This window comes from Crocodylus siamensis, chromosome 3 (genome assembly GCF_052110815.1).
Source record: "Crocodylus siamensis isolate JL-2025a chromosome 3, ASM5211081v1, whole genome shotgun sequence".
NCBI classification, from domain to species: Eukaryota; Metazoa; Chordata; order Crocodylia; family Crocodylidae; genus Crocodylus; species Crocodylus siamensis.
Genome location: NC_143397.1, coordinates 51,180,636 through 51,324,814, shown reverse-complemented (window position 1 = coordinate 51,324,814; position 144,179 = coordinate 51,180,636). Strand labels below are relative to the sequence as shown.

General features: G+C 42.1%; 1 protein-coding gene, 1 long non-coding RNA gene and 1 pseudogene across 2 annotated transcripts; 1 reads left to right on the top strand and 2 right to left on the bottom strand.

Moving 5' to 3' along the window:
- Positions 1-22,980: 22,980 nt before the first annotated feature.
- LOC149868278 (uncharacterized) lies at positions 22,981-45,213 on the bottom strand. Its single transcript, XR_016441212.1, has 4 exons — positions 45,159-45,213; positions 43,718-43,829; positions 25,313-25,419; positions 22,981-24,555 (listed from the first exon to the last, which is right to left on the bottom strand). It is a non-coding gene; the product is annotated as an uncharacterized LOC149868278 (long non-coding RNA).
- Positions 45,214-49,769: 4,556 nt separating this feature from the next.
- CHD1 (chromodomain helicase DNA binding protein 1) lies at positions 49,770-143,251 on the top strand. Its single transcript, XM_090038329.1, has 37 exons — positions 49,770-50,544; positions 51,418-51,638; positions 81,335-81,539; positions 82,547-82,654; positions 84,228-84,295; positions 87,303-87,452; positions 87,769-88,046; positions 92,662-92,887; positions 94,378-94,478; positions 95,091-95,269; positions 95,775-95,902; positions 96,402-96,618; positions 97,901-97,990; positions 99,556-99,746; positions 101,745-101,933; positions 102,312-102,474; positions 104,206-104,358; positions 104,720-104,791; positions 105,973-106,122; positions 106,671-106,819; positions 107,141-107,237; positions 107,325-107,420; positions 108,329-108,505; positions 108,619-108,779; positions 110,143-110,184; positions 110,993-111,123; positions 112,026-112,164; positions 113,605-113,755; positions 114,483-114,605; positions 114,991-115,125; positions 118,174-118,437; positions 121,074-121,214; positions 134,942-135,120; positions 137,556-137,652; positions 137,886-137,943; positions 139,083-139,293; positions 140,462-143,251. Exons 2-37 carry the CDS (start codon positions 51,586-51,588, stop codon positions 140,823-140,825), a joined length of 5,436 nt encoding a protein of 1,811 aa, XP_089894455.1. The 5' UTR covers positions 49,770-50,544; positions 51,418-51,585; the 3' UTR covers positions 140,826-143,251.
- On the bottom strand, positions 58,053-58,315 carry LOC149868277 (U2 spliceosomal RNA; annotated as a pseudogene).
- Positions 143,252-144,179: the final 928 nt, after the last annotated feature.

The window sequence follows — 144,179 nt, the reverse complement described above, 5'->3', positions numbered from 1 at the left end:
TATTATTTAGTTGTTATTACTCATAGAGGGAACAGGAGACTTGTACAGAACGCTACCATTTATAGAATCTGTTTTAACATTATGAATCAAAGAATAGCAGTCTTACTTATATTCTCCTCCCTTGTTTTAATCATTTTCAAAATTCTTTATGATTTTAACCCTTCTAATACCATCTTTTCATAAGACCCGAACCTCAAATACCTTTAAAAACACTCTTAACCGACAGGCAGTAAATCCTGATGCTGTATCTTCTGTCTATTATAGTTCCAAAGAAAGAACTGTTCCTTATCCTGAGCAAACATTAAGGAATATACATCCATTTTTGTGTACTAAGAGATGAGTACAGGTCCATAAACCAGTAAGATTTTGCAATTAGAGTTTCTTTATTTACTTTTGTTTTGGTTAATTATAAGGATGGAATTGCCCTAGTAAGTCAATAGCTGCTTAGAGATTCACCCAATTACTGCTTAATTATAGCTATTATAAAAATCAATAACTTTTTGCAATTTGATCCTGCAGCCCCTACACCAGCTACTGTTAATACACAGAGATTCATTTGTGGAATGAATAGAGACTCTATGCCTATGGTTCATTAATGATGATTTTGTAACTGCCAGGCCAATTTAATAGCATGAGGGAAGCATGTCTGGGAGAGAGAAGAGAGAAAAGCGGGGTTTAAAAGAACTGAGGAAAGCAGCTCTGCAGGGCAAAGCAGTAGCCCAGAAGTGCCCCTGAAGACTTCCATCAGTGGGGAACGGCAGATGGCTCCAGCAGCTAAGCTCTCAGTGTGCAGCACAGCACACAGCATCCAGACCCTGGGAGCTGCGTGAGGCAGCTTGGGTCTGCAACCTCTGTCGTGTGGCCAGAGACACGGTACATGGGCTGGCGCATGGAGTAGGACCTTTGGAGCTCTTGGGCAGCTCAGGTCCTCAACCCCTGAAACGAGGCTGGGAGCTTGGTGCAGGAGGCGCTGCATGGAGGGTCCAAGAGCAGACCGATCCTGGTACTGCACGAGGCAACCTAGGCCTCCAACCCTAGCAAAAGGTTGAGACCGGAGAGCCAGACAGTGATCAGGCTACTGAGCCAGCTGACAGGGCCAAGCCAGAGGCCCCAGAAACCCTGCATAGCAGAGCCCTGTTCCAGGGCACAGCAACCCCGCAGTGAAGCCCGCTGCAGGTGAGAGGGCAGCCTGGCACAGGGGACGAGGACCACCCTCCAGGCCTGGGAGCCATGAGCTGCAGGGAAAAGAGGATTCCCACAGGGGAGGGGAGTCCCCTCCCTGGTTAGTTAAGGGCTCCTAAAAGGGGAGCTTCCACTGAGAGGGCCCCCCTAAAGTTACCAGCTTCTTTGTAGGGCTTGGGAAAAGTCCAAGGGCATTGGGGTATCCCCTCAGAGTTGTTTATCTTTGAGGTTTATCTGTTTCAGATCAGATAATTACCAGGGACTTACCTGTATCTGGAGCACTGGTATAAGGTTTTATGTCATTTACCCAGAGGGTATTGTTTGTGTTACTGGTTTAGATATCTTATAAATTATACATACATACACATATACATACATACACACACACATGCTGTACATATGTTTATAGCCATGTTCCTTTCCCTTGTGATAAGTTAATGCAAATAAATGTGTATATAGTTAAGTCCCCTGACTGTCCTGGCCTGGTTCTATAGGGACAGAGGGAAACTAAGAGGTCTGCAGTTCCCACCCCACAGCACACCCGCCAGCTAACAATCCCCTTCAATTGGAGAAGGGCAATTTATACCCAAGTTACCTGGGCTACACATGTCAGGCTCCACCCTGGCCCAAATCTGCCAGCCACACAGCTAGCGGTTCAGCCACACAGCTAGGCTGAAATGCAATAGCTGTGAAACAATGAAAAGGGCCCAGGCTTCTAGCTGCAGCCTGGACATCCAGCCTCAGCTATACCACTCTGCTGAGACACTACTATTACAAAACAGAGAAGGCCAGGTCCATGTGGCCAGTAACTGCCAGGATCCCACTCCTTGTTAGTCTGCTCCAGGGATTAATACCTCCACGGTGTTATCCCACACTCAAGGCCTCTGTGGCCAAAACTGCCAGCAAAACTGTTCAGGACTCCATTACTGATCAGTTTGCTCCAGGGATTAATAGCCCGCTGGTATTAACCCACTCAAAAGGAGGGAAGGAGGGAAAGAGAGAGGAACAGGAGTCTCAGACTCAGAGACACTTTCTCCCTGTACATAAGGCTCTCTCTTCACATCACCAAAGAGGCAAGCAAAAGTTAAGGGGGGAAGAAGACCCCCACCAATGGGGACCAGTTTTTCTGGCTCCCAAGTCAGCTGTGCAGCTTTTAGCAGCCCCAGGAGAAATAGAGAAAGCCTTAGTTGAGTTGTTCTTATGTACCTGGTGTGACATCACCCAAGCCTTGTCCAATTAGGGAGTGCCATGCTCCAGCCTCTCTCTTACTCAATCTGCCTGAAGAATCTTCTGCTTCCTCTAGCCAGTAAGGCTAAGGGATTTTATATATTTTGCCCAGATACTGGCCCCACTTTTCCATGTGCAGAGCACATGGCCAGAACAATAGGGGCTGCCATCTCGCCCACATAAAAAAAAAAAAACCACACAAAAACAAAGTACAGGACAACCAAAAGCACACACCGTACCATACACAATCCAAGCGTGTGTGGGTGTTACACTTGAATAAATTAGATACTTGCTTTAATTCCCATTTCCAGGTTTTTTCTCTTGCTCACTGCTATTTTTTTTCAAATCCCACTTGTTCACCAACACATATAAACTGATTCTCTCTCCAAATACAGCTTCCACATCAACCACCAACCCTGGAGCAAATCCGGGCTGCAGATCTGCATCCTCTGGTCTGTGGGGCTCCCCTTACAGGTCCAGAAATATGGTGGCAGGGAGCCGTAGCAGCATTAATTGCTCCCAGAGCTGCAGCAATTAATACTGCCCCCACACCATTCAACCAGGACCAGAAGCCCTTCCTGCCCCACCCCTCACACCCCGTAGGCTCCACACAACTCATCCAGCCCAACAGTGCCCAACTGCATGTTTTCAGACACACTAGTTCAAGCCCTAAATCAGACTCATGCTGAAGGCTATCCCCAGTTGACCCTAGCTAGGGGTAGCAGACTGAGTTATTTAGGCTACAGGGCTCAGGTTGGTTGGACATGCTGCTAGACACTTTACTTTCTTAGGTGCAAGTAGTTATAGAAAGTGGCATGACTCAACCAGGTAGCTCCAGATGTATAAAAGCAGCATTGAATGACAGCTGTTACTTTACACATTGATATGTAATTATGTCATCCTAATTTCTCTCTCCACCTTGTTCCTTTCTCTCTCCTTCCCTCTTAGCCTTGTGCTTTACAACTACTTTGTGCTATATTAAATGATTCAATCTATAAAAGGTGCAAATCTACCCTGCTTTCTACTTGAAGTCAGAATAACATGGCTAACTACATCTCAGTTATCAGATTACAGGTACTTATGCTCATTACTTTTTCTTCCCTAATCCACCGGCTTTGATTTTTTCCAAAAAATATTTTTTCTAGCAACACAGTAAGCAACATTTCAAGAGAAGCAGATCCTGGACTGGCTGTACATGGATTAGGAATGATGTAAAGGTCTGGACACCTTGCCATTCCCATCTGCTCCATTCCCTGAGTTTTGCTGCTCCAAAAGGTACCTGTTGAGCAGCAAACAAAGGAAGGAGAGAAACAGCTTTCAGAAAGAAGACTGTGTAGCAGGTATGAAGCTGCTAGCTTCATAGCACCCCAGCTATTTCATAGCTAGCTATTTCAGCACCCCAAGAAGAGGCCAGCAGGGTCAGGGAGAAGGCTGTGGGGAAGAGACCATGCCAGAAACCATGAGTGGGGAAGCGGAGGCCAAGTCTTACCTGCCATGGTATACACTCACTACATTTGGTGACAATAGAAGTGGTGTCAAATACTTTAACTACTGACATCACCACTGTTATTGCTGCACAGGCTTGGACTACTACCACTAAAAGATAGACTCCCCTCCCACCAGCTTTCCCAGGCTGCCATTCTGGCTTCCCCTTTAAATCCAAGCCTCAGCAGCTGCTCCTTTCACCCAGTTATGCTACTGCTGGGTAGGAAGAAATTCTGCTGTTGGATAAGAGATTTCAGGAGAACTAGCCTATTAGTGAATTGTCAGGTTTATATATCAGGGTCAGTACTGGCTGTATGTGGACTAGAAATTAATGACTTAAGGGTCCCCCTCCCAGCTAATCAGAAAGTTTAATCAGGCAGAACAATTTTAAATAACCAAAAAAATGTTGCTTTTAAATAAAAAATATATATTTTTTCCCCACAGAAATACTAGGTTTGAAATAAATTTCTGAGATCCAGATTGGAAGTTCTGGAGCTATCCCCCACTTCCCCCCTTAATAAACCTGAGCTCCCAAAATGTATCCTGATAAGGAAAAAAGGAGAATATTTTTCCATTCCAAAATGCTTTGCATGAAAGGAAAAAAGATATCTTCAGGCCAAATTATAGACCCATACACTCATTAAACCTTATAGTGTTCCTGTGCTATGAAGGCAGCTCTCTGTCCTGTGCTATAAAGACAGTATATATACAACCATTTTTTTTGTTTGTTTTAAAATTATAGTACCAAGAACATTAACCTCCCTTTAAAAGCATAAGCAGAAGAGGTATATTGATGTATATAAATTTGATGCAGCAATTAAACTTTGATGGCTGAGGACATAAGGATGGCATAAGACGACATTCTCTTAGGAACAGATTGGTCACTGAGGTCTTCACTTATATTGTAACCTACTCTGCTATTGCTAGCATTAAAAGTAAAAATCTGACCTTTTTTCCTTGTGGTTTGAGTCTTTCAAAGAGGGAGAGTGGTAGGTAAAAGCGACTGTCCCCAGCATTTCAAAGAGAACTAATAATTATCAGTCATAATTTATAGAATAATTATAAAATTAATTTTACAGATGCTGTAAATCTGTTATATAAATTAGTAATCCTCCCAAAATATACATTTCTAGGAATGCAATTTTTCAGATTTCAGTACACTGTGACTTATTTGTGCCATGGTCTCACCAGCTTGAGCTGGCAAGAGCTCCTCTCTTGGCAGAGTTCAGGGCCACACAGTCTCTGTGAAATTACCTCATCCAATTCTTCTAGTACCCTAGAGTGCATCCCATCCAACCCTGCCAACTTGAAAGCATCAAGCTTCTCTAAGTAATCCCTACCCTGTTCCTCTACTATTCTAGGCTCTTTGTCTCCTTCCCTATATTTGCTGCCAACTACACTGACAGCTGCTGCTACTTGTGATGGCTGAAGTAAAAAAAGTAATTCAGTGTCTCTCCTGTGCATCATATGTAACTAGACAGCCTGCCACATTCCATGATGGACCTAAGTTTTCTCTGATTTTCCTCTAAGTTTGACATACTTTATAGAATCCTTTTATATTGCCTTTTGTGTCCTTTACAAGCTACATCTCAAGTTGTACTGTGGCCTTCCTAATTGTATCCTTGCATGCCTGTGTAACGCTCTTATACTCTTCCCTAGTACTATGACCAAGTTTCAACTTTTTAGGGATTCCTTTCTGCATTTCAGCTTATTGAAAAGATAGCTGTCTAGCCAGGCTGCCCTACTATTACACTTCCCATTCTGCCACTGCATCAAGATAGCTTGATCCTGTACTGTTAAAAGGGGCTCAACAAGTTAAAGCCACCTCTCCTGGACTCCTTTTCTGCTTGGCTTTGCCTCCCATGGAATCCTGCCTATCAGCTCCCTGAGTCTGTTAAAATCTGCTTTTCTGAAGTCTAGTGTCCTTATTGTGCTGCTCTATTTCCTTCCTCCCCTTAGGATCTTGAAATCAACCATTCCTGATCACTGTCACCAAAATTACCATCCACTTTCATAGTTTCAACCAAGTCACCCCTGCTTGTGAGCAGTAAGTCAAGAAAAGCTTTCCCCCTAGTTGGCCTTTCTATCATCTGTATCAAAAAGTTATCCCCAATTCACTACAGTAATTTGCTGGACTGCTTGTATACTGCTGTGTTTTTTTCCAAGCAGATGTTCCAATAAATAAAGTCCCCTACAAAAAAACAAGTCCTGGAATCTGGAAGCTTCCATCAGTTGTTTAAAGGCCTCCTCCTCCTCATGGTTGGTGGCCTATAGCAGACACCCACCATGACACCCCCGCCCCCCACTGCACTCCCCTCTGACTTTTACTCAGAGGTTTTCAACAGGCCTACCTTCCCACTTCATACTGCGTCTCAGAACACATTACCTTTATATATACACAGAAGTATTTCCCTCTTTTTCCCCCTGCCCATCCGTCCTGAACCAGCTATACACTTCCATGACCATACTCAGATCATGAGAACTATCCCAAAACATCTCTAATTCTAATGACATCATAATTCTGTGCTTGTACTAGGACCCTAGTTCTTTGTTTGCTCCTCATACTTCTCATGTTAATGTATAAATTTTATAGGTATCTGACCATCCTATGCTCTCTTTAAGAGCATCACTAAGGTTGCCATTATAGCTTCCCATTACTAAGGTTATCCAAGCTCTATACATGCCTCCAGGATTTTGTCTCCATACCCTGATGAATCAAGTTAAAGTCCTCCTCACTAAGTTAGCAAGCCTATATACAAAGACACATTTCCCTCTTAGTCAGGTGGCCCCCCATCTTTTTCCTGTAGCCCAGCGTTTTGGGACATCACCTCATAGTCAAAGAAGCCAAAGCCCTGCTGGTGACCCTATCTATGAGGCCATGTGTTTATCTCCAAGATGCATTTGGTCCTAGCCAGGTTTTACCCTCAACAGGAAGGATCAAAGAGAACACCACCTGGACCCCCTCCCCCTTCACTTGTGCACAGAGCCACATAGTCACTTTTGATCTGTTCAGGGTCACTGCTGGCAGTATCATTAATGCCCACATGAATGAGCAGCATAGGATGATGATTAGCCAGATGATTTTCAGCAATTTTTCCATGATATCTCAGATACAGGCTCCTTGCAGGCAGCAGATTTCAAGCCAACAGGTCTGGCAAGCAGATTGATTCCTTCATGCTTTGCAAGTGACAGTTCCAATCACCACTACCTGTAATTTCCTCTTGGCAGCAATAGTTTCAATCCTCCCCACTCCAGGGCTGCATGGCTTGCTCTATCCTGCCACTAGAGTGGGGTCCTTATCTGATGCCACAGCTTCATACCTGTTCTCCAGCTGGAGAGCTGCAGGTTCAGAAGACTAGTGCTGTATGTCGCCAGAGGAGGCAAGATGGCAGCTTCCACCTTGCAGAGAGTACCTATGTCTTCCAGTGCTTTCTCTAGCTGTTCCTTTTCCACGATGCTAGAGGTCTCTTTGTACATTGAGCTGATGAAGGTCTCGTGCTTGTGGATGCTTCTAAGCCTATCCACTTCCTCTTGCAGTTAGTTCCTTTACCTGATTTTTCAGAGAATCCATCAGGAAGCACTTCTCACATCACAAATACTTCCCCCACTTGACTGTCCTTGGCAGGGACATGCAGGCCACAGAACCTGCACAGCCAAACCAGAACTTGGGTAAGAGCCTCAGCTGTTAGTGGCCAGGCCTGGACAAAGCCCCCCACAGGCAACTACATCTTCTTGATCCCCTCCCAAGCAGGACTCCCACTCAAACTCCCCCAGTTGCTGGTTTGCTTGGTCATTGGTCCTGTGACTGATTCCCATGTTAAATTAATATCTTGAATAAGAAATGGTATTCTATAAGTGCTTAGTAACTTACCTTGGATTTTGTTTAACATTTGCAAAAAATAAGAATCTTAATGAACAAGAAAGAATTATATGGCAATGAGGATCTGCCTGGCTCCCCTACATTTAAATCAGTTCACAGAACAAAAGCAAAGTTTGTAGACAAAAAGGTTAACAACAGTGAGCTAGTTTCAACCTAATTATGATGCAACCAGTGCTACTCCGTACCACTGTTTGGTAGAGTCACAAGAAATTTTGCTAAGGTAAGGAAACAGCTTAAAAGCAACACCAAAATATTCAAAATACTCTGCACCTTATCTGGCAAATATTCATTTCCTGAATTAGCAGTGAATGTTTGTTTGGGGTTGGCTTTTTTTTATTTATTTATTTGGGGGGGGGGGGAGGTGGCATGAGTATGCATTTTGGATGGAGATATCCTGATATGTTTAAATATTCATCAGGGCCTGAACTGCTTCTCTTTGAGAAATTCTCTTTCAGTGCAGTCTCTAAATAAGAAGAAAACTGATAAATATTGATCTATTCAGGTCATGCCTTAGATTAATGCAATCTAGTTGCTCCCCAGACAGTGGGTTCTGTGCATTATTTAGAATGCTGATTTCCTAGCTTTGTGGGATCAGCTACTAGAAATGAAGAATACTTCTATAAACACATTCCAAGCTCAACAGCAAACTAAGCTATAATTGGTTTTCCAGAATAGTCTGGCAAATGACTCCACATTTTTAACTGGAAACTTGAATTGATTACTGTAATTCTCTCTCCTTTTACAATTACAAGGATGCAAAAAAATCCTTGCCCTGCCAATAATTTTTGTTTAGTTAAAGCATGCCAGTGCATCTTCTCACAAGGCAGACTCGAATTCAGTGTAAGGGCATGTCATGCATAGTGTTGTACATTAATCTAACAAAGGTTGATCAGATTAGTGGTTTATACATATCTCATATACACAAAGCCAATTCTCCAAAGCCTTGCAACATGTAATTGCCTATAGTTGTTCAGAACTAGCAGAATTATTCACCTATTTTATAGTATATTATTATAGCCATGTAAAATAGCTTTTAACTGGAAGCAAGATCTCTTCACAAAACAAGGAAGACTATAACCACCCCTACCTTGTATGGCACTTGGAAAATTAGAATTGTTTTGAGATTTGGCGAAAATGCCTTATGTAACAATCTGTTGCTAATGGCCATGCTACAATCTTTATAAAATATCAATATCATAGTTACTGTTTTTTGTCGTGTAATATTAGTGACTGTTTTCAAATCAAACTACAGATAAATATAATATACTAACCCCACCCCCACCCATCCTAGGAAACACTAGGTATGAATCTCCTCAGTCATATGACACTAAAGTAAGAAGAACAACACTAGTTTAAAATTTAAGAGGAGACTCATCCAGCCCTCTGACTGTTACCCCATGCTGCTCATCCACATGGATACCAATCACACTTCCAGGGGTGACCCTGAGCAAATCAAAAGTGACTACCAGGCTCTGGCAACAAAAGTGAAGGGAACAGAGGCTCATGTGTTGTTCTCCTTGATCCCTCCAATCAAGGGAAAGGGTCTGGGCAGGAGTGGATGCATCCTGCAGATCAATGCAAGTAGGGCAATCAGCTAGCTACCTCAGGTGTCTGTACCTGAATGGATGGAGCCTGGGAAACAAGTAGGAAGAATGCACAGTCACAGAACTATGATGTGATTGGAATTACAGAGACTTGGTGGGACATCTTGCATGACTGGAGCACTTCATAGATGGGTATAAATTTTTCAGGAAGTACAGGCAGGGGAGAAGAGAAGGAAGAGTTGTGCTTGATGTAAAAGAGCTGTATGATTGCTCAGAGTTCCCATATAAAACTGGAGATAGGCCTGTTGAAATTCTCTGGCTTAGGGTCAGAGGGGAGGGCAACAAGGTGATGTTATTATGGGTATCTGCTATAGACACCAGACCAGGAGGTTGAGATGCATGCACTTTCTTCATACAGCTAGTGAAAGTTTCCCAATCAGAGGCCCTTGTTCTCATGAGGGACTTCAATCACTCTAACTTCTGATGGGAGGGCAATACAGCAGTACACAGGCAATCCAGAAAGTTTTTGGAAAGTGTTGGGGGTATCTTCCTGGTACAAGTGTTGGAGAGGCCAACTAGGGGCCATGCTCTTGACCTGCTGCTCACAAATAGGGAACAAATGTAGTAGTGGACAAGTTGGGCAGCAGCCACTATGAGAATTCAGGAATCTGAGGAAAGGAAAGCAGACTGGACTTACTTAGGGAACTGATGGGCAGGATCCTCTGGGAAACCAGTCTGAGGGGGAGTTCAAGGAAAGCTAGTTGCATTTTAAACAAACAGCTGCTTCAAGAGCCACTCTAATTAAAAGCACCCAGAGCATCATGTGCATCACCATCCCTGTGCTAAAAAATGGTGGCAGAGGTGCTCAAATGAGCTTTAAAGTGCCTCTGCTGCCATCTTTCAGCACAGGTACACATGATGCTAGTCTGCTAGATTTACCATGGTAATTACCATGCTCCAGCAGACTCAATTAATTGAGTCTGCTCCAGTGCACTATAATTACAGTGGGTCACAGCAGCTTCAACATATGTGCATGTGTGCCCATAATGCCCACTTTTTAATAAAAGAAAGAAGGAGGATCCAGGAAACTGCAGGCCAGTCAGCCTCACCCAAGTTGCTGGAAAGGGGAAAACAAACAAACAAACCATGGAGCCATCAAGGAATCCACTTCTAAGTACTCAGAGAACAAGGTGATTAGGGACAGTCAGCATGGATTCACCAAGGACAAGTCATGCTTGACCAACCTGATTGCCTTCTACGATGAGATGACTGGCCATGTGGATGTAGGAGTAGTGGTTGTGATATACTTTGACTTTAGCAAGACATTTGATTTGGTGTCTGCAGTGGATTTGGAGTATTGCTAGCCCAAACAGTCTTCAGCTTCAGATCAGTCCCTTGTTTCGTAGGCAGACTAGCCCCACAGGCAACCCTTAAACATAGCTCAGTCTGCCCTCAGCATCAACCATCCACCCAGTCCCTCAAGGGTTAACTCACAGTGCTGAGTCTTTCCTAGCCCCTGAGAAGAAGCCTTCAACTCACTACTGCTCAGCCCACACACAGTCCTACTTCTCAGGTGGTCTCTGACACCATTCTCAGCTCTCATCTTCCAGCTCTTAAAGGAGTCCCATCCTGCCCTCTCAGGTCTCTCCTCTGGGAGTCCCTCTAGCTATGTCTGTTCCCATTTCAATCTGACCCCATCTGTCTCTTTTTCCAGGCGCTCCACACAGAAGTCCTTTGGTTCCTTCTAGAAGTATCCCTCTGACTTCCCCTCCCTGGGAGTCTTTTGAATTCCTGCCACTACTACTCAGTCCTTTTGAGCAGCCTGTAATTAGGATTACTGTTCACCAGCTGTGCTGGAGTCTCTACAGCCTGCAGACCACTCCCAGGCCTCTTGCATTCACAGGCTTCTTGAGGTGGCAGCAAATTACAGTCTCCCACGCAATTCTTGCAAGCAAGCTAAGGACATATGGGTTGGGTGAATGGACTGTGGGGTGGATAGAAAATGGGCTGGATCATTGGGCTTAGAGGGTAGTAAATCGGTGGCTCGGTCACGTTTGCAGATGACACCAAGCTGCAGATCTGGGGGGGAGGGAGGCAGTAGATACACTGGAGGATAGGACTAGGATTCAGAGACCTTGACAAATTGGAGGATTGGACTAAAACAAATCTCATGAGGTTCAACAAGGACAAGTAAAAAATCCTGCACTTAGAACAATCCCGTACACTGCTACAGTCTAGGGGCTGATGGGCTGGGCAGCACTCTGTAGAAGAGGACCTGGGGGTTACAGTGGACAATAATCTGAATATGAGCCAACAGCATACCCTTGTTGCCTAGAAGAATAAACAGCATACTGGGCTGCATTAGGAAAACCATTGGCAGCAAACTGAGGTAAGTTATTATTCCCCACTTCGGCACTGGTGAAGCCACATCTGGAGTACTGTGTCCAGTGTTGCCCCCACCCCTGAAAGGATGTGGACAAGTTAGAAAGTCCAGGAGAGAGCAATGAAAATGGTTAGAGGGCTGAGGCACGTGATTTCTGAGAGGTTGAGTGGAGGGAGCTTATTTAGTGTGGAGAAAAAACTGGAGGCGGGGCAGGATTTAACAGCAGCCTTCAACTATCTGAAGGGGGATTCCAAAGAGGACAGAGTTAGACTGTTCTCAGTGATAATGGATGACATTAGAAAAAGGAACAATGGTTTCAAGTTGCAGCAAGGGAAATTGAGGTTAGATATTAGGAAGAGTTTTCTCACTAGAAGGGTAGTAAAACACTGGAACAAGTTGCCCAGAGAGTTTGTGGAATCTCCATCCTTGGAGGCTTTTAAGACCTGGCTAGATAAAGCCTTGGCTGGGTTTGCCTAGTTGGAGCTAGTCCCATATCGAGCAGGGGGTTGGACTGGATGACCTCCTGAGGTCCCTTCCAACCCAAATTTTCTATGATTCTATGCTAAGAAATTCAAGCAGCTCAAGTAGTCACTGTTCCCAAGGAAAAAGGAAGGAGGGGTCGGAGAGTGGAAATCAACAGTTTTTGCCATTCATTCTTCTCCCTGTTTACACTTCCCCCACCCCATGCAAAGGTAGAGTCTAAACAAGTAGTACACATTGTGTTTCGGTATTTAGTTCACCCTACCTTTCCCTATTCTCATTTAAAATGTAATGGTTTCTAGCTTCTTTACCAAGAATTATCTTTATTACAAAGAAATCTAAAATTATGCAGGTGATGCATAATTTTATTTAAAGAGAGAGTCACTGTAAGTCAGCAATTAAAAAAACCCTGAATACTAACTGAAGAAACTTACCTTGTAAGAAGCTAACCCATGTTGAGGGGAGGAGGGGAAGGCAAAGGTGTGCATTTTAAGTATTTAAGTACACAAGCACACACACACACACACACACGTACCACTTAGTGTTGATTCTCAAGAACCTAAGAAAGCTGTTTCCTGTTTTTCTTATGAAAAAGCGGCTGGTAGATGCACAGAGCCATGTAGTAGAAGACAATAAAGGAAATGGAAAAATTTATTCTTTCATGATTTCCAAGTGAAAATGACTTTTCCAGTCTTCATATTTTTGTCTGGTCACAGTTAGCATTAAAGAGCAGCAAGAGGCTCTGAGAACCACCACTCCTCCACATGGATATATGCCAATTAAGAGAAGAAGTTAGGATATTAAGTTCAGAAGAAGATGGACACATTGCACAATTACTGCAAAGTAATGTACTCCAGATTTTTCTCTGTAATGAGGATGAGACATACACCTTGCTGTCCCAAAATAGCCGTGTGCAGTAGGTGCTCTTATAGCATCTTACTGTCACTGGAGCTAGGAGAGCTGGTTTAATTAAACAAAGGGGTCTCTCAGGATTTTTTTTAAAAGACCAAGAAATAAACATGTGACAACTACTCAATAATAAAAAATTATTCCCGAGTAAAAGTTACTTTCCCTGAGGTGTAGCTAGACTGGAAAAGAAACTTACTTCATGGAAAGGAACTGGTATTAACTCTATTAGCAAAAGCACTCATGTATGTGTTTGAAAGAGAGAGTATAAGCTATATCTACATGGTTCAGGTTTGAACTTTCCAAAAGTGATTAATATAAGGGTCAAACAAGTCTATGAAGGAGCTTGAAAATTAATTTATGGCTCTAGACGTTCAAATTAGGACCCTGACTACCAGATCATTCTGCTTTTTATCATGATTGTGTTATGCTGCTCCTAATTTCTTTTCATTTTAGGCTTTTTTAGAATAGAATACTGTTAAACTATATTTCCAAGTTTATTCCTACATGTTCAGCAATGAAACTAGTGGTGTAAAGTCTAAAGAACAAAGAAAAGAAAAACTTATCTGTGATAGAGAATAAATAAACGCCTGCTTCTAAAATTCCCTTAAGAGACCACATAGTGGCAACAGGTATGGAGGCAAAAAACATTTTGCATAAGGATTTTGTACAAGAGTTAAAGGATGCAAAAATATAATGCATTACCTAGCTTGAATGAGTTTCCTTATGCATCTATGAATGTTCAAGTTGCGAATTGAAACCTAGTACATTTTTCCACTAGAGGGAGCCAAAAATCTATTACTACTTACTCTCTGTGCCCTTAACAGATTCAAGTGTTTGTTCATCTCAGTCACATTTCTCTAGCTCTTTGCATCTTGATCATTATAGTGGACATATATACATATTATAGCAATAAATAAAGTAAAATTCCCTAAATTGAATACAAGTTTAATTTGCTAAGAAGTGGCAAATTAAAATATAAGATTTGGTTTAAAAGCTACAGGTTATGCTTTTGCATCCCAGCAGAAGTCATCTTGTGTCTTACTAACTTCAATAACAATCCATACTCAAAGCAGTGTTGTTTCCCTGCTGTTGAAGCCAGTAGATACACTGCATTGCGTCTTAAACTTAGCTGTGTATTGTTAATATAAATATCTGAAGTTGCACCGAAGTTACAGAAATGGACATTTTCAATAAAGAAGCACTGATGAATGGGGACACTATATGGGGAGAGATGATTATGTGTTTTTGAAAGGTGGAGAATTTTTGGTTCTAGGTAGCATTAAAATGCAAGTATTAAGATACTCTCTAAAAACACTAGGGAAATCATTATTATGGCTACAGGAAAACAGCCATACATTGGACATGCCTGTAGCAAAGGAGACATAGGAGTAAGGAACTATGAGAAATCCTGTAAGTAGGTCCTTTTATTCTGCTGCCTTTTGCAGATAAGTTAGTTCTGCTATTAGTTTGTTAGGCAGTTCATTTTCCACCAAATTTCAGCCACTGCCAAGATCATTAAAACAAACGAAAATCCTTTGTCTTCTCTAGACATGAGGTGAAGTGAGTTCTTCCATTTGTGCTTCATTCCCAGCACAGTATCCTGACTACTACTTTTAGCACACCCACACTCACTCCCTACTTCTTGTGGGAGCTTTTTAGTGAAATGCTCCCTCATTAGCCAAATACCCCAGGGCTGAAGTTTCTCCTTCTTAAGGAGACAGACTACCTTGTTACAAGACCAGGATGGTAATATAAGGAACCAGGTGAGAAGCTATAGACAGACAGGGACATATAGGGAAGGACCTCAGTAGATTATTTTGTAGAGGATTTCACAGCAGATTCAAATTTTCAGAACTGATATTATAGAATTGCTATTAAATGTGTATAGGTGCATCATGCCTCAGCAGTGTTAAGGCAACTGATGCCTATAACTTTGGCAATCTAAGAAAAAAAAAATGGTCATCCCAGCTCAGCCCTTTCTGGCCTACTAATGTAAGTGAAGTCATAGCTACTGTTGTGATATTTTTGCATTTAAAAAAATGACACTTATCCTGAGCTAAAATTTACAAATGGATCATAATGCACATTGTCCTTAACATCCGTTGCATAATTTTAGTATACTTGTACACAGGTAACAAACACAGAGACCAACACCAATATATATGATCCCAGTCCATATTCTTCATGCTAGTCCAAGCAAGTGAAAATATTGAATTTCTAATCTGTTGATAATAGATATCACAAAGAGAACAGGAAAAGCTGCAAAATTTCTTGCAAAAAAGATCTCCAAAAAAACACACAACCTGAAAAGTAACTGAAAACAAAACGAAACAAAACACTGCTGTTGTATAAATGTCATTTCCCCCCACACACCCCTTTACCTTCCCATGAAAGTCCCACTTGGAAGCAAAAGTCTTTTTGCCTGAAGGCTATATAGTTGCAACTTGCCTTAGAAATAAGAATGTCCCAAATAAGGTTTTTTTGATATACATTGATGGCTTTCTTGAGATCTCTTACTACATCTAATAGTCTTGAGAAATTAAATTGTAGAAAATGACATCTGTCCACTGAGACCTGAGTGCTTGACTAATCTTTAAATGGAAGTTAAATCTTCTCACTAACTTCTAGCCAGGGACCCAAATATTAAGCTGTTTATCAAGATGGATGTTAATTGTTCAACAGTTACAGTATTACTGTGAAATAGGAGCTGCATATCTTTAGATATTTCATACCATATCATTCACATTCTTTATCAATAAGAAATACTTTTTAATTAAATTTTCAAATGTCATTTTGCTGGTTTATGCCTTTTTTCTTAAATAGATGTTAAAGGATCAAGATACAGGCATGGTCAGGGCCATGTTTCCCCATCAGTTATTTTTTATTTCCTAGTATAACTTAAGTCTAAGGGACACTCCAAATAAAGGGCTTTAAACTAGGTTTGTTGGGGAATGGGGATGCAGAGAACAGTATGAACCTAGGATCAACAAACCACGCATCATGCACGGGAACAACCCACATAAGTACTAAGGGGCCCAATGGGTTTCAGGACAGGGGGGCACCAAGAGCATCTACTGGAGGGCTCAAATGTCTCTACACTCATGCTAGGAGCATAGGGAACAAGCAGGAGGAACCTCACACTGCTGCTTGCAAACAGCAATTTTGATTTAGTTGAGCTAACTGAAACTTAGTGAGACCCTACCCACAATTGAGCAATAAGCATTGAGGGCTATAGGCTGTACAGATGAAACAGAGTAGGGAGAAAAGGGGGAGGTGTTGCTCTCTTCATGAAGAAGCAACATACAACTTCCATAATCAAGATGGAATCAGAGGAAGGACAAATTGAGCTACTGTGGGGCAGACTGCCAAGATGTCGGGGGGGGAAAGGGACTTGATAGTGGGGGTCTACTACAGGCCACCACATCAGGAGGAGAAATTGGATCTGGAATTCTCCAGACAGCTCTCAGAGGCTGTACTGTCAAGGGATATGGTTGACCTAAACTACCCAGACATCTCCTGGGAGGAGCAGTCAGCTAGATCCGGCCATTCACGTAGGTTCTTAACCTGCAGAAAGGACCTTCACTTAACACAGGAAGTATACGGTCCCACTAGGGAAAACGCCTTATTGGACTTGGTCCTGGCTACAGGGGATGATTTGGTGGGGGGATCTACTGACACAAAGTAACCTAGGGGACAGTCACCATCACCTGATTGAATTCAGTACCCAGCGTAGGGTGGGAAAGATAAATTAGTAGGACAGAAGTGCTTGACTTCAGAAAGGCTAACTTTAGAGTGCTCAGGAGACTATTTAGCAAGGCACTGAAGAATAGGAGAATTGGTGAGACAGGAGTCCAAGAAGGGTGGAAATTCCTAAAGTGAGCAATCCTACAGGCACAGAAGGAGACAATTCCTTTGCACAGGAAAGGGGACAAAGGGGCCAAGATGCATAGATGCAGGAATTGAGGTGGATGTCATCTACTTGGATTTTAAGAATGCCTTTGATATAATATCTCATTATATTCTCATAGATAAACTGAGCGACTGCGACATAGATGACTATATGGTTAGGTGGGTGGCAAATTGGCTTATGGGGTCACACCCAGAGAGCGGTTGTGGATGGGTTGGTATCAACCTGGATGGATGTGGGCAGTGGAGTCCCACAAGGCTTGGTCCTTGGAGCGGTGCTGTTCAATATCTTTATCAGTGACTTGAATGAGGGTGTAGAAAGCCCTCTGTCCAAATTCGCTTATGATACCAAATTATGGGGTTAACACACCAGAGGGTAGGGAGCAAATCCAGGCAGATCTGGACAGGTTGGAAAAGTGGGAGGAACAGAATAGGATGCAGTTTATTAAGGACAAATGCAAGGTGCTACACCTAGGGAGAAGGAATCACCAGCATGCTTACAGGCTGGAAGAGGACCTTCTCAGCAGAACAGCAGCAGAAAGGGATCCTGGAGTCACTGTTGACTCCAAGATGAACATGAGTTGTCAATATGACAAAGTGATCAGTAAAGCCAACCACACTTTGTCATGTATTAGCAGGTGCATGACAAACAGGTCCAAGGAAGCAATACTTCCCCTTTAGAGGGCACTGATCAGGCCACAGTTGGAGTACTGCATCCAGTTTTGGGAGCCATACTTTAAGAGGGATGTGGACAACCTCAAGAGGGTTCAGAAGAGGGCCACTCATATGTTTGGGAGCCTGAGGGCAAAGCCCTATGAGGAGAGATTGAGGACCTTGCATCTCTTCAACCTCCACAAGAGAAGGTTGAGAGGGGATCTTGTGGCCACTTACAAATTCATCGGGGAGGGGGGGAAGCAAGGAATAAAGGGTGCTCTGTTTACCAGGGCACCCCTTGAAGTCACTAGGAACAACGAACTGACTGAGAGCAGATTTAGGATAAACATCAGAAAAAACTTCTTTACGGTAAGAGTTGCCAAAATCTGGAATGGGCTTCCAAGGGAGGTGGTGCTCTTCCCTATCTTGGGGATCTTTAAGAGGAGGTTGGACAGGCACCTGGCTGGAGTCGTCTGACCCCAGCACTCTTTCATGCCCAGGGCAGAGGTTCAGACTTGATCTACTGAGGTCCCTTCCAACCCTAACATCTATGAAAGATCAGAACCTGGCCTCTAGACTTGCACTATATTGTACATTGTTCTCATTCAGTATAATTCCAAGTTCTGATGATATCAGAAACTGGGTTAGATTTAGTAGTGCAAAAATATGAATTTTATGCAGATAATAGCAGCTGGGGGGTTACCCCTCTGAGCTAGGGACAGACATTACACGTAAACCAGTTCAAGTGAACAAAAACTGGTTTAAACCGGTAACAGAACAGATATTCAGTGCATATAAACCAGTTTAAAAATGGCTGAAACTGGTTTGAGATAAGTCTGATACATTCAGCCAGGTTTAACTGATTTGGTTCAAACCGTTTTATGTAATGTCTGTCCCAGACCCCTTGCTAGTTTAAGATAAACCAGACTCCCCCAGCATCCAGGCATGGCAGCTGGGTGGGGCTCTCTGATCCACAGCAGGGCTGGCTCCTCCCCTCTGCTCCCTGGCTGGAGCTCTGGTAGAGACTGCAGACATAGCAGGGTCTGCTGGCTTCCCTCTGCCCGACCTCCCCACCCCTGCTGCTTAAGCAGGAGTCCCCCCCTCCTTCCCATCTCCCATAACATGGACTCCAGCCCCATAGCCCCTAGGCACATGGTATGTTGAGAGGTATCTGCGTGTGTGTCTCTGTCTCCAATTTCACTGTGACAGGCATATAGAACAGTGACCACTTAGGACTATTTGAAGCTAATCAACAGGTCAGCCAGTAAGCTGTTTAAGAGGCGTCTGAAGTAATAGAGAGAGCTTATTGTTTTGCTGATGAGGTGATAATCTCTGTAATCAGCCCCCTGCTGGCTTGCTCACTGGTCGGTTTGCTGTAGACAGTACAAATAAGCAGGGAGGTAGATTGAAAAGCTCTGCATCATCAACAGATGCATGCACTGCACACCCCTCCTCCCTTGCCTCAGAGAGTGCTAGCAGGGGGCTGTCAACACTCCTGCCCCTTGAGCATCCAGCAGGGATGCAGGCAGACCTCCATAATCAGAGAGTCCTGCCAGGGCCTGGCCACATCCCCTATCAGTTCAGCACTGTGCAAGGAAAGGGAGGGCTGCTCTAGTGCCCCCTGACTTCTAACCTGAGCTACTGCATGTGTCTGAATTTCCTCAGTCCAGAGAGAATGTCTGCCCAGTTACAAACCGGTTCAGCCTAGTCAGGTTTGACTAACCTGCAAAGGTTGAATCAATTCAGGCTCAGGCTTTCTGAATGTCTGTCCCTAGCCCTGCTGTTTACTTTGAGGATTTGTAGAAAATTTCTTACCGTCACTAGTAGTGGAATCCTTCCACTAGTACTAATAAAAAAGTTAGGAGAACTGAGGTAGCCTACCTACTGCTATTTCTAGAGCGATCTTATCATGATTATTAATTAACAACCCATGTAATCAAATGACAATATTTGACTGGTCAATTGACTGGCTTGCCAACTATACATGGGCCAGAGGTTGTGCACCCATGGCTTAATACATTCTCTAATTAAGAAAAGTTAGCTCAGATAGGAAAGTGTGCAATAAAAGCAGTCTGCCCATCTCTGTCTACTAGCAACCTGGTATTGTCTCAAAACCATTAAGAAACTAAAACACTGCTATGTTAGCATTATCATCAGCAACAGTTATTAGCTGTGAACATATTTTAAATATTGGAGCAAATGTTCAGCAAATGAACCCTAGGCAGCTGTAGAAAAAAAAAACCTGTTCTTTAAAACATGATATGCTTACATTGTACTTTTTGATGTAAGAGTGGCATCATTATGAAGTCACTTCATAGATAATGACATAGTATTTCTCATAATAGAATTTGCAGTTCCTATGGATGTCATGTATACACATGACAGTTTCTTTTTAATTGAACATTAACTAATGACTGCTGCAAGTGAGGAGCAATGAAGACAAATAGCTTTCTTGCTTTGAATCATGAACCCTACAAATCTTGAAAGTAATCATGCAGGAGCTTATACTAATCCAGACACTTTCATTATTTCATTTTTACAGCCTTTTAAGTTCATGTGTTTTACATACATGTCAGGCATGTCTACATGTGCACTTTCCTGTGCATTAGACTAATCTAACATGCAGTAAGTTGTCACCATCTATATGTGTGCAGCAATTACTGTGCAGTAGGTTAATTTAAAGCACTGTTTCAACAGATATAGGTACAAGAAAACAGCACTTTAAACTAATGCACCTAAGTGCATGTGTAAATGTTGACCTGAGAACAAATTGCTCCTGGTCAGCCCAGGCAGCATGGGGCCCCAATGGCTGCTTGGCTTAGACAGGAGATCTGGGGGAGCTGTCTCCAACTCCAAAGGCAGCTCCAAGCCATGCAGATGAAGCTGCCCCCAAAGCCAAGGACACCTCTGACCCCACCCCCATGCTCCCTGCCAGCCTGGGTCTCGCTCTGGAGCAACCTGCCAGCCCAAGGCTAGCACCTGGAAGAGCCTAGAGCTCCCCCTAGCTGCTGCAGGGGGGGGAAGAGCAGGGTTGAAGTAGCCCTGGGCTACTCTGCTCCTGTCAGGCTCAATTTGCTCCCAATTCAGGTGCACATGTAGATGTACACATTGGCATAGTTTAACGTATTTGAATTTACTGTTCAGTAAATTCAGGCACATTAATTGCATGTGTACATAAGCCCATCAAGTAACAAAATAAGGTCATGTATTTTCTTGTAATTTAAAAACATAATATAAAAATAGTCAAATTTCTGAATAGTTAAAACTGCACCCTGCACTATGAATTAACTCCAGACCTGAAATCAATAATTGACTTTATCCACAAAAATAAACAAGATAATCAATCCTGTTGATTATCACAAACAATAATGATGCATTATATGTTATTCACCCCACAGTATAATCATTATTGAATAATTATCAACTTTAACAACTTGAAGATAAAAGCTCTTGATCCCAATCATAAATAAAACCTATTGGCAAATTGTGGGTAAACATTAGTGCTTCTATTACCAATAAAATTAACTCCTATGAAAAATAATATAAATAAATATTTGAAATTGCTTTTGACATCATTTTCCAGAGAAATGCAAGCAATAGCCATCATTTACTTTCCCAATACATAGATGAAACATATTTTAGTTTCTTTATTATGTTCTTATTTGCTAGCTGAATCACTCAGTCTCGTATCTTACACTCATTTGTCTGAAATATTAGTAGGAAGAATAATAATCAAATAATATATAGTATTTTTCCATTGGAAAAGTAGTCTAGGCTATTTGGTTCTTACTGAGCATGTCTACACATGCAATTAATGCGAATGAATATACACCAGCTGAATTTAAGCCAGAGTAAATTGATTCCAATATCACTATCTACACATGTGGCTAAGTGCAGTAATTTACTCCACTTCGATACCACTTGTATCTGACAGGGTTATCCTGCAGTGTAGTAAAATTAGTTTACTGCACCCTAATTGCTGTCTTTGGAATGGAGGACAGCAATAATTGTAACACTGGAAAGCATAAATTTTGGCTAAAGGCATAAGGGTAAATATCCTCTCATGTGTCATGGGCCAAATGGAAAGCTAAATTTATATAGCAAAGATAGGACATCATTCCAAGGTCTTATACATGATATTTAACAATAACAAACTCATTAATAATTACTGTAGAATTTACCTTAGAAATGCAGAAGGCTGAATTGTAAAGTGAGAAGGAACTAATTTAATCTAGCTTTCTGCATAAAAAGGTTATGAAAAAAAATCCCACAACAAGCCTTGACTCAGTAATTTTGACAGCAACTCTATGTTTTTTAGCTATAGCATATCTTCTACAACGACACTCAATCTTGATTTAAAGACTTCAGTTGATGGAGAGTCCACCATATCCTGTTAATTCCAATGGCTAATTATACTTCCTGATAAAAAAAAATTGTGCCCTATTTCTAGTCCAAATTTGTGTTGCTTCAACTGGTGATTAGATCTAGTTGTGCTTCCTTCTCTAGATTAAAGAGCCCAGGCAGAAACTATTCCCCTGTAGACTCTTATAGTGTAAGTCATCTCTTAACTTTTTTTGGATAAGCTATTTTTCTTGTAATTCTTCATAAAATGTTTCTTTAAAGGTAGATTTTTCAAACTTCAAATACTTTTAAATTATTTTATGAACCCAATCTTGAGTCCCATCTGCCAGAATTTGATTGTATTTCAAGAAATCTAGGTCAGGAGTTATCAACTAGGGGTATGAATACCCCTGGGGATACTTGAAAAAGCCCTAGGGAATGTGTGCGAGTGGGCAGGGTGGAACACCACCGGCTGGCCAGATGCAGGGGGCAGGGGCAGATTGCACATGGCAGCTGCCGCCACTCTGCATTCAGCCACACGCTAGCCCACCCCACCCTCCGGCTCAGCATTCAGCTGCATACCACCCCCTCTCCCACTCCACGTCTAGCTATGCACCTGCAATCCCCTCCCCATCTTGGTCCACACTCAGCTGCTGGGGGTACAGTGACCCAAAAAGGTTGAAAACCCCTGATCTAGGTGATAGTCCACATATTGGCAATACTTTCAATGACGAATAGAACTTTCCAGACAGTTGAAGAAAGACTAGTCTATTTCCATCTTCTATTGCTCCTATTAAAGAATAACTATGTCCACTTACACTAGCAGAAAACTGATCTAAATTTATTAACCTCAGTAGAGCTATTCCTCATTCAATGTTGGCAAGAGATGAACAAGAGTCATTTCCTAATTTCCCTTTGATAGAGAGATTTAAAAAGAAAGAGAGAAAGAGACTTTGACTTTTAAGAGATGTTTATTCTGGGGAGGGTGACAAATGCAGGGCAGTAGAAATCATGTACAGGTTGGCCCAAGGATCTGGGCCTCAAGGACAAGGCCTGGGCTCATGGCCTCCAAGGCCTGCCCACAAAAAAACAACTCCTCCCCCAACAAAAAACATAAGTATTTACATATATACAGTTTTTTCCAGTGGGGATGCCCAGCGGGGCCTCAGGACAGCAGGGGTCAGCCCACCTGGACAAAGCCCAAGGTCTTGGCTCACTGGGTGTACCTCTGCATCTTGAGCAACTGTTGGGTGTCACAGGGCAAGGAGCAGGCGTCCTGCCTCAACTTGGCACAGTACCCCCTGATTGCCCAGCATTCCTCAAAAGGTGGACACCATCTACTGGAGGACTTCATGCTCGAATTCAAGTGAGAGGCAGGCCCTCACTAGCAGATGGAAGAGCTGCACGGTGTCATCCATCCCAGTCCCGGTAAGCCGGTTTCGCTGACTTTTCAGGGTGGTCATTTTGGCCTGCCCCACCAGGAAGTTGGCCAGGCTGACTATGGCCTGCTTGGCCACCCAGTACAGGAAGGAGTAGATGTAGGTTTCCTTTGAGAAGTTCGGGCCCAGTGCCCAAAGCAGCACCCTGAGGGCAGCAAACCGCAGCCGCAGTCGAGGAAGGCATGGAAAACATCGTCTTCCAGCACCCCTGGACAGAAGGGGCAGGCCACCGAGGCCACCGGGTCCAGGTGGCACACAAAAGTGCCAGTGGCCAAGATGCCATGCACCAATCTCCACTGGAAATCACTGGTCTTCTTGGCAGTGAGCGCCTTGTACAGCGTGTGCCATGTTGGGCTCCCTGGCCATGCCAGGCACTGCTGCCACATGGTGTTGGGGCGGGCAGCCAGCACCTGGGTGTGCTAAGTGCACACCACCCATGTGTAGAGTCCATTCCGGGGCAGTGTGCCAAAGGGGCAGCCTGTATTGCTGCTGGGGGACACAGGGAGCCTAAGCAGTGTGTTGGGCCAGTCAGCCAACTCACTGGACACTTCTGGGATGACCGGCAGTGGTGGGAAGGCATCACCTGCGGTGTCCGCGGTGGGGAGGGCATGGTGAGCATGGAGATAGCCTTCTAGGGTGGTCGCTGCTTCTGTCAGTAGGGTGGCCCCAACGGCCCGCAGAAGCTGGCCCATGGTGTGGACAGACTGCAGTGCCATCTGGGCAGCCAAGGCTTCAGGTGACAGCCAGCACGACTGAGCAGGGTCCAGGAGGTGCCCCAGGCAGGTGGTGTGCACCTTGATGAGAGCAGCCACGAGGCTGGCAGAAGCCAGGCTTGGCACCACATGCTGCAGGGCCGGGTTGTGGACCAGAAGATCCTGAAGCACCTGTGGGAAACGCAGGTGCCTGGCTTGGGGACAGAGATGGAAGGCAGCCCACCAGGTCCGCACCATGCTGTGGTAGAATGGGGGAAGAACCCAAAAGCCAAGTCCCCCCACTTGGTGCAGAAACCGGCATGCCAGCTGCTGCCATAGGAGGTGGTCCTCAGCATACAGGAGCCGCTGAAGGGCTTGCAGGTGGTAGGCAGCAACGCTGCTGGCCAGGTCTGTTAGGCCCTGGCACCCCTCGCTGAGAAAAAAAGTTACACAATTTTCACATTTACAGAACATTTTTGCATATCAATTCATAATGATAAGAATCTTTGTGACTGGCATTCAGCTCAGTCAGCTCTTCCTCTTAGGCAGTTACATCTAGATAAAGATTCACTGAATCATCTGCTATTTGTCTTGAATCTTTTCTCCCTGTGGCTTGTAACAGTTTCCCCATATGCTAAAAGATCAACATTTGGGTATATCAATGAAATGATCACTACATAATAGGATCTCTGGGCATACCTCTGGAAGCAGGGGAAGTCAGGGTTCCCGACTTCCAGAGACACCTTGGAGATTGCCAGTGGTGCATTTCTGGATGTGGGGAACAGTTTGCCTGTTGTCCCACAAGATCAACTGCCAAGCAATGGGTGACGTGCATTTCACCCAGTGAAGTGGATCAGCTGTGCCAGGACACATTTCAACTCTGCTAATCAGCTTCATTTGACAACATCTACTTCTAGCCTATGATAGGAAACCCATTTTGCTCTGGCCTCAGCACAGAAGTCTAGCCCCTCCTTGCAGCTCCTTTTATAAGTAGCTTTTAAAGCTTCCAGTAGCACACTCCCTGCTTACCCAAATGCCCCATGCCTGAGCTTTCTTAACAGGGCTGAATATTCTTCCTTAAAAGGACAGACCACCCTGTTACCATGATGAACAAAATGCTGGGTCAGGGTTATCCAATTTTTTTTCCATGACCTAGGATATGTCTTAATGGAGAGAATTCCATGAATTACCTTCCTTTTTGTCACAATTGTAACTCCAGGTACACATGTTTTTTATCATCACAATGAGGAATTACTTCAAGTGAGAAAGTGATGTAGTTGTCATAGATGGGCTTTATCTGAAATACAGAAAGCACACATCCTCAGAACTTAAAATCTGGCAGTAAAATCTTTTGCTTTTATGTTCTGTGACAATGGAATGATTGTGATCATCAAGTTAGCAGTCAATGTTTCAATACATTTGATCTTTTTGGAAAGGTTTTTCAGTCAATGCATAACTGTCTCACCAAATTATTCTTTCATAATATATTTAAGTGAAGCTTCTGTGTGAGGTGCTGCTCCCAGGGTTGGCCATGACACCCCTGGTGGCCATGATGCCCCTGCTGTACCCACTCTAACTCCATCTCTGCCCTCCTGGGCCTGTTCAGACCACCATCACCCCTTATAACCATAGAATTATAGAAAATTAGAATTAGAAGAGACCAGGATGTCACTTAGTCCAACTGGCTGCTTAAAGCAGGACCATCCCCAACTAGATCATCCCAGCCAAAGCTTTGTCTAGCCAGGTTTTAAAAACTTCCAAGGATGGAGATTCCACCACTTCTCTGGGTCCCAGTGAAGTAACTTGTTCGAGTGTTTTACTACCCTTCCAGTGAGAAAATTCTTCCTAATATCTAACATAAACTTCCCTTGCTGCAACTTGGGACCATCGCTCCTTGTTCTGTCATCTGCCACCACTGAGAACAGTCTAGTTCATCCTCTTTGGAACTGTGCTTCAGGTAGTTGAAGGCTCCTATTAAATCTGTACAGGCTCTGGAGAGCTACACCATAAAGCTCCAACAGTGGCAAGTGGCAGGAGCCACTTTTACCTCTCTCTGAGCAGCAGTTTCTCTCCCAGGCCACTGCTGCTAAGCCTGGGCCCCAGCACTCATCCATTAGGGCTGAGTAGAAGTAGCAGCAGCAGCAGCAGCCACCAGGCAGAAACTATTGGTGCTCAGTGCAGGGGGCAGTGAGGTAGGAGAAGCAACCCCTCCCCTTCGCCACTGCCAGTCAGTTCTTGGTGAAGCTGACTGGAACCTGCGTCATGCCAAGCTGCCTTGTGTCTCCATCACTGCTGCCTCTGGGCTGCCCAATATGGCACAGGTGACAGTGCAGAGCAGCCACAGGGCAGCTGTGATGGAGATGCAGGGCAGTCTGGTGTGGTGCGGGCTCTGGACAGCTGTACCAAAAACTGCCTGGTGGTGGGAAAGGGGAGGGGCCACTTTCCCCCATGCCGAGCAACATTTTCTGCCTGGCAGCTGCTGCTGGTCAACCCCAATGGGTGAACCTGGAGCAAGCTCTGGGTGCACTGGTCCTCACTGCTACTGCAGGACTAGAGCCAATGGTGGCAGCAGCCAGAAGGAGCCACCCTAGTTCCACTGCCTGCCCAGAGGTGGCAGAATGCACCACAGCTGGGAGGTGCAGAGAGGACACAGGGCACAGTGAGGCTGCACAAGGTTGACAGTGGCAGGGAGGTGCCACATGGTGTGGGGGCTCTGGGCTGTTGCAGGGCTGATTCCAATTGGCTGAGGGGGGCATGCATACAGGACTCCCATGCACACCTCACCATACTCACAAAACCCCCCACCCCCAAACTACACTCTCCCATGCACACAATCACACACCCTACAAACACCACACCAACCCACAGCCTCCCCCATACCGTTCCACAGCCACTCCCACATGCCTCTGGGGGGAGCCCCCCCACACACACACACAGCCATCCTCCCCACATACCCCACAGCCTCCGCAAATGCCATACCCACCCACACATCCCCACAAACCCACTATGCCCACCCACCCACATCCACACATACTGCCACACCCCTGTACATATAGATACACACCAATATCCCCCCACAAACCCCATAAACCTCCAACACTATACAAGAGTAAGACTTCATTTTGAGCTATTATGGAATCACTTCTATATATACAGTGCAAACACACACATCAGGACAAAAATATATTTTAAAAGTAAAATTAAAATATGTTATTATATACTAAAAATCAAACATACATAACTTGATTTTTTTTTCCCGTTCCAAGATGGCAAACCCCCCTCCCCAAAAAGGAGCTTTTTCAGGGGCAAGGAGAAGGACTTCTGGTGACAAAGGTCAGAGGTTAGGGGTGGGACTTCCAGTCTCAAGATGGCAACCAGGGGCAGGATGCTTGTCAAAGGGGCAGGGCCACCCCTGTGGTCCTTGACAGCTCACCAAAACTTGTTAAGTGGCCCTCCAGCCTAAATAACTGCCTGCCCCTATCTTAACCCTTGGCAGTATGGCGTTTCCCCTCTATCTGCCACTTGCTCAGGAGCTCCTTTCACATTAGCAGCCAGGATGAGACTGCCTGCCCTAGCCCTCATCCTGGGCTTCTCTTTTAGTTTAGCCCCACCCCTTTCTGCTCAGGTGCTCCCCTGCCTGCTGACTCAGCTCCTGCCAGAGCCTTCCTGCTTCTTAAAAGTAGCAGGCATGCCTAACACCCATCACAGCTTCATCATTGTCTGTTTGCTTTTTTTTTTATAGCCTCTCATTAGTAGATTAAACAAAGCTCAGGTAAAAATCTTAAACACTTAAACAAATAATAATATACAGAATGCCTTTATCCAACTCTCCTTTATTCATTCAGTAGTTAGATTTGCCCCTTAAGTAAACTAGATGAAGTTAAAAAGGCTGATTCATTTCATGCTTATCCTCTGTTCCCGATCCTGAAGTGAGAGCTTCACATGATAAACCCTCCTGCCCTCAGAGCTCCATAGGCCTTTGCATAAGAAGAATAATGAGGAATAAAAGTAAATATTATAGTATTTGCAGAGACCTACCTAATGCTGTACATTTCTCCTATTTAATTGCATCTTAATGTGCTTGAAACAACTGTGGATATTTTCTTTTTTGTTTAGTTTTGCTGCTCTACAGGGTTTTTTCCTGAAATTTAGTGATATATGATGTATAACTTATTTGGAGTCCATTAGCTTTCATCCAGAATATTTACAACACTATTACTGCTCAGACTCACCTTCTTCCCTCCTAAAAACATATCTCAATATGAATTTAAGGGGATAATAAACATAGGATTCAGGCAACACAGAATAGTACTACTATTATCAAAAATATGTGGTGGGAAAACTATTAATACAGTGTTTAGACGTTATGTAGATAATATATCCTCACATTTTCCTAGAGGGAAATATGGAAAGTTAACAATCGAGTCTTGTTCTAACTATCAACATTCAGCAAGAGAATGGCCTCATTTCACTGGAGGGAAAAAAAAATGCATCTGCCTTATGATTATAGAGGCCTTGAGGTTCTAGTGTTTTCTAGTTGCACAAATATTAGTTGGATAATGTTAACATTTGGTTCCCTGCTTACAGAAGTAGATCCAGCATTGTACAAAGTAGGGTGCAGGAGTAACTGTACCCCATGCTCCCAGCCTCCTTCATCCCCACACCTGGTTGAGCAAACCAAGCTACAGGAGTAGCAGTTTGGGGACTTAAGTCCCTGAAGAAGGTAAGAACTCCACCCTTTCGCTTCCTAACATGATACCTTCCCTACCCTTCCCACCCCTCCCCTACCTGCAGCTGCCATTGTCTCTGCTATCCTGGGGGTGAAGGGAGTTCCCAAGCCATTCCAGAAGGGCTGCACAGGCACTGAGCTCAGCCCAGAACAGCAGCAGAAGCAGCTGCTGTGGGATGTTCCCCATACCTGCACCTGCTCCCTGGTGGGGAAGACCCAGGTGGATCAGGCAGAGAGGATGAACCTGGCTACCCACTGCCACCACTGCTGCTGCTCTCCCAGGCTAAGCCCAGCTCCTGGAGCAGCCTGGCTGGGGTAGAATGGGACCTCCAGTTGCCCTTGGGACAGTGGCAGTAGCAAGCAGGGGGAAGGAAGAATGGGACAGGAGGTGGGGGCAGACGGAGGGAAAAGAATATGGCTCTGAGCATGGAAGGAAAGGGAAGAAGAGAAATTTTATCTTTTTCCGGATTTCAAAAAGTCCCTGGTTGCTGTTGCTGCTGTGCGGTAAGAAAGGTGGGTGCAGCTGCACCACTGTACTCCCTCTGGATCTGCCCCTGCTTGCTAGGGTCTACTCTGGTTAACGCATTAATACTACACCTGCCTTGTCTACACTAGGATATCATTATGTTTTTTAAAAAGTTAGTTTTTCTTCCCTAGTATAGACATAGCTACTTAGGATATCCTAGGTTCTGATTCATCAAGTTATTAGGCAGATGTATAACTTTAAGCAGTTGGTAGTTTTCTTGACTTCACTGATGTTATGTTATATATGCATAGATCCTCATTGCTCCAAAAATATAATTACTTAAAGCAACCAATTTGCAAAGAACAACACTGGGACAAAGTTCTGGATACCAAACAGACCTCCAGAATAAGAAATAATTACCCCACCTTCAGTTTCAGTTACTGTAGGAGCCATAGTACGTGGACAAGATAATTACTGTAGTTTTACATTCAGCAGAGCTAATTAGTATAACCACATCCACATCAGGAAAGACCTAACTGGCTGGCCTGGGTGCATTTGTGCAGGAATGCATCTATACTACCTCTAATTCAGGAGGTAGATTATGGCTACCTCCTGACCTAGACCAGTAACCCGAGTTACGGCAGTGCTCACAAGCATTGTGTTGCTTCGTATCAGCAGACACAACAGGGCATTGCTTCTTTAGATCATTTTTTCAAATCAATAATGAAAGTCCAATTTCCAGGAGCTCTTGGGGATACTAAGACATAGCTCCAAAATTTGGGACTGTCCCAGAAAATCCTAAATTGTTTTAGGATTACTATGCCTGCTTCTATATGATTACAGAGTTTGTTTTGTTTTTATAAAAAATTGTAAGAAGTTTGCATTTCAATCAGGGGAGCAACATGAGGATTGCTCTGTCAAGCTTTTTTAGAATTTCAGATTTGTTTTAATTAAATATGGTCTGAAGTTTACCGCTCATGGAAGTTACCAATATTCACTCTTACATGCCCTATTAAATCAAGGCCCTTTTGTTATCACTCTTTTAAAATGATGTTGGCACAAAGCAGCAATATATTTTACATTTCTACTGAAGGATTGATGGGTGTTTCAAATAAAATGCTATATCTCTTTCCCTTGGAACAGTTTTATGTGACAAATTATGCTTCAAAACATTATAATGAAACTCTTCCCTCTCCTGCCAAGCTCATAGAGAACATAAAACACAGTGAGCTCCTTTATGGATAATTAATTGTAACTTAATTTACATTCTTAATGCCACATGCATTTTAACATGCCATGTTCTTTCCTATGATCAGGGAGGTATCCTGTTTAAAAACTAACTAGTCAGATTGCTGGTGATCGCATTTTATGAAGGAAATGGTGGAGAGTGATATGTCTACCCCTAATGTGATGCCCAACTACTATGATCATCCAACATTGCTTAGGCAAGAAACAAGCCAATATGTCTGCGCTTTATTTTCCAGCTAAACTCAGTACATTGTCTTACTTCCTCCTCCCATTCACTCCACCCCATTTGTCTGTTTGTCTGTCTGTCACATTTTAACACCTGGACCATGTGCTCTCTGGAGCAGGAATTGTCTTTGCTCTTTTTGTCTCACAACATCTAGTGCGACAGGTCTTGTTTAAGGTTTCTGAATACAGTATTACCATAATATAAATTATTAACAGTGCAACAAAAATAAAATTGCCAGTTGAAGCATGTGTTACTTGATACTACCTTATTAGACATGCAGATATGCTTCTTACATTAGTCAATAGAATATTAACTGTGGGTAATTGACTCATATGTGGATAACACAGACCTGAAGACTCACTTGGATTTACAGTTAAGTAAATCACTTAGTTTAAAATAATAATATTGAAGCATCAAGTAAACAACTCCCATTATTTATGACAGATCCTATTGTACATTTAAGAAATCAGGTTAAATCAATTTTTAATGATGAGTAACTACAAATACACAATTTGTTGTGAATAATTACTGGTTATTGTAATACTGTTTAAGCTATAATCCACAATATTTTGTGTTCATGTTGTTAAATGATTTTATAAAGTATTTCAAATTTGAGGATTTCAAAGTATTTTCTCATTCTAATAAATATAGTAATTTGGTGGTGATATTTGATTTAAAAGAAAGAAAATGTTGAGTATCACATCTGTGGCACTGCAGCAGTCTTTGAGATACTCTTCCTAACAACAAAATTGTAACACCGATCCCCATAAATTATGCCAGATGCTGCACATACCCATGTTTTAAAAAGGAAATGGCTTTAAAACACAGCATTTTCAAAGTAGAATTTAAGCAGACTGCAGAAAAAAGAAGCAGTAGGAAAGAAACAATCAAGTTTGTGTGCTTTAAAGTATACTAGCCTCACACTACTATGAATTGCATTGTTGAATATGATATTATCATGTAGAATGCTGTGAAATAGTTTAGGGCTACAATAATCCTATAAGTCATAAAAGTCCATGTGAGCAGCAGTGCCCAAACTGATTTTGTCACAAGGTCTGTGCCTCTAAGGTGCCAGCTGTAAGGACTAGACAGTTTGGCCCTTAGTACGTCCCAGTTGTAGGGCACACCCCTCAATTTGCCCACCACATCTTGGCCTTGTAAGATTGAGGGAGGGTCCTTAGTCATCCGTGAGCACTCCCACAAGTGACTTGTATCAGTGATTCTCTGGGCTCTTCCTCCCCTTTGCACCCTGTCCACACACAAGCCAAATCTCACTAGGGTCCAGGCTACGATCCTTCACACAGGAAGATCCTGGAACAATAATGCAATCAGTTAATAGCCCACTTGGCTGTGGTCAGCCAAGACTAGCAAGGCCCATGAGCTAAAAACACTTCACCTGAGTCCTCCTAAAATCAACAAAAAGGTCCACATGGTCTTACAGCTATCCAGTTCAGAGGTGCTTCCTGTTGACCATGGCTCATTAGCTGCCCCTCTACCAGCTCCAGCTCAGGGATCCAATAAATACACAGTTCATATCAGGACTAAATAATGGATCCCCTTGCATCATCTTTTGGCATCAAATCAATTGCTGCTCCCAGGAAAAATCAGGTATGTTAAGTCCATTCAATACAAACAATTCATATGCACCCTAGCCAATACCATGGCCCAGGCTTCTTACCTCAACCCCAACACACTCCTTAGTCTTTAAAGCCTCTGACCGGTGTGCCAATCCTGTTTACTTCTAACCACAGCAAATGCAAAACTCAAAAAAAACAAACTCTCCCACTGGCAAACCACAGGGGTGCCTGCGATCCCAAGCACTCCTGGGAAATTCATGTCCATCACCTTGGTGCTCCTCCTCGTGAAGCAATGATTACTGGGTCTTCTCCGTGCTGAGCTTCTGCCACTTTTCCATGGAGTTTGCACCCCTGGGGCTGAAGGCTCCTCCAAGCCTCCAGCCTGGTGAGCACATTCCTCCACCTACTCACATCACCCCTGCTGGGGCTTTGCTGTAACCGGGCTCTGCACCCTGCCTTTCACTCTCCCAGAGCCCTCTCTCTATTGGTGCACTGTGCTCACCTATGACATCTGCCCCAATGTTACCGCCAATCTGCAGCCAACACGAGCTGGTAAACTAGGGCTGCCATTGCATTCATGGCTCTACCACCTGCATCGTCACCAGCCCTGAGGGTAAGTACATGCTTTCTCATGCCCTTATTGAGCTCACACTCAGCCCCTGACTGTTGCCGGGGCACCTCCCAGGGTATTATTACTCTGGCCATACTCCACAAAGTGCTCCCCACTGTGATAGTCTACAAGTCATAAAAATCAGGCAGGATCTTGCTCATTAATCTTCAATATATAATCATGATGAAATTTACTGCTGCAAATTTTTAGTTGGTGAAACTATAGTAATCTGGATCAATTGCTTCTACCCATTCCAATAATGTTTTCTAGGGCTTTGGTTAGTTCAGTTTCAGAATCCTAAGTGGTTTTCCTGCTATTTACCGTTAAACATCCTCAAGTGGGATCAAACCAGCTACTTCTAATTTGTATTATTGCATTTATTAATGCCAAAGTTTTCTCTTTCTCTGTTGGTTTCTTATTTTTATATTTTACATGCATATATAAGAAGTGTAATGCAGATTCAACTCCAAGTAGAATTTTTCAGGAAAACTTGGTTGTATTTTCCTCTGTTGGGCCCCCTACATGCGTCCCCATAGCTGGTTCCCACTCATGCTGCTTCTTTTACTGGGTCACACTCATTCTCGCCCCACCCTGGGCCACACGCACTCTGCCCTACTTTGTATGGCCCATCAGGCCCCCTTGGCCCTACTCTATGCAGTCCTTCAGGCTTCCTCTCTCTTACTCTTGGCCCTGACCCCTCACAGACCTTCAGGCCTCCCAATTTGGGCCCTACACTGCAACAGGGTATTAGGCCTACCATCCTACACACTAGGCTGGTTCCAGCCCCTGGTCTTCTCTGGCTTTGGGCATCACAAACTCAGCCAACAACTCACTCAGGCTTCAGGTGTCTGTCTACATGCCTGGACCTCGCTTTTGACCTCTTGCTAGGCCTCACTCTCATTCAGGCCAATTCTCATAACCTCCTCTTGAGGTTGTGGTTGAATTTCACACCCCCCCCCATCTTTTAGTTTTTGGTCACCCCATCTGCAGCCCCACCAAGTCCCAGGACCTCCTTGTCAACTTCCTCCTGGCCCTGGCCAAGTGGGCCCTGTTCTTGACCAGGAAGGAGGCTCTGATTGGGAAGGTGTCCACAGACTACAGGGCCGCTTTCCTCTGACTTGTCCATGCACGTTTCTGGCCAGAGCACCAGTGGGCAGCACCCACCGGCTCCTTGGATGCCTTTGAGGACCAGTGGGTATGACCCAGGTAACTCTGCTCGGTGTCCCCCTCCAGTGAACTTCTTTTCACATTTTTAATTTATGACCTCCATGTCACTCCTACCCTTTTTCTTCCTTAGTTGTCCACAAAAAGTTAGTTGTATCTTTCAAACTTTGGCCCTACACAGTAGTGAGGACTATTAGTTAACTAGGTGGGCCTTAGGGCCCATGATCTCTGGAAGATACAAATAGATAGGCCAATTCCCACTGGCCTTGGGCCTCAGGCCCTCCTGGCCCCCATGGTCTAGCCCATAAGCCCCAATCTCCCAGCATTGTCACTCATAGGCCCCACACTCTCAGGCATTGGGCCTTGGGCCCTTCTGGCCCCTGTGGTCTTGCCCATAAGCCCCACTCTTAGGCTTTGGGCCTCAGGCCCTCCTGGCCTGGTCCTGGTCACCCAAGCCTGTTGCTTTTCTTTCAGGGTGTACTCCCTTAGCCTTTTCTCTCCATTGGGGTACCAACAGGGAAGCTGGGACTGAGGCTTTCTGATGCCTCATACTCATCTTTCCCTAGGGAGGCACAGGTGTGCCATTTTCTGGGAACTTCCTTGCCATAGGAAGCCCCACAACACCACCCAACCCCAACAGGGTGCAGTTTCAGGTCTTATCCAGGAGGCCTGTAGGCCTACCTGCCCTGGTCTCTCTCTTCCCTCTCTGGCCTCCTTGATATTTTTCCTGAGCTGCTTACTCCTGGGCACTCTGGTCCAGCCTTCGCCTTACAATTAACCTTCTGTCACTGGCCCCAACTCTCTCTCTCAGACCCCTTACAGGATACCTCCCATCAGGTGCCTGAGCTTCAGCCTCTATCATTCCAGACTGATTGCTGCTGACCCCTTTACTCTCTTGCCAGTGGTCTCTTCCTTGATACCTCCCCTCACTTGAGCCTGGCCCTGCTGTCTAGCCAGTCGGGACCCTAGGCGTCTGGTTCTGGAGCTCCTCACAGTGGGCATACTTGCCCTTTGGCCACTTAGGCCCTCACCCTAGCTTGGGCCAGACAAGAGCCCTGGGGCAATCTACAAACAGTGGACTCTCTCACACGATAGTTGCCTACTCCTGGGCCCTTCCATAACTCAGTCGTATCACACTGGACTTCCCTGGAGCCCCAGAGATCTTGTACAGAGCAGCCCTTTATTTTACCTGGCTCGTCTGAGCCCCTCCACAGACTCCTTCAGCATCCCCCCACTCCCTGGTTTTCTCCAGGTCTTTCCCTGGTCACCCATACTCTCAAACAATTCTATTCAGGTGCTTACTCAGCCCCTCTGTAGACCTACAAACTCTAAGATCCTTCTGTTTAGGCTAGCCTATGTATTCTCTAGGTCCTTGTACAACCAGCCTCTCTCACTAGGCCATCCTGGCTTCTCCCTTGGGTCTCTGTGTACATAGCCCCTCTCCACAGCCCTAGACCTTAGCCCCCTTCTAAGGGCTCTGGACCCCACCTGGGTCCCTAGGAACCTCTTACTTCCCTGTAGTTCCTGCCCTAACCTCCATGGTGTTCCAGGAGCAGACTCCTCTGGCCAAGCAACATTACTACATAAGTTTCTCATTTGCAAGTATTGGTCCTGCTCCCTAGGCCTGGTTTTATAGGCCGCATGAAGACAAAATGAGAGGCCTGTGTGCACGACACTTTAAAGCATGTTCATTGCTTTTGTACTGCTTTAATGGTGTCGGTATTTTCACGCCTTGGCAGCGTATTGCGTATTAATTCCAGCCGCTGTAGGAAATTCAGCAGCATAATGCGCCTTAAATGACTTGGGGTGCAGCAAATTAAAACTCCTTTAAGGAGTTTTAGTTTGCTGCCCCTACAGCCACGGTGTGAAGCATGGTGTGGGCTCCATGCAGCTTCATGACTGCAGGAAGCTCTGCAGGCTGCTTGACAGCAGCCGGTGAGCCTGATCACCCACCCCCCACCGCCTTCCACCTGGAGCCTACCTGCTTGAGCTGCACAGGGGCCTGGTGCTTCCCTCTGTAGCTGCAGTGCCCCCAAGACTGCCCAACCTGGGTACCTGCAGGCAGGTGCCGCCAGGGGTGGGGGGCGCAATTGCTGTGGAGGGAAGCACCAGTCCCACCATGCAGCCCAGGAACCACTCCACCTGCCAGCAACTTGCCCTCCCCTCCCCACCAGAGAGGCAAATAAGTCAGCGGGGTGTGTGCACGACACAGGGGTTTAAATGAGCCCTAAATTGAAGCGGTGTTTTTTTTAAAACCCACTGCTTCAATTTAGGGCCCCCATTTTGTATACACATGCCCTAACCCAGACTGCCAAACCCTCCTCTAATCAAGTGTCTTCCTGGCTGTCATGTGACCACCTGTCTCATCTCTTACCTGCAGGCTGTTCTGCAGCCTGCTCAAGCCCCTTAAAGGTGCCCCATCATAGTGCTCTCAACAACAAAGTAGTGATAAAAAAAAATTTAGTCTCTCCATCTGCCAAAACACCCAAGTTGTAAAAGCCATAGATTATAGTTTGAGGCTTTATGGATCTTTATCAAATGTCCTAATTTGCAGTTAGAAGCAAGTATGAAGTCAATACAGATTTTGGCTAATTGGTATAATATTCTGTTTTCTCAGATATGACAATGCCAAGATACACACCTTGTTTATTGGAAGGCAGAAGGAAAAATAAAGATTCTTCTAGAGTTATGGCCACGTAGAACAGGGTCAGAATCTAATCCTCAGATCATTTGCCCCTTTCCTACTCAGGTAAAAACTACAGGTGTTCAGCCAAAAGCAGAAACTGTAACTATTGTTGAAGACTGGACTCAATGGGCAGGCATAGGATTTTGAAAAGACCTTCTCCACTTACAACAAGCACTCCAATTTTGGAAGAAAAGATGTGTGTGATATGTGAATAAACTTGCTATGTTTTGAATGGCTCAAATCAAAAAGTAACTCTAAATTGCTAAAATGTAGATCCCTTCAATAGCTACAGTGGCTTTGTTTCATAATGGAGAGGGATTTGGGGGTTGGAGGCAGGGAGGGGGTAACTCCCACAATAAAAAAAAGAGACTGTGCATCTACATAAAGAAATATTGTTCCTGAAAAAGTAGCATAACAGTACTTTGCAAGCTAGAGTAACTTCTAATACTCACAACATTTATATAAAAAACCCTAATAGGCAACTTGTTCCAAGAAGCTTAAAACATAACTGAAACTAAAAATAAAATCCTGATCACTCCCTCAGCAACAAGCAGGAAATAGTCAAGTCTTAAATTGCTATCATTGTAAATTTTAACTTGATGCACCGCAGGAATCCTCACACATGCTTTAGGATTGTGACCTCACAGTCTCCCAAGTGACATTAGAAAGTAGATAACACAATTATTAAGTCCCTTGACATCAACCTTCACTGCTCTGGGTCAGATCATCTCCTACTCAAAAAACATGCAGTTAAAAATCTTGCATGTTTCATCTTGTTCAGGTTTTTTCATATTATTTTTCTATTAAATCTTCAGCCATTTCTGGAAATATAGGGCATGGAAATGTAGAGCATTCATTAAGGTGTTCATCATAGTCTATCCATGTTACTTCCAATTCAGACTAGCTGAAAAACAAGAAATTCATTTCGTGGAAGAGAAAGACTCCAGTTTTAGTTTCCATTTGAAAGTTCAATGAAGGTGGAACTTCCTGGCATGCTATTGAAAAAATCATGAGAAAGAGAGACCCACCACAGAATAGCACTACTGTGGTACTCAGAGCTCTCCCCTGGTACAAAGGACTTCCAGACCTAGCTCTTCTCTGAATCAGGCAGGTCAAGGACTTTAGTCTCCCACCTATCAAGTGACTTCCAGTATTCTGGCTTCTCCTTTTCTTTTATATGTGCATTTTTCGATGAGGAAAAGATCTGGGGACAGGTTAACCATCTCTAGTGCTGAGATATCTGAAGAGAGGCAAAACTATTTCACCCTTCAACTTCTTCTTGGTGAAGGTGAAATTATTATAGCACAAATTTTGAAAGACAAAGGAGGATGATTATTATAATTTGCAAGGAAACTCATCCAGAAATGCTTCCCTGCTCTGGTTTATAAAGTGGTTCTGAGAGTTGGGCTAAAATACTATTCTTTAAGAAAGATAGAAAGTGTTTTCTCTCTGCAGTCACAATAGATATCTGTATTATATGCAGGATTTTCTTATCGGAGAACAGGACCATGTGCTAGTCTGCTTATTCATGTGGTGTAGCTAGGCCTTAGAGTTATATAAACTGCCAAGCATATTCTTGGTGTTGAAGAAAAAAGTTCATGTGAACTGGTGGTTAATTGTTTTTCTTCGTAGGAAAGAGATTACAAAGTGATTTATTTTTATAAAACCCACTGTGGTAAGCCGTTTCACTTCCTTGATCTGGTGGTTGCAAAACAACGTATCCTCTCGCTTCAGAGAATAAACGTCTATGCAGAATAGGCATTCATGGAAGGAAATTTAGTATTTATCAAAGAGTACTGATAAATTTACTCTGTGTCAAGAAAGTTAATTTTAAAAGATCTGATCCAAAGATGGAAATATCATCTCTCTCTCATTTTGAGGATGACACTATCCCACACAAAAGATTGTGCCTCTTCTTTCCTGGATCTAAGGGTTAGCTTTGTTCAGCTCTCAGGTCTGTCACAGACTTCCTGGGTGACCGTACACAAATGTTAGAGGTCTTTTTAGCTTCCTCTTTACTGGGGTAAAAATTGGAAATGTACTGAAATCAATGAAGTGTACTGAAGTAAAGCTGGTATAACTGAGAGGAAAATAATTTTCAAATATAAATAATACTTTTCTCTGAAAGATACTCAGACTTTCAGGCAAATGTTTTTCACTATTTTTTTCTGTTTATTTTAAATTCCCACATTTACAGGGAAAAGTTCCACTTCAGAAACTTTTAAAATTTCATCTTTTTAAAAAGTAATAATAAAGTCACTTTTAGCTTCCCCTCTTCCCAGATTTTCAAAAATGTTTTCTATTGACAGACAGACAGCCATTTTAAACAAATGTGTTAAAAAAAAATGCATTCCAATGGAAATAGCTACATAGGTAAAACTGCCAAGTGTGGACCAGGCCTAGGTATTTGCAGGATCATGGCTTTAGGGAAGGGAGAGAGGTACATATAGTCTGTGAATGCCTGTGTAAGGTATACTGGTTTTTGTACACTGATTTACATTAGCGTCCAGGGCAGATGAGTGAGCATACCTCCTAAGCTAGGAGCCTACAGCAACTACTACCGTGTTGTGCCATGCCACTGGCCAGAGATGAACTCGTAATGGCTGAATGCAGCCAGACTAATGGCTACACCAGGGTAAAACTGATTAGTGCTGTGGATATAAACTTACTACACCAGTCTAATGTATAGCAATATAGTTACTGCTTGCTTTGAGGGGTAACTTTACTGTGGAACAGCCCGACTTAAACCAGTGTAACAGACGCATAGCTGGGGCAGTCCTGGTTGCAGCAGCTGAAATCAGCTGCTATTGTGGTTGCAGCTCCCCTCCCCAACAAAGATAGCACTTGGAGCTGCTAACTCCCCTCCCTTCCCTGCCCCTACCATCCAATTGCAACCCTACACTGTAGTAATGCATGTTTTGTGCCCTCTCCAGCAGATAAACCTAAACATAAATGTATCGTTTCTTCATACCTGTAGTAAGTTACAGTTGTGTCTTCAAGGGGCTTATAGACTACAGGTGCAGACACAAGAGAATTTTATCCTAATGTGATTGCCTTCATAAATATAGAGCTATTGGCATAGCCTATACTGGCATAAAAGTCATTCCACTCCATGGTAAAAGTTACCCCATTACAGTAAGGGGTAAAGAGCAACCATACACTGGTGTAAATTATGCTAGGAACACAAGACCCATACAATGATATATCTTCATCCAGGGTCCACATTTGCTCAGTGCAAACAGGCTATTTATTACAAGCTCTTTTGCCACCTCCTGACAAGGCACTGTAACAGCAGCTACAACAGGTTCTCTCAGGAGAACTGGTTCTCTCTGCTCTGGACACTCTGGCAAATCCAAAAGCAAAGGAAGTGCTTATATCTCTTGCCAAAACATGTCTGTACAAGGGTGGATCCAGGGAGGGTGCAACCATGTGGTTGTACCATCTTTAGATCCTGCTATAGGGAGGAAAGAGCAACTCCTCACTGGAGAAAAGGGCAGCAACTGAGGAAGCTGGTGCTGCTCCCCAGGCTCTCTCTACCTTTGTGCCAGCCAGACTTATTGTGGCACAGCAGCTAAGGGGTCAGAACAGAAGTGTAGCATGCCCTAGGCAAAGCAGAATGAGGGCAGACCATCAGTGTGTCAGCAGTGTTATCTGACACTGTTTGGGTTCCCCACACTCCAGCTGCTCCTGAGGCACAGATGCAGGCTCACCTGCTGCAGGTGGGAGATGGATTTCCCTGACCCTAGTAAGGCTGAATAGGTTGCACCTAGGGGCTGTGGGCTCCCTGGGTGTCAGGGAATGACCCCACCTGTCAGGGACTCTTATCAAGCAGGCCTGGCTGGGCCAAACACATGAGTTACCACACCTGCCCCTGATCCCTGGCTAATGTAGCTGACCCAATTCTCTGCAGCCAGACTGGCAGATGAAAGCACCGCTCATCCCTCTTAAACACACTGGCAAACTCAGGCTGTAGGCATGATTTCACAGTCTCAGTCTGTTTGGCAAGCACTGTACTGTGTTCATATTTCTCCCAACTTCTGACCTTGCTTTGGCTTTTTCTGACCCCAATCTTAAAAGCTTCCCTGAAACGTAGTGCTAGTTCTGCTGGTATTCCTGGCATCCTGGCTTGGCTTCTCTGATCTTGATTTCAGATTCTCCCTGGACCTGGCACTGGGCCTCTGACCCCCGGCTCATATCTTGGACTGTCTCTTGAATCTCCCTTCTTGGATCTGGTAACTTGTGCCCCCACCCTGATAACCTCCTACTTACCTTCCCTCCCCTTCCCCAGCCCCCAGGGCCTATTCACAGGCCTGGTTGGCTATATCCCAACTGAACTCTCACATCAGGTGCCACCAGCCTAGTACCTCTCTATATTGTCTTCCAAGATTTGTGCCCCTCTTGGAGCTCCTACCCCAGATATGCTACTGCCCGTCCTGTAGCTGCAGCAATCATTACCCACACCACAGTAGCAGCAGCTGGAGAATGGGGAGCCCAAACCGTGGCATGTAGTGCCACTGATTCCACTTCCTGGTGGTTGGTATAATATTGCCTTCCATCCCACTTTGCCCAGAGTGCAGGTACCTGAAAGATCTTAGTAAGGGAGAAGTCAGTGATGGAGCCTACCATGTGCCAGTCTCCTACACCGGGCACAGGAGGGCCTGCTCCCCACTCCTTTACCCACTGTCTCAACTTCTGTGGGCTTCTTTAGAGTGGCTGATCAGACCATGAAATAGCATGGTCAGGGTCAGGGCTGTGGAGACTGTCTGGGCTCTTCCAGCCCTGTGACTGGGCTGGGAATACATGCAAGTGTCAGTTATGTTGGGTTAACCTCATGCTGATCTAAAGTTAGTTCACTCATCTGATCGGGCATGCCCCCTCTTTTTTTTTTTTTTAAAGGGTGACCTAAGCCCTGTGAACACTTCCACACTGGGGCATTTAGGTCACCTAAGCTTGTTTAGGACAATCTAAATGTACCACTTGTATGTACCCACAGTCATTCGTCATGTCAGGGAACTTCTAGCAGCTCTCATTCCTGCTAGGCTCTTTGTCCTCTCAACGTCAAACAGACTCATCTGCTGTACTTGGTTTCTCTGTTGTGTGCTCCAAGTACCTCCAGTTTTATACTCCCCCTCCATCCCAATGTCTAAATTTCCCCACATTTCTGCACCTCTTAAAATAAAACTTAGTGTGGGTATTATGAGTTAACTCTGCAGTGAAGTCCAAACTATAGGATTAAACACATTCAATAAATCATACTTTGTTACAACCAACATGCAATGTAACTGCTAAAAATACAAAATATGCAAGAGTCAAGTGAAAATGAATATAATGTCAATATCTCTTACCAAGAAAATAGATGTTTATGTCATCAACAGATGTCATTTACTACCCCTGAAAACAGAAGGAATGCTGAACATGCTCCAGCTTCTTTATATAAAAAACTTTAAGGATGAATATGTTGCACAAGTAACCTAGAATTATTCTATCTGTCTACTGCACCCATAGAGGCTGCCTAAAAAGGTGATTCCAAATATAAGTACCAGTAGTTTAAGTATTGTCTAGCTCAAATTGAATATACTCTTGCAGAGACCAACTCATTAAATTATGTTGCTTACAATAATGGATGTTGGGGGCAGGGAGGAGGGACATGGTATTTTTAAGCCATTTTGAAGGCAAACTCTTCTTAACTGATTTTTTTTTTTTTTTTTTACCACTCTTCACATATACCCACTCTGGGTTTACAGAATATAGTTTAATGATCTGGTATACAGTTGAAAATGTTCAGTTGTCTAGTGGTGGTACTCATACCAGTGGTGAGAACTGCTGGTTTAAGGCAACAATGTTTGCTAGTACAATGGTGTTTATTACAGATGTGATGTTTTTACACCACCAGTGATACTGAGACAACTTGTCAGTGGTACGTATTAATATATGACAAAATTTTGCTGGTGGTACTTAAGGTTATAGCGTTTTAAAATTGGTGGTGTGCAATCTGTCAGTGTTTGGGAAACCGCTACCTTAGCATATTTTCCCCAAGTGAAAACTTGTCCTTTAGTCATGCGTTCAAGTTCACATAAAACCAAAGAAGGTTAAGACAAAATATCTAACCTTTCCCCTGCATAAAATTCTTGTCATATCCCAAACGAAACCCTTTTTAGCATTTTAGTGTAGTCCTATAACTTTTGGGGGAGAGGAGGTAAAGAAAGGCCAAGTTGTACATACTATGCATAAGATCAGCCTAATATGAAGGTGAAAAGGGGAATAACTGGCAATACTTGATCAAAACAAATAAACTTAAGGAGTAATAGTTGTTGTCAAAACAAACATCTGGCATTTGGTTTGTACAAGAAGAGCATAAATTCACTTGTGAGATGACAGAGTTGGATTTTATTTACTTTCTTGGATTGGGTCTTTTTTCCCCCCAAATTCCAGAATATACCATGGGATCCGAAATGGTTTAGTCTAGTCTCTATACAACCCTAAAGTTAGGTTCTCCTATCTTGACAAAAATTACATATTCCTTTGTTTGGAGGTTCTTTCTTTGGTAATCTTTGATAACATTTTCTCCTCCCGTTTACAATAAAACAGACATTGGCCACCTTTTGGAGTGGCAGGACTCTAACAAAGGCCTGCCCTGCCTCTTTTGAAAAACCTCCAGTGAAGGAGATTTCGCAGTTTTTCCAGACACTGTTCCACAGGTCCTATGGTTACAAAGTTTTTTCCCAAGAAATGCAGCAAAGCAGATTTAGATTATTTTAAATGTATTGCCTCGTGCCCTACCCTCTAAGAGGGGGGGGGGGAAAACCGTTTTCTTCTTTATGCAGGCTTTCAAACATTTGAAAACTGCCATCATATCCACTTTCAATCTCTCTCTCCAAACTAAACATACCTAGTTCTTTCAATCTTTCCTCCTAGGTCTTGCATTCCAGCCTCTTTATTATCTTTATAGCTTTCCTCTGGATCCTCTCCAAATTCTCTATATCCATCTTAAAATGAGGTGCCTAGAATACACACCATATTCTAGGTGAAGCTAAATCAACATTATGTAGAGTTGTTCTGTCATTTATCACCTTGTGGGTATTTGTAGTTCTGTTCATGCATCTGTAAGTTGCATTTGCTTCTTTTTTGTCACCAAAAAACAAACAAAAATTAAAAACAAACAAACAAACCACCACATTGCAGATTCATGATGTATATAAAACTCACTGTGACAAAAGGAGCCAACTCATTGCCCAATTGTGATACCAGCCCACTCCTTTGTCTTTGGGTCAACTGCCCACCTCTTTCACTTGTCACACATTGATATCCTATTGTTCTGCAGTTAATAGGCAGGAGGCTGCCCTTTGGTCCACCCTGATGTCAAGGTCCAGATGTACATGCTTCAGCCATCCCTACCTGTGTCCCATGCCTTGCAGATAACGCTTCTCTGGCTTGAGACCAGGCCAGCTCAACACCCAGTTAGGCCTCTCCCTAACTGCACCCTTTGGGGCCACATGCATGCCACCCCATCTCACCAGGGCTTCTTTCACTCCCCCTGCTCTCACCAAAGCCCTCACATAACCCCCCGCCCCCATCTAGGGCCTCACTCACCCCACCCCTCTTGGGCCATACTCACCCTGCCCTTGCTCCCAGCAAGCCAACAGGCTTAATTCCCTTTTCTCTTCAGCCAGCAGGCACACAGCCTCCTGGGTCTCTCCTGTGATCCTCATCTGAACAAACACTGGGCAATTCACAAACCTGGGAGCAGGGTTTGCCTCACACCCCTCGCTGGGCATATACTACACCCCTCACACTTTGGGCCTCACAACACCACCCAAACTCAGGGCCTCTCTACTCTGCCCTCCTGCTCAGGTACCCAGGATAAAATGAAAGAAATTATTCTAAACGAGGGTGCTAGCGGTGACATGTAGGGGGTGTATGGGAGTGCACGTGCACCCCCTGACCAGCCGTGCTCGCTGCTTAGGCAACAGGCAGTGGGGCAAGCAGGAGTGCTGGTGCCCCCCCGGCACAAGCGCCTCCCCCCCCCCGCACAAACGCCGGCCAGGGAGTGGAAGCAGCTGCAGTGATTGGCTTCCCCAGTTGGTGGGCTCAGCCACGGGGGACCCCCCCGCATTGCTGCCTGGTCACTGGAGGGGAGCACATGCCCCCCTTGACTAAGGCGGCACCAATTGTCCGTGGAGGGTGCCATGACACCCTGAGGTGCCTTCAGAACCTTTCAAGGATGCCATGATGTTCCACACAATGTTATCATTGTTTGAGGTGCAAACATAATTCACAAGAGAAACCCAGACATTTAACACTATAAGTTCTTATGTGAAAAATATTCTGACCTGTCAAGGTTTTTCTGAGTTCTTACCAGAACTGCTCTATCAGGTTCTGCAATCAAAGAACAAATGCAAACTAAAAAATGGCATTTTCCACAGATTGCCTTGAGTCTAGAAAAGTTGAAAACCACTGATCTAGAGCAGACGTTCTCAACCTTTTTTTGTACCAGAACCCATTTGTAAACATTGATGGCCAGTGCCAACCCAGTAAGTAGTTTAAGTAGAAAACAGCCCTCTGGCCCTGCCAGTGCCTCTCACTCCTGACCTGCTGCCCATGGGCCCCAGTCCCACAGTGTGTGAGGCAGGGCGTAGGAGTATGGGGGGCCCCAAGCACAACCCCTTGCAGGCTGGAACTCTGCCAGCCTGCAAGGGAATACCCATGGTTTCCTATGTCCTTCTCCTGTAAAGGAGAATCCATTTTTAAAGTTTTTAAAGTTTGTTCATGACCCTTTCAAATATTCTCGCGACCCACTTTTGAGTTGAGACCCACAGGTTGAGAAATGCTGATCTATACCCTAGTATTTTAATAGATCAACATTCTTTTGAATTCTCATCCTAGCCTCCTAATCTTTTGTGACTTTTTCACCTAAAAACGTTCATCAGTAAGCTCTTTTCCTGGAAAAAAGTTGTTAATAAAAATGCTAAACAGCACCAAACCCAAAACTGACTTTTGTGAAACTCCACCTGAGACTTCCTGCCACCTAATCATTTAAACCTGCACTTTGCTTACACCAGTTGAACCAATTTTGTAGCTTAACAGTAATTCTATCTTGCCCACATTTCTCCAGTTTGAAGCCAGGTTAACCGATATAATTCTCTAGATCTGTTTCTTCTTCCGTGTTTTCAAAGACGGGCAATCCATCAGTTCTTCTCCAGTCCTCTAGGACCTTACATATTAACTGTGACTTCACTTGATCTGAGGCAAAAGGCTGAGAAGTATTGCTAATGTATCCAACATTTTTTTCAGCATACTGGGATGACTTGCTGATTTAAATTAATTGAAAGCTGTTAAAAATCACTGCTGTGCTTTTTACTTATGACCTGGAGTCCTTTCAGTCTGTTTATATTCATTTTGTCAGAGGGTTGATTGTAGTTTATATTTTTGTGTATACTACGGCAGTTCTATTTTTTGCTTTGTATCTTCTGTTAAATTTATTGACCATAGAAACTGAGTCATTCTTTTCTCCCTAATATATTTGTAGAATTGCTTCAGCTCTTTAACCTTCTTTGCAAGTAGTATTTTTTTTGTCCCTACATGTCTTTGTCTTTACTATTTCTTGTTAGGCTTCCTTAGTGACTCACCATTCCTTTCACTGTCTCTTTTGATACAAGGTAGCTAAGAAGATCCAAAAGCTGTTCTGGTTCTTACCTTTCCCTGGTGTTAGAATAGTGTGCTTCAAGCTCAACTGCAGATCACTCTAAAGTCATCGGAACAAACTGTTTAACATTAAAGCCAAATCAAATTCTTCTCTTTCTCTCTTAAAGAAAACAAGCAGATAATGTAACCTAGAAAACAGTGAGGAACAGAGAAGGGCCAGGATCTCAAAGTCAGAGGCTTGCCCCTCGTGAAGCCATTCCAGGGCTGGCTACAAGGGGTCCTTCTGGGGAGGCAGACCAAACATGATTATATCTTGGGAAGTCCTGAGGCAGAACTTCCCCTGAAAGGGGCATGAACTGTTGCAGTAAGATAAGCATGTCTTCTATGCAGGTTTTACACTACTATATTTAACAGATTTGGGGGAAAAAACCTGTGGGCCTGGACAAATGAGAAATTCAGCAAGGGGGGACTTGTTCTCTTTCCACTCCTCTCTTGCAGTAAATGAAGCTAAAGTTTGGTATTAACCCTGTTTCTTTCTTTTTTCTTTGGGGAGGGCAGGGGATTTTCAGTTAAACTTCCACTCATCACACAATAGGATCAGTGGTAACTGATGGTAGAAGTAAGAAAGTGGAGATAAGGAGACAATACTTTTTCAAAGGAAAACAAAAGGAAAAAGTAATAGAAAGGACCTTGTTTAGTCCAGGGGAAGGTATTATTTGAAGTATTCTTTGCCCTAAATTCCACAGCATTTAAACAATTAAAAATATCAAAAGTAAACATCTAGATTTTACCATGTTAAAGATGCCGAATGTAAACAAAGTAAGCCAACATAAAATTGTCTTTGACCTGTGACAAGTGTGAACTGCCCCATTAATCTCAATGGGGTGTTAAATTGAATTACTTCAAGGTTAGACCTTAAAACAAATTGAGTTAGGTGCACAAGTGTGCATGTAATTTGTGCAGTCTCTGCATGTAAATAAATATGTTAACGACTTAAACTAAACCTTGGCTATATCATGCCTTTTTAATTACTTTTCCTTTAGTATGTGATACCTTATAGAATAGGAACAACATTAAGGTCTTGATTTTGGGAACATTTAGAGTACATCTTTAGTAGATATGCTTGTGAGAACTGCTAAAATAACTAATCATTTTATTTGGGGGATGCTGCCTTACTTCCATTTCCTCAATACCACTTTATCCAAAGATTTTAAAGATATTACTGGCAATATATAGATTTACTCAGCATCTTTAAGCATCATTTGGAAAGACTTTTAATTACCTTCTTTGGAGAGAACAAACAATTTGAGAAAACAAACTGATTTTGGGGGAAATAAAGTGCTTTCATTTTGACTAATTAGGGGCTTGTAAGGAATGTTTAGAAGCTTAGGAAGCAGAGGAGTGTGTTCCAGTAACATTTGGCATCTTTATTAGCATTTAATTTCTGGATACTTAGTATTAGTCAACTGTATTTTATAGTTACAGTAATTGGAGCTTACTTCCTTCTTTTTGTTACCAATTTTTCCTTTCTGGGCAGTTTTGACCCATCCTTGAACTAGGCACAATGTAACAAGTGGTTGCTTTAAGACTTGAACTCAATTTCTCCTCAGAGGATATCTTTATTATTATTGCTTCCCCCTGCTTGCATGTAATGGTAGATGCATTTCTGACAAAATAATTCCTGCCTCTTGTGCATCACATTTGCTTTGTAGGGATATTTTTTAATTTGAAGTTTGATAGTCCAACACTAACGTCCATAAGCATTTTGCAACTGGTTTCCAGGGGAAAGCTGATTCCTGTTGTCCACTGGAAACCCCTTTCTCGGTTACATCATTTGGTTGTTCCCTGTGACCCAGATATCCCTGGCATCTAGTCAATGCTCAACCTTTATAAACTACACTTAAAAAAATCAATTAATAAAATAGTTTTAAAGGATGAACGGTCATCCTGATCATCTTGTTTGAACTCCTGCATGCTATAGCAGTTATAGCATCATCCAATAACTCTTGTAGCCTAAAATTCTGGTTGAACAAAAATAGTATTTTTTAGACAGCCATCTCAACTGATGAAAAGCCACCATGTCCCTAGGAAGGCTGCTTCATACAGAAGTCACTCTCACTGCAAAACAATCTTATTTCCAGCCACTGGCTCCTGTTGAGTCAGTCTGTCTGTTAGGCTAAAAAACCCTCTTTCAAATCTTTGCCGTAGGAAGGTACCTTTAACCCGATTAAGCTGCCCTCCAACCACTTTTGTGTGTTCTGCAAAGAGGTTTTCTAGACTTCAAATCACTCATGTGCTCTTTTCTGAAGATTATTGCTATTATTTTCCTCCCCAAAAATGTCTTCCCCAATGTCTTCAGGCCTTTAAGTTGTTTCAGTGTGTGGAAGGGAGAAGGCCAAGAGCAAAAGTCTTTCATTTTCCTCTTAAGGTGTTGATGTAAGCAGGGCAAGGGAAGCCCCTGCCTGGGTCTCTGTCTCCACAGTGGAACCTGATTATGATGGAGCTGCCACCACAGCCAATCAGAAATACCCAATGCGAGGTTCTGCTCTTGCCTTCTGCAGAGCAATGGTTGGGAGTCCCGACTGCCAGCGTGATGGTGGTTTCACTCCTCACTGCCTGGAGTAAGAGCAGGGCGGTTTGGCAGTCCAACCTGGTAGGTAAGTAACTACCGATAGGCGATAGCTGGCTCTGTAGATTTGGGAATTTGAGAGGTTCCTTGGCACTTGGCTGCTCTTCTTGATACCCTTAAGTCCCAGCAAAGCATCACACTAGACTCTCCAGCCTGCTGCCTTTCCCGGTAATCAAGACTGAAGGTCCTGAGACCTTTTCTCCTTTTGTTACCATGGAGGTGAATAGTTCTTCTTGCTTGCTTCACCCTTGACCTGCTGGGAAAGCAGGTGCTCGGCCTGCTATCCAGTTTGGTCAGTAAATATCTGGCAATTCACGCAAGGCACGTGAAGTATCCTCACATACAATGCCGCATGTGAGCAGGAAGGGTGGGGGCTAGCAGACAGGAAAGCATCTCTCCGCCCCGAGGAGGGTTTGGAGGTGACGGGGTGGGGAAGCGGTGTGAGGTTTTGCTGGGTTGAGCCCCACAGCGCCTGCTACAACCTCCCCACCCCCGATTTCCTAAACCAGCCTGCAAGTCCACATATCTTGCTGATTCCTTCCCCCCGCCCCCCGAAACTTCTTACTCCTTTAAATAAAACGGGGGTGTCAAATATATGGCCCGTGGGCCAAATCCACCTGTGCGAGCCCGGCTGTCCAGCCCCTGGTGTTGGGAATTGTCTCCTAAGCCACGTGTGGCTCCTACCGCAGCTGCCCCAGGGAAGGCGCCACGTGCAGCCCGGCTCCCAGAGGGGCCGGAGCGGGCTCAGCACGCGGCCAGCGCCCCACACCGGCCCGATGCCGCGCGGCGCAGTCCTGGCCAGGCCGGCGTGCGGTGGGGAGGGGGGGCAGCAGGCCCCTGGGCCGGGCCACGAGTCGGAGGCCCCGCCTGGATCCGCCGGCGTCTGTGGGCTGCACGGAGGTGCTCCCAGGCCTGGGCCCGGGGAAGGCGGCGCGGGCCCCTCTCGCTCGCGGCTGCCGGAGCCTTTCCCCGCTGTGCGCAGCCGCAAGGCGCCGGGGGACGGGCTCGGAGCCCGGGGGCGCCCGCACCCTCCTCCCCCCGGGCCCGGCTGCGCCCGAGCTGCCCCGGGATCCGCACGGCCCGGCCCGGCCCGGCCACACTTGGCTCCGCCCCGGCCGCTCCGTCCGTCCCCAGGCGCAGGCTGACATCACGCCCGGGGTTTCCACCCGACCGCGGGAGGGAGGAGGAGGAGGAGGAGGAGGCTGAGTGGAGCGGAGCGGCGGCAGGAGCAGCGTGATGGCGGCGGCCGGCAGGACCTGAGGAGCGGCGGCGGCGGCGGCGGCCCGTGTTCCCGGCGGCCCGTGCCCGGCGCGCGGCTCATTGTTCCCGGCGGGCGGCGGCGAAGCGGCGCAGGCCCGGCGGCGGCCCCAGCACCAGCGGCGGCCGCGCTCCCCCTCCTCCCTCCTCTCTCCTCTGCAGGGATCGTGCGGGCCCGGCCCACGCAGGTAGGAGCGGCTCTGGCTCTGGCTCTGGCCCTGTCGTTGCTGGGGCGGGAGGGGCGCGGAGCCCGGGCCGATGCAGGCCGCGCTGGGTGGGGGGCGGCGGATCGGGTCCCCCGCGCCGAGGGGGCGACAGCGGGCAGAGGGGGCGGCAGCGGGCAGAGGGGGCGGCAGCTGCGGGGGCCCCGGCAGCGCGGCCGGACACGATGGCAGGCTCCTGGCGAGCTCCTGTCGCCGCCGCCATCTCCTTTGTTCCGGGCCGAGCTGGGTGCGCGGCGTGGGCCGCTCCCGCCCGGCCGGCCGGCCCAGGCCCTCCCGGCTGCGGCACCTCGGCGCCCCTGGGTGCGGCCCCCCGCCCGCTCGCGGCCTGGGAGGAAGAAGCCTTTGTCGCTGTCCTTGTGGGGCTGCAGCAAAACTTTTCTGCATCTCAAGCTGCGCCATGAAACGCTGTATCTGCGTGTCCGTCCTCCCCCGCCACGCGGGGTATTTTTTAAGGAGAGCTGGAAACCCCCCCGCTGGCCTTTACCTGGCCCCTGTAAGCGCCCTCTCAAAGCCACGAGGCCCCTGTCATTGCACAGCCCCTCACCCCAAAGTATTTCACACAACGCCTCCTGGGCTGTAAACTTCAATCCAGCTCGGGATTTCAGTCGGGCGCTCAGGCAGGCGCTCTTTGTCGAGGCCTTTCACACGGAGAAGCGCTTTTAAATGGGAACGGGACCGTTGAGTGACATGCCAGCCCTCTGGTTGATTTGATTTCCAAATCAAAGAGTTTGTGTGACAGGCTGGCCTCTTCCATGTCCTGGGGGGTGGCATGGGGGAGGAGGGGGTCATGAAATGCTTCAAGTCATGTTAACCTTTTGATATCTACCTCTGTTTCAGGTAGCGTGAGGAAAAAAAACATCTCTGGTCCCTGCAGTGGGCAGGCAAGCAAACAAGCTACCTTGGAAGACACACGTGGGCTACAAGGAAGAAGCTTAGAAAGTGGACTTTTTAATACCTAACTTTTAAAGTGTTTGGACTTACATTTTAAACTTCTGAGTATTTACAATGAATGGGCACAGTGATGAAGAAAGTGCAAGAAACAGCAGCGGAGAATCGAGGTAAGTCCATGCCATTTCAGGGTTTTCTTTGCTATCTGGTTCTATCATATTTTATTAGAATAGTCGTTCTCAGATGAATTCAGACTATGACATTTTGGGCAGAGCGCCCAGCATAGTAGGTTCCTGCATCGTGATTGTCGCTTTAGCACCTTGATGTCAGTTTTGATAGCCTATGGTTAGACTGAGTTTTTACTCATCTCCTGTTGTTTGAAATCCTGTATCCGGCATTCTTTAAGTGCAGTGCTATATAGTAATTGAAAAATAGTAGTTTTTATCATATTGAGAAAACAAAGCTCTATGAGAAGAGTTATGCTGTTTATAAGATAAGGTTTTGTTTCTGCTTCCAGTATACTGAATAGAGTAAAGCTCAGGTATTGGAAATGGCAAGCTGTGCATAAGTTCATATGAGTGTAAAATACTAATTAAAACAAACTTTAATTCTGCAAGAGGATGTTGATCTTTAGGACTTTTTAGTTCCTCCTATTCCTGAAACATGAAAACTTTGGGCTTCACCATAAGTTTGACACAACCTGCTTGAAATGCATTTCTTACCGTTAGAAAATGTATGGCCTTTATTTTTATGATATTTTTAAGTCAGTAGGCACAGAAAAGATCATATGATTTTAAAAATCCCTAGTCCTCAAAGTTTGATTTGGATTTTAAGCTGTCTCTTTAGGAGAACCTTCCCTTGCTGTAAGGGAGGGTTTTTTTAGTTTGATAGATAACTGCAGTTGTTTTTCCAGACCAGAAAAACAGATCAGCCTTCGTAATCTTAAAGGCTGTTTTTTGGTTTTAATAAACTTGAGGTCCTTGGGTAAATCTGTCATCTCTGGATTTTTGCTGCCTTTTTGTAGAGCACAGGTCACCCAAAAGAGGGTGAATTGCACAGGGGAGAACGCTAGTAAAAAGTATGATCTTGAGATTGAAATAGTTGTTATGGTGATGTGAACTGCTTCTCTTTCAGTGGGATGTTAACTCTTCATTATTCGGGTTTTTAGTTCATTAGTGTTAACTTCCACTAGGCAACTTAAGATCCTCTGCTACCACACTCAAAATGCCTAGGCATACTTGGCTAGAATTTTAAACGTGGTGCTCTACATCCATGTTTGAAAAGGACAGCGGCTTTTTATTACTTGAAGAAACTCCGTGATTTCTGCTTAAAACACAGACAGTTCTGTGGTTGGGGGTGTGGAAGATCAGTTTATTTGTACAGTAAACGTTAACATGCATTTTATGTAATGAGCACTTCCTGGTATACTAGACACTTCTAGTTATCATTTAGCAATGACAGAAGAATCCAATTCTTGTTTTAGTGCTTGACGATGATTCACTTAACTTCTGAAGATTATTTGTAACTAGGTAAATAGCGTGCCTTTATTGCAAGCAGCAAGGTTGGGGAGCTTCAGCTATGGGGGCTGGCATAATGCTGCTCATGTACAGAGCTCTAATTTGTATTCTTCCTTTCTCAAAACTTGTCAACAAGGCCGACCTCTAGAATTTTAAAACTATAGAAAAAGCTGCTGCTGTTTCTTGGGGGCACTTCTAGTTTTCACATTTTAGAGACTGTATAGTTCCCTGAAAACAAGCCAGTTTAGCTGAAGCTGATTTAGGAAGACATGCTTCACAAAACTAAAAGTGCTGTGTAAAGAATGTGAATTGACTGTATCTACATTCTTGTTGAAAGTGAAGCATTCAAACCTAACAGCTTTGCAATAAGTTTAATATATTAAATGTGAGAAAGAGTCCAGCCACCAACAGCTTGATCAGTAATTGTTGAGTAGGTTACAGCTTGTTCTACACTTTAAGTATGTTATTGAACATGTCCAAAACCTAGATTACTTAGATTTAAACAGCTTGTTTAAATATATCGATCATTAACCATGAAGTCTAATCCAGGAGCAGTTTTTGAATGATTGGGAAACTTTCCCTTTGAATGAATGGCATTTTACATTCTGAGAACTCAAGTGTTTTTCTAATAAGGAAGACAAATTGAACTGAATGTAAATACTGACTTCCTAAGATATAATACAATCCTGCCAAATGTAGGGCCTATACAGGTAAATTTCTTACTTTAGAACACTTTCAAATTCTCCGCAACTTAAGGTTTTGTTAAAAGAAAAAAATTGGCCCTCTTGGGAGTTTTTGTGACATCAGATGTAATCAATGCAGTAATATATCTATGTTCATCCTAAAATGGTGATCCAAAGATATGAATCCCCCTGTTCCCTATTAATCTTCCTGGAATCTGAGTATGAAAGCCAAGTTGATAACACTTTCCTGTCAACATTAAATTTTTAATTGCTGATTAGGGGATGGGATGGGAAGTAGGAATTTGAAATGAAGCATGCCAAGTAAGGAACTGAGAGTTACTACTGAGAAGGAAATGTAAAGAACAGGAAAGTCTCAGAGAGGGAAACTGAGAAGGCGGGAAGGAAGAAAAATAAAAGGCAGAAATAGCAGTAGACTTAAGAGAGCATGTGTCCCTGCTGAGTGACACATTCGACAGATAAGGTGTTTGGAAAAAAATGTTAAGTAAGCATTAAGTTACTATAGGAAGGCCATGTTTTGCCTTGACTGTACAGATCTCATGATATTGCTGTGTGTTGTAGGAAGTATGTGATCCTTAATGTCATCATGGCCTACAGTCTGCCATTAAATGTAACAAAGAAATCCTCTCAGAATAGATTTGACCTAGGAAAGTCGTCCCTACTGGTACTGCTGGAGCAAGTTTGTGCAGCAGCTGAAAAGGACTGGACATAAGAGGATGTAAAGTAGCAATCAGGAGGCTATATAATTGTAGTTTGGCAAAGAACCTCCTCTCCTGTCGCAGTCATTTGGAAACTCTTCTGGGAAGAAGGAAGAGAGAACATTCCCTTTGAGTAGTAGGAGAGGTTGGGAGAAAACAGTTGACTTCCTCTTGTTTCATGCACCAACAAGAGGCTGCTGCAGAGACGAAGTACACAGGGAAAGGTCCAGTAGGACCCTATTAAGGTACTCTAAGTAACTCTCAGTCCTTGATGCTGATTATTGGAGAGGAAGCAAAAGTTTTGCTTCTGGAGGGTGAGTTTCAGGGAAAGAATCTTCCTTTCTCTTTCTGTCTCTCCTCCCTCTGGTAAATTTAGGCCTGGAAAGTTTTACTAGTTAGCATACAGCAGCAGCTTCTTGGGAGAAAATTATTTTGCTACTTGTGGAAAAATTACTCTTGCATTTTTCATTGTCTAAGAACTTGCCTATATGGTATTTGGGCTGTTTTTGTGTATACTTGAAACTTCTAAAACTATATTCACCACTGATGCTATAATAGTAAAAGAGTCTGTAGTGTGAATCTAGGTAACCATTTTGTCATGTAACCTTGCTGCCTTAGATCTCTCTGGGCACGTCTACATATTCACTGAAGCTCCATAATTGCGGCACATTATGTTTAGTACCTGTAATCACAGGTACTAACTTAATACGCCCTAATCAGCGCTACTGTGTATGCGCTTTTTGAGTGATGCTAACATGCAGTAGGTTAATTCTGCTACATGTTAGTGCATTAGCATGGCTTTTTCATGCTGCTCTAATGCACAGTAGTGTTAGTCTACTGTGCCATTAGCAGTTCATGTAGATGCACCTTCTGTTCTCTGTAACAACTGCTGTGGAGACCACTCTTTCTGGTCCCTGTCCTCCTTCCAGTCTCCTAACCCCCAGTGTGAAGTTACAGTTTTGTGATACTAAGTGTCCAGGGCAACAGATGTCACAAATGTGCTCCTCTACAAGTATGACTAGATCAACTCAGAAACAATGCTGTCTTTGTATATGGCCTGTATAATAAAGGGGCAAGACAGCAGTTAGTTTTCAGAAGAACACCCTGGTCAAAAAAACAGAACTCACTCAAGGTCTGATGAGGCTCAAAAAATCACACTTACTTGTGAGTTAGTGGTAAAAAATCTCAGTGAGCATGGTGGGGCATCTCTGCCTGAAAGTTTAGTGCAATACCTGAATAACATCAGTACTAATGGGGAAAACAGAGGCTTCTTGTATTGTGCTGTTTCTGGCTGTGGCTGTTTCAGATTGAAAAAGGAATGAAACATAACAAACCCTCCTCTTACGATTTACAGCGTCCCACCCCATTTGCCAGGTATGGGAAGAGGAAAGAGAAGTGTTGCTCTCCATTCGAGCGGTAGTCAGAAAGTGATGACTGCTGGTGTTGTCCCCAGCCCTTTTCATATGCGCACTAGCCAGGAACTGAATTGGAATTGATAACATAAATGGCTTTTTGAGGGCACCTGAAGGAATCAGTTTCTGGTTTGCTATTATTTGGTATCGGGTATATATGAGCCCTTTAAATCAAACTATTCCTAGAAGTTTTCTTGCTATTGGGACAGATAAAATACTTTAGGTTATAAACAAATGATCAATGTAAAGCAAGTTAAGAGAAGGCAATGGCTTATCACAAAAAAAGCTGTTTTGCAGAAACTCCGTTCCTGCAGTTACCCTGCTAACCTGCTCTAGTTTAACTTTTCCTTATCATTGCATAGCTTTGGGCACACACAGTTATTGCTCATTAGCTCCTGCACAGTAAGTCCCCATCTTCCCTTTAGTCACTTCAATTTGATCATTTGTCCATGCTCTCAGAATGACAAAAGGAAGGTGTGATTATTGCTGCATGTAACTAGCCAGTGGGTAAAGTAACTACATTCAGTTACTGGTGGCAACAGCTGTTTCAACTGTAAGTTCAAATTTTTAAAGAGAAAGTTATGGTTACATTTTTATGAGTCCTCAAACTGGGAAAATTTGAAAAACACTTCAAAATACAAGAAAATCCTGTTAAATTTCAAAACAAATTGCAGGTCAAATGGGTGATGATTTGTATACTGCTAATTTCTGAAATCTGCATGTCATGGTAGAAGAAGGAAGGTTCTTATTTAAAAAATATCTAAGTTGATGCTATAGCTTTGATTTAGTGAATTTCGACTAAAGTATCCTGCTGAATTTCATCATGGCTCCCTTTCCCTGATTTTTTTTCTTCTTCCTAATACTAATGCTGATGAATTGCCTGTAATATTATTCTCACAAGCATGTGTGGGGTGGGTGATATGCTTGTTTTTTGTTTTGTATGTTAATATTCTGCACTAATTAAACTAAATCAATTTATCTGAAATTCCCTAGAAGTGATCTAATGCCAGAGTGAGGTGTGTGAGTATGAGTAGTGGTTTCATAGATTGAGAGGCTGGAAGGGACCTCAAAAGATCATTGGGTCCAGCCCCCTGCACCAAGCAGGAAAGACAAATGGGGTCAGGTGATCCCAGCAAGGTGCCTGTCCAGTCTCCTCTTGAAGATTTCCAGGGTAGGGGATTGTACCACCTCTGGAGGGTGCTTATTCCACAGTCTGGACACCCTAGTTGTGAAAAAGTTTTTCCTAATGTTGAGCCTGAAACGGTCTTCCAGGAGTTTGTGACCATTACTCCTAGTTTTCCCCAAGGGTGCCCCGGTGAACAGTTGTTCACTGAGCCCTTGATGCACATTTCTTGATGTAGTGGTAACCTTTTTCAAGGTTGAAAAAACCTGAGAGATTTGAGAGAGATTTTAAAGTAGAAGAGTCCCTTTTGTGGTGCACCTAATTAACGTGGTGATGAATATCCCAAGACTTGCCCGAACCAACTACCTTCAGTTTTATTTAATTTTGTTTTAGTAAGGTTGTGTGGTAACCAAGATAGAGAGAGAATGAGAGAGCCAAGAATTTTTTTTTTATGATAAGCTTTATTGGGCTAACTGTGCAGCTGTGAGAGCTATTGGACAAGCTTCTGTATATGAGATGCTCTTCCTCAGTCCTTTAATTCTGTTGTATTCACTAAGGACCGATGTTTTTGGCTAGTGCATTAATTTACCATATTTACTCAAATATAAGACAAGGTTCCCCTGCTTCCCCCCCAGTCAGTATGGGGTGGAAGCCCCCTGGCTTGTATTTGCATGCCAGCAACCCTTCCCCTCCAAAAAAACTTATTAAATACATTAGCTATTATTAAACTGCTGATAGAAGCAGCCATGGAAGCCAGCTATGAAGTTGATTGGGCTGGAAGTCTTGGAGTTTAAATGACCCCTAGTCCTGCTTGCTCCTAGCCAAAAGCCCAAGAAGCAGCTAGGGAAAAATGTGAAAGCATTCCCCCATTGCCACAACATTTATGGGAACCGTGTGTGTATGTGTCCGTCCGTCCGTCCGTCCACCTAAACTAAATAAAGTTCATGCCCTCCCTCTCTGCCGTGGGCAGTTGCTCCCCAGGATGGAACGAACACCAGGCCAGGAGGTACTGCAATACTGCACTCAGAGAGGCTGGAGCAAGCATCCTCCCCTGGTACCAAAAATGCTGATGGGGAACCTTTTTGTGTTTGTGCCCTTAAAAAAAGAAAAATGAGCAGGTGTTTTTTCTGCAGGAAACCAGTACTGGGCCTGGAGGTACTGCAGTACCAGGCTGGCACTTTGAGGGCCAGAGCTAGCACTGAGACCCTCCCTCAGTGCCAAAAAATTAATTTATTAGAAAATGTTAAAGTTAAAAAGCCAAGTTCAAAGCACAATGAAATACAGAAAGACCCAAGTTGGGGGCTAAATGGTAGCAGGTGGGAACACAACTGAGTTGCATATGAAACATGCAGCCAGCTAAGCCCATTTGTTCTTAGCCAAAAGGCTGAGATGCTGATGAGAACCTACTACAACGATAAGCTAATGCAGCCCATCTAAATAAGACATAGTGCTCATTATACTCTCTCTCTCTCAGCACCAATTCCTTTTCAAGTCATGGTAAATCACTACATCAAATATATTTTGACTTTCTCTTCACACCCATAGCTGATTCCTATGATTCTGTTTATTCACAAGACTTAAATGTGAACAGCGGAGACTCCTGTGCCAAAAGCTTTCCCTGAACTTTTTTCTAAATACTCAGTTGGTCTAATAAAATCACATCTTCTCAAAGAGCTTTGCCTGCCTATGTCCTTAGACCAATGCGGCTACAAGCAAAAACCTGACAAACATCACCAAACTTCTGTATAGCTGTCATTCCCCCTCTCAACCTTTTGCGTGTGATTAGTATGGTCTCGCTCTCTGCAGCGTGGAGATGGATGTGGCAGTCCTGCACCTCATCTGCATGTAAATTTTTGGAGGGTCCCAGGACTTGTGACAGGAGCACCTGGCTTCAGTTGCAAGTAGGGGATATAATTAGCATGTGGATCCTTTGTTGGGGGGGAGGGGGGGCAGGGCAGGGGGCGTGGTATTTGGAGTACATATACTGAGAAGTGCTGGTCTTTGGGGTCACCATGGCTTGAAATGCTGTTGACTGCTGGGGTCCAACCCAATGAACTGTATGATAAGTCGTGAGCCTTTTGGCTCTGGACTAATAACATACACATGTACTGGTATGAAAATAGGTATGAAAGTGGTGCTCAAAACTGTTTCTGGAGTACCTGTGATGAAATTTGCAGCAGTCAGGGTTGGGGCCAAAGCCAGCCCCCTCAGTCTGCAGTTTCTGCCCTCCTCTCTGCCCCTTTCTCCCCTTGCATGCAACTTCCACATTGTGCTTGGGGAGGAAACAGAACCTGAGCAAGGTCTGACAGTAAGAGGGGGCAGAAAGGCTGCAAGGAGAAGAAATTGTGGGAACAGAGTGCAAGGGGACCACCTGACACCCCCCTCTGCCGCCACCACTTTTCCATGCTGTAGTATTGGAAAGGAGATGAATTCAAGACAGTACTTCAATAATTAGATTCTATACCTGGAAAATTATAACAAATTTATGTATTTTCCATATATAGAATTTAATTGGGGAGAGGATTATCTTATATTCAGGGTCATCTTGTATTGGAGTAAATATGGTAATCTAAAGTTTATGGTAGCTTTTGAAGCTGTATTTGGTCAAAAATTGTGGTCCCTGGATATCTGAGGCTGAATTTAGGTTAGATGCTCTTCTCTCTTTCCTGGAAGCTAGCAAACCTAATAAAAGGAGACTAGAAGGCAGGGGTCCACATGAGTATGAGTTTGTAGGAGAAAGCAGAGGAAAACATGGAGTGGCTTTCATTGTAGAATTTCCAAAGTGTGTGGTTGGGGGTATCTCTCAACTCTAACACATTTTCTTCGGAGAAAATTCAAGGCAGCAAATGGCTTGAAAATCCTTCCTTTTAAAAGGGTAGCAGAAGGAAAATTAAGAAGCTGTTTTTTTTTTAAATTGAAAGTATGAAAATGTCTGCATAGTACAGGATACTTGGTGTCCCCCATTGCCTTACGTACTTGGTATAGAGAATGATAAACCTTGTATTGGGATGCGTGTAAGTGTTCTTATTAAAATTGCAGAAAAGTTTCATTTCCTAAGTTGCATTTGATTGTAATGTTTCTGTAAACTCACAGAATCTTATTGCGGATTCCACCAGAGCACTTGGACTCGGGGCCTCCAAAGGAAAGCAAAAAGTACAGTGCATTCAAGTGCATCTTCTGTTGGGGTTTTGGTTTATTTTTAATAATACTTCAGTGGCAACTCGGGTAAATCCAGCTTCTGTATCTAGTGTATTTACTGTCCCTTACTAGACTCAATAGTTTATTTCCCCAAACCCAGCTTTTGCTTCTGAGCATCTCTTAATGCTGGCACCTCATAAAGCATCTCGAGCTCAAGTGTGGCAATACTAACCTGTTAGTATTATGAACAGCCCTCTCTTGTTCTTGAATGCTATGTCTCTGCACAGTTTTTCTGCTTTTAGTTTCTTCTGTGTGAATTCAGGCAGCCTTTCTACATGCTAGCATATCTTCCTAGTCGTGTGTTCTGTCAGTTGACCTTTGCCTTAAAAGTAACCTGTAGAGAGGGAAGATGAGCCCAGCACTCTCTTTAACAGGTCAGTTTAATCTGTACATAAGGAGTTTTACACCTTTATTTTATTTTAATAACATCTCATAGCCATTTAGCGCTCTCCTTTTTTTTTACATTTTAAATTCAGAGTGTGTATGCCAAATCATAAGCAAGTGTAAGCGTAAAAATCACCCTTTTGGCAATCTTCCTGAATTGTCTCACTTTTTTTCTTTTTAGCTGGAAACTGTCTTACAGGACATTTTTATGGACCTGATGATTTGTCCTTTTTCATCATTTTTAGTCCTAATATGCTGAAATGTCTGTAAATAATGATACTGTCAGGTTATAAAAATACTTTATAGGCCAACTTTTTAGCTGTACATAGCAAACTTACAGAAGGTGTCAAACCTGGCTTGATACATAGTACACAGGCCACCACTTGTTTAAAGGGGAGGCAGGAAAGGAAGGCATCTTACAGCAGAAAAACATGCATGATAACTGTTACCATGGTAGAAACTTACCATGGAAGAACTTGATGCATGGTCACTGAGCACATGCAGTTACCCTGGTATAAATGCAAGTTAACTTGGAGAACTTAAGCTGCTTTTATTCGGAGGTGAACTGCCCCATTTAGCTTTCACTGAGCCCAGGGTAATTGCAGCTAGATCATGATCATACATCTGCTTTTTTTATGACAAGTTCCTACTATTAACATTCCTTTAATTCATGATTTATCTATAACTTCAGGATATACTTATGACTAAAGTGTATAAAAATACTTTGCCTTGTTTCTTTGTGCTAGGATTTTATTACAGTAGCTGGCAAACACAAAGTAAGGACACACTATTTTCTTTTGCATAAAATGCATCTAGTGTCTTTAGCTTGTAATTGTACCACATCGACATTGTTGTGGTGCTTTGGTTGGAGCATGGGTATCAAATTCATTGACCCCATGGGTTGGATTGGGCCCATGGACTTGATCTGCCGTGCAGCCCTCCTTTCCCCTGCCCCAAGCAGTTCTTGTTCTGGCTGGTCTAAGATGTATGACTCCTGTGGGAGGCTAATCTGGTATTCGTACTGCACATAATGTCTGCCCAGGAGTGGCTGGGGCGAGGGGGGCACCATGTGTGCCGTGCGTTCTGGACTGACTGTTCGGATTCTGGACTGACTGGGGTGGGTGGTGATCAGTCTAGACTGGCCAGGGCAGGCAGTGTTCAGCATGTGGGTCAGCACCTGTTTTTCTCTTTCCTCCTACCAGTCCTGTGATGTCCTGTAATAACTCTGTTCAGTATCTGTTTTTCCATGCTCCTGGTTGCACTCTATTGAACAGAAGTAAACAAAGTAGTTATGTGTAGAATTATGTCTTAAAAGGTGCATTAAAATAAAAATACACTTATTAAATGTGAGTGCCATATAATTTTGCCAAATACATATTTTTAATGAACAGAAATTAGCTTGATTCGATTTTTTTTTTTAAAGTTTTTACATGATGCATCTCCAACAGAGAATAGATGCTCCTATAAGCTAATGTTTCAAGCAACTGCACTACTACTCTCTTTAGCTGCAGTCAGTCAGTGAAGACAGGATGTTAGTTGACTCCTGCTCCTCACCAACAGAGTCCTCTTTTATTTAACACTAGAGTGAGGAACACCAAAATGTTTGTGATTGTTGTTCCATGATAATATCTTACCATTTTGTATATTTTTGCGGTTCCTAATTTCTTTTGGTCTGCAAGTGGGGTCTGAGACATTGGAACATGGAAGGAGGAATAGGGAAGGTAGAACAAAAAATGGCATCTCTGGTCAGCTTTGTGAAAGAGAAAACATTATGCAAAAATGAAGATGGGGTAAATATGAAATGTCAAAGGGAACACACACACGCATGAATACTTGGATGATAAAAGGAGGGGCAAGAAAGTTAACCCTGGTTAATAAGTCATGCTTACAGATACCTGTAGTTCTCCCTGTCCCTCCTCTCTGGAACTTGTCCTAAATTTGCAACATTGGTATGCAGAGATCTAACATAGTACAACAAACTGGTTTTCAAAATAGGAAAGAAAAAATGCTGCCTGTATCATGCACCCTGCTTAAACCTAGCTTATTGATCTTCAGCTCCCACTGAGGGGATACTTATCTTTCTGCCAGTAATTCTTTGAGTAGTTACAGCAGTCAGACATCCTGCTTAATTTCACTCTGCAGCTGCTATTGTGTATAAGCATAACTGAAAAACAGGTAGAGCCTTCTGGTCTGAAAGAGAGAGCTGAGTAAACAGCTTGCTTCTCATGCTTTTTTCTTCTCTCTCTCTCTCTCTGTCTCCCCAACAACAGTGGAAGATCACAGTTGTAAACCTAGAGAGAACAGCACAGTGAAAACTTTATGCTCAAGTTAGCAGTTGGACAGCAGCTGAGATGTTTTAAGATAGAGATTTAAAAAAGGTCAAAGTAATGAAGTATCTTCATGTTTTTTTCTAGAGTATATTTACTGTGGTTTTTCTCCAGGGTATTGTTTTGGATCAGACACTGTTCCTTGCGCTGTGTAGAAACAGGTAGTAGTAACAGACTGATGCTAATACTTTGAACCTTTGGAGGAATGTCTCTATTTTAAAGATACCAGGAACTGATTTCTAGGAGCATGTGAATAACTCTGGTCAATAGTTCTGCTGACCTCAGTTGGACTACTTACATGAGCAGGTATTGTTTCTTGTGATAAAGAGTTGTCAAATTGGTTGTTAAGCAGTAGAGATGATAGATTGGGGGGGCGGGCGTTACTGGCCTATGCTGCCTTGGAGTAAGTGATGCAGTATAGAGAGAGGCCTGGAAACCTGGAGGAAGAGGAGTAAATGTGGTGGAGTATGTAGATCAAATATGTGTTTTGTGACCTAATGTAGTCTTGTGTCTGGATTCATATTTTAAAGTATGCTGGCTTGTATTCATATACCTTTACTTCAATTACTGTCCTTTTCCACCTCAGGAAAGAATTTAAAAGGTTTTTTTAATCACAGTGGCATAAACAGTTGTGGGTTGATGGTTGTGGGGGGACGGGCTATGGAGAAGAAGGGAGACACTTGTCTTCGGGCATGGACAGACGGACAAAAGGCTTGGGTCTGGGGTGGAAGGATTTGCATGGTCCAGCTTAATCTGAAATTGTCTAATTTTGTCTTCTCTTGTGACAAGTAAAAGTTAAACTGGGGCAAATGCTACCCGTGAATGAAGTGGGGCAGTGGGGGGGAGAGTAAATTACGCCCAGATTAGTTTTGCTTTCTGCATGTTGGAAGCAGACAAAACAGTTAACACAGCAGGTCGGTATAAACTCATGAGTATAAACTCTTTTCTTTCCTGCAGCCCCAAATGGGGTAAATGTTTGCTTGGTTATGCTCTTAATTCTATAAGTCCTTTAAAGTTTATCAAACTAACTTTTGGGAATTGTTTTCTCTTGTATGTGCTTCCTGTTCCGATATTTAGAGGACAAGTAAATCTCATCTGGGTCTCTAGAAATCTGGCAAGGAATTTGGTTTCAATGGTGGGGGTAAAGGGCTTGGTCTGTTTTCACATAGACCTATCATTTTATATGTAAACGTTAGTAACTTTTAATGATTTGTTGTTGCCAAGATATCTTTCCAAATTTGCAGCTTTTTATGCAGTTTTGCCATGACAGTATTCTTTTGGTCTTGGAGATGAGGAGAGGGGAGGACATGTTAAATCAAGATAAGTGATCAAGTTAGGAATTGTCTGTACTTCTCCCATTTTAATTGCTTTGAAGTTTACCTAGTATACCTGTAGGGTGCATGTATATACATATGTGTTTTCAGTGGCTAGTTATTCTAAGCTTTTTACATTTCAATTGGAATTAATTTCAATACATGTAAAGTTAACCATTGTGTCACTTTGCATCCCGTTAGTCTCAGTGTGAAAGGAAATAGCTCATTATTCAGTGACAGCTCTGCTTCTATTGTCTGTTTTGCTGACTACATTTAAGCATGAAAGCTGCTGAAATCCAAGCTCTTGCTTCCAAGTCAGGGCTGACCGAAGAACAGCAAAGCTGAAACTACTGAAGCTCCCTAGGGTTCCTGCGCATGCACATTCATATTATTTTTCCAGAAATCAATGGAGGGAGTAAAAATATTTGAAATAAATGTATAACCTAAAAATAACTTTTTGCATCTAAGTTTCTCTCCTGTGAGAGGAAAAGATTTCTTAGGGTATTATCTTTTTATTGCACCAATTGCATAGTTGGGATAGAGTTAGGCTTTCAAGTGTAAGAGATTCTTTAGGTCTTGTTTTGCTCATGAAATTCCACCTGGAATCATACTTCCTCCTTAAATTAACTTTTAAATTTTGATTATAGATTTAGCCCCAAGTAGAGAGGGGTACCAGGAGTTTGAACAAGTTTCATATACCTCTCGGAGCACAATCATCCTCAGTCCTGTGCACTGAGAACAGAATAGGGTGTTTTACTAATGCAGATGTATCGGCCTACCTCCCCATCTCCTGCCACTATTTAATGCTCTTTTGTTGGTGTTGATCCATATACTATCTTCTCTCTCTCTTTTCTTCTTCCTCCCTTTCTATCCTTATCTATTGAGTTTCTGTTGAAGGTGGTGGAAGAATTAACTGGCGTTATGGAAACTCGTCAGTAGCGTAGAGAAAATTTTGCTCTGATTCCTGCAGAATGGAAAAATGTAGTCTGTGCCTTTCAGCATCACACAAGTTACTTTGTTAGGACAAATCATTTGAAATTGACATAAATAGTGGTATATGGATTAAAAATCACTCGCACCATAACTAATTTCTTCAGTTTATTTAAATGATAAAGATTTATTTTGTCCCCCTTTTTTCTTAAATTCTTTAAAATAAGAATAATGAATCCATGAGCCTCTGTCAAAAACTGCACTATGCTCTGTGTCCTCTTCTGTGTAAAGGAGAAAAAAACTGGAGAGTAAACTTCTGACTTCTCAGATCAAGCATTATACATATTAGTGTATTTATGCACTAAGAGCATGATGATTTTAGGAGCTCAGGGGTTGTGTACAAGATATATAAGAGGGTGACAGTCATTACAACTACTTGGACCTGGTCTCTGACTCAGACACCAGTTTCTTCAGAATCATTCCTTGAGCCTACCTGGTTGGTCTCAGACTCCTGCTTTATACCTTCTCCCAATGCTTGAGCTTTCCTGTTGTGAGTAGGAAAGGATGCAAGAAGATTTACCAAATCGAGTCTAAAAGCTCTGTTCTGTACGTTTGTTTCAGTGGTTATATACAGTGATAAGAGTGTCATTTTCTAGGGCAAGGCATGCGATTCTTAATCCTTGTATATTTTTGGAATAAGACCCTAAGCTGGAACAATTTTGAGTTTTATGTCAAAAGTGCATTCTTTGCTCATGTTTTTGAATAAATTGTTATTTTACATAGATCATGGATCTGTATATTTTTATTATCTGATGCAAACAAGAGGATGCATCTTATACAAACAAGATGAAATGGACTTACCTGAACTAGAAATCTCTTGGATTTTCTGTAATTTCTGTCCAGATATTTAGTTAGACTTCTCCCTTGTTATTTTTTATTTTCCTCCATTATCTTGGTTAAATCTCTCAGCAGGTGTGTTAACCTGATAAAAATAATTCCTGCTGTATTTTAAATTGACATTTAGTTTAAAATAGGAGTTGATCAAATTATGTTTCCTACTTGGCCTCAATCACTTATCTATAGGCAAGTTAAGTAATTTGACTTTTCTCTAATTTTTTAAATTTTCAAAGTGTTCTTTAAAGGCAACTACATTTCAAGTTGACTTATTTGGGAATAATGCTGACTAATCATTTCTGAGTGAGATTCCCTGCCATCAGGAAATAAGAGAAAAAGAGAGGATTTGCAGGTCCCATAGGGCCCAAACTAAGGAAAAGTCTCAGCTGGCACTTGATCTGTAAGGATACTACAACCAGTGTTTCCTGTTCTTCAGGGGAGCAGTGGTCCTGCTACTAAAGGCGGATGGTAAAGAGAAAATGGATTTGTCTTTGTTCGGTTTTTTTTTTGTATATACAAAGAACTACATACCTTTTTTGGACAAATTTAGAATTTTTTTTCTATCATAGCTTCTGGAGCATCTTTTTGCCTAGCAGTTCACACCATTGTTATCTTTGATATAACTTTACTAGGTTGTGTAAAAAAAACAAAACAAAAACAGAAAAAAAAGAACTGTTTCTTAGATGACATGACGTGGCCACTGGAAGTTGAAACACCATGTATGTCATTCAGTCCTGTTAAAAGCAACGCTTAAAACATCTGTGATCTCAAAATCCAAGTCTTCTCTTTTTTCCTGTAAAATAAATTTATGTTTTTAAGATACTGTCCCAAATTCTCTTTATTTGCACATCCAAGCATCTCATCTGTCTTTAAATGGTGCTTTCAGCATGGGGTAGCTGATCTTGGTTATGTGGATTACAACCCAAATTCTACTCTCACATAGCATGGTAACCTGCATGTATTGCAGTAAAGATGCAAATTAAATCACTCGAGGGCTGATAGTTCTTTATTTGTTCTTTCACAGTCACTGTTCTTTGTGTTCAGAAGGGCAGACAGGTTCTGCCACATTTCACTGAGAGAACTGCAAGAGTGGGTTATTGTTCTACTGCATGAAAGAACCAAGGGATGTGACCCGGGTAGTCTTACTGCAACATACAGGGGAGTTGACAGTGCCTCTAGAGTAGTTGCCCACGCTTGGGCTTCCATGAATTTGGATGCATAAACCTGAGCTAACTCTCTAACGAGTACACTTGAATTCCCACCATTGCTACTGCACTGTTGGAAGTCTGTAACTGAAGACTTCTCAGTTAAGGAAAGCCTTGTGTTGATACCATCACAGTGACAAAAGAGTGAGTGAAATTTTGACAAGTGTGAAAGTTGAATATCTGCAGGGATGGTGGGGAATTGAGTTACCAGGGTCTAATATCTTTGTTTCATTCAATGATTTTGCACTGCTTTGAAGCACAAATGATTGACTGTGCCTATGCTAAACCTACAAACTATTTTATTACCAGTACTGTACCATACCTATGCCTGCCCTCAATGTGGACTCTTATTTTTGCTGTCACCTCCCTGTTCCTAGGTGTGTATTTCTTTTATGAACTTGCATAACCTATTGATGACTAAGTTGAACATTGAATTCTGAAGTGTTTGCTCTATTTTGTCAGGTGCTTAATAATAATTCAGCATATATATAAAAAATCTAGACACTGAGATGGTCACTATTTCTAGCCTGATAGAGTTTTTGAACTGTGTGAGTTAATCTTTTAATAAAGACAGAAGTTTGTTAGGTCATAACTAGCTGCCTTATGTCTAATTTTTTGATTCACTACTTCAGTACTTCCCAGGTTTTTATTTTCCTTTTAGCGCATATCCTTTTCTTACTGAGCACACTCTGGGTAAGCAGTAATTTTAAGGATTCAGTAACTGATTGATAGAAAATCATTTTAAAAAAATGTGTGAGAGGTGAATTGTTACTAACATGGTTTTGCTTTAGTGCTTCAGGCCTGATTGACAAAACTTCCATGTAAATGGAAGCCATGTTCAGTTGATAGAAGTTTGCATGAGCTCACAAACAAAATGCCTATAAGCTAATAAGACTACAGATTTGTCATTTGGGTAATGCTGCCTCCCCAAATGACATCAGCCCTCATCTGGCATAGGATTGCTGACAAAGTTAGTGCAGGCAAACCTTTGCATCTGTTTTTGAGGGTGAAAACAAATGTCATCTTAGTTCTTGTTTTGTGCCTCCTTAAAAATGTTTAAGGTGGCACAACTATGGAGCAAAGAGATGTCTTTATCCTTTGTTGCACCACCTGACAGGAAAATCAGTGACACAACAAAAGATAGTAATAGACCCTGGCACTTTATTGCGGTGGACATTAGGGCTGTGCAAAGGTTCAGTACCTGATTCGATTCAGAGGAGATTTGGCCCAATTTGGGGACTGAATCTCCAAATCTGAATCAAACCAGGAGACCGGTTAAAAGCTCCCCCCTGCCCCCCCCACCTGGCACCCACACAGCACCTGTCACATCGTGTGGCTCTGCAGGGTGCTGCACGCTGTCTGGGAGGCTCCACTTGTTAGCCGGAGCCTGGCAGTGCTCAGCCCCAGTGGCCCCAGCTCCCACACAGCGCATGGTGCCCTGTTGAGTCATGCTGCATGGGGCAGCTGCTGTGTAGGTGCCAGGTGGGGGGCCGTTCCCCACTGTGTGTGGGGGGGGGGGCCTTTGCCTTAAGCACCCAATTGCCACTGCTGCAACTGGTGAGTGCAGAGCTTTTTTTTTTTTTTAAGTGCTGGGACTAGGCTGGAGCCAAGGAAGGCAGCCATGGGGGCTTCTGCTGCTCTCCCCAGCTGACCCGAATCACTGAATCTCTCCAAATCGGTGCTGAATCTTCTGAAGTTGATTTGCCCAAATTGATTCAGGACAGTGATCTGAATATCTGAATCCAATCACTGTCCTCCGAATCGGCCAAATCCAAATGGAATACGTCCCTATTCGCACAGGCCTAGTGGGCATCTGTTACATTGTGGCACTTTCCCTGCTTGACAAAGCCCCATGGGCCTGGATGGGCAGGGAAAATGCCGCTTTCCTCACTGCCCCAGATGCACATTGTGGGTCTGCTGCAGGGGGTAAAGTACTCCCCTACTCAGCCACACCTGCAGATAGGAAAAACCCCTTCTCAGCTACCCACCTACTCAGCCATGCCTGCAGGAAAAACCCCTTCTTTCCTTGCTGCCTCAGACACGCACCATCGGGGAACAGCTGACATTCCCTGCAGCCCCAGCCCCATGCTTGGCAGGGGAACACCCATGGGTCTGGGACAGTGGGGAATGCAGGGTGTTTTCTCTGCCTGACTAGCAGGGCAGGAAGGAAAAGTGTGGGTCTAGCTGAGTGGAGAAGCACTTTTCTGCACTGCCACAGACGTGCAACATGGGTCTGGGGCAGCAGGTAGATCATGTCACCCCTTGTTGTACACCGTCAAGAGATCTTTCCTCAATCAGTAAGCCTTTCTTCTAGAACAGCTGCTTCTTCTCTCAACCTCCCCATAACATCATGTGCCAGACCTCCTCTATGAGTAGGGTGATCATACATCCTAGTTTGGCTGTAACAGTCTTGCATTTTAAGGATGGTCCTAGGCCACTATAAATTAAAACAAGCATCCCTGGCATGGGATCTGGAGGCAGAGGGGTAGGAGCTATGAAATAGGAAGCCCTAGCAGACAGGAAACTTGTCCTAAAATAGGTTAGCTTGATTATTGGAATGACCATTAACACTAATTGTTACTTCACAGGTGATTGTTGACAGCAGTGAAGTAAAGAACAATGGGTCATTAATGGCCACTGACTCCTTGCAGCCTGTGCGGGGAGGGTCTCGGATTTCAGTTGTCCCATATGGTCACTTTGTCTAGGAGAAGCTTCATATGCTGCTACCTTACAGGGCCTAAAGGTGCACGCTTTTTCTGTCTTCAGGGCTTTGTATGTCCTAATGTTATCATGTTGATTTTTATCTTTTAAGTTGCATGGTTTGTGGGTTGCTTGCTCTGCTTGTTTTCTTTCAATTCAAGCACTGTGGCACTCTTACCTCAAATCAAGTCTTTATTACTGCAGACTGAATTTCATTTTGAATGTTAAAAATTAGTCACTGACATACACCAGCATACGATTATCTGCTGTCCTCACAGATGAAGGCAGTTTTGTTTTTAAAAGCAGTAATAGCAGTGATTTGTGACCCAGCACTGCTCTTGTTAAGGCTTCCCTCAGTTCATCATTACATGACCTCTGCTAATTGCCCTTCTGCTCACCTGCTCTGTGGACTTTCACAAATATTCTGCAAGAAATCTCAGACACCAAGAGTAGTGGGAATGGCTGGCTTATTCAAAGGGCGCTGGCATGACAGGGCTCAATTTGAAGTGCTCAGAACCTACTTCATTTATCTAGTAGTTGTTCAGGCCATAGTTACACCTCTCCTTGCTTACTTGTTTTGTAGATTGCCAATGTATGGGAAGCCAGGTGCCCAGTATGACTATTGGCATTTCAGTGTCCTATTCTGGATGCAACATCTGAAGAAGAAAGTCCCTCTCTGCAGTTTCTGCACACCCTAAGGCTGCTACAGGATGAGCCATGGGCCCCCATGCAGATGCCTCTCCCCAGCCTCCCCATTGCACCACACGGCCACTGCTGCACTGTATAGGCCCATTGCCACAGTCTCTCCCCTTTCCTTTCCTCACATTGTATCATGAGCCTACCAGCCCCATACTCACCCTCAGAGGAAGGAGAGGCCCAGAAATTTCAGTTGCTTTTGCATCAATAATGATGAGGGCAGTGGTGGTCAAAAGAAAGCCATGGGACTGCAACTCATCCCATGAGCCACCTGTTAGACAGCGCTAATATATCCCCCCTAGTGATATAGTCGTACCTGTATCATCGTTGTTGTCGTCCATCTGGGTGAACTGCATAAACACAGAGATTGGATGAGCAGAGCCAGATTTAATGAGCCTTGCCTGGTGCTACTCTTTGCTCCCTTCATCATCTCAGATCTCTCACTTATTGGCTCCACATTGCCCAGAATTACAACACTTTGCAGGAGGATGTCCCTGGTAGCTCTGCACAGTTCAGTGACAGTAGCTTTAACTAAATACTTTCTCACCCTAAACTGGTTGCTCAGAGGACAGTAATAACCAGTAGCATTAGCTCTCTCAGCATGATTACTACCTGCTTCTTGATAGATGAGCTTGTTTCACAACGTTGGGAGGCAGGGACAAGCTCAGAACATAGCTTCAGATGCATTGCCTTCTGCATCTTGAAAGGTTTATAACTGCTACTGATCATCCCAGACTGGTGTGTTGCTGCATGTCCACCAGTCTCTGCTAGTCTTAAAGCATGCAAATGGTGCTCTGAGGTGTTTAGATCAGTGAATGCCTTGCTATGCCTATGGTTGCTTTGTATATAGGAGCATAGAAAATCTGGGTTTGAAGGGACCTCAGGAGGTCATCTTCTCCAGCCCCCTGCTCAAAGTGGTACCAGCCTCCAGCTCTGTCATCTCAAGCAGGGCTTTGTCTATCAGGTCTTAAAAACCTCCAAGGATGGAGGTTGCACAGTCTATCTGGGTAGTCTGTTCCAGTGTGTTATCATCTTCCTGGTGAGAGAGTTTTTTCTAATATAAAACCTAAACTTCTCTAGTTCCTCGTTCTGTCATCTGCCACAAAGGAGTATAAGTGCACAGAGGAAGAATTCCAGATTGGACTGTATTGGTCCAGCCACGTTGTAAACATTCTGAAGAGCAATTCAGCTAGATATGATACAGCACCAGTATTCTCCTTATTTATCCCTCTTGCAACAGTTGTACAGCAGTAGCCCCATTTCCCACTGCTATCCTTTAAATGATACAAATGCAAAAGAAATGCTAAGCTCATTTTTTGAAATGGACTTAATTCCTCTGGAGACCTCTGACATAGTCGGGAAAGAAAATGCAAGTAGCTTTATGTAGTAATAATTTTAAAAAAAACAAACCAAACAAACATGCCAAATAAAGGGACAATCGGACAAAGGGGCAGAGAGATATAGGCATTGCGGGAGTTTGACCCAAGCACCTACAGTTCCCTTTTGCCCTCAGGATCCTATAACACATTGTTCCTACAAGGCATGTTCCAGTTCAGTGTACTGAGCCATAAGAACTCTTGGGAAATCTTTCTGCCATGTACTTTGTCTTCGGCCAACACACAGATTCACTATAAGTATTCACAGTAGAGTTAAAAGCACTGGGGTATGTATGTACATTGGTAGCTCAATAGTGTTGGCGTCTGTAAACTAATTATGCTTTTTCCCACAAAAATGTATAGTTTGGACTCACTTATTCATCTGCGCTGACCTAACATTGGTTGGTTGAGGTTCTTTTCAGAACATTTACAACTTAACTGGATCCGTGTGTTCCAACCTGGAATTCTTCTGCTGAGCACTTGGATTGCTTTTGGGCTTAGGTACTGAACCATTATGCATACTCAGGGCTGTCCCTGGTGGAGTGAATGGGGGCACCTGCCGCGCGCTTTGGGGGGATCCCCACGGACAGTGCTGTATAGACGTTGCCGTGCACCATCAGCTCCACGCTCCGTCCGCTTGCTATCCTCCTCCTCCCCTCTGCGCTCCTGCCGCTCGCCACCCACTGGCACAGCACACCCCTAGGGGTGGCTCTGTGTGTAGTCCAAAAAGCAAAGTATTGTACAGCATGTTCTCATACGTTAACAGCTTGGTTTTGGAGAGTGGTGCTGTGTTAAACGTCTTAGTTTTCCATGAAAAAGTAACCTGATTCTTAGCTGACTGTGCTGTGCTTGGCTTGTACTGGTCAGACATGATGAAAAATATCTTGCAGTCTAACTATTCCAACTACACAGTTGGTCCAACAAAAGATACCACCCTAAGAAATCCTTGTCTCTTGCCTAATTCTTAATATGCTGTGGCTCAATATAAATTGACTCTGTTTTGAGTTTTTTAGGAGTGCAGATCTATTCCTTACCTTAATGACAGTGCACTTAATCAAAAGAGTAGCATAATTGCAGAAGTTGTTCTGTAGGAAATTCTGCTTTTTTTTTTTTTTTTCACCAAGATAATATCTTCGAATGGCATTTCATCACCCATCACTGAGGCTTGTTCATCCCATACTTCCTGCTTCATCTCCTGAGTTCTCTTTAGGCTGACTTACCCATCTTTCTCTTTGTTTTCATCCTGAATTTCTGCCACTCACTCTTCTCTCTGACATTCTCTTTGGAATTTGCTTTGGTATCTTCTTCCACTGTGCTCTGCCTGGCTTTGCTGCCTCCTTTGAAGGAGCATCTGTTGCTGAAGGTCAGTGAGCTTTTTCTTTTCTTTCTGCTCCCTGCTGTGCTAATACAACAGGGCACATAGAGAGGTGGAAGGAAGCAATGTGAAGGAGGATGAGAGGTCACTCTTTACTGCCTGCAGAAAAGATTTGAGAGTTTGTGTCTTAGTTCTGTGTCCCTGGGAGAGAGGGGTAGTTAATGGAATCCGTAACTGCACCGAAGTTTGGAATGTTCCCAGCAAAATTGGTGCCGTTCAGCATTTATCCTTCCAAAAGAAAGGGGAATTTAGATGTCAGGCATTCCTTTTCTGCTACACTACTCCAGAACAGGGAAGCTTAAAGGTTGCTCTTCCTTCTGTTTCTTTCAGTCTTGGTGCTTCAGTACCTTAAGAAATGAGGTGTTAAAACTTTTCAACTAATTTAATGTTAAATACAACACTGGAATTGATATACTGTCCTAGAATCATGTAGCTAATCATGTTGGATACCAGCTATGATTGTTTCAAGCAGTCATAGTCTGCAGTAGGTTAATATATTATTTATAATGGTTATACTTATATACAGTACTATTACTAAAGTGTGTGTGTATGTGTGTGTGTTACAATGCAATTTTGTGAATTTGGAAATGACAGGTTCTTGATCAACAAATGGGGCAGTTTGGACACAATCTAATACGTTCTCTTTTCCTCCTTGACGAAAGTAGAGCAGTTCAGCAATAGCATGTTTTTTCTACATTCCCACTTTGAGACAAGGTAATTCATTAGTATCTTGTTGATTTCTCCCTACATCTTCTGCTCTGAGCCAGAGACTTAGAAGACAGACCTAGATTTTTTATTTTTTCATGGCTCTAGTGCAGTGTTTATGATGCTAGCAACACTATAAACGCTAATATAGTTTTTAACATTGATTATTAATCATACTCTTATACTAAAGACCAGAATGGAAAATAGCACTGTTGGCTTTACAACTTGTATTGCAGGAGTTCTTATTTGTATATGAGTACTTCTGCTACTGCCTGTAACCTGCTACATGCAACTATATAAAGATTCCTTTTTTCCCTTATACATCTTTTTCATCTAAAGTTATCAGTTTTTCTTAAAGATGGGAGTATCCCCATTATAGATGCACAAAGATACAAGAAAACCTTTAGTTTTGGTTGCCTCAAGTTTAGGATGCCCATTTATAAACACCAAAATGCTTTAAATTTGGACATTCTGAACATTCTCTGTTCCCATTGTATTAAAGTCAATTATTTATGGATAAGGTTCATTTGTATATTGTAATTTCGTATTTGAAAGGCTTTCTTAGCAGTCAGGAGGACTTGAAACTTTATTTTTTTTGCATAATTTGCTGCTGCTCAAAGCACATCCTTTTATTTTGAAAAATATTTTCCTATAAATATTTATTCACTTACTTTTAACTTGTGAAATGAATGGAATATTTGTGCTCTTATCCCTGTAGATAGGCCATTAAGAATGGAATCCAGGTATCCTGATGATCCATCATTTATAGAAATCAGCAGTTCCAGATTTACAACACAAGGTGTGAAATGAGATTTAGGAAGAGATTTTGTTTTTGGGACTGTTGGTTTATCTCATTTTCTTTATAAAGCTTAAAGACTAACATTTGGGGACTTAGGAGTTTTTCTGTGTCTGCTTTAAATTAAAAGATATCAGGAAATACTGCCTGATCGTTCATAGATTTCCTAGATATTAAGGCTGGAAGGGACCTCGGAAGATCATCGAGTCCAGCCCCTTGCCCAAAGGGCAGGAAGTCAGCTGGGGTCATAGGATCCCAGCAAGATAAGCATCCAATTAACTTTTGAAGGTGTTCAATGTAGGTGCTTGAACCATCTCCGATGGCAGGCTGTTCCAAACCTTGGGGGCTCAGACAGTAAAGAAATTCTTCCTTATGTCCAGCCTGAAACAGTCTTGTAGTAGTTTCTGACCATTTGACCTCGTCATCCCTTGGGGCACTCTGGTGATCAAACATTCCCCCAGATCCTGGTGGTCACCCTTGATAAACTTGTAGGTGGCCATCAGATCATCCCTGAGCCTGCGCTTTTCCAGGCTAAAGAGCCCCATGGCTTTCAGCGTGTTGTCGTAAGATCTGTTTTCCAAACCTCTGATCATGCGTGTGGCTCTCCTCTGGACTCTCTCAAGCTTGTCCACATCCTTTTTGAATTGTGGAGCCCAAAACTGGACACACTACTCCAGCTGTGGCCTCACCAAGGCCAAGTACAAGGGGAGAATGGCATCCTGGGATTTGCTTGAGAAGCATCTATAGATGCAAGCCAGCGTTTTGGTCACTTTACTAGCCGCAGCATCACATTGCAGGCTCATGTTCATCTTGTGGTCAATGATGACCCCCAAGTCTCTTTCTTCCGTGGTGCTAGCCATCGTAGCACTGCTGAGCCTATAAGGATGCTGCAGGTTTTCCTTCCCAAGGTGGAGAACCTTGCATTTTTCGGTGTTAAACACCATCAGGTTCTCATCTGCCCATTTACTGAGCCTGTCCAAGTCAGCCTGAATCACCTGCCTGGCTTCTGGTGTGGATGCTTTGCCCCAAAGTTTGGTGTCATCGGCGAACTTGGCCAGGCTGTTTCTGACTCCAGTGTCCACATCATTAATGAAGATGTTGAACAATATGGGTCCAAGGACGGCGCCTTGGGGGACCCCACTGGTCACAGGACACCATGATGATTGACTTCCATCAATTACTACCCTCTGGGTCTGACCACGGAGCCAGTTTCCCAGCCAGCGGGTCATGGTGGACCCAAGGCCACAATTGGCCAATTTTGCCAAGAGGTGATCATGGGATACCAGATCAGAGGCTTTTTTGAAGTCAAGATATGACATCAATCTCTTCTCCCTTGTCCAGGTGATAGGTCACCTGGTCGTAGAAGGAAATGAGATGGGTCAAGCAAGACCTACCCACAACAAACCCATGCTGGCTATCCCTTAGGGTGTTGGTGTCGGCCAGTCCATTAAGGATGGCCTCTTTAATAAACTTTTCAAAGATCTTCCCTAGGATAGAAGTCAGGCTGATGGGCCTATAGTTAGCTGGATCCACTTTGCTCCCTTTCTTGAAGATAGGCACACATTGGCCTTCTTCCAGTCTTTGGGCACTACACCAGAGCACCAGGAGTTTTCAAAGATTTGTGCCAGAGGCTGGGCTATGATGCTCACCAGCTCCTTGAGTACCCTGGAGTGTAGATTGTCAGGGCCAGCTGACTTGAAGGTATCCAGCTTCTTGAGGTGCTCCTTCACGGGGGCAGCGTTAATGGAGGGCAGGGGATCTCTCTCACCCAGACCTCCCTATCCTGTAGTGGGCACAGGCGTCCTATGGGAGTGATGAAAGACTGGCACAAAGTACCCATTTAATAGGTTGGCTTTTTCCTGAGCATCAGTTGTCAGTTGCCCCATCTAGTTCAGCAGGGGTCCAGTGTTGCCCTTGCTTTTCCTCTGGCTCCCCACGTATCTGAAAAAGGATTTTTTATTCTCCTGGATGCTTGAAGCTAGTTGGAGTTCAGTTGCAGCCTTGGCTTTCCTGGTTTGCTCCCTGCGGGACCAGTACAGAATTATCCTCCTTGGAGGTGAATCCTATCCTCCATCATTTATAGGCCTTTCTTTTTAGCCTCAGGAGGTCTGTTAGATCCCTGGAGAGCCAGGGGGGCTGCTGTGCCCTCTTGCTGCCTTTCCTCTGAGTGGAATAGACTTAGCTTGTGCATTGAGGATTGCTCCCTTGAGGAGCAACCACTCTTCTTGAACTCCCCTCTCCCTGGGGTTGTGGTCAAGGACTTCAGTGTTGCTGACTGACTTGCCAGCTTTATGGCAGACGGTGAAGGTGATCAGTTGTGGTCGCTGTCACCCAGCTTCCCATCAATCACTAGGTCACTGATTAGGTCATCCCCAGTAGCCACTACCAGGTTGAGCAGCCTCTCATTGGCCCATAGACTTCTTGAGTCAGGTAGAGGTCATCCACGCAAGATAGGAAGCTTTGCAACTGCTCAGATTTTGCTGAGTGATCCTCTCATGAGATGTCCGGTTAATTGAAGTAACCATGACAACCATGTTCCTGGAGCATGCGGCCTCAGCCAGTTCCCAGGCAAACTCTTGGTCAAGCTCTAGACTTTGGGTAGGAGGTCTGTAGTAGACTTCCACCATTGTGTCCCCTGTACCATGTTCCCCATGGATTTTAACCCAGAGGGTCTCCAGTCATCCACCCTGGTTGCCAACATCAGCTTGCAGGGACGCATAGCTTTCCTTAACATAGAAAGCTACACCCCCCGCCCCTTTATCTACATGATCCCTCCTGTACAGGGTATAGCCATCTATATGCATGGCCCAGTCATGGGTGGAGTCCCACCAGGTCTCCATTATCCCTATGACATCATAATTTTTTGCATTTAAGCAGGAGGACAAGCTCCTCCTGCTTATTCCCTAACCTCCTGGCATTTGTTTACAGGCAGGCATGTGTCCCCTTGGGGGCTCTTGCCTTGCCCACAGATTGTACCAGGGCTGGGGCAGGGGTGGGCTCCCTTAAGTGCCTCGGCCTGCTGGCTTTGCAAGGGTTGCTCAGTGGGCCAGCAGTGGCGGTAGTCCCCCCATCCACCCCAGCGGGCCTAGTTTAAAGCCCAGTGGAGCAGGTCAGCCAGTCTGGCTGAGAAGAGCCTCCTCCCCAGGGGAGAGAGATGGAGGCCATCTCTTCCCAGCAGCTCGCTGCCTCACGCCAAAGAGCGGGCTGTGGTCATGGAAGCCAAAGCCTTCCTGCAGTCTTTGGTTAACTACGTGGATCCTCCTCTCCCTCCTCATACCCCGAGACTGGGAGGATTGAAGAGAACACTATCTGTTCCCCCAGACCCTTTAGTCCTGCTGCCAAATCCCTGTAGCACCGCATGACCCGGCTGGGAGCGCTTTGAGCTGTGTCATTGGTGCCCACATGAATAAGGAGCATGGGATTGTGGTCTGTGGGCTGGAGGAGCTTAGGGATCCTCTCCGCAGTGCCCCAGATGCAGGCCCTCAGGAAGCAGCACACTTCCTGGGCTCAGGGGTCGGGGTGGCATATTGCCCCCTCAGGATGGAGTCTCCCAGAACAAACACCTTATGTTTTGTCTTGGGGAGAGTGGGGGCAGTAGCTGTAGTTGAGCCTGTGTTGCCTGCAGGAGCTGGCAACTCAGCAGGCTCTGCTGGAGCAGCAAGAGGTTCGTACCAGTTGCTAAGCTCCGGCGGGGCAGGAGCCTTGGTGCAGCGGGCCTTAGGGCCCTTGACCACCTTGGTCCATGCCCCTGACTGGACAGAGTGGGAGGTCCTGGAGTCCTCCTTTGTCCTGGAGGGAGACCGTGGTCTACCCTCCGGCTTCCGGGGGAGAAGGGCCTGGCAGTAGGAGTCTGTCTCCTGCTCGCAGTCCCTGATGGCATGCAGTCTCTGGACTGTGGCCAGGAGCTCCTCCATCTGGCATGCCAGAGACCCCAGTAGGCAGCAGACCCCGCAAGGGGAGGTAGCCTGCTCCCGGGCCCTGGAGCCTGAAAAAGGGACGGGCAGCCCCTGCAGCCGAGAGCCAGGGGCTCTGTCTGCGTGGAGCCCGAAACCATGGGCTCCATCTGGGTGGCCATCTCTGGGGTGCCCGGGGGGAGGGGGCTGCAGAGCCCGAGGGGACCCTTGGGATGTGGGTCATGCCCGTCCATGTCATGCCTCTGGTAGGCTGGCTATGGCTGGGACTGTCTACCCTGGGGGGCTCACAGGCAGGGCCTCAGCCCTCCCGTGCATCCTCCTGCTTGAACTCCGTGCTAACTCACGCACCAGCAGACAAGCGTGCCTGTTTTGGCTGGAAAATATCTTTGTAGGCTTGGAGTGTATTTATTGCGCTCTCTCAGATCTTACTAAAAAGGAGTAGGTATTGCCAATTGTAAAGCTGATTTTATTTCAAACAAGGAAACAAATAATAGAGGGGGGCAGTATGAAGCACAATGCCATGCCCATTCTGTCTGCTTGTATAGTATGTATTGTTCCTGAATGATCTGTTCTGCATTAGGGTATTGTTTCCTGGGCCCTACAGATCAACTTGGTCTGAGAAACTGTCTGCCAGCTATTTGTTTAGAAGGGGAAGCTGTTCTTAATTCTTCCCTTCTTTTCATCTTGTTTTTGCTGTCTGTAATAGCTGTCAGTGACTACTGGGTGAAATTCAAAGTACATATTGCTGTCTCTACATTGAATTACCATGAATTACTAGACCAGAAAAACTAAATATGCATGTCCCATATGGTAAACTTTATGGACATTGGATATAGAGCAGTGTACTTGGGTCTTTTGGCTTTGCAGGCCAGACAAGTGGCACCAGTTCACAGGCTGAATCAGGCCCGCATTCCCAGATAGGGCCCCTGCAAGGACTCAGCTGTCCCCCTGTGTGCTTGGATGGGGTTTCATGCCAACCTACCCACTGGGATCCAGCTCTGGGGTCCCATGCTACTTCTGTCTGGCCCCACCTGCTGAGATCAAGGCCCCAGGTCCTTGCACTGCTCCTGCCTTGTCACATGTGCTGGGGTTGGAGCCCCCAGGGCTTTGCATTGCCTGTGTGCTGGGATCACATCAACCACACTATCTCAGTGATAATCTAGTGCAGAAGGCCATGGCATTGGATGCCAGACCTGGTCTGCAGTTTGTGGGTTGAACCCCTGGTGTAGGGCATTCACAATAATAAGGTAACAACTGTAGAATTTCCTCTTGAAGAGAATATGTAGATCAGAGATGTGGGGCAGAAAATTTTCCAGTGCTTTATTTTTCCATGGGAAATTTTCCATATCTAAAAATTAATTGTTTCATAAAATTAATTAGTAACAATGAATGGATGCTAATATCTGTGATGACAGACATTGTCAGGTACCCTGCAGAAGAAATACTTTGAAGCAAAGACATCATTTGGTGGGTAGCAGAGAATGTCTCCTCTCACATGGTGGAAGGGATACTGTAACACCTGACTGTTGTCTGGGATTGCTCTGAGGATCTTAAGTATCCTACCAGCAACAGGTGCTTGTGAACAGAACTGGAAGGCTTTCAGCTCAATCAAGACAAAAAAGAGGAATAGTCTAACAAATGAACGCACTGCTAAGTTTGTTTCTATTTCTCAAAATCTCCAGTTTCTGGAGAATCAGTTAGAAGCACAATTGTTGAAGAAGATGTAGTGCGATGATAAGTTGCCCTGGCCCATAGACTCATTGGTAAAACCATCATTTAGCAAAAGAGAATGTGGTTCAAGTCGTTCTGAATCAGATTTGCCTCAATCTGATTCTGAAATGGAAGTGCAAGTGATTGTACCGATAGTGACAGTGACACCAGAGGTGCTGCAATGACCTCAGTGGAAGAGAGTTAATAAGCTCTGTTGAAGTAGATGAGTGGACTACCATGGCATATCATGCACAGTTCTTTGGGTGTGCGAAAATTAGTGTGCCAAGAGTTTTTGGTGCCTTTGTTTTTTTTCTGTACATTTAAACAAGCAATGTAAGGGAAGTCTTTGCTATTGTGTATTGTCTTTACATTTTACAAGTATTCCAATAAAAATAGTTTCTTTCCACATAAAGCTGTGAATTTGTTTGAATATAACATTTAAACCACAGTCAGTGTGCTGTATTTAGTTTTTTCCTAATCGACTATTTCGGTTCAAATACTTGTGGCTGTTGGGACGTAAAATTTACGTGGGGTGCATTTTTAGTTTTGTTTACTAAATTTAAGTCAAATAAATATGCCCAATCAGATCATGCTCTATGTAGGGCACTGGAAAATTTTCCAATTCAAAATTCTGTAATTAAAGTTTTTCCTACATTTCTTTTAACGCTTTAGGTTATAGGGAAGTATATGTATTCTTCTTGTTTTGATATGTTGTTAATTGATTCAACCTGTACAGTGTTCTTGGCTACTGCAATGTTGGGAGCTCTACAAAGTGAGTTAAAAGTGGGCTATCTGTATGTGCTTCACAAGTTGCTAAATTATTTCTCGTATCACTGTGAGTTAAGTTAGTAATTAGAACAAAGGATAATAATCTTCTAACTTCTAATTGCAGCCAATCAGATGATGATTCTGGGTCAGCGTCAGGTTCTGGATCTGGTTCAAGCTCTGGAAGCAGCAGCGATGGAAGTAGCAGCCAGTCAGGTAGCAGCGACTCTGACTCTGGTTCAGAGTCAGGAAGCCAGTCAGAATCAGAGTCTGATGCATCTAAGGAGAAGAAACAAGTTCAGGCTAAACCACCTAAAGTTGGTGGAGCTGAGGTAAAATATATGAATGCCCTTCCATGGAAGATACTTGACTTGGAGTAGTTATTTCCTACAGCTTTTTTTATAGTTTTGTACAGCTATTTCATGGAATAGAATGGGAAGTCTAATTACATTTTTACGATCTGACTTGGATTGTTTAGTAAAATAAGCATGTGCTAGGACTGTCACAGCAAATCTTAAGGTCAGGGTTTTCATAAATGGATACCTTGAAGTTTTTTCCCAAATCCTTTTGTAGGTTCCTAAATAAATAGCTTGATCAGAAGTTCTGAGTACTCAAACAAGATCAATTGATTGGTCACCTGGAGTCCTAAATCCTTCCTAAATTTTACTTTTGAAAACCTTGGCCTCATGCCTTAGCTTGCAGATATCTGACAAATTGTTGAGCAGGTAACTACAAATTTATATGTAGTAGCCTTTTCATGAAGTAAAAATCTGCTAAACTCTGAGAAAAATATCTAAATGACTTCCTAACCTCACTAAAATGGATTTTTAAGCCAAAACTATCTGAACTTCACTGTAATGCTTTTCTGTACATGGTGTATAAGTTTGTGAAATGTTTTCATTTCCTATTGGAGGGAAGTATTATAGAAATTTAAAGTAATTTTAAGTAACATGAGGTTCAAAGACTGCTTTAAGACTCTCCCTTTCATTTAACAAAATGATTTAAAGATTGCATCAACCACACTGTCTCAGTAGTAGTAACTGAATTATAATGCATTTAAAGTGGTTTACCATGAAATAGGATATTTAGTGTATTGTTGGAATAGTTTTTATTTAAATGAGTATGGTTTTGCAAAACTCTTAATACATTTGAAAAGTGATGTTAGATAAAATTACATGTTATTTGCTGTAAAATTAATGAAAATGGCACCAATTTTATTTTCAAGTTGGGAATAACTGAAGTGAAACTTCCCATATTAAGAAATCTAACTTTGTATAAAATCATTTTAAAGTTTCTAGACAATTGACTTCATTAATCTTATATTTGATTTCTGATTCAGTTTTGGAAATCGAATCCAAGTATTCTAACTGTTCAGAGATCAGCAATGCTCAGAAAGCAGCAGCAACAGCAGCAAAAAGCAGCTTCATCAGACAGTGGTTCAGAAGAGGTAAATAGCTTGCTGTAAATGTTATAAATGTAAACACTCGGGTTTGGTGCCTGGAATGTTAAATAGAAATCTATGTGGAGCCAAATCCTCTCCTTCCGGAATATGTCAGTACAAGATTTTTTTAATGCATGTCTGAGGCTCTTATAGAGAAACATACTAACATTTTAAATTACATATGTTCAGGTAAGTGGTGAAGTTAGAAAAACCACTGGGTCTGTATTATTTTTAACTATATTCTCAAATCCATGGCAAAGGGAAAGGTCACACATTTCTGTTTTTATCAGTTTTCTAAATTGCATTTCAAGGCTTATAATGTTATTAAAATATTTTCCTAATTAATTTTCCATATAACAAATTGTGTTAGTTTCAAAAAGGATGTTATGCAGAGACAAGTGGGAGGAGGAATCTACTTCACCAAAACTTTAAGATACAGTCTATACCAGGGGTTCTCAATCCACAGGCCACAGGTCAGCTGCTAGACTGGAAGTGGCCACAGATCGGCAAACCACAGCCCCCCAGAGCTGGGCAGAGAGGCTGCGGCTTCTTCCACAGGACCCATAGCACCACAGGGTTTGGGCTGCTCCCCCCACCACCGGGGGGGGTAGGAGTATCCTTACCTGCCTTCTGGCTGGAAATTCCAGTTGCAGTCAGCTGTGACTGCTGGGCCGCGGCATAAAAACTTTGCGAATCCCTGGCCTATACTTCAAAAAAAAAAAAAAAAAAAATCCATAGCCTAAAGTATTCACCTTTTCAGTGAATCATTTAATTTAACATATGGTTAAAGATGGCACTGTTCAAGATAAAATGGTGAAAATTACCTGTAAAACAAAAATTCTATGGGCATCTGACCACACTTTTAAGGTATAGGTAAACAATGGTCAGAAATACAGTCTTAAGTTTTTCTTTTTGTTCTCCCGTTGTTTCTATATGATGTTGGTGGTTCATTTTTTAAGAGTTTGTTCAGTGTTATTTCAGCTATACGATTAAAAGCTGCAGTGCAGACATAACTTTAACTTATAACTGGTGATAAGTATTTCTCTCTCAATGCCAATTTTGAAGATGAATTTTCTCCAGTTTTCTCACTGCCTGAATATGAATAATATTAAGAAAGTCTTGAGAGACAACGGTTAATTCATTTTTGAAAGTACACTTTACACTGAGCATAAATTGAATTTTTGAAGCTATTGTAGTCCGTAAGTGCAAGAAATGGGAAGGATACAAAACTGACAGGAATTGTCCTTAAAAAAGGAGACAATTCTCAGGTTTCTGGTACAAGTTTTTCTTGATTTGATGATTATAAAAGTAATTAAAATTGTTATTCTTTAAGACTAAAGTGTTTTATAGTGTCTTCCAGTGTTCTGATGTGCATGAATAGAAATCTGGGATGATTTAAATAGTACTAATAGTACAGGGTTGTATTCAACATATGGGTGTGTAATGAAATTGGTTGGTATCAGATGGGAAGAATAAACTTTGCTAAATCAGGAATAGAAGCCAGATTGCTAACAGTTTTATTCCTTTTATAATACTATATTATAATGAAGCCTGTATATTCTTTGGTTTCTTTTGGCAGGATTCATCTAGTAGTGACGACTCTGTGGATGACTCAACCAGCGAAACCAAGAGGAAAAAACATAAAGAGTAGGATATTCTCATAAAAACAAGAATACTATATCAAAATTTCCTTATTCTTCTATATGTTAGTATTTACACATACAGCATTTCTCCACACAAGAAAATAGTTCAGTTCTGCTTTGAATTCAGGTTACTGTTTGCACCTTAGGCTTGATTTAAAAAATATATACTTTTTAAAGTAGCATGTTAGTATATTTTCCTTAGATCATCCCACCAACATGTGTCAAGTTGAATCCTAATATGTAAAATACAACATAAAGGTCTCCTGAATAGAATACTCTGTTATGAATACAGAAAGTTACTGATTATGATCCTAATTTAAGAATTTGAGGTCATCTTGTCCTATACATTTGTAATAGACACCCAAGAACTGTTGATATATCTAGTATTGAAATAAGACCAATCATTAACATTTTATTTTATAAGTATTTTAACAATAATGTCTGTTTTAACCAAGTTTATTTGACTGGATGTAACTGCATGCCCCCACTTAAGAGATTGTCAAAATCTGCAAATAACAAAGGCCTGTATAGTACCAGAGCATTAGAAGTACATGCATGCTCTGAACAAGCATCCATTTACTTAAACTTGAAACCTTGATATTATGAACCTATTTTTCTTCTTCTTCCTAGAAAACAAGAAATGAAGGAAAATACTTATTATACTATTTTACTAGATTTCTTAGATGAAAGTTAATGAATGGACATATAACGGTGTCTTTCAGAACTTGAGTGTTTTTCCAAGTTCTCAGATAGAAGGCAAATGCTATATTAATAGTATAACACAGTGGATGGCAGAGGAAACATAGTCAGTGGGAAATGCATAGTTTATCCAGAATCCATGGTGATTTTTTACATAATTTGAATCTGGAAAAAGTCATGTAAACATTTGAGCCTTATAGATGTAGATCTATACTAGTCATTCTCCTACTTTTTTTAGAATCAGGGCACAGCCCCATAACTTATTTTTTAATTTGGTAGCACCCTGGTTGAGCACCACTGGTGTACTGTTGCATCTTACTAAGTATTTCCTTATATAGTAAGGACTTTACCAAACTCTTCTTGTATTCCTTTTCCCACAACAACACAAGCTAACAGCAATGGATTTGTTTTGTCCTTTCCATACTTAAAGAACTCCCCCAAAAAACAAGAACTACCCATCCCTTCTAGACAAGTTTGCTTCTCCTCCTATCCACTGCTGCTTATATAAGAAATTCTCAGTTAGTTGCAATGGAATTCTGATTTTACACTACATTAACTGAGATAGGAATGAGGCCTGCCACAGACACTTCCCAAGCTGGTTATAGTTTCATAGTTTCTAGGGTCGGAAGGGACCTGAGTAGATCATTTAGTCCGACCCCCTGCCATGGCAGGAAAGATTACTGGGGTCAAACGACCCCAGCAAGGTGTTCATCTAACCTCCTCTTAAAGACCCCCAGGATAGGGGCCAGCACCACTTCTCTTGGAAGTTGGTTCCAGACCCTAGCTGACCTGACTGTGAAGTAGTGCCTCCTGATATCTAGCTTAAATCTACCCTCTACCAGCTTGTGACCGTTATTCCTGGTCACTCCTGGCAGTGCTTGGGGGAACAGGGACTTCCCCAGTACCTGCTGATTTTCCCCGCCCCCCCCCCCCAACTAGTTTATAACAGGCCACTAGATCCCCCCCTCAGCCTTCTCTTGTGGAGGCTGAACAGGTTCAGGTCCCGTAGCCTCTCCTCATAAGGCCTGCCCTGCTGCCCCCTGATCATGCGAGTGGCCCACCTCTGGACCCTCTCCATGTTGTCCACATCCCTCTTGAAGTGCGGCGCCCAGAACTGGACTCAGTACTCCAGCTCTGGCCTGACCAGTGCCTCATACAGTGGGGAGGATCACCTCCTTGGCCCTGCTTGAGATGCATCTGTGGATGCATGACAAGGTATGGTTGGCCTTCCTGACTGCTTCCCCACAATGCTGGCCCATGTTCATCTTGGAGTCAATGATGACTCCAAGATCCTTTTCTGCCTCTGTACTGACAAGAGGAGAGTTCCCCAACCTGTAGGTATGGTGCCGGTTGTTCCTCCCCAGGTGCATCACTTTGCACTTGTCAGTGTTGAATCCCATCCTGTTCTCATCTGCCCACTTGTAACCTGTCTAGGTCTGATTTGTAGCCTATTGATCCCTTCTAGTGTGCCTACATCCCCCCACATCTTCGTGTCATCAGCAAATTTGAACAGGGTGTTTTTTACCCCCTCGTCCAAGTCACTGATGAAGATGTTGAACAGTGCAGGCCCGAGGACGGAGCCCTCGGAACCACACTGCCCACATCCCTCCAGACTGAAAATGACCCATCCACCACCACTCTGGGTGCGTCCCTCCAGCCAGTTGGCAACCCAATTGACTGTGTGGGTGTCGACACCACAGTCCCCCAGTTTTTTAATGAGAACAGGGTGAGAGACCGTGTCAAAAGTCTTCCGAAAGTCCAGGAAGACTATGTCCACTGCTACCCCTGCATCTAATGATTTGGTGATCTGATCATAGAAGTCAGTCATGTATGCAAGTCAGGTACACTGCAGTTCCACCTGGTTTCCCCCACAGTGTTGGTGCCCATACTGTGTCACCCCTCTTATGGTGCCCTCCTTGAGAACCACTTGTAAAGTATAACATCTCACTGCCAATATATCACTGTTGTTATGAATGCCAACATTAACTTTAGATATCTATTATTATCGAACTCATTTCTTAAAATTAAAATATATATGGAAGTCAGAATTTATCTTACTGGGAAATCAGGAATGTATATTTCTCTTTATTTGGTAGCCTCCATTGGAATCAGTGAGACTTTCCTGATGTATTTGTAGTAATTTTCTGTTCTTTCAAGAATTTTGCTGCCTAAATAATTGTTTTTATGAGCAAGATTATTCTTGTATCAGGAGTCTGTGTGCATTTGTGAAGAGTTTGAATATGCAACACACACTTTGTAATTTTTAATATTAGATTTTTTTTTTAAACTTTCCTTCCTTTTAATTCATCCAGTGAAGACTGGCAAATGTCTGGGTCAGGATCAGTCTCTGGGACTGGTTCAGATTCTGAATCAAGGGAAGATAGAGAAAAAAGCAGCTGTGAAGAGAGTGAATCTGACTATGAGCCAAAAAATAAAGTCAAAAGCAGGAAACCTCCCAGCAGGTAAAGATTTTGAAATTTTAACTACGTATATATACAATAAGATTTATGATGATTAAATGTTGTCATTTTTAATGTTCTCTTTCTCTCAGCTTAAAAGCCAGATGGTACAATTTATTAGCAGGTTTTAGCGTCCCCAGAATGGCAGTATGTTTTCTAAAGTTATTTAAAAAGTTTTGAAAATTGTTCATAATAAATATTTGTTTACATGAATAAACATTTCAGAACAGTTAGATAGTCATTATGAAATATTACTGCTTTGAAAAAAATAGTTATCTGTATTAAAATAACTTTTTCTTCTCTTCTTGTTCTCTTTAAGAATTAAGCCAAAAAGTGGTAAAAAGAGTGTAGGACAGAAAAAGAGGCAGCTTGATTCATCTGATGATGATGACGACGATGATGATGATGAGGATGATTATGATAAACGAGGATCTCGTCGCCAGGCAACAGTCAACATTAGTTACAAAGAAGCTGAAGAAGCAAAGACAGATTCAGATGACTTGCTGGAAGTCTGTGGAGAGGATGTTCCACAACCTGAAGAAGATGAATTTGAAACTATAGAGAAGTTTATGGATAGTCGCACTGGACGAAAAGGAGGTATTTATGCCCTAAATACTTAAAATGCTATAATAAATCCTATAACAGTTTTTACAAATTCAGTGAGTTTTCTGGTATTGTAAAATACTGCTTATGAAGAAGAATGTTGGGCTTTAAAAAGCTAGTCAATAGAGTAAATTATTAAAAATGTTTTATTCACCTTTGAAATTAATACAGTTTTAGATTAGCAGTGTAAATCTTCCAGTTCTCTGAGTACACATCACAAAGATGTATTTAGTTTCTGGTCGTCAAAGCTTTTGAATGAATTGTCTTCTGAGCTTTTGAATGAATTGTTTCTAGCCTCATATACACAAAGATACTTCTAAATCGCAAGCCAAAGTAAACCAGTGTCATGTCTCTCTCTCTCTCAATCTACTAGCTTTGTTGGATGTTAGCTTTGGATGCCAGCAGCAATTCTCAGCCTGGGTGCTGCAAGATCCTTTCAAGAGTGATACACAATGTTAGCACTATAGATTTTACAAATGTGATTGGAAAGATAAACTCAGAGATTTCAAATAGGAATTCACAGTGTTAAAAACGTTCTGATCTGTTGCGATCTTTCTCTTTCTTTGCAACAGAAAAATCACTCTATTTCTGTAGGCAAAAAGAGTGAAAACTCAGAGTTGGCATTTTCTAGGGGGGTGCCTTGAGTCTAAAAAGGTTGAAAACCACCTCTCTATACCATCTAAAGATATCAGTATTAACTATTTCAATGCTGATTTGTTTGAGGGAATAAAATGGAAAAGGATGTAGGAATGAAGCCTACAGAATCTTGGAATTAAGAGTAGCTTTAGAGAAGGAAACAGGCCTTGTCTTTTCGAAAAAGGAATCTTTTTTGTCGTCTTTTTTTGTTTCAATCAAAATACATGCTAGACTTGCCCTAAGGTTTACCTCAAACTGCAGATGTGTTGAAACTCAACTTGCTTAGTCTGTAATAGGGTTTTAATATGTTTACTTAAAACACACCAATGCTTCTATACTTCCTAGATATAGCCAGGAAGGAAGAAAGGGAAAATGGGAGGGGAAAGAATGAATAAGGAAGAGAGACAAGGGGTAGGAAGAATGGTAGTCCTTAAAGAAATGGAAGCCTATTTTCTCACTGGCTGACGTTGAATGCGCTAGTAAGGAACTAGATAAATGTGCTGTTCTGAATTTTAATATGTTCTTAACTATAAAGTAACATATATAATAAAACATTTCTCTTATAAATGTATTGGAGCATTCATCTTTGTGACAGTCTAAGCCCTTTGACAGACATTCATTGTAAGGCACTGTGGGATCTAAATTGTGCTCCCAACAATCCCACTTCCTAGCATAGGGGAAGCCCCAGGGCCTGGGATACAACTATCCTGGCATCCCAGTCCTAGGGCTTCATGTGCTGGGACCCTTAAAACCCCATACACACTGCCCAGAAGGCGAGTACACAGGGTTTTAAGGGAGTACAGCAGACTCAGGATAGGACTGCTACAGCCTAATCCCAGAGAATCCATGCACAGGGAACTGTAAAACCCTGTGTGCTATCCAGCAGGATGGCACAAGGGGTTTTGACTGTACCTTGGCTCCTGGGGACCCTGGGATTGGGCTATGGCAGCCTGATTCTGGAGTCTCCGTGCCCAGGACCTGTAAAAAAAAAAAAAAAAAAAAAAAAGCTGATGGCTAGAAAATGATACTGGTTTCTAAAAGCCTGTTTGTGACAGTGCAGCTGTGGTGGCTCCACAGCCGGACTGTCATTTCCTGGTAGCTCGTGGTGGTGGCTCCTTCCAGATACCGCTGGCCACAGCCCCTTGGAGACTAGCAGGGCCCAAGTCCTGGACTGAGCACATGGCCCCCGCCCTGGCCCCAGCCCATCCTGCCTGGCAAGTTGGGGTCCCTACACTGCCCATTCCAGACCCACCTGCCCCAGCCAGAATGAGCAGCAGTGGTGGCAGCCTCAGCACAGGCTCTGAGTTACACTTTTTCTCACTGCCACCACTCAGCAGGGGAGTTTACGTTTAGGGGCAACCAACACGGGTTCATTAGAGGCAGATCCTGTCAGACCAACCTGGTGGCCAGGTCAGCAAATCCTTAGATGCAGGGGTAGCAGTGGACGTAGCCTTTCTGGACTTCAAGAAGGCCTTCAACATTGTGTCTCACTTCATTCTCATTTAAAAAACTGGGGGACTGTGGTGTTGACACCTACCCAGTAAATTGAGTTACTAACTAGCTGGAGGGCCGCACCCAGAGAGTGGTGGTGAACAGGTCCTATTCAACCTGAAGGAACATGGGCAGTGGGTTTCCACAGGGCTCGGTCATCAGGCCCACACTGTTCAACACCTTCATCAGCGACTTGGATGAGGGGGTAAAAAGCACCCTGTTCAAATTCACAGACAACACTAAGATGTGGGGGGATGTGGGCACGCTAGAAGGAAGGAATAGGCTACAATCAGACCTAAACAGGTTACACGGGTGGGTGGATGAGAACAGGATGGGGTTCAACACTGACAAGTGCAAGGTGCTGTGCCTGGGGAGGAAGAACCAGCACCATACCTACAGGCTGGGGAACTCTTGCTTCCCGTCAGTGCAGAGGCAGAAAAGGATCTTGGAGTCGTCATTGATGCCAAGATGAATATGGGCTGGCATTGTGGGGACGCGGTCAGGAAGGCCAACCATACCTTGTCATGCATCCACAGATGCATCTCAAGCAGGTCCAAGGAGGTGATCCTCCCCCTCTATGCAACACTGGTCAGGCCACAGCTAGACTACTGCATCCAGTTCTGGGCGTCGCACTTCAAGAGGGATGTAGACAACATGGAGAGGGTCCAGAGGAGGGCCACTCACATGATCAGGGGGCAGCAGGGCAGGCCCTACGAGGAGAGGCTCTGGGACCTGAACCCATTCAGCCTCCACAAGAGAAGGCTGCGGGGGGATCTAGTGGCCTGTTACAAACTAGTCAGAGGGGATCAGCAGACACTGGGGGAGTCCCTGTCCTCCCGAGCACTACCAGGAGCAACTAGAAATAACTGTCACAAACTGGCAGAGGGATCAGGAGGCGCTACTTCAATGTGAGGGCAGCTAGGATGTGGAACCAACTTCCAAGCGAAGTGGTGCTGGCTCCTACCCTGGGGGTCTTTAAGAGGAGGCTAGATAAACACTTTGCTGGGGTCGTTTGACCCCAGTACTCTTTCCTGCCATGGCAGGGGGTCAGACTTTATGATCTGCTCAGGTCCCTTCTGACTCTACCAGCTATGAAACTATGAGACACGTGCAAGCAGGACCCAGGCTCCAAGCTGAGCTCGCAGCACCAGCCCCTGCAGCACCCACTCTGGATGTGCCCACACCAGCCATGATGAGGGGCTGCAGCGGGAAACAGCAGGATCCGCAGCCTGTGTGCTTCCAGTGCTGCCAGAAGCAGTACCTTGGGGTGGTTGGGAGGAGCCACAGGGTAGCCCCGGCACATACATCAGCCCACCCACACCCAGAGAAGCTAATTTGGTAGCATGCAAATGTTCTCCATATTACATGCAGTTCAGTTTGTACCGTGGGGGTGGTGGTTCTGGAAAATGTACCCCTTTTGGGTAAGAATGCAGAAAGTGGACTAGATCATTAAAAACTGATCAATAATCAGTGTTTTGTAAAATGATGGTGGAATAATCTAGTTGGGAATGGTCCTGCTTTGAGCAGAGGTTTGGACTAGATGACCTCCTGAGGCCCCTTACAATCCTGATTTTTTTTTTTTTTTTTTTTTTTTTTTATGGTTCTATGGTACTAGGAGGAATGTTTGTTACATTGGGACTTTTATCCCAGTAATTTCTGGCCACATTGACACTATATGTTGTTGTAAAGCGACCCAGTGAATGATAAGCAAAGTGAATCACCTTGTACAAGACAATTCTAGTTTGGTGATTGTGTGCTTTTGAACTTGCTTTTGTATATGGATGCACGATGGATCGCAGATGTCTTACAGCTGATCAGTCAGAATGTAAAATTTCTGTAGACATCTGTAGATGTAACGTTTACTGTGTGATTTTTTTCATGTGCAATTTGCCACACAGGCCAGGGATTTTTGGAGCCTTAAAATGCCAGATTAACCTCAAAGATATTCCATGTTGGCTAGTTTGTATTATTCTAATTTCCACATGTGGCATGCGTGTCCAAAGGGCAGTGGGTGCAGCATGTTATTTTTAAAGGACACCCCTTTCTTCCATGTTTTGTTAACAGATGCCCCAAGAAAACTATACCTTTTAGAAGGATGGACACTTACCTAAGATGTATATAGTGGCAGGTTTACCAGTTATACTTTTCTCTTTCTCATAAGCATATTTTAGATATTCCTAAGTTGCCCATCTGTCTTCTCTTTTACATATTAGCCACCTTCCACTCCTCCTTATTTCATCCTTATTCTACTTACTGGCAGCAGTTTTATTGGATAAATTGCTTGTTACTAAATCTTTTAAAGATATTTGTTCAACTGCTATATCCTTCTATAAAATAATTATTCTGATTATGTGATCTGAAGAATGTAGAAGTTGTTGGTTGCATGTTGATAAATGCTTATATTATAAAAACTTTTTCAGTTAAATTGTATTATAACATTGTTGAATGTTGTGCTGAGGTTTATTCTGTGATTTCCTTCTAGCAACTGGTGCTGCAACTACCATCTATGCAGTTGAGGCAGATGGTGATCCAAATGCAGGGTTTGACAAATCAAAGGAGCCAGGGGAAATTCAGTATCTGATTAAATGGAAAGGCTGGTCCCATATACATAACACATGGGAGACTGAAGAAACCTTAAAGCAACAGAATGTGAAAGGAATGAAGAAACTGGACAACTATAAGAAAAAAGATTTAGAAACAAAGCGATGGTGAATATTGTCTATGAATCTCTTTCATAATACAGATATTTATTTATTATAGTATGTGTGCTTACATACTGTCTTCTCTCTTTGAAAGCATAATTGTAAAGTAATCAGAGCTTGTGCTAGAGGTGATCTCTTTTATTAGACCAATTAGATTTTTGCAAAAAAAAATCTTTAATTGCAAGCTTTTGGGCACAAGCACCCTTCTTCAGGCATAGGAGAAAAAAAGTTCTTTAAAGTTTGGTGGGTTTTTTTGTTTGTTTTTTTTTTGCAAAAATCTAGTTGATCTAATAAAAGAGATCACCTCTACCATGAGTTCTGATTCCTTCTGCCCCTAAATCAATATGGTTACAACCAGGATACCTAATTCTAAAGCAGCGGTTCCTAGTCTGTGGTATGGGTACCACCAGTGGTATGCAGACAACCTGTCAGTGGTATGCATTAACAGATTATTATGATTACTTTATATGACAAAAATTTGCCAGTAGTACTTAAGGTTGTGTTGTTTTAAATTGGTGGTGTGCAGTCTGTCAAATAAGCTGGGGAAAATTGTGATGTACATGGGTCTGGACATTTGGTGGCTGGGTCAGGGGTGTGGACCAGTAGTAGCATTAATTGCTGTGGCTCACAAAGCCATGGTAGTTATTGCTGCCACCACTTGAACCCCATATTGCTACTGCTTCCAGATGTCCAGACCTATGGGGAGTTCCCATCCCCAACAGCACACAGGATCGGGTTGATAGATGGACCCTGTGCACTGGCTCCAGGACCACCTGCTGGCTTCAGGGCTGTGTGCTGGGTTGGATGAGCATACAACTCTGGATCCAGCACGTAGGGTTGAAACTGCTGCATGGGCCCCAGCATCACTGCAGCTGGGTCAGGCCCCACCACACAGCCCCCTGCCCTGCCATGGCTAGATTAGGTTGGTCTACAGCTGGGGCAGGCAAAATGTGGCCTGTGGGCCATTCTATCCGGCCCATGGGACCCCTAAAAATTTCAGAAAATTTAATATTTATCTATCCCTGGTTGCCTGTCATGTGGCCCTCAATGGCTTGCCAAAACTCAGTAAGCCACCCTACACCTGAAATAATTGCCTGCCCCTGGCCTACAGGGTCAGGGCCAGCATCCAGCCCCTGGTTCCCAAGCACCCTGTACATAGACCCTGGATCCTAAACCTCCAGCCCTGGCACCAAGCCCTGGAGATTTCAGGTACTTACCCATACTCCAAGGTAAGATATTTGTTTCTTCTTGAAGCCGTCCAAAAATCAGGTGCACGTTATAATCAGGGGCTACTTATATGTGACAAATACAGTATTTGCAGTAGCAGTGCCCCCCCTCTCCCTCCCTCCAGTCTCACCCTGCAGTCATTTCTTTCTTTAAAAAAGTTTTCCAAAAACATTCCTGTTATGCTTATATTGAAGGCTTTAGTACTATTAAATTGTTATAGTTTTAGAACTAAACAATGCAGTGAATATTGTATATAATTTCCATTCCAGGCTGAAAAATGCTTCTCCAGAAGATGTGGAATATTATAACTGTCAGCAAGAACTTACAGATGATCTGCATAAACAGTATCAAATAGTTGAAAGAATAATTGGTAGGTGATAAATTGAAGAATGGTAATAATGCTGAAGATAATATGATGATACTATAATTATAATAAGTATAATAATATTAATTATAATATAATTGATTTTGTATTTTATTTATAATAAGTGCATTAGAGACATGATCTGTTTTGCTCTCAAACTAAAATAATTAGGTTAATTAGGATGTAAATTAGCCATGGGTTGCTCCGTTCTGAAGTCATGTTATGTATTTTTTCATAAAACTAAAATAAGCGTGTAGTTAAAATAAAGACTGTGGGTATTTTTACATATGAAAGCTCTCGGTGCTGCAATGCTTGCAGTTGTATAAGTGGCAAAATGAGCGTCAGTGCCAAGAAAATGGCAGTGGCGCGCTTTTGACCTAAAACGCCTCAGAGATGCTTTTGTTCAAAAGTGCACTTGCCACCATTTTCTCCATGCTGACGTGCGTTTTGCCACTTATACAACTGCAAGCAGTGCATCATGGTGCACGTCAGCTCCCACGTGGAGCAGACTTGTTTAATTGAGTCTTTTCCGAAGCAGCAAATCTCCAGCTTGTCCGAGAACTAAAAGGTATGTGCATAAATGCCTAAGTAACCTGGCATTTTGATTGTGTTCTACAGCTCATTCAAATCAGAAGTCAGCAGCAGGTTATCCAGATTATTACTGCAAATGGCAGGGTCTCCCATATTCTGAGTGTAGCTGGGAAGATGGTGCTCTCATTGCCAAAAAATTTCAGGCACGTATTGATGAGTATTTTAGCAGAAATCAATCCAAGACCACTCCTTTTAAGGACTGCAAGGTGAGTACAAATTTATGGTATTTTTTTGTAGATTTTTGGTGATTGAGAAATTAAACAAATTATAAAGGATTATGTGGTTCCAGGAGTTAGGGGTGGGATATTACATCTTTTCACTCACAGACTGAGTCATTTGAATTGTTCAAGTTAGTACTCACAGTTGATATATGCAATGTGAGTCAAGAGCAGCATTAGTTTTTAGCAGACAAATATTCCCATAAATGATTATTTAGACAAATAAATAGAGTTATATTTATTAGTTTAACATTTAAAACATTATCGATATTAATGTTATTTCTTCTCATCCTTCTCCTTGAACTTAAATCCAATAACCTAACTAATTTTGAGACGGATTTTTGAGCGGGATTATTTGCTGTGCCATCCACTCTAATAATAGTAGATTAGACTCAGTGTCTCGAGTTCTTCCTTTTCTGTGTTTCTTTAAAAGTCATATTGAATACCTTAAACCATTCAGTAATAGGAATAATATCCAATTTCCCTTTCAAAGGTATTAAAACAGAGACCAAGGTTTGTTGCACTAAAGAAGCAGCCATCATATATTGGAGGGCATGAGGGCTTGGAGTTGAGAGACTATCAGTTAAATGGACTGAACTGGCTTGCTCACTCTTGGTGCAAGTAAGTATAATCTGAAATAAATGTTATTACTCATAAATGGCAGACATCCATAAAACCCGATTAAATAACTTAATTGTTGGAACAGTAAAACATAATATGGACATCTCAGGGGAACTGTTTTCACATGTAAATTATATGCAAGTTTATTGTAGTCTGTCATGTGATAATGGCATGTAGGATTTCCAGAGCTTTTCTTTCAGTTCTGAAATCCAGAATCCAAACCTCATGAACTGGTGTATATCTTTAAAATTAATGCATGAAATCTATTTAAAAACTTTAAAGAAACTGTATTTCATATTGTATTTCTAATGTAATACTGTTTAAAGATATAATCATCAAAAACTGGGCTTGCTACATTTCTTTTAGGGGTGGTATATTTACAGTCTTTCTGTGAATCTTGAATTTCTGTTTACAAAACCATTAAAGAATCTGGTTCTTTTTTTCCTTCCAGGTGATTAGGAATGTAATGACAACCAGTTTTATTTTTTTCCATTTGCAGGGGGAACAGTTGTATTCTTGCAGATGAAATGGGCCTAGGTAAAACAATACAGACGATCTCCTTTCTGAACTACCTGTTTCATGAACATCAGTTGTATGGGCCTTTCTTGCTGGTAGTGCCACTTTCCACTTTGACATCTTGGCAAAGAGAAATTCAGATATGGGCTTCTCAGATGAATGCTGTGGTTTATTTAGGTGATATAACTAGCAGAAACATGGTAAGAATTTCTTTACATTATTGAAAAGCCTAATACTAAATTATGATTATCATAAACATTTGTCTAATATTAAACTCATGTGTTTTAGAAATAAGCATCTACTCATTTGAACTACTCATCATATAAGATATGCAAATGTGAAATTTTGTTGGGCTACTACAAATCTTTATATACATTTTTTAATTTCCTTCTTCCTAGACTCTGCTTATTACTGTCAAGGAGTTTGTTTAAAGTATCATACAGATGCATTGATTTGAAATTTGTCTGGAAAAACAGTTCAAACTGATATGCTGATGTCTATTTCAGCTATTAAGGGCACAAGAAACAGTAGCTTGGAAAAGTGCAATTTGTCCCATTCATTTCAAGAGGTTTTTAAATCTGTGCTTTAATGTTGAGTCATGGCTGTTTCAAATTTCATCATAGTTGACTGTTTTACTTCTGATCAGTGCATTTACATAAACTTTGGTGTAAGTGAATTGTAAGCATTGTTAAGTTTTTTGTTTTAGGCCAAGTTTGAAAGAAGACACAGTGCAATATTCTTAGATGTTAACAAACAAACTTTTCATTTTGTTAATTTCTTCCTCTTGAAGTTTTGAAATATTCTATGTGTAACCACTGACCAAAACAAATCTTCTTAGGTTTTCTCATTTGCATTTAAAGGAGCTTTACCTAGTTCCTGTTTTACTAAACTAAAAAATGTATGTAGAGGAATCATATTAATGAGGCATGGGGAAGCTGTTTTGGGGCATGGGGAAGCTGTTTTGGGGCTGTTTTTCTTTGTCTTTTTTGTATTGGAAGAATGAATCTTTATTGGTTTGAGAAAAAAGTTCTTAAAATGTAAATATTCATACTTATCCTAGACTGTAATGACATGAAAGCATGTATATGCCTCTTATTTTGGAACAAACTGCTAATATACAAAAAACTACAATTCAAAGTGCAAAATAGTTGAACATCCTCTTTCTTACCTCTAAAATGTTGTTTTATGTCAGAGAAGCACGTCTTCTCTTACTAGAGTGGTCAGGTGGACTTCTTAATTTTCTTTTTATCACTTTGACATTTATTCATACCTAAAAATATTACATGTGACTATTTATGATGTACCTGACTTTGCATCTTAATCCAGTTCCCTCCTGCTAGTAAAGCTCTTTGCTGTTATGTTCTTTTCAGGAATTAGATTACTGTTTGTTGTTCAACATTTACATTGCTCTAGCGATGGAAGTTAATGCTATTCCTATGTGCTAGCTTAAATTTCTCACAAATTTTCAACTTTCCTTTGTAGATAAGAACTCATGAATGGATGCATCTACAGACCAAACGGTTAAAATTTAATATACTTTTGACAACTTATGAGATTCTGCTAAAGGATAAGGTGAGTCTTAATAGAAAATACAGTTATTTAGTAAACAGAGATTACAACATCTACTTTACTGTGCCATGGGGTTGCATTTTTCTCTACATTTATTTTAAACATTGCTTGAATGCATATGCAAGCTTTGTTTCATAAATGACAGTTACATAGAAATGTTGTGTTTTTTTAATTATTTTTTTAGTACCTTGCAAACATTTGTTTCTTTGTTGTTACTGAGGCAGCTTAATAGCTATAGTATTCTTTCAGTCCTGGTGGTGAACAGCAACACCATAGAACAGCATCAGAGAATCATAAAAAAACTAAGGGATAGTGTCCTGAAATTATAGTTTCTTGTCTTTTTGTAGTGATGGTGGAGGTGATGACTTTCAGAAATGCCATGTTTTCTGACCTGCTGAGTTTGGATTCTTTTTGTTGGGAATGCTTGGGGAATTCTTTGTGGCTCATATTGAATTTAGCAGAATCCAAAATGACTTTGAATTTAAGATGTCCTCCTAGTAATTAGATTCTGTACAGGAAAAATTTATAAATGTGTAGTAATTTTCCTTGTACAGAATATAATTACAGGGGGCGGGCATTGTAAATTCTTCCCCTACCACTGCTGTTGTGGTAAAAGCAATGGCAGGGGGGGCAAGGGGCCAGACCCCGTACCCCCTTACCCTCACTGTCTTCCCCCCCCTGCTGCCTGTCCTACCTGCCACTTGCTTTCCACTCACTCTGCCCCCTCCAAGCTTTTGATCCACCCCCTGCTGCCAGTCCCTGGTGCTTGCCCCTCCCTCCCATGCCTGTACCTGACACCTTGCAGCCTTCCCACCCCCTGCTGCCTGCTCTCCTTGCCCCCTGCACTCCCACTGCCACTCCCCCTCCCCCCCACACACGCACACACTTACCTTCTGTGGCAGCTTCTCTCTGCTGCTGGGGCAGTCAGTGGCTGTGGCCCTGTTTCTGACCCCAGCCTAGCCAGGTAGAAGCAGTGGCAGCAGCTCCAGGCATGTCCAGGTTAAGGCTGGAGTGGGAGAAGAAGGTAAGTAGGAGAGGCAGTCTATGCTGTCTCCCCCATGCTAGCCTCAAGCTGCACACAGCAGATCTTCCTCTTGTGCTTCCTGCCCCCACCATGCAGTCTCCCCATACATTCCCCACACTGTGATTTCCGCCCCCCCCCCGCCCCGCCACATGAACCCCCTTAACCCAGAGCAAGTACTGAAATCTAAGATGGCTTGCCCCCATGTTGATGGTGGGAGGATGGGGAGAAATGAGTCCTCTTGGATTCAAGTAAATACAGTACAATATTTTCTCCAGGGCTTAAAAAACTTTTTGGCAACTTAAGGCATGATTCAGTATTAAAACATAGAGCTGTACACATTTCAGTCTTTAAAAGTATGAGTTGTTCTGCCTTGTGTTTAGCCTAGTAAAAGGGATCAGCAAAACTGGCTATCAGTTTAATGTTGGAATTTTATTTCTTCATACCAGAAAAAATACATAGCTTGATCTTAATCATTCTAAATAATCATAGGAATTACTTGTTAATCTAATGCTTCCTTTTTGGGTTTTTTCCTCCCCCTTTTAAGTCATTCCTTGGTGGTCTAAACTGGGCATTTATAGGAGTGGATGAAGCTCATCGTTTGAAAAATGATGATTCTCTTCTGTATAAAACCTTAATAGACTTTAAGTCCAACCATCGTCTTCTTATCACTGGAACCCCTCTGCAGAACTCTCTCAAAGAGCTTTGGTCTTTGCTCCACTTCATCATGCCAGAAAAGTAAAGAACAATTTTATATGTCATTTTTGTCTATTTTTTGTTAATATTGCTGTGCTCCTTAAGAAATGTCACAGTTGGTGGGGACAGAGAATACCTTTTAAAACAGTCATAGCTAAAACACGCAGTAAATGTACCATGTTCGTGATGCATTAAATAAGTTACTGTAATAAAAGTTTACAAGTTTTCAGTTGCAGCAGGCCACCAAAAAATATTGATTGATGCTAGAAATTGAATGTGAATTACAACACTGACTATATGCTGCTTCGCCTTATTGCGAAGGACAGTCTCTACATAGTTAATTCTCCATGTACTTGCAATCATTGTCCCCTTTGAGATGGCCAAAAAGATTACAAAGTGTTGTGTAAGTAAGGGTCATTCGTTCAGTCCACGTACACTTACTCTTATACTGATGACTGAATTTCAGCTAGTAACATAGATGCTGTAGATAATCCAAGGGATCTGCCCTGCTAAGTAGTCCACCTGCCTAGGTAGGTCTTTCTGATTCCAAAATAAATCAACTTTAATAAATAGCAACACTTCTGTTTTCTAGGCAGGATGGTCTAGCCTTATAGAATAAGTGTTCATTTCTGATGAGATTGAATGCTTGTTAAAATAAAATAAAATAGAACAGATGGATATCACAAACATTCAATAATGGTTTTGCATTCAAGCCAGTAATTTCTGTTTGCTGTTAGTGGTAAACCTCTTCTTGAAGTGAAAAACCCAATTAAAGTACAATTTAATGACCTGGAACAAATTAAGGGAAGAAAAGGAGAGTACATCTGAAAATATTAGATAAATCAGGATTCAGGTGAATATGAAATTTGATGTCCCTGAAGCCAAAGACTTTCTGTACATGTCCATCTACAACTGTCAAAGAGAGTTAACTATAAAGGAAAGAGCAATTATGGCCCTAGAGTCTTGAGTTTTTGTTAGTTGTGCCTGGTATGAGTTGCTTTGAAACTTCCTCCAGTCCCCAATTTTGAAGTACTAACAATCCACAAGTGCTCAAAGAATTGAATACAATACAGTTTACCATTCCTCAAAGGCAGTGAAGCCAGTCAAGTGAGCCAGAGTTTCTTTAAGAAGTTTATTTCAGGCCTGTAAAGGTTAATATAATTGATTTTAAGTAAACGTAGACCTTTGATAACTCATGTTCAATTAATTGTGTTTTACACATAAGAGAATTGGCAGTGGAATTGAAACAAAACACAGCAAAAGCTGTGCTATCTGGCATTTTATTAATCGGCATATTCTATTAACCGGCATGCTGATTGAGGCAAAAGCAAAACCAGAAGTTGCAGCGTGTCGCTGTTAAAAGTTTTACTATTGTTTCATTGTGCATGTAACTAATTGTTATCACTTCACATGCATTCATATTTTGCGTAAAAATATTTAAATCTGTTTTTTTCCCCCCATAAAATGCAATGGGTCATTTGTTGTCACTAGTATTTGTATACAAGTAGCTATTAACTTAATTGGAGGAGTTTTGGCTAAAAATCTGTGACATTGTATGTCCTGTGATAGTAAATTAAATGACGGAAAGCTGATCGCCATGTTGAAGGGCAGTTGGGAGGGTTGTTTGTTTGTTGGTTGGTTTGTTTGTTTAAGTATCTTTGAATGATTAAACAAAGCAGGCAGTTCAAACAGTAATCTAATTTTCAAGTTTATTTCTAACATTTTCGGAGAGACTTGAATGCTTTCAGTTAGCATACTTTTTCCAACAGCAATGCAGTTTCCGCTAAATCAAAACTTTCTGCATGTAAGTTTTGTTTTTGTCAAAAATGTTGAGTTTTCCTTGAAAAAAACAAAATTAATATTTCCCTTTTTGAATTGGTTCGGTGAACCAATTTAACTGCATTTATCTATGTAGTACAGTCTTGGGAGTTGTGCTCTAGGTCTTCTTTATTCTTATCTTCCTTATTTTATTTAAACACTTCAAACTAGTGCATTTTTTAAAAAAAAGGTATCATTGTGATCCTTTGTATTATACTGAAGGTTTTCTTCCTGGGAAGATTTTGAAGAGGAGCATGGCAAGGGGAGAGAAGTTGGCTATGCAAGTCTTCACAAAGAACTTGAGCCATTCCTGTTGAGGAGAGTTAAAAAAGATGTAGAAAAATCTTTACCTGCTAAAGTTGAACAAATTTTGAGGATGGAGATGAGTGCATTGCAGAAGCAATATTACAAGTAAGTAATGAAGAAAATTGTGCAAAAATGTTTTTGGTGTTTTTATAGTGTCTGCATGATTCAGAGTGCTAAACAGAGAGAATTTTCTATCGTTTGACAGATGTGTTAAAAGCCTGTACTCTGAAGTTTTGGCCTTATCTTTAATGGAGCCAAGATTTTAACCCGTAGCTTATGGAATTGATATTTAAAACTGATTTTGGTGGAGTTCAGATTTGTTTAAGCCAATTCAGTTAGTTTTTCTTGAATGGGATATTTATAAGTTGTATGATACATGCTTTGTTCTGTTTTGCCTTTTTTAGCATCTCTGTGCCATATTTTTTGTTTTTCACTGCACAAATTTGGTTAAGAAGTATTTATATTATATATTCTATGTTGCAGGTGGATTTTAACCAGAAATTATAAAGCCCTGAGTAAAGGTTCAAAGGGCAGTACCTCAGGGTTTTTGAATATCATGATGGAACTCAAGAAGTGTTGTAACCATTGCTACCTCATTAAACCACCAGATGATGATGAATTCTATAATAAACAGGAGGCCTTACAGGTAAAGATGTTAGTCTTCATTACAAAATAGTGTGTTCTGCTTGTTATCTTTTATTTCTGAAATACACGTACATCTAGTTTGTACAGTATTTAGTCATTTTTAAATTTTGTTACAAGTATAATATGTAAACTTGTGATAAACTTTGTGTCCCATATAGGACATGGAATTATGTTTCATAGTTAGAAATTTTATTTATAATCAGTTACAGAATTAAAAAAAAACACATAACTGGCTAGAGTAAATCAGTCAAATGAAAAAGCCACAGTACCAGTGTAATAATTATACTGTTTAAATTTTGTAAACCCATGTGGACTTGAGAAATATATGGTAAAGTACCATCATCAGTGGTGCATTCAGCCATGGCCAAATATAGTTTTCATACTGGTGAATAGTGACAAAATGTTATTTTATAGAAACTTCTGAAGATCAGAGAGCAAAAAAAATCTTCATTAGCACTTTTATCATTTTAAATACTTTTCATAGGAGCACCAAGTGACATCTCATAATTCCAGTGTAATTCATATTTTAAAGTGTTTCTTAAGAAGGCAAAAAGGTATTTAATTTAAAACTTGGCATATTGAGTGGCTACATAAATCATAGGCCATAATTTTCAGAAATATTCTTCAGCCATTATTTTTAAAAATGCCTATTCTATGTAGTAGCTTCCCTGATTAATTTTAATAAGAATGTGAGTTAATTATTGAAAAAAGGAAAGCAATATACAATTGCCACCTTAATTCTACCCAAGGAAATTACCTAGGTCATGGTGACCAAAAGTGGCTCTCAAGTAGTATTCAGGCATCGCAGTACAGAATTTGCATCCTTAAAACTAGGTAACTGCCTAAAATTTTGGAAATTTGACATTTAATTAGTACCTAAAGTTCTGTTTCTCATCATGTCTTTAAGTGCCAAACTTCATATCCCAAATTCACACGTAAGAATTCTTTGACTTCTCTTGCCAGAAGAATTCAAACTGGTAGACATGGTCTAGGAATACTAAATTCTAGTGAATTGGATCAGTTCTGATTATAGTAATGGTTATCTGAATGTGCTTGTATTCCTAAGACAGCTGCCTCTTTGCAGTGTCTTGGGAATTTCCCACATTCATGCAAGCTAGTAAACTTAAAAATTAAACAGTAAAATTGAAGAAATAAGTCCAACCACTTGTATTGTTTATAGGGCAGCAGTGGGGATGGAAGGAGGGTGAAAATTGGAGAATAAAAGAGGGTAGAGAGAGTATGTTAGGAACCACTGTATTTTATGTTAATATAATCAATACCTTATGAGCATGTGAAGTGTGTGGTATAAAACAAATATCCTCTGCCTGTACCCCAGTCACCACCACTACTGTTTAGCTGTTGACTAGAGTAGTAATGTATTTCTGTAACAACCATATGTGTTAAGTGTACTGTAATGCAGTTTGAACTGGAAATTAATACATGCTTAGAAGAGAGTATCAAACTGTATAGCATACTGAAATGCTGGAGAGCCTTAGTTAGAAGTTCTGGAAGTTACTACTCCAGAAAAAAGCTCTACTCGTAAGTTACTAATTACTATGTCATCCTTGGCAAGTATCTGGGGAAAGATATTTAATGATTAATTTATTCACTAAGTGCATTTTAGATTCGTGTACACATTATTTAGTCTGTACTATAATAAAAATAGTCTTCTGGTTACACATGCTAACTGATGTGGATTCATTTTGTAATAGAGTTTTTATTGTTTTGGCAGCATTTAATTCGTAGCAGCGGGAAACTCATCCTTCTTGACAAGCTACTGATTCGCCTACGGGAACGTGGCAACAGAGTTCTTATTTTCTCTCAGATGGTGCGGATGCTGGACATCCTAGCAGAATATTTGAAGTATCGTCAGTTCCCCTTTCAGGTAAAACTGTATTCTTGAATCTGTGTTGGCCTAAGAGACTGAGAGTTCTGTAATCCTTTTCAGCATTGAATTTCTGTTGTAGAAGCTGCCATGCCACATTATCATTACAGTTTTACTTTAAAAAAAAAAGTTAACAAGGCTATACATCTTTTCTAGAAAAGTGACTTTATATGGAGAAATGCTGCCAAATGATGTATATTAGAAGCTTATTTTGAAATTGAATTTGATGGCTTTTTATATGTATAGAGTTTTTAAAATTCATATTTTTATAGCAGTACTTTTAGTTCATATTTCAAATTTTACTGTAATTAGTATGTGATATATGGAACAGTATTTTAATGATGGTGTTCAATACTTCTAGAGACTAGATGGATCAATAAAAGGGGAATTGAGGAAACAAGCACTGGATCATTTTAATGCAGAAGGATCAGAGGTAGGCCACCTTACCAGAATTTTCTACATCTTTTTCTGTTAAATTCTTTTTGTTACAGGCAATTATAATAAAAACTTTTATAATAACATTCATGTTTTGGGGCATAAAAGCCAGGTTAATTAGCCTGTATTTTGAAACATTTGTATCTATTTAGATGTAACTTTTACAACTAAGAGGATTAGACATATCTTTATAATATTTTGTACTTTTCTAATACCTTGTCTCTAAGTATTTTAAAGCACTTGACAAATATTAAAGAATTTTGCTTTGTGGCACTGTTAAGGGGTACAACTCCCAGTGGTACACTTTCACTTGACTGGTAATCATCTTTTACCAAAAAGTCTGTTAGATAATAGACATACAAAAAGAAACATATTTCTCAGCCTTAAAAAATATAGTTCTATAGATATGTAGACAACTGTAATGATATTGTTTGGATTGCCCTTTTATTATATAATAGGAAAAGATTAAAACTATTCTTGAAGAATATTTGACACTGAGTAGATCTAATTTCACTTATTACGTATTGATATGTAAATAACAGGCCAGTATTTTTACTAAAACACAGGACTTAAAAAGGTACACCAAAAACCAACAGTTTGAACTGTGTCAAGAACAGTCCATTGCAATATTTAAGTAATTAGACTTTTAGATAGTAACTCATTTTTTAAAATTCAGATCATGAATTTCCTGCTATATTAAATTCATGTACATGTATAAAAGCCCTCAGACGCGTATTAAATAAAAAACCACAATTAATTTTATCCAAATGTTCCCAATCATACCACTTCATACATTAGATATGCCATTTTTTTTTCTAGCTGCTGTTGGCTCTGTTCTAGAGTTCTGGGCTCCTTTGGTCTCCTTTAACATTAAGGAAATACTTGTATTAAGGGATGAGACAGATTCATCTTTGTTAATAGGATTTGGAATCCCGTGACTCCAAACATCATAAACGTCTTTTGTTAAGATATATTCGTTATATTGTATTTGCGTGGCCAAGGAGTTTTGTTTATGGACCAGGACCTTACTGTGCTAACCAGCCTACAGACAGAAAGATATTCCTGCCGCAAAAATGAATTGCCACCTAAATTTTAAGTTTTGCTACAGATTGATTTTATTTATTTATTTTGGCCAGATTGCTTGTGCTTACAATCTGTTCCTTTATTTTATAATTTCAGGATTTCTGCTTCTTACTGTCTACTAGAGCTGGAGGTCTAGGTATCAATTTGGCATCTGCTGACACTGTAGTTATATTTGATTCTGACTGGAACCCACAGAATGATTTGCAGGCACAGGCAAGAGCTCATAGAATTGGGCAAAAGAAACAGGTATGAACATTTTGGCTGCACCCCAAAGCTAAAGTAGTATGTTCTGCACACAGGTAGAGTTGTGTGAATGTAAATAAGATACTAAATGGCAGCATTTATCTGCTTTAAAAAAATCACTTTATAAAATAGAGTGACAAATCTATTGAGAAAAAGTAACTGTATTTAAGAAAAATCGCATGTACATTTGTATTACATTCACAACTGAAACATGACTGTTATTAAATTGAATTCACAGTGAGAATTGCAAGTAGCATGGGTTGAGGTTTGAATCTGAAACATGTATAGGGAGACTTCGTGTCATTCAAGAATGTAATTGCTCCTTTCATCTTAGTTGTGAAATATGACTTCATAAAATAGAAGAGTTATACTTTCCAGGGGTGCCCTTGTTAAGATCTATTAACAAAAATCAGGATATGAAACCAAAGTTTAGTACGCTAATTTATCTTCATCCCATTTTAAGTTGTTTCTATAGTCCTAGGTCCATTTAAATGTTGATTTTTATGAGTAACTTGCAAAACGTTCACAAAGTTTGGTTGTTTCATATGTAGGTAAATATTTATCGGCTGGTCACAAAGGGATCAGTAGAAGAAGATATTCTAGAGAGAGCCAAAAAGAAAATGGTGTTGGATCATTTGGTAATTCAGAGAATGGACACTACAGGCAAAACTGTACTACATACAGGTTCCACTCCTTCAAGGTAAAATAATGGGGAATGCAGAAGGCTTGGAAATATTTCCATCAAATGATTTTTCATTTATATTAGTCTTTTAAGATACTGATTGAAGAAGACTATGAAATAAAGTTTGTATAAGTAATATAAAGCATTCTTAATACTTTTGGAATAGTGCTTTCTTCAAAAACCCTTCATTTTCCATGTTAGATCTAACTTTTTTGAACAATGGATTGAGGAGAAAATGTCTTTGAACCAATACTGAAAAAAATAGAATTATTTGCTAATATAAAGTCTAGATGTTTTCTGTTATGAATGGAAATTGAAAGCTAATTTCTTCTATTTCAGCTCTACTCCTTTTAATAAGGAAGAGTTGTCAGCTATTTTAAAGTTTGGTGCAGAGGAACTTTTTAAAGAACCTGAAGGGGAAGAACAAGAGCCCCAAGTAAGTGGAACTGAATTTCTGCATATGCTGAATACATCACTCTTTTCAAATTTTTTTTTAATTTAAAGCAAAATATTATTTTTTCAGGAAATGGATATAGATGAAATCTTGAAGAGGGCTGAAACTCGGGAAAATGAGCCAGGCCCATTAACTGTAGGAGATGAGTTACTTTCCCAATTTAAGGTACTGTTCTCTGCTCATTGTAATCGATGGTAATTTCCTTTGTAATGATTGTGAATTTGTTAGAAAAATGTTAACTATACCTCTTTTCAACGTGTAACATCCATATTAAAGTGATGTGTTTCCACAAAGTAGTGGTGTCAGGATGGATTTTGGCTTTATACCTTTAGAAGATTAAATAAGCATGTAATATCTGCTTTGGGTAGCACTTCCCATTGGTCTATAGATGAGTCTTTTCACTGAAATTTAATTCAGGCTTTACTGAACCAGAACTAGTCAAAACTAAAAAAAAAAAAAATTAAACTGAACTAGAACTGGTAAAAAAAAAAAAACAAAAACATTTATTTGTCTTCTTTTTGTTGCATTCCTTAGGAATTTTTTGGTGGTAAGCCCAAATAATTCCTTACAAAAAGCAACCTCATAATCTAGTTAAGGTCAAAAGTACATACCAGTGGCCTAAATGTAAAAACACTGATTTTTATCAGATCAGGAAATTTGAAAATCACACATGAAAGAAATCTCAATATATAAAGACACACAAACAACTTTAACTCTGCGTTGTTGAGATATCATACAATAATCATAATTCAGTAATCATGACTGATAACGGTATTACATTTTTTTATAGTCCAGATTAAATTATATTAATTTTTAAATGCAAATTAGGCGTTTCATATTTTCCATTTCCCTCTTCTGACATTATTACAGGGAAGAGTATTGGGTTGTACATGGCTTTATGAAAAAATAGCCCACAAAGTTTATATTACCACATAAACAGATAAGTAGACATAAAAACTGCATATACTGTTATGACTATATAAACTGTATTTTCCTAAAATATTAGTTTGTGATATGTGGAAGTGTATTCTTATACTATGACTGGCAAAAATACATTCATTCTCATTCATAAGGTGGCCAACTTTTCAAACATGGATGAAGATGATATTGAGTTGGAGCCTGAACGAAATTCAAGAAACTGGGAAGAAATCATTCCAGAGGTTCATAGGCGAAGAATAGAAGAGGAGGAAAGGCAGAAGGAACTTGAAGAAATTTATATGCGTCCAAGAATGAGAAACTGTGCTAAACAGGTATCTCTGTGTTTTGACTTTCTCCCATTTCATTCCTTTTTAAAAAATGATCCTGCGTTAAAATTATTTAATCAAAAATGTTCATGCTACTTTATTTTTTTCTGAAATTTCAGATTAGTTTTAATGGGAGTGAAGGAAGACGTAGTCGGAATAGAAGATACTCTGGATCTGATAGTGATTCTATCTCCGAAAGGAAACGACCCAAAAAACGTGGAAGACCACGAACTATTCCTCGAGAGAATATTAAAGGATTTAGTGATGCAGAGATTAGGCGGTAAGTTGGGGAGGTTGGGAGAACCTGCATGTTTATAGGTGTGAAATGAGATTATTGTTTAGAAATATGAAAGAGTCTATTTTTCATGAATTTGAAATAAGACTATTTATTGTAACCATATGGGTCTCCTACATTAAATATGAATGTAGTACTGGCATAATGGATAATTAACATGATCAGAATGAGAACCCACTTGGGGTAAGGGATACTGTATTAAGCATTTACTTGGATATTTTTTTAAAGTTCTTTCATGGTAATACAGATTCTAATCCCTGAATTCCCCTGATACTGCAGTTTCAAAAACTAGTTGCTATAATGGTGAACGTTTTTGTAATATATGCATATAAAGGGGAAATGTGTTTTTGTTTTATGCAAAACCGTGGATAAAGAGCCTGCACGTTTTTGTAGGTAGGCCTGCAAGAAGTTGAGAGGGTACTTTTTGTTTTAGTCTTTTTTGTCTTAAATTTTTCACCACTGTAATTGTATTTATGTGTTGTGATGCTTTATAAAATGACACTTTAATCGCTTAAAATAAGTAATCCGTACTGTGAGTCCTTTCAGTGTTTTGGTGCTGAAAGCATTTTTGGTATGATGGAGAATATTCATTTTTGTTAGTCTCTACACAAATGGATTTTGAAAAAACTGCTGGGTTGTTTGTGTAATCAAAGTGTTTAAATTCATATCCATTAAATCATAGTAAATCTTCTAGAGTATTTTGGGTTGGAAACATAATTTTTAAATTTAAGATCCTCATTCTTTCTCCATTTTACCTGGTAACATACAGTAGACCGCTGCTTTTGTCAGGAATGTTTTTTATGACTGCACAAATAATCTGGAATTTATGATCGTTAGTGAAAAGGGAATATTCTGTCCTGCCTCACTCTGTTTCATATCTCTTATCATCCTAAAACTACCCCCATACAGATAATTGCTATTACTTAAATCTTTCTTTTCATGTTATCTAACTCGCAATTAAAATAATCGTTCTAGAGTTGGTACTAACTCCTCTTAATTATGAGGCATACTATAATCCATTAATCACTCTTTGCTGTAAATCCACATTTGATCTTATGACTAGATGCATCTAGTTGCTGAATATCTATGGTCATGTGAAAATAAAGTAATTTCTGAAATAAATTGTATTTTCTATTGTTTCATTTATAATATTTATATTCGTTTGAATGTGGATAATCTTGATTCAGTACACTGCCCAAGTTTTTTTTCTTTCGTATCATTATAACGATGCAAATATAACTTGATTTGCACAGCAATAATATATATTATACTCAATATAGATTTTTTTTTAAAACAACGTAGCCAATTAAGCTGGTGCTTACACAATGAAATTATTTTCTGTTATTAGGTTTATCAAGAGTTACAAGAAATTTGGTGGCCCTCTGGAAAGGTAAAGCTATTTGATTGTAGTTGTGTAGCAACTTGAAACCTTACCTTTCATAAGACTAAAACAGGATATGAAGAGTCCATATCTTCAAAGGGAAAACACATTACTAATTTTTTATATTAATATTAAACCATCTGAATAACCTCTATTTTTCTTACTCCGTTTATATAAATTGAAAGCCAAAAGAAAACACACTTAGAGTCATTTAATCATCATAATTTGCAGCAGTGTTAGTTGCATCTTTCTCAATATTGTCTTAACTAAAATGTTGTTTTAGTAATGCTCAGTGATGATCCACTCAGCAATCTTGCTTGATAGGACATACTGGGCTCTGCTCAAAGCCTGTTGAAAGATTTACAGTGTTCTTGTCCCAACTAGTTTTGTGTTTCAGTATTTTTTCCTAATGTTTGGTCTTTATGTTTTTTCGTATGCCAATTATTTGTAATCTGAGAACAATACTCACCTTGACTTCTCTTGAAAATATTTATACATTTTGCAGTCATGTAAGCAAATACTGTCAAACTTAAATACATAAACATTCCAATATTGTATAAGAATAAATAGCTTCCTCACTTTTCCGAATCATCTTTTCTATGTCTGGATCACATGCGCTTTCTTTCTTTACAGTTCTTCTAGTTTTTTCTCTAGTCTTTTTAAACTTTTTGGCTCAGAACTGAATACAGCATACCAGAGGCATGAATGCACAAGGGTGAATGTTGACTGATATGATTACCTTTCTTGTTTCACACTTTGAAGGAGAAATTCACAATCACATTTCTGAGGTGTAAAAACTTCTTGTGTTTTATTACAGGTTGGATGCTATAGCTAGAGATGCTGAATTAGTTGATAAATCTGAGACAGACCTTAGACGATTGGGGGAGCTCGTGCATAATGGATGCATTAAGGCTTTAAAAGACAGTTCTTCTGGACAAGAAAGAGCAGGTAGAGTATGTTTGAACAAAAAACAAAATGGAATAAAAATAATTTATTAGTAATAAGTACTTGCACATCTATAAAGTAGGATGTCTGGGTTTATTATTCTCAAATTCTAACTTTGGTAAATGCAGAACCCTTTTCCTTTCTCACACCACCCCCACAGGGCAGGGGTAGGTTCAGGTTGGGCTGCCCTCCTCCCCACTCTGCATAGCTAGATGGTGACTGCCTCGGTGCCAGGCACTGAATCAAAACTACCATCCAGCCCGCAATTTAACTAGGCACTTCCTATCTGGTCCACAAGGGAAAATGATTGAGCACCACTGATTCAATATTGGGTAAAGGTGTTTTATTTCACCCCTCACTAGATGAATCGCCCTAAGAGTAAACTGAAAGGGCACCTGTACATATGACAGAGCTCTGTTCTGACACCTGCTAATTAGAACGCATCAGAGCCGACTTGATTAATCGAATCTGCTGGAGCATGCCAATTAGTGTGCTCTAGCAGCCTCCATATCACTTATTCAGCATCCCCACATTCCAAAATGACAGTAGGGCTGCTTTAACTAACACTTATTTGACATGTTTTAGTTATAGCACCCCCGCTGCCATTTTGAAATGCAGGATGCTTAATACACGTGACACTGCAGGTGTTTTATTAAAGCCCCTCTCCTGAGAATGTGTATAGTCACCCTAAGTTTCTACTTTACCCAGAAGTTTAAACTTTATCTCAGTAGCAGTAAATATATATTTGATTACTAAGATTTAAAAATGTACTGTTGCAGGCTGGACATTTAAATCAGAATCTGACTCCTGTTTTAAATGTGATCATTGATAAAAACAGAATTAGTACTTTCTCATTTATAGACAAAAGATTTTACATAAATGATGGTTTTTTTCCTTTATTCAAGGAGGCAGACTTGGAAAAGTTAAAGGCCCAACATTCCGAATATCTGGAGTACAAGTGAATGCAAAACTGGTCATCTCTCATGAGGAAGAGTTGGCACCATTGCACAAATCCATTCCTTCAGATCCAGAGGAAAGGAAAAGGTGAATAGTTGTTTAGTATGAAAAGAAGCCATTTTCTGGAAACTTTTAATACTTTTATGAGTTTATTCATGGAACACTTTAGCATAATTAACAAAAATCTGCAATTTACACCAGGAGTGACCAACCTATGGCAGCTGTACCTACCACAAGTGTATGATACACAGTAGATCAGGGAGGAAACAAACTGTGTGGTGTCAGGTGGGAAAGGAAGCAAAAAGCTAAGCAAGAGATTGGGAAGGGGATTGGGGTGGACATGGTGGAGGGCTAATTTGTGGCATGCCTGCCAAAAAGGTTGCCCTCCCCCTCCCCCCACTGCTCTATACCATTGTACATGGATCCCGTAGTTAACCCCTTTTCACTATATTGAATGGTGGTAATAGATTTCCTTCTTTTCCCTCCATGGAGTTAGCACAGGGTTGATCTATTCTAGGCATCTGCACCATTCTGGCAGAATGGTGTTGACACGCATCTCATCACATTGCAGTTGGGCCTGGCATTAACTTGTGGGTATGCACAAAAATTCTTGCCTCTTATAGATTTCATTATAGGCTGTCTGAAGACTCAAATGTCACTGAAGGTGTTAAATTTGGATCACATCAAATTTTCTGTCACAAATACCCAGGTAACCAAGACTGATACTTCCCCCCTATGCGGCAGTGGTCAGGCCACAGCTGGAGTACTGCATCCAGTTCTGGGTGCTGCAGGAGGGATGTGGACAGCATGGAGAGGGTCCAAAGGAGGGCCACTCGCATGATCAAGGGGCAGCAGGGCAGGCCCTACGAGGAGAGGCTAAGGGACCTGAACCTGTTCAGCCTCCACAAGAGAAGGCTGAGGGGGATCTAGTGGCCTGTTACAACCTAGTCAGAGGGGACCAGCAGGCTTTGGGGGAGTCCCTGTTCCCCCAAGCACTACTAGGAGTGACTAGGAATAACGGTCACAAACTGGCAGAGGGTAGATTTAGGCTAGATATCAGGAGGCGCTACTTCATGGTCAGGGCAGCTAGGATCTGGAACCATCTTCCAAGCGAAGTGGTGCTGGCTCCTGTCCTAGGGGTCTTTAAGAAAAGGCTAGATGAACACCTTGCTGGAGTCATTTGACCCCGGTACTTTTTCCTGCCATGGCAGGGGGTCAGACTTGATGATCTGCTGAGGTCCCTTCCGACCCTACTAACTATGAAACATTTTAAATAACTGCCGAGAGTCTAATGGACACATAGACCCCCCCAGAGTCTAATAAATGTATGGACCCATGTGGGCTATTTGAAACACAGATAACAGTACTCATGTAATTAAATGAGTAAAATGTGTATTAAAAATTATCTGAGGTACTTTTCTCAACAAGTCAGAGCTTCATTTATAAATATAATGCTCTTCCACCCCTTATTCTTTCCATTTTCAGAAATAAAAATAGCTCATCTGACTTACAATTTCTTCCTTCTAGATATGTCATCCCATGCCACACCAAGGCAGCTCATTTTGATATAGATTGGGGCAAAGAAGATGATTCTAATCTGTTAATAGGCATCTATGAATATGGGTATGGCAGCTGGGAAATGATAAAAATGGATCCTGACCTGAGCTTGACACAGAAGGTATGTTCTGTCATCTAACTGGGTGTACACATTTTATTTGATTGATAATGTTGCTAAGAAAGAATTGAAACTGCTTTTTTTTTTTAAGTAGCTGAAGCTGCACAAAGTTATATGTCCATTACACTTTTTGGAATTTCTTTTATGGTAATTTAGCAGATGTTATGGCCATCCCTTTCTGTCTTTTTCTTCTGGCATTCCCTATTTTCTCCCCTCCTATTGCTTTGTTTAGTCTTTTATTTTATTTATTTTATTTAAGTGTTCTATTTATATTAATTTTCACACTTTTTTCCCGCCCCCGTTCCTTATTTGCTTACTTAACAGATGTCTTTACTGTATAAGCACGTGAAGCCCTTGGTGGCTATATGATGCAGTAGCTGAAGGTCTTCTAGCTCCGTTATAGTTTAGAACAGAAACTCAAAGCTGGGACTGGTTACTAGAATTTGTAGCCCTCATGTATGCGATTTGTTTTTCGAAGCTCCCTATATTAAAAGATGTTGCTGGGGAGGGAGCAGGGAATTTAGGTAATTTTAAGAGATTCTCCACTCTTTCAAGCACACTAGCACATTTTGCTGTCTAGAATCAGAGTAGATCTAACTTCATGAAGACTTTCCCCACGTTCATACTCCTGTCCTTCTGTCCACTGCTCCAGTCTATTTGCCGTTTTTCAGTCTCGCCTTCCAAATTAGAGAAGTTATGTAAATATATGATTTTTTTTTTCTGCTCTCAGATTCTGCCAGATGATCCAGATAAGAAACCCCAGGCCAAGCAATTACAGACTCGTGCAGACTACCTCATTAAATTACTCAATAAAGATCTTGCAAGAAAGGAAGCACAAAGACTTTCTGGTGCAGTAAGTGATATTTAGATCTTCAGTAGTAAAATATAGTAGTGATGTGCTTGTGGGACATGTTAGTCAAGCCTCTTCCCTGCCCCCGACTCCCTTAGCCTGCTTCCTCCCTCCCTCCCTATTCGGTTTTTCTACACACTTTTAGCCAAGTTAACCAGTCCATTTTTGACCAGCTCACATGTTTAGAACATATAGGAAGTTTGTACTAGTTTGTATGTTCTCGTTATTGTCAGACAAACTGCTTTCTCCATTTCTAGTCAAACTGAATACTTTTTATATCTGAATGCCAATTAATAATGAAATTAGATTTAACATACAAACAAATCCTTCTCTGTAACTCACGGCAAGGTATTTCTGTCAAATCAAATAACGGTGTCTTTGTATTCAGGGAAATTCAAAGCGGAGGAAAATGAGAACTAAGAAGAATAAAGTGTTAAAATCTGCAAAAATGAAAGAGGAGGTAAAAAGTGACTCTTCACTACCAGCCTCAGAAAAATCTGATGAAGAAGAAGATGACTATAAGGTGAGCATCTTCATTTAATTTAAAAATACGTATTTTAGTGCTATTTATTGGAAATACTTTCTGTTGAAGGACCACATCTGCAGTTCTATTTGTTCCATGATATTTAGATGTTGATTCTTCACTGAATAGTTAAAATGGCACTCACAGAAAAGTGCTTTTATCATTTGAATTTTTCATATGTGTTCTGTGGTACCTCTTGTTAATCTTATGTAAATTAAATATGGAGGAGGAGGATTTCACTTAAATGGTAAAGAAAATATGACTGTATGGTTAGGATGCTGAATTACAGAATTCAGAACAGTTGAAATTGTTTTCGTTTCTTCAAAACAATAAAAATGGCATTGTCTGGTTTCAAGATTTTTTTTAATGGCTTCACTGTCCTTGTGGCTGGAAACAAAAATCTAGTATAGCAGATAAATGTAAAGCTGGAATGTTTCTGATTAAGGTATCACTACTGATTCTTTGAGTGGACCACTGGTAACTATTGTGGCCAATAATAACACTTAGCTCTTGTATATTGGGTTTTATCAGTATATCTCAGTGTCTAAATTAGAGGTTTACCAGTATATTGGTTGCATAATGGATCGGCACCAATAACAGGAAAATTAACATTGGCTATCAGCTTTTTTTTTTTTTTTTTTTTAGGCCAATAATGTCACCAGTAAATGCCATGTGTGTGCACACAGCCAGGAATGCAGCCCAGCAGCTTGGAGAGCAGCGCCTGGCTCATAAGTCTGGGAGGGGAAAGGGGCGTGGGGGTAGTAGATCAAAGACTCCATGGTGAGGAAGGGAATGTGGCACGGGAAGGTGTCCCCAGCCAGGGCAGTGAAATCAGCCAAGGGCTGCACTAGCCTCTTCCCGGCAGGAGGGCTGCACTCAGAGTAGGTGGGGGCAGGGCAGTCTCAGCTGCATGAGGTGGGCAGCTGTGGCACTGAGGAGTGGCTACGGGGAATTTTGGGGTAACCATAATCCCCAAGCCCCACTTAGTGCTGCCGCTGCCTGTCCCACACAGCTGAGTCCACCCTGCTACCATCTAACCCCAAGTGCAGCCCTGGCCTAGCCTCCCCAGTGGGAAGAAGCTGGCGCAGCCCTTGCCCCAAACCTGCAGCAGGCAGCCTGATCTTGCCCCATGCACAAATCTGGGGGGCACATGCCCCCCCATGCCTCGCCCAGGGGGGCACTTTCCACATGCCCCTGACAAGCTGTCCACGGCTCCATCTTGGCTGGGCAGTGCCTGCCCCTGCCTCAGCCCTACTCCCTCTATCACTATGGAGGCCTTGATCTGCCCCCCTCCTTCCACAGACTTACCAGTAGGGTGCTGCTCTCCAGGCTGCATTCCTGTAAATTGGCTATCAGATTGCTATCAGCCAATAGAGCTACTTAATCAGCTATCAGTATCAGCCAAGAAAATCTTCATCATTTCACCTCTAGTTTAAATATGATTAAGGAATGCCATCTCTATTCTTCAGACAGGAAGTAAGTTACAATGAGCTAAAGTGACATTTTTCTCTTCTCTTCTCTACATGTCTTTTCATCAACTCCTAGCCCCCAGGAGAAGCCAGTAGAAAGGGAAGTGTAGGACTGTTGTCTATTTAATAGATAAACCAGTACAAAATCTTAGGTGGAAACTTACTTCATCTTAAGCCAGGCTTGAGATTAACTTAAATTGATTAGGAATCTTTTTAAACCTTTTAAATAACAACTTTTAAAATCTTTTTAAATAAGAAACCTTCAATCTGAAATAAGTGTGTCCACACAATGATCTGCATTAGTGTATCTAATTGGTAAAAATATTAGTTAAAACGATACATGTTCAGCTCTCTTCTCTAGACCTGGAATATATTTAAATAGACAATAAAAATGGAACTAGACCTTAAGAAGCAAGAACTAGACTTAAAAAGAAGAGAGATTACAGAAAGTATTAATTCTTTAGTTTTAATATTTCTATATGTATTTCTGTTGAGCACTTTAACATATAAACAGCAACTCAGGTGATGTTTAAAGCTTATTTACTCTTTGTCCAATCTGCTGCAAGTTAGAGAGAATAACCAGGTTATTGGACTGTCTAAGCAGCTTGTGCTGCTAAAAGGTTTTCGTTTGTTTGTTTTGTTTTTAAGGTAACAAAAAAATCTAAAACAAAGTAATCAGAACTTCACTTGTCCTTTGCCAAATGAGTATAGGACTTCCCTTGAAGCACTGCAGGGGGCAAGGTTGTCATTCATTCAACTTGTGCCACCATAAAAATGTTGATGGTGGCACAAAGTTGACATCTGTTTGCACCCTAAATAGTGTACTTTTTAGCATATTCAAAATTGTTGTAGGCCTTGGGCAGGCGTCCATTTCTACAGGTGTCCGTTTCTGCCTAGGAAGACAGCAAGCTGTCAAGATGGAGTTATTTTAAAGCTGGCCAGGAACTGGGTGGTCCCAGTTGGTACTTTGCTTGGTACTGGTTCCCTAGTCCATGGGCTTTCGAATTGTTGCCTGCTTAGCTGGCCAGTATGGGTAGCATTTAAAGCTGGGGGGAAGGTAAGGGAAGATACTCTCTAGGGATTGGAATCCTCCTAGGCCTCTGGGAGGGTTCCTACCACAGAAGAACTCTCTTTTGCCTGTCTTGCCAAGCAGCTATTTGGCAGAACAGGGACAGAGTCTCTACAGGTCTCCTTAACAGTTTGCCCCCGGGCAGCCCAGGGAGCCAGTATTTTCCCTCCCTCCCTCTTCCTTGAAGGGAGAGAAGCAGAGTAGAGGAGTGTGGGCCATTTGGTGTTCTTCATAACTGAGAGAAGCATATGGCCATTCAAGTTAGAAGTACCTGGTACACAGCTCTCCTTCCCCTGGCTCCAAGTGCATGTCCTGAGCACTAGAATCTGTTGCAGTACCTATATCCTTTTTTGGTTAGATTTTTGTGACTTAACTGCACTTTAGAGATATTAAAGCAAATATAACAGTCTACGTCAACTTTGTTTTCTTTATATTACTAATATGATCATTATAATATTTTTTAACATGGGTATCGAGTTTGATGTGATATATTGTGCTTAAATATTGCAGGATGAGATCTCTTCAGTGAAACATCCAAATAAAAAAATAAAAACAGAAAAAGAAAATGAAGAAAAGCCTGAATCAGATATTGGTGTAAAGAAGGATACAGAAGAAAAGAGAGAGACAAAAGAAAAGGAAAATAAGAGGGACCTGAAAAGGGAGAAAAGAGAAAAAGAGGATAAGAAAGAATTAAAAGAAAAAGAAGCGAAAGAGAAGAGAGAGAATAAAATAAAAGAGTCCACACAGAAAGAAAAAGAAGTAAAGGATGAAAAGGTAATTAAGTTAGGTTTCTTTCATCTTTTAAAAAAAAATTCTGAGGTGGCTTTTGAGATGGTCACTATTGATATGTTTTTTTTTTTATTTTTACTACTTCCACCCAGAAGAGAGAAATGGTAATGGTTTTGCAACCTCAGCCTATACAGGCAAGTTAGCTGGCTGATGGTACAAATAGTATAAGAAACTTGTACACTCCTTTCTGTCCCATTCCTAGGCAAAAAGGCTAAGTACAGACAGTCAAAAAGCCCAAGGCTGAATCGATTCAGTCTTTGCAGGTTAGTCTAAACTGCAAAGTTAAACTCAGAAACAACTAGACACACATTTGCTTTTGATTCAGGAAATGCAGCCACACACCTGCAGTGGCTCAGGTCAGAAGCTGCGGGGTACTAGAGCATGGCTTTTGCATGTAGCCAGCATGGGCTGTGTGTTTGCTTCCTCTTCCTGCTGCCCCAAAGGGCACTGGGATTTTCAGTATAGTTTCTAGGGTCGGAAGGGACCTGAGTAGATCATCTAGTCCGACCCCCCCCCGTCATGGCAGGAAATAATACTGGGGTCAAACAACCCCAGCAAGATGTTCATCCAACCTCCTCTTAAAAACCCCCAGGGTAGGAGCCAGCACCACTTCTCTTGGAAGTTGGTTCCAGATCCTAGCCGCCCAGACCGTGAAGTAGCGCTTCCTGATATCTAGCCTAAACCTGCTCTCTGCCAGCTTGTGACCGTTATTCCTCGTCACTCCTGGCAGTGCACGGGGAAATAGTGATTCCCCCAATGCCTGCTGATCCCCCCTGACTAATTTATAACAGGCCATTAGATCCAGCCTTCTCTTTTGGAGGCTGAACAGGTTCAGGTCCCGTAGCCTCTCCTCATAGGGTCTGCCCTGCTGTCCCCTGATCATGCAAGTGGCCCTCCTCTGGACCCTCTCAATGCCGTTGACATCCCTCTTGAAGTGTGGTGCCCAGAACTGGACGCAGTACTCCAGCTGTGGCCTGACCAGTGCTGCATACAGGGGGAGGAACACCTCTTTGGACCTGCTTGAGATGCATCTGTGGATGCATGACAAGGTACGGTTGGCCTTCCTGACTGCCTCCCCACACTGCCGACCCACGTTCATCTTGGGGTCAATGATGACTCCAAGATCCTTTTCCGCCTCCGTGCTGACAAGAGGGGAGTTCCCCAGCCTGTAGGTATGGTGCCGGTTGTTCCTCCCGAGGTGCATCACCTTGCACTTGTCTGTGTTCAATCCCATCCTATTCACATCCGCCCAGCCTTGTAGCCTGTCTAGGTCTGATTGAAGCCTGATGCTTCCTTCTAGTGTGCCAACATCCCCCCACATCTTAGTGTCATCAGCAAATTTGAACAGAGTGCTTTTTACCCCCTCATCCAAATCACTGATGAAGATGTTGAACAGTGCGGGCCCAAGGACCAAGCCCTGTGGAACCCCACTGCCCACGTCCTTTCAGGTTGAGAAGGACCCATCCACTACCACCCTCTGGGTGCGGCCCTCCAGCCAGTTGGCGACCCAATTGACTGTGTGGGCGTTGACACCACAGTCCCCCAGTTTCTTAATGAGAACGGGGTGAGAGACAGTGTTGAAAGCCTTCTGGAAGTCCAGGAAGACTCTGTCCACTGCTACCCTGCATCTAATGATCTGGTAATCTGATCGTAGAAGGCCACCAGGTTGGTCTGACAGGACCTGCCACTGATGAACCTGTGTTGGTTGCCCCTAAGCATGCAGTCCCCAGCTGGCCCCTCATGGATGTGTGTCAGCATAATTTTCTTGAACAGCTTGCCTAGGATCGAGGTAAGACTAACTGGCCTATAGTTTCCTGGGTCATCCTTCCTCCTGTTTTTTAAGATGGGAACCATGTTGGCCCTCTTCTAGTCCTCTGGGACCACACCAGAGCACCACAAGTGCTCATAAAGCCGTGCATCGTAGCAACAGGATTGCAGGGTTGCTTATTGCTTCCTCTTCCTGCTTCCAGGTGCCTCTGGGATTTGTAGTCCACAGTCAGAGCCAGCCCTAAGTTTCAGTACGTTTAGCAGGGCAGCTCTGTACTTTTAGGAAGAGCAGTTTAACTCCCTCCCCCCATTCCTGACCCTGGACCCCAGCTTTGCTTCCTGCATTTTCCTGGAGGGGAGCAGTCTGTGCCTTTCCCCCCGACTCTTCTCCCTGCCGCCCCCCTTCTGTGTTGGAGCAGATGGCACAACCCAGCCCAGGGCTTGAAAGCTTGCTGGCATGCTGGGGGACTGTGATTTAACCTGAACCAGGAAGGGGTCTGGGACCAGTTTAACTCAAATCAGTTAAATCTGATACTGCATTCAACCAGCTTTATCCTAAACCAGTTTTAGCCTTTTTCAAACTGGTATATGTGCAAGGAACTTCTGTTCTGTTACAGGTGTAAACCAGTTTCTGATCACTTAAACCAGTTTGTGTAACATCTGTCCCTAGCCTTGATCAGCCAAAAAGGAGAGGGAAAAGAAAAAAAATGTAACCAGTCAGTGTGTATAGTAAAGAAAATTATCTTGTTATTAACAGATTACAATGATTATGGTACTGAGCTGGTTAGTACTGTAATTCTAGGCCTAGATTATAATTCCCTTATCAGATCTGTTTTTTCATGTTTTACTTGCAGACAAACGAAGTCAAATCTGAAAGTAAAGACAAAACTAAGAAAACTCTTTTAGCAGATACTCCAGTTCACATTACTGCAAGTAGTGAGCCAGTTCCTATATCAGAAGAATCTGAAGAACTGGATCAGAAGACATTCAGCGTAGTAAGTCTCTTACTGTTAATACTGATAGTAAGGAATAGAGTAACATTTTGAACTAAAATTGTTTCCATGTATATAGTTCACTTCTTGAGCCTAGTATTGTGGTATATATCCCTGTCAGTGAGATCCCAGAGCAGTACAGGGAAGAAATGTCCATGTACTAAAGGTTTTAATTCTTTAGGCAAATAAGCATAACGCACAAAATTTACTATTCAGAAGCCTATTTTTCTTTTTTTGCCCCGTGTGTGCACCCCATTACTTTTAAGCTGTATATTGAATATGGATTCTCGCATTCAATTATAGCATGTTAGGGGATATTATGACTATCAGTTTGTAATCTCCACTGATAGTCTAAATATTTGGGGATGATATAATCTGTAACATGAATGTTGAAAATGTATGTCCATGTAAAAGATGATGACTACCATCATAGGTCTCTGTCACCAATTGGCAATTAGTATTCTCTCCAATTTCATCTCATCTTCATCAGTGAAGTTCTCCAAATGCTGAGGGAGCTTTGGCCTTGCCATCCATAAAACAGGACTCTGTTCAGGATGGAGTCAGGGATAGAGATTGTTGTCATTGTTTGGGATTAATAGCTGTATTGAGAGGTAAGATGCCTTGTTCATTCAAATCATCAGATAAGATTAAGCCAAGGCCCCTGTCACTTTGAGGGAACAGCAGCTAGCTGCTGCAGCAAGCAGCTGGCCATCAGTGTCAAGTGGAAACCCCTGTGTGTGGCTGGGGAGTCATGCACAGGAAGGGTGGGGCTTTGGTGCATATAAGCCCAGTGATTGAGACCCAAGCTGCCCCTACTCACTGCAGGAAAAGGAACTCTCAGGAGAGAAAAGCCACTGGAGACAAGACAGGCAAGCACCCAAGCCACCCAGGAGAGCTGGGATAAAGAGGGCTCCAAGGGAGGTATGGCTTGCAGGCAACAGTGAGGGAGACTTTTTGTTTTGAAGCAGCTTGCTTGTGTTTGTTGCATTTCAAGCTTGAAACTGGAAGACTGGATTATGGCTACAGGGGAGGTATGGAGGCCTGGTGGGGCACTCTGCAGACAGGCAGCCTAGCTTGGGGTCAAAGACCTGAAGGCTTGACGCAGCAAGCAGCCTGGCCTGAGGCTGGGGACCCAGAGGGCTGAAGGCAGAGACAGTCAGGGCAGTCCAGCCCCTGGGGTCAGGGACCCTGAGCACTAGCCCAGGGTGCATGAGGCAGGAACCAGGGGCCCAGAGCACTTAAGTGCAAGATGGATTTGGATCCAGGAGCCAAGGTGCAAGGCAGTGGACATTCTGGCTGAGGGGTGCAGCGAGTATGAGGGGGCCAAGGCTGGGAAGGCTGACATTTGGCATCTAAGAGCCAAAAGCTGTATTGGAGCCAGGGAGCCCCCCTCCAGTGAATGTGAAGTAACATCTGTGAGGCCTGGGCATGGCTACAGGGGAGGAAGAGGGCCACGAATATAGCCCCTGAGGCAGCTTGTGCCCCAAGGCACTGATAGGGCCAGAAGGACACAGCTACTAAGTAATGGAGCAAGACTCAGGCCAGCCAGGTACAAGGGCTACCAGTTGGCCAGAGTGAACAAGTGTTCATTTGAGACCCCAAGTCAGTCTCCTTTAACATAATAGTACCATCAGGGCATGGCAGACGGAGAAAAGAGAGGGTCCCCAAAGGAGCTTGACTGGGGAGGCAGGAGTCATGTGGGCCACTGAGGGTGTCACAGTTGCCCGTAGGGTACAGTTTTGCTGCAGCTCCAAAACTGTTTTAACCCTGACAGTCTTGCTAGCAATTTCTGTGTTTTTCTACGTACCCCAAAAATAAAGGGTTAATGTAAAGACTGAAAAAGTATTTGTGGGTGCAGTATGTTAATTGAATCTTAAAGCTGATTTTAGCATAGTAGAACAGTTGCAGAAGTTACAAGTTTTGTCCATCTTTACTCTGTACACTGTACAGATGGAAACTGATCAATATCCATACCCAACCACCAGCATGTTATTTACAACTGCTTTTACATTCAGGTCATTGAGTGTGAAGCAGGCGTGGCCAGCCTGCAGTCCTGGTACCACAAGAGGCACAGGCAGCCTCTGTGTGGTACCCAGCAGACTGGGGAGGAGACAGGCAGCACAACAGCAGATAATGCAGGAAGGAAAGCAGCAAATTTGGCAGGGATCAGGAAAGGAAGCAGAACTGCAGATAAGCAGGGGAGAGGGTACAGAGTGGCACTTGTAGAAGGGTGCAGGGCTAATTTGTGGCACACCTGCCAAAAAGTTAACTCCAGTGATCTAAAGAATTCGTATTGAGGTCACCCTAAAAGTAGAGTGTAGTAAGAAAAATAGGTGCTAGGAAATCAGTAAGCTTAATTATTAAGAATTTTTACATACCGTCATTAAAGACTGTACCAATTCAAACTTGATTGAATTCACTCACCTCAACAAAGGGATGTAAATATCTTGGTTACTAAAATAGAAAATGGTTGATAATAGGATGGCCGCCCAATAATTAGATTCTGTATATAACAAATTTATAAATTTTTGATAGTTTTCCAGGTATAGAATCTAAATATTTGAGGTTTGTCTTGAATCTGTCCCCTTCCCACTGCAACAGCAGGGAAAATCTGGGTGTGGGTCACGTAGCCCCTTTGTTCTCTGTTTCCTCCCAACTCTTTCTCCTAGCAGGCTCTTCCCCCTTTCCTTGCTATTAGATTCTGCTGTCCCTGAAGACATGGAAGTGGGGTGCAAATTTGAAAAAATGGACCTTGATATACACATAGCTGTAGTAATTTTCATATAGGACCCATATGCTTAGTTGCCTTTTTTTGCAATTGCTGCAAGTTTTAGCACAGGTACTCCATAAACACACTTTTGAGCAGCGCTTTGGACCCTACTCATACGTAATACAAACTATGCATGATATTAGTCCAAAGCCAAAGGCTTGTGATTTGCCACACATTTCATTGCGCTGGGCTTAACCAACATCAAAAGGATGTCAAGCCATGGTGACCCCACAGCTCAGCACTGCTGCGTGTGTGTGTGTGTGTGTACACTGCATATATTCCCCTACAAAGGATCCATGTGCTAATTACTCCTCAAACTGGGTGTTCTTGTCATGAGCCATGGGATGCTCCAAAAATGTATATGCAAATGAGGTGTAGGGCAGTCTGCTCTGGCTTCACCTCATGGAGAACAGGGCCTCATTAATAATATACACCAGGCTGACAGAAGATTAATAGAGAGATTCCATGTGAATTGTTTGGAGCCCCATTTGGTGATGTTTACCAGATAACAAGGCTGGTGAAGAAACAGGAATCATTAGAAATGGGAAAGAAAGGCATAGTTCAGCTGCAGGAGTGAAGAGGAAGTTGAAATGTATGCAGGGTCTCACCATGACTTGAAAAAGACAGTAGTGAGGGAGACTACACTCAATGGGCAATTCCACGTGTCTTATTCAGATAAGCTGAATTAAGCTGTCCTTGTGATAAGTTCAGATCAGCATGTTTGCTCAGTGTGGGCTATTTTGGCTGTATTTAATCAACTTCAGGACTTGTTTCCATTGCTGAACACATGCCACTTTTGGCAGCAGTTTAATGATAGTGTTTAGTGAGTTTTCCTTGTATGCAATTACAAGATGAGGGGCTTTTTTTCCCTTGCCAATTGCAGGGAAAACCTCATCTTATATTTGAGTAAATACAGTAGGTCTGATTTAGTCTAATATATGCCTCCTCGCAATTTACTTGTATGGCAAGTGATGCACTAGATATTTTTTCTTCTTTTTATTAGATTTATACTGTGTTATAAAGATCACTTATCTAATGCCCTGGATGCCCTTGATAATCTTAAAAATACACCAAAATAAAGCTCAGTTGTACAAGATCACCTTTAAGTTTATAGCAACAACATAAACAACTTAAATTAGTGAACCTCTCGCCCAAGTACATGTCCAGTCTTACACAAGACTCACTTCTTCATGAGATGGCACAAAAAAGTGTGCATTGCAGCATGCCCTGACATCTAACTAATTCAGGTTGTTAGGGATGTGAGAGAGTGTGTATTCTAAAATCCCACAGTGTCAGGTAAGAACATACGGGCTGCATCTCAGATATCAAAGGTGCTTCAGTGGAATTGCCTTCACCACCCTAGCAGTATTAGAGGGACAGGGGAAATCTCTGAGAGGTAAATGGATCCCAGCCCGTTTAGAGGTTTATAAGACAAAACAGCATCTTAAAATCAGTCCAGTAACAGTAGGCAGCCACTGTAAATTATAGACTAGTTGTGTGTATGAAAAGAGATACCACTCAATAAGTGTGTGTCTAGTTCTGTGCTAGTTACAATTTGCAAGTATATTTAAGAATTTTCACTCTGAAGTGCATTGTAATAGTCTAAAATATTGCTAACAAAAGTAGAAAGCAGTTGAAAGTTCCTCACCCAAAAGAAATACATCTGTGTGCTCCATAGGAAAAAAAAACAAGGTTTGCTGTTGCTCCTGTTTGATCTTTTGATAGTGGCCTATCTGTGAGTAACAGCTGGGTTCAGGCACATTTTATGAACTGTTTTCTCCTGACAATGACTTATGACAATGGTCATAAGTTGATTACAACAGCAATAAGTTGACTGAGAATAGATTTAGGCTCGACATCAGGAGGCACTACTTCACAGTCAGGGCGGCTAGGAGCTGGAACCAACTTCCAAGGGAAGTGGTGCTTGCCCCTACCCTGGGGGTCTTCAAAAGGAGGCTAGATAATCACCTAGCCAGGGTCGTTTGACCCCAGCATTCTTTCCTGCCCATGGCAGGGGGTCAGACTTGATGATCTGCTTAGGGTCAGAAGGGGACCTACCAACCAACCATATTTTAAGGCAGTGGGAGTCAACCTTTTTTGCAGGTATGCCACAACTTAACCCCTTTACCTTCCCCAAATTACACTCTGATCCCTTCCCCTACCTAAGCTTTCTGCTCCCTACTATATCTGCTGCTCTGCTCTGTGATCCTTCCCTAACAGAGAGGTTGCCCGTGCCACATGTGGCATGTGTGCATGAGTTGACATCCCCTGGTTTAAGGGTTTAAAATCCATAGGACTTCTCATGTCCTGAGAGTTAGACACGTGCTTTCGTACTTTATCGAATTGGTACCCCTGGAATGGTGCGTGGGAATGATATTAAGCAATTATTACTCTGCATTGAGGTGCTGGCATGCAGATTTCCCCAGACTTCTGTTGCTATCCAACATGTTTATGTTGAGCTGCTGATGTAAACATTTTGTGCTATTTTGCCAACTATCCATATAACAAGTACTTTTTCATTTGCCTTTTTTTAGATATAAGTAGTGCAATCTTTGGCTTCCCAGGACTAGAACATAAGTAAAAACAATTTTAATGAGGCTCATGTTGGACAATAAAGTGTGTTTTGGTAGATTGATGTAAAGGTTATTGGTAGCAATGGTGTGTTCCCTTTAACAAAGGATGTGTAAGATGATTATTTTGTCAAGGTGGTTTGTAGTCTGAACTGTCATGGGTTTCCACATAGTATAATGGGCAGGGATGCCTCTTTCTTTTGTGTTTTGGCTAGATATTTGAAAAAAAAATTCCTTTTGTTGTGTACCTGTCATTTATTTTTGTCACTTCTGTGCTTGATTCCTGCAGTATATTCTGCGGGGGGGAGGAGGGAATTCTTGAGGAGTGCTTTAAACTCATAGCTTTAAAGTGGGCATGCTTGTTCCCTTGGATAGCCCTCTGATTAGGAATTAGCTTCCTTTTATAAATCTAATAATTGACTTTTTCAAGGGTATATTGAAAGTCAGCTTTTTGCGTAAGAAGGTGAATGGATGATTACAGGGCATGTGCTGCTGCTTCATCTGGATTGATGCTTGTAAACCATCTTTTATTTCAAGAGATGTATATGATAAATTGTATAATACAGGATTGAGTTATGGATGCTTCAGCAAGCTTCAATGATTTCACTTATAAATTAGGATGGCAAGGAATGGGGTAAAGAAAAATACAGCAAAGACGGTATTTTGGCATATATTTTATACCTTTGCTCCCCAAAATGAGGTTGTGGAAATTGGAGTGTACATTATATCTGAGAAATACAGATTCCTCATGGGTCCAGAAATTTGGTAACAGGAGAGTAGTGGCAACTAATGATGCCCACTGGTCCTCCACTGCCAAATTTCTGGACCTCTAGGGAGTCCACTTCACCCCCCCACCCCACCTGGATAATATGATGCTGCTCACCAGCTCTGGCTAGAACACAAGGTTAGTCTGCAGCTGGACCCACTGTGATGGCTGGAAACCCAGCACGTGGGCCCAGACCCAGGCCCCCAGGACAAACTCAGCATGTGGTCCCAGACATGGCACCCTCAGATGGACCGAGTATATCCCCCATCCAGCACATGGGGGGTCAAGGCTTAGCTCTCTAGCTGATAATACTAAGTTTCTCTGCAAATAAGTTTTGTTTTGTTGTTATTAATGCTTTTCAGAAGCAAGATACCTTGTATATGCGGGAGAAGGTTGTATGTGCAAAAATATGGTAGCATTCACCAATACGTACAAAAGATATTTTCTTAGATACCAAAATAATTCTGCCTTATTTGGGATATTGGATCCACTTTGTCACCCAGTCTCAAAGGTAGTGTATAATTAGAGTTCACAAATTGCTGACAAGTGATTAAGAGCATGGAGAAATTCACATGAACAGAGTGGAAACAATTGGGATTATTTTTCTTAGACTGCAGAAAAATAATGGAGGAATAATATAAGTATACAAAGTTCTAAAAGATGCCTAGAAAATAAATAGGAACTTCTGTTCTTCTATTAAAATGAAATGTAGTCTGCAAACAACATACTGAAAGACTCCAGTTAAAAATTGATCAAGCTTTGCTTGGATGGTAAAAGTTTGGTATAACCTCATTTAACATTTTAACAAATTCCTGTCTTTGGTATGTCTAGCCTTTAAATGGTGCTTTAAAATATCTTCTTATAAATGTACTTTTTTAGTTCAGTTAGCATGGCATCAGTTTGGAATTTAAACTCAGTCCATTGTTCCTGTAGCTGGCACAATTGGCAGAATTACGGAGACTGCTTTAAACTTCCTGGTGCAGGTTCTGCTCGCCTTCTGGTTGCATTGAGGTGGAATTCTACTCCATTTATGGTTTTATAGTTTCTAGGGTCAGAAGGGGCCTGAGCAGATCATCTAGTCCGACCCCCTGCCATGGCAGGAAAGAATACTGGGGTCAAATGACCCCAGCAAGATGTTCATCTAACCTCCTCTTAAACACCCCCAGGGTAGGAGCCTGCACCACTTCCCTTGGAAGCTGGTTCCAGACCCTAGCCGCCCTGCCTGTGAAGTAGCGCCTCCTGATATCTAACCTAAACCTACCCTCTGCCAGCTTGTGAGCGTTATTCCTGGTCACTCCTGGCGGTGCTCGGGGAAACAGTGACTCCCCCAATGCCTGCTGATCCCCCCTGACTAGTTTATAACAGGCCACAAGATCCCCCCATAGCCTTCTCTTTTGGAGGCTGAACAGGTTCAGGTCCCATAGCCTCTCCTCATAGGGCCTGCCCTGTTGTTCCCTGATCATACAAGTGGCCCTCCTCTGGACCCTCTCCATGCCGTTGACATCCCTCTTGAAGTGTGGCGCCCAGAACTGGACGCAATACTCCAGCTGCGGCCTGACCAGTGCGGCATAGAGGGGGAGGATCACCCCTTTGGACCTGCTCGAGATGCATCTATGGATGCATGCCAAGGTGCGGTTGGCCTTCCTAACTGCCTCTCCACACTGCCAGCCCATGTTCATCTTGGAGTCAATGATGACCCCCAGATCCCTTTCCGCCTCCATGCTGACAAGAGGGGAGTTCTCTAACCTGTAGGTATGGTGCCGGTTGTTCCTCCCGAGGTGCATCACCTTGCACTTGTCTGTGTTGAAACCCATCCCATTCTCGTCCGCCCACCCTTGTAACCTGTCTAGGTCTGATTGTAGCCTGTTGCATCCTTCCAATGTGCCCACGTCCCCCCACATCTTAGTGTCATCAGTAAATTTGAACAGGGTGCTTTTTACCCCCTCATCCAAATCACTGATGAAGATGTTGAACAGTGTGGACCCAAGGACCGAGCCCTGCGGAACCCCACTGCCCACGTCCTTCCAGGTTGAGAAGGACCCATCCACTACCACCCTCTGGGTGCGGCCCTCCAGCCAGTTGGCGACCCATTTAACTGTGTGGGTGTCTACACCATAGTCCCCCAGTTTCTTAATGAGAATGGGGTGAGAGACAGTGTCAAAAGCCTTCCGGAAGTCCAGGAAGATTATATCCACTGCTACCCTGCATCTAATGATCCAGTGATCTGATTGTAAAAGGCCACCAGGTTGGTCTGACAGGACCTGCCACTGATGAACCCATGTTAGTTGCCCCTAAGCATGCAGTCCCCCGCTGGCCTCTCCTGGATGTGTGCCAGCATAATTTTCTCGAACAGCTTGCCTAGGATCGAGGTAAGACTAACTGGCCTATAGTTTCCCGGGTCCTTCTTCCTCCCTTTTTTGAAGATGGGGACCACGTTGGCCCTCTTCTAGTCCTCCGGTACCTCACCAGAGCACCACGAGTGCTCGTAAAGTTGTGCCAGGGGACTTGCAATGACCTCGGCCAGTTCCTTTAGAACTCTAGGGTGGAGATCATCTGGACTGGCTGACTTGAATATGTCCAACCCCTCCGGAAGCTGCCTAACTAAATCCTCGCTAACTCGTGGCCCAGGTGTGCCTCCCCCGGGGCCCGAGGGGGGCCCAGCAGGGAGGTAGCTGTTCTGGTCCCTACTTAGGAAGACGGAGGCAAAGAAATCGTTAAACATGTTAGCTTTGCCGTCTGGTGTGACGACCAAGTTTCCCATGGTGTCCTGCAAGGGCCCCACATTACCCAGGACCTTCTTTTTACCCCCTATGTATTTAAAAAAGGACTTCTTATTGTCCTTAATCTGGGAAGCTAGCCCCAGTTCCATCTCTGCCTTGGCCTTCCTAACCACCCCCCTACATCCCCGAGCAACTACAGAATAGCCCTCCCTGGTGATGACCCCTTCTTTCCATTGGGTGTAAGCCTCCTTTTTAGCAAGGAGATATTCCTGGATGCTTTTGGTGAGCCACGGAGGCTTATGTGCTCTCCTGCTCCCTTTGATCCTCGTTGGGATTACCTTCCTTTGGGCTTGGAGGATCGTCTCCTTAAGGAGCGACCACTCTCCTTGGACACCTGTCTCCCCTCCCCTCCGGGACCTCAGCGCTTCTCCAACTATCCTCCTTAGCTCGTTGAAGTCTGCCCTCCTAAAATCTAGGGCCGCTGCCTTACTGCATGCTTTTGTCACCTTGCTCTGGATGGTGAATTCCAGCAGGCGATGATCACTGTCGCCCAGGTGGTCGAGCACCCGCAGCCCCCTCACCAGGTCATCACCCGTGGCCAGCACTAGGTCCAACAAGGCATCTCCCCTGGTGGGGCTGTGCACCTCCTGGGTTAGATGGAGGTCCTGCACTCTAGCCAAGAACCTACGTGAGCGTTCGGGCCTGGCTGACTCTCTTCTTCCCAGCATATGTCCGGGAAATTCAGGTCCCCTATGACTACCACATCCTTAGCCTTCGCTACCTCTGTGAGCTGACCCAAGAATTCCTGGTCAAGCTCTTTTCCCTGGTTGGGAGGTCTGTAGTAGACTCCCACCGTTAAGTCCCTTTCCCCTCAACTGCCTTGTACTCTAACCCAAAGCACTTCAGAGTGCCCCTCCCCTGACTCCTTGCTGATTTCCCCCCCCCCCCCCCCAAGACCAGAATAATACATGACTTAGGGAGTAATCCTACTTGGGGGGGCAAGGAGGGAGGGTCAGCGTCTCCAAATTAATCTTGCACCAAACAAATTTAACAAGTATTGCTGTCCCCTATGGGTGCATCCACACATGCAAGCATGTGCGCTTGCAGCAGCTCAAATAGAAGCAGTGCAAATTTGAGCCAGGGCTTTTTGCCTCAGTACACGTGCTTGGACATTTAATTTGCTCCTCAACAAAGTGCGTCAGTTGGGGAAAAATAACCCTGCCTGGCTCCTCCCGGATCTATAGCCAGGGGGACCTAGAGCCCAGGGCCAGCATCTGTGCTGTCCCCAGCAGTATAAAAAGCTGCCCTGTCCTGGCTCCAGTGGTATAAAAAGCTCTCTTGGCAAGTAGCTCAGGGTTACTCACTCTCAGGAGCTTCTGGGGCCCAACCAGTTGGTACCTGAGGACACTACCCTTTGTGCCAGCTAGACTGCTGAAGCAGCACTGAGAGTTTCCTGCACCCTTAACCCACTGCAGCAGCCTGACAGTGGGAGCTGCTGCCTGGCTGTGACCTGCTGCACACCTGCCAGACCTGGATGGGAACTACACAACCAGTAGGCATCTTCCCCTCTGGGTGAGCTTCCAGTGGGCTGTGGCTGCAGCACTGGTCTTTGTGTGGCACTACTGCCATGTGTGCCTCTGCCTAACCATCTGGGCAGCTATCACCCAGAAGATGTTGTGGGTGTGGTAGCCTGCTTTGAACTGTCAAAGCGTGTCCTCCTGGTCCCATTTGGCCAGGAGGTCAGCCACAGCCAGCAGCCAGATGCCAGCTCTGAGCAGGTAGGGTCCTGCCACTGGCCTCCCTAGCAGGAATTCTGGTGTTTCCTATCAGGAAAACTGAAAAATCCCTGATAAAAAAAATCCCAAAGTCACTCTGTAAAATACCCCAAACTCCATGGTCCTCCACAAGTAAAACAAAAGACCACAATAAAGAGAGAGAGAGAGTGAGGCAGAGACAGCAATCAGTTGGGCAATGTTTTATTGACATATCTAGAGTGTTAAAGCAGTGTGGAAGCCTACCAGTGTCTCTATCATAATAATAAAGTGAACTCTAAATACATGTTACATGAATACATAGTTTGCTACTCTCCCACAGGGGCTACGCACCCCCCCCCCGCAAGGCCCACATGCCCTGCCCCACCCCAGTCCCCTGATGGCTGGCCTCCCCATCCACATCCCCCACTTGCACCCCCAGGCCCCCATGGCTGCCCCCCCAACCCCAGGCACCATCACTTAAAATAAATAAATAAATAACTCCCCTCCCCCCCCGCCAAAAAGCCTCTATTTACCCTAGAAGCAGGGGCTGGGGTGGGCTCCGGGGCCTCTTGACAGAGCCCCCCACGCAGCACAGGGCAGCAATGGGCCAGAGGGCCCAGGCTGGGGCTTCTGGGGCTGTCACCATGCCCCATGCTGTGCAGGTGGGGCTCCAGTGGTAGAAATGGCTGCTGAACTGCTGGTAAGTTCCAGGGGGTGGGGATTGGGGGGGTTGGTATGGGCATGCTGGAGTGGGGGGGCAGTGATCAGGTGGGCTGGGCAGAGCGGTGCTGGGGAGTGGGCGGGGGGCCAGCAGGGCCCCCCCATAGTCCCCTCCTCCAGCACCCCCTGCCCATCACTTACTTACGAAACTGGAGTCCTGGTGCTGTGCTGTCTGGCCAGCCACGTGTTTGGCACCTGGGCAAGGGGCCAACCATACAGACGCTCTGGCAGCCTGAGCCTCCATGGAGGGCACAGTCCAGGACTGTGTCCTGCCCCGCTTTTTTAAATTTCAGGTTTTTTGGACCCTTGAATATCCAGGGGTCTAATTTTCTCCCCGTACTGCAAACTTGCAGTGCAGGGAACTTTTTTTCATTCCCACACGTGCGTCTTGCCCTGTCTCAAAGGGGTTTGAAACGGGGCAAGAGGCACATGCGTGTTCGTCTGGACATGCCCCAATTAAAAGAAGGCTTAAACATATTTTACCAGTTCTTAAAAGTACTATATGACAGTCAAGGTTGATTGGCCATGGGGAAAATAAAGAATATTACTGTTAAAAATATGATTTAACTCTAGCAGTATTAATTTGTAATGCTTTTAATTAATACCGTTAATTCTTTAAGCATACATAATTTTCCAAGAACATTGAAAAATATTTGAGAGAAATAATATAAGAGAAAACAAGTGCTTTTTGTACAATATAATAAACTGGTAGTATGTGTTTAGATCAGAATTGATTATTAAATGAACATTAGAGTTTCAGTAATTTCAATATAACTTTTCTCCAATATTTATGAGGTATTCAAGTCTTAAAAGTAAGATCTTTTCTACATTGACATTTCTTGATTCAGTTTTCTCCCCCAGTTGTTTCCTTTTCCTGCTAATATCACAGACAGTTTAGTCATACATGCTGAGCTCCAAATCTCAGAGCTGGCATCCTCAAGCCAGTTCTGTGCTTGCTGGTGCAAAGAGAGTGGCATTTTCCAGTTCTGTGTCTACCCTGATTTTTAATGATTGATTTGTTGGCAAAAATAGGAAAATTATGTTCACTCTTCCTTTGACATAATATGGGACCCACTAGCAGACAGTCTCTCTCTAGATGTTTCCTTTTCTCCCGGATGACGGAACAAGTCAAATGGTAAAAGCAGAATTCTTTAAAAAGTTCCATGTGTGCTGCTGTCTTCACAGCAGTGGAATGAAATACCTGTCACAGCTTCTGACAGTTTTCAAATGTATTTTCTGCCAGGGAAAGGGCTCAAGGTTAAAATAGCATGCCGTGGTTTATGCACAGGTAGGATTCTCTTCTTCAGCACTAAGGACAGTCCAGCTTGAGTTGTGACAAAGCAGAGTTTCTTTGAAATAAATAAAAAGGATTTATTTTTGTGCTTGTACAGTGCTGGGGACTCCTAGAAGTACAAGAGAATAATAATATTGCAATGCAAAGACTAGTAACAGGAAAATGAAGAATGGTTATCATAGAGTCATTGATTACAAGGTGTCAGACGTGATTTTTCATAACCTTTTCTTTTTACCAATAATATATTAAAAGTTTATTGCAAAAAGCCAAAGCTTTAGTTATGCATAGGCTAGTCCCCAAATGTGAATGTACTTAGTGTACCTCTACATATCGGAATAGTGACTGCTTTCATTCATGTAAATATACCTGAACTAGTTTTAAATAAGCAAGCTGTGGTACTACAGAACTTGGGAGCTGGCTGCAAAATCTGGTAAGCAGTTAAGTAGTGCAATTAGCCTGCACTGAGCTTCATGCTACCACAGCTATACTCTTAGCAGTACCCATCCCCAAGCTGTCTTGGTAAGAACTAATTTTGGTGCATCTGTCTGAGATGTGATCACAATACCAACTGCAGTGTAAATACACCTTTAAACAAAGACCCAACACATTCTCTTCTAAATTCCAAATGTAGATCATTTCCTAAGCAGCATGTCATCCACTAGGCTTCAGATCTATTCTAGATATTATCAAGCGCTTCCATTTATGATCTCCATGTTCAATTTGTGTTTTTCATAGTACTTGTATCATAAGTCTTGTGTTTTGCATTTGTAGTGAAAGTTAAGGAAAACTTAGCAGATTTGGATTTTGATATTCAAAATTATAGTATCCGTATGTAATCTGTTTCTAAGAACATCTCGTAAATTAAACCTGTATGTTCTTAAAGTTGAGCAACTTAGTTACATATGGTATAATGCTTTCATAGAGAACCTAATTTCCAACTGGATTTAAATTATTCATTTTCCAAAAGAAAAGTGTAATAAAAAGGAGTTTTAAGAGCTGTGAGCAAAGAGTTGTGTTTCGTTTGGCTTACAATAGCAGTGTTCCTGCCTATATAAATATTACAGTGAGGGGTGGGTCATGTTTTAGAATTCAATGTGGCTTTTTCTTTGACTTGTATACCTTTTTCTGTTTTTCAGTGTAAAGAAAGAATGAGGCCTGTCAAGGCAGCACTGAAGCAGCTAGACAGACCAGAGAAAGGCCTTTCAGAAAGGGAACAGCTGGAGCATACTAGACAGTGTTTGATCAAAATTGGGGATCACATCACTGAGTGTCTAAAAGAATACACAAATCCTGATCAAATTAAACAGTGGAGGAAGTAAGTCATTTTTATATTTCTTGTAAGTGAAATAAGAGAATGCATCATTACTTTTGTTGTTTAAAAACATTTCCGTACAGTTTTGCTAGTTTATGACTCGTATCTATTTTTTAACATTTTCAAATGCCACCTGAGGACTTGTAACAAAATAATTATAAATTTCCTGTGGACTTTGAAATTGGATTCTTAGCTGTTGACACGCTGGATTTGTCTGGTACTGTAAACTGTATTTGGCTAACTAGGTAGATTCTCTTTTTTCTCTCTTTCTCTTAAAAGCAAAAATGAAGTGAACAACAGAACAAATTCCTGAGTAATTAATATTAATTTGTAGATGCTCTGAGTGTTAACTTCTCAAAACCAAGGTAGCTTCTAAATATTATTCTTGATTATTTTTTTCATTTTCTGAGAGCCATTTTGAATTTTGTTTATTAAATTAGCATGATTTGATTAAGTTGCAGGAATTATTTTATTTTTGTGTTTATTGTAGTGCCATCTGGTAAATATGCTTTACAACTAATATATTTTAATATAAAGTAAAAATTAAGATGACTACCAGAAACAATTTCTGGAGATTGTTTTTGTACAGAGTTATAAACCAAAGATTTTATCGTAATTCTGCCAAGTTAAAAACAGGGGTAGTACTTTTCAGTTTATCTCAGAAGTATATATAGATAAATTTCTAAAGAAAACTAGTCAAGTTAGTTCTAGTCCAGTGAAAGGAAGACTTGGTATGTAATTCCAGATCTTCTAGAAATTTTACCTTGAATGCTGCAACTTCCCCAAAAGTAGTTGTTAGCCTACAAATGCCACTGCTGCGTTTATTTACTTTATTATTCCAGCATTTTATTAGGCTTTTAAATACAAATGTGAAAGTAAGATCCATTCCCCAGAATGCTTACCACCTAAGTAGACCTTTGTGTTCTAGTATTTAAGGTTATCCATCTGAGGTCATCAAACACCTTACTACCAGGAACTTTTTAGGAAATGTTACCAATCCAAGACACACAGATTATGCTTATAAGATGGTTTTATAATTACTCAGTAGCATTGCAAATTCCAGTCGACTTTTCACTGGACACAAAGACAAACTTCCTTATTTTGTATTAGATAAGCAGTAAATACCCATTTTTAGCTTTCCAACAATTATGCCTCTGCCTGCTGCTGAACATGAACAAAAAAAAAGTGCTTTACCTGAAGCAGTAGCATGTTAGTTTGACCTTTTTATGCAGCGTCTGTATAAATCGAATGCTTCAGCGGGACTTTTTGGCACTTTTATCGAAAGCTTATTCAATCAACTATTAGATAAAAGTACCAAAAAAAGGCTTAGTTAAAGCACCTTAATCTATACAGACGTTGGGCAAGCCAGGTCCGACTAACACAATGCTTCTTTGGGTATGTGCTGAGCTCAGCACAGGGGCACACCAATTTTAAAAAATCTATTTTATTTTTTTATTTTTTTATTTTAAATGTCTGTAAGCAGCTCCCGAGATTATATCCGAGTTGTCTCTACAGATACAAATGTCTAAATCATGGTTATATGGAATCAGTTTCAGGCAAAAAAAACAAAGTTTTGAAAAAACATCATATTTAGTAATGAACACGTGTTTCTGAACTTCAGACATTGGCCATAAATTTGGGCTGCCCTCATTATTTCCCCCAGATAGAAGATGTTAGTTCCAGACATGGTAATGCCACTACCGTGTACTCCCTGTCTTCCAAATTTTTCTCTCAGTAAAAACATTCTTCATTGCAGTCTTAGCTTATAAAGCTGATCAGGGGCACCAGCAAGAAAATTCCCTCTCCTCATTCCCTTGAATCAGTAGGGTTTCAGACTTGCTTTCCCACATAGGAGCACCTACTTAGTTTCTTTTCACCCACATAATGGAGAAGCAAAATGTCTTCAATAGAGTACAGGGTTTCTGACTAATCAAGAATTCTTCAAATCAAATCTACTTTTAAAACGAAAAACACACTGCCCCATCTTAGATTTCTTAAGTAGGTAGCTGCATTGGGGATCACATCACTGAGTGTCTAAAAGAATACACAGATCCCGATCAAATTAAACAATGGAGGAAGTAAGTAATTCTATATTTCTTGTAAGTGAAATAGGAGAATGTGTCATTACTGGGGCGGGGGGAGGGGTTGGACACGATGATCCTTCGGGGTCCCTTCTGACTCTACAATCTATGAATAAAAACAAAATGAATAACCTTTTAATATTTCAGGCTTTAGAACTTGAAAAAAATTATGCAAAAATTAAGTATTTTTTTGCTCAGTTATCATAACTATATGGCTGGTGGTAGGGCCTGCATTGGCTTGAGTGCACCAAGGTATCTCTGAGATAAAATAGCAGTGTATTAAGCTCATTCTATGAAGTGGCAAGAAGGAAAATCAGTGTAAAGAGGAATGCTGACCTCTTATTTCCCTTTTTCTAGAAACTTGTGGATTTTCGTATCTAAGTTTACAGAATTTGATGCCAGAAAGCTGCACAAACTGTATAAACATGCAATCAAAAAACGCCAAGAATCTCAGGTAGTGTATGGTCTCATATGTAGAAACATTCTGAAAAGAAGTTTTTGTAGGTATTGACATTATTCTATGAGGATAAAATCTTAATGGATTCTGATGTTATCTGGCTTAAGGGATAAATTTTTGTGTGTCGGTAGTAAACAAAGTCTTTTTCACAGTTGGAATATTTTTAACACGTAACTATTTGATGCAATTTTGAGATTTAACAATGCCATTTTTTTACTTATGTCTTTTAGCAACACAATGACCAGAATATTGGCAGCAATGTAAATACACATGTGATTAGAAATCCAGGTAAAAAGTCTTGCATGTACTAGTATGCCAGAGTGTTTTAGATGAGTGTATAAAATAGAAACAAACTATGTAATAATTGAAGCTTCCTAAAATTCCTATGGCACTAAGTTTCAACCTGCAAAGAGAGAGATTCACATGAGTCTCCAACCTGTACTTTGAGAGTTAGTAAAATCAATGACAAACTGAAATTCAAAGATAATTTTGGAATCCTTTTTCTTAAAATATATTTTAATCCATTATTGCATTTTCAAACACTTACTCATGCCATAAACATTTCATTGATTACAGTACGACTCTGTGCTCTCCTAACAGTTTTGCCAAAATTACACTGCTAAAGGCAAATTTGACCCTTTCTGTTTGAAACTGCTCTGTCCTGGAGTCAAAATGAACTTCCTTCCCTTGATTTTTACATCTTACCTAACTCCTCTCCCTCACACCTTTACATTTCTGGCCTTGTTTTGTTTGACTTGCCTGTCATCTCACATTTCACTCGTATTTGCTCCCTGTATCTTTCGGCTGGTTCACATTTAAATCACAATGGGTGCATCTACATATCCCTTTTTCTGTGGTGCTGACTAATTAGCTCCATGGCATCATCTGTGTGCGCCTGTATTAGGGTGCAGTGAATTAATTAACTCTTCTCTAGGATAGTACAGTCCAGGACAAATACTGTCCTACAGCAGAGTAGTTGCATGCACCAAAATGCACGTGTAATAGTGACCATGGCTGGCTCAGGCACAAGGATGCTACAATGCAGGGGCTGCCTTCCAGCTAGTCCTGCACTGTAGGACCCTCATGCTCCAGCCAGTTCCTCCACAGAACACTGAGCTGTGGCAGAGCAGCCCTAGGCTGGTCCCCTCAGACACCATGCAAGCCCAGGGCTGCTCCACCTGGCACAACATGCTGTGGTCCTGGGCAAGTGTGTAGACACTGCGCCCAAGAGAAATAAACTCTAGTGTGAACTGCACTGTGGTTTATTGCTGTGCACTAATTGCATGTGTAGATGCACCCAATATTTCTTTCATACAGAGTTAAATCTTACAGGTTGAAATGCATTTCAGTTGGAAATGGTGTAACATATGACATTCCCCTACACAAAAAAGCACAGTTCAACATTGTTCTCTACTTCTATTAAACAGATGTTGAACGATTGAAAGAGAATACAAACCATGATGACAGCAGCAGGGACAGTTATTCTTCTGACAGACATTTGTCACAGTATCATGATCATCACAAAGACAGACATCAGGGAGATGCTTACAAAAAAAGTGACTCTAGGAAAAGACCCTATTCTGCCTTCAGCAATGGGAAAGATCACAGGGATTGGGATCACTACAAACAGGATAACAGGTAAGTTTTGTCCTCAATCCATTGAAAAGCTTTCGGCTTCTTTTCTCCCATATTTGTCATGTTTGTTTCTGGGGAATTATTACATGAATTTTAGTTGAGTCTGCAGCTTATGTCTAATAAATTTGGTTTTAGCCATATTGTAGACATATAGTGAATTTATATATTCACATAAGATATTGTAGAAATATAGATAAGTTCAAATTCAGTGGATTCATATAGAATCTTACCGAGTGTGCCGCCTTACCTTTCCTGACCTAATTCCCAAGATCTTCACCCTTCTTAATGTTTAAGTTCCTCTTGATGCGCAGCTTTTTCCATCCTATATACAGGATCTCTTGTCTGATTGACAGTGTTGTGTGTGTGTATACTTATGTTATCCTCATTTTGCAAAGATGTAGCTAGTCACCATTTTGAAACTAGTTATTTTGGGCTCAAACCTGGAATACAGAAGTTATTGTTTCATATATCCACACATCAGAATCCATCAATATGAATTCCGCTCTTGACTGTGTCTTTCTCTGTGCCATTGTTTGGGCAGTGATATTATCCAGTGATACTATATCATTTCTTTTGGAAAAACACTGACCACGTTGTATATGATATTACACATCTACAGTAACTAGTAAGATGGGTAATAAGTTGGTTACAAGGGGTGGAAAGCCCATTTATCAGGTAAAGAGGGAATACTCTGAGCCTAAAAATGTTTTAAGACCAGATGGCTGACCATGGAAACGATGCATTAAAGATGCTATTTCTAATTAGGCAATTGATTTAGAAAAAAGTTTTAGTAAAAGGACAGAGATGAGGATTGCTTTGCAATTATAATTAATGATGATTTTTCAGTAATAAGATGTCAACTAAAATATGTTGAGGCATGATTTTGTGGAACAAAAGTCACCAAACGTTTTGGAAATTCTGCTTTGGAATGCTTATTTTTGTTTGGTGGAATCTATAAAAAAAAAAAAAAAAAAAAAGCCTATATTTTATTTTACTTCTGACAACCATGGTGCTTCTGACAAACACCACATAAAGAAATGCAAGTTTTTGAGCACAAAGTATCTTTCTGTGTAATACAGAATGTAAAAAGAAAAAGCTCTTGATATAATTTTAATGGCTTGATTCCATTTTAGTTCTTACTTATTACCAAAATCATAATTTTATCTTTCAGATACTACAGTGATAGTAAACATAGAAAGCTGGATGACCACAGGAGTAGAGATCACAGGTCAAATCTGGAAGGAAATTTAAAGGACAGCCGGTCTCATTCCGATCATCGTTCCCATTCAGACCACAGAATACACTCGGATCACCGATCCACTGCAGATTATGGCCATCATAAATCGTCCAGGGATTATAGGTACCACTCAGACTGGCAAATGGACCATAGAGCTTCCAGTAGTGGCCCTAGGTCACCACTAGATCAGAGGTCTCCTTATGGCTCAAGATCTCCCTTAGGACACAGATCTCCATTTGAACACTCATCCGACCACAAAAGTACACCAGAACATACATGGAGTAGCCGGAAAACATAACAAAGACTGACATTTTCTGGACCTTCTTTTAGCCATATACAGTAAACTAACACAGTAATTGCCTTACATGACTTGAAAGATATGGACTGGATATACTATCAGTAGCAGTATTGTTACTTCTTTCCAGGATGCAAGGTCTATTATCCCAACAGAAGAAAAAAATATTTTTGTATTTAAAAGTTTATGCTGCACTGTGCTGCAAATGTTGTGGCACTTTTTTTTAAGAAATGGAAGATGTTTACTTTTACAGGGACCTCAACACTGCCCCATTCAGACTGGATCTTATTATTAAAACTCTTCATGTCAAAGTGGTTTTAGGCTGAACACAGTTTAAATTATGTTTGTAAATGAACTTTTACACACTGACCTGTGATCATGTTTCAGGAAGGAATGAGGAGTTTGTTGTTTTCTTAGTAAAGAACTCTCAAGGACTTTGTTCACTTTCCAAAGCTACTTGTTTACATTGTACACTGCGACCACCTTGCCGCTTTTCATCACAAGCTTGAATATTTAAATTCTGTACCTATAACTGTAAAATAGCCAGGATTTCTCCTGTTTGTGATCAAATGTAATGCCTTTTTACAAAAAAACGGCTGTAAATTATTGTAAATTAATTAAATGAGCTTTTTTCCCCTCTCAGGCTTTTTTTGACTATTCCTTTCCCCTCCAACTCAGGCCTTCTTGTCACAAGTATGAAACAAAAATCAGTGTATTACACTTTTTAATAAAGTATCTTGATGGAATCGCTGTTCAGAATGTAAAAATGGGGAAAGGGAACATTTTATTCCATTTAGTGCTCCCTTTTTTTATTGGATACTTCTATTAGATACATGTTTTATTTTTTTTTCTATTAAAAACTGTCAGTGTTGTGATTGCTGTAATGAAATGGTGAGAAATATACAACTAAACTGTGCTCTGAAACGTTTTTCAGGTGCATTGGTTTTAAAAGAAGGACTGTTCACTACATGAACACTTCAGAATCCAAATCAGCCAAAATTTACTGTAAATCCATTTGTTTTTCCTTTTCAACTTGGGCAATAATGTCAAATGTGCTATGCAGCCAGTTAATATTTTAGAAGATTTGAATGACTTTATTAATAGAAATTGTTACAATGCACACTGATTGTACATAGATAACTTCTATCTGACAAATTAAATTTAACTAAAAGGATATATATGGGCTCTTTTTTTCTGATGATGTTCTCCTATGGTATTCTTCCTTCATACCTTAAACATAAAAATGTTTCATCTCTTTAAAAAGTTGTGCTAAATTATAGAAAGTTTATACAAATTGAGAATATATTGTGAAATATGCTACTTTAAGGAGATCTGGACAAAAGGGATAATACAATTTTAAAAATGACTGATTTGCTGGAATACTTCAAATGATATGTTTTAGGCTACTTATGTTTTTTTCTTTACTTATCATAAGATTTGTGAGGTCACATGATTTAAACAGAATCTCCTTTTTTGTTTAATCTATTTTGCATTTTTTTCAGTCCTTGTCTAATTTTTTTTCCTTTTTTTGACCATGTCAACTTTATAGTAATTATTTGTAATGTCATAGATCCTGTACTTGTATGAATGGTCATTATAAGCAGGAGAAAAAAGAAAAGATATAGAGGTAAATTTTTTTTTTAAGTTGAACCTTAAGGGGAAAATTATTTTTTCTGGAGATTCAAAGTGAAATAAAACCTGCTGTAAGACCTGCCTGACTTTCCTACAACATGATAAATTTTGAAAAAATAGGTGTTATCCAGAAAATTTCTGTTCATCTGTTGTTTAGGGAGAATAAAATACCTCAGAATATTTGAATCTAATTTGCTAACTGTAAAATAGAAAAACCTAAGAACGATAAAATCTGGTTTGCTAACTCTGAAATACTTTGTGGATGACATGGACTTTCCTTCCATTAAATTTTGCACTAACATCAAATATATAAAGCTATTCAATTACTTCTCTATTCAAAGTTATGTTAATTGTTTCTACTTTCTAACTGTATAATTTTTTTTAATGTATTGAAAAATTCTAAAGTTGAATTCAAGGTTCCTAAATGAATCCTGCTGTAAATGCATGCTCTTAAAATATTACATGTTTCGCATGACAGATTATAACATGCTAGACGTTAAGCCACTTTATCCCTAGACAGAAGTGGTGGAACAGCCATGAAGTGGCCCTCTACTAGGATCTCTTGAGCGTATATTACCCGCTTACAGAAACAGGACATTGGCTGTCACGGTTTCACTGCTTTACCTGTGTCAGGTAGGGTGTCATGTCTTGTGTTGTTAAGGTTAACAGTAGTTTTATGAAGTGTTTAGATTATGGATTGTGTAAAATGGTTTGGATAAAGATGATCCTGCCTAAGGGACTGGATGATGGACTCTGGAGGTCCCTTCCAGCCCTACTTTTCTATGATTCTGATTCCTTGTGGTATAGAAGTATCCCAAAATAATTTTGACATGGGACAGTTGGCACAACTTGTTGAACAGTACTTGTACAATGTGCAAAACATCACATGTCTGCCAGGAGTCTATGTGTTTTGGTGTGTTTGGTATACCCTAACTCTACCCAACAACCAGAGAATAAAAATGGAGACGCTTCAAGCACCCATTCATTTTTTTTTTCAGTGTCATTCTGCTTGCCTTCCTGTCTTGGTAGTTTGGCAAATTAGTAGCTGGTGTAGTTTGTTAGGTTTTGATTCATTTTACTTAACCTCATTGGATATTTCAAACTTTGTTTCCCTTTTACTTTTGCTTAGGTCTTACAAATCATGTTCGGTAGAGACCAGCACTATAGGCTTTAAAATCTGCCTTACCTGTGAGACTGTTTTAATTGGTAATGATAAATACTATATCATTTAAGGAGTCCTAGATTTCTTCTAAGCGTGTTATCTGTAGTTCATTTTCTGAATGTCAGCAGTGGTACCAATCTAAGGGTTTTTCCTAATGGAAAGCTTTTGTGAAAAGGTACTTTGAAGTGTACCATCTAATCAGCACTCTCTTCATGTTACAAAGCTGGTGCGGTCAAATAAATGACCTAGAAGTACCATTTGGGGCAGTAAGAAATCTATCGACTCTTAAAAACTCATGCAATTTAGCAAACACTGCAAGATGTCTTATCAGCCCTTAGTTCAGTAATGGCTTCTGCTGCCCAGGGCCAGAAAGATGGAAGGCTTGGGCAGGATTTTTTTTCTGTTTTTGCCTTCACAACCCATGAGAAATCTGTCATCACCCAATGTGATTTCCTTTGCGTCTGTGATCACACAGCCCACTGTGATTTCCTTGCTTCAGATGATAATAGTGGACTGTGACACTGCATGGTACCTTACAAGACACAAATATGGCACTGTTGGCC

Coding starts and splice junctions, on each gene's coding strand:
- CHD1 (XM_090038329.1), top strand. CDS start 51,586: ATGAATGGGCACAGTGATGAAGAAAGTGCAAGAAACAGCAGCGGAGAA. Junction 107,421..108,328: donor AGTTACTTTCCCAATTTAAG/GTACTGTTCTCT, acceptor CTCATTCATAAG/GTGGCCAACTTTTCAAACAT. Junction 112,165..113,604: donor GATCCAGAGGAAAGGAAAAG/GTGAATAGTTGT, acceptor TCTTCCTTCTAG/ATATGTCATCCCATGCCACA.